The following is a 121,896-nucleotide window of genomic DNA, read 5'->3' on the forward strand; positions in this document are numbered from 1 at the left end:
TTGTAGCTCTATCGTCATGATAAATACACTAACTCTTAGAGATTGGTTGTGATGAACTTTTCTTTTCGTGATGATTGGAGATTCCTCGTGTTTTTTAGAAGAATTATTGCAATGCTCTTTATATTGCTTTAACATCACTAACGCCCTAAAACTTGAAGAATGAGGGACACTTTCTAATGGAGTATTGGGGTGAAGTTTTTTGTCTACATTTGCTACAGATGTTGCTATGCAAAGATCAACATGGTATATGATCTTCTTGCATAATCAAACGCCTTGAACCCTTTATTTCCTTCCACTTGAGGGAAAAATTTCAGCCATTCCAAATTCTTTTGTTATTATTCAAATGATTGGACCTAAATGAATAGTTATTGTAGTGTTTGGAAGAACTTCGTTCTTTTGCTTTGTCGGCTCCATGATTGATTGTGTGTCTAACTGCCTTTTTGGGTTTGAATGGATGACAATTAGATCTACCTTCTTTGGACTTAACAAATTCAGATTTGAGCTTGTGAGAGATCATTGTTTTTTTTTTTTTTTGCACATTGAGATGCCATGATATGGAGCTGATTTTTTTCTGAAATTTGTGGAGAAAAAGATGTGAAGCAAAGAAGACCCATTGGATATTCAGAAAATGTTAACATACAAAATAATCTAATTTATGAAGCATGATGATAGTAAGTACAACAATGAAAGAAAGTTACGCGAATGCATGTGATATAAGGTTTTTATCTCTGAAGAGTCCTCTGATTCAATCTCTACACATGAACTCGAGTAGTCTTGAATGACCTAATAGGTGAATTGATGCCTCCCTTAGTTGACTAGTTTTTTTTTATAGCTATTATTCACTTGGTGTTTGATGAGGAAAGTTGGCCATCTACTGCAACGATAAGTTTAAATATGGTGGCAATAACAACAAAGGTAATTGCTTATTACTATAGAAACCCAACAAGGGTCCAGGCTAAATTGAAGTTTGAGGCATTATGAGGGATGAGAGAATTGTGGCGAAGTGTCTAGTTGGTGCAACCTCCATGACGGTTTCAAGGGAATTTGGTAACATAATGATATGATTTTTACTTGTTGGAAGCTCTATGAAGATTTTAGCAAAGTTCTAGATTTGGAGTTCCTGCAAGTTTCTCCAATGATTTTTAATTTCTAAACGCTCTCCTCCTCCCCCCAAAAGTTATCCCCTTAACCTCATAGGGTTCCCTATTTACAATGTGGTAGAGGTGGTTTAACCACCCTTCCTTTTTTTATCTCCCTTATGTTCTCCCTCTTCCCTTGACTAACTACACATGCAAGAAGAGATGAACATGCAAAAACCTTTTTCTTCTTCCGATGGAAACATGACACCTCATCTTATCCCTTTGAAATAGTACTATTTTTTTCCTTTAGGTGGAGTTTTTCTACTATGTCAAGTGTCACTTATATACCACCTCATTTACTTGGGTGAAATTCTCTTGCAACTCCATATATCACCCATTTGCATTAGCTTTTAGGTGACTTTCTTCTCAATTTTAAGTTATAATCTTAATAATTGATCTAGATTTTGACCAAAGATCTAATTTTGACAACTGACCGACTATTTCAGAAAACCGCTATGTCTTGACCACTGAGAGTTTTGACTTTGAACATAGGTTAAGTGACAATTAAGTTCCTTTAACCTTGATCGCTAATCAAAGTTAATAATCTGAATCGTTGATCAAGGTTCTAATTTTTATAATTAAATATTTATGCCTACAAATAGATAGTTGACATAAAATACATTACAACACAGTTAAATACTATATTAGGAACTTCAATAACATTGGGTTAGGGCAAACAATTGACTGCTTTCTCCTAAAGTAAACGGTTGATTTCTCTCAAAATCTTTATCTTATTACCCTTTTCTTTGATGGATGGTAATTTCTACAACAAAAATGAAGAAGGGTAATATAGGCATAATTTCATTGATATATGGTAATAAATTATTGTGGTTTATTTTATGGTATAAATTGGTAAAAAGAACCTAGTCTCTTTTACTACTACCTTCCCTTCAAGCCCTAGTTCAAATCCTCAACGTAACGATCAGTGCGAACTTCAGTTCGTAATCTCTCATGTGGCCAGCATTTGATCTCTCCATGGTAAGTAAGTATGCTTTTCACCTTATTTTTACGATTTTAGTCATCTTATGCTTCTCTAGAACGCCACATTTTCAAGTTGCGTCCGGTCTTTGAACCTCCGATTTCTGGTTTTGGTGTATGACGGAATTAGTTGCGGGGAAGCAAGAGGAATTCAGTCGAGTTTGGACTTTCCTGTATCTGCGTTAGAAAAAATTGAAACGCCATGAGCAATTGAAAGATGAAAGAAGACAGGGATCTTGACAGAAACCTAACCTACCCCTGTCGTGGCGTTGCTTGCATTTGACAAGATGGTGGCTGCATTCCCGGAATGAACATTTTGCTCTTTTAATTTTGTCCCGGAATGAACAGATGAGATGGATCTTTCTTGTTTGATTAGAAAAGGTGACGACGAAGTTACGGAAAGTTATCCTTGAAAATGAACTGGGACGAAGCTTCTGTTCCCGTCGCGTTGGTAGACAGAGATCTAACATGAGATCAAACTCAGATGTTAAATTTTTATGCAGCCTCATGTTACTAATCAAGTTAGCAATGAGTCACTTTTTACTCCTATAGTGGCCATGAGTCTCTTCTTTTTCTTCTTGCTATGGATAGTTCCACCGTACCTTCTACATCTATTCCATAGAAATCTGTATTGGTTTATCAGCTTAGAAAGGAGCACAAACAACAATCTGAGCATAAAAGAACAACCTCAAGCTTGTTGAAAGAAATCTTATTAGTTGGAAAATAATAAAAAATAAAACGTTGTGACACTTAGTGTTGATGCATAATACAGATCAATGACTCATACTATTAGCGAACTCATGTGGATACAATCAATGTAAAAAAAAGAGTTAAAAATTGTTTCAAAAGACTTGCTACTTGTGATCAAACAACTCGGTATTCCAAGAGTGAAGTTGATCAACACTTTGTAAGAGATCCAGTGATTAGTAACAAAGTAGTTACTCCATACATTACGTCTACTGAACAAATTGGTGATGTAATCTCTTTAAAAACAAGATTTCAATAAATTTTATATCAAGCTAGGATTACTAGACATACATGCTCCACCTCGACTGAGTGGAAGAATTGAAGTGGAGGACAGACTGCAATGCATTTCCACCAGACATGCAGCTTCAAACAATGGTTACAACAAGTTTTCACAGGACAAAAATAAATCTCCCTGACAGAAACACTTCCAGTATTCACACAATCTCTCAATTCCAAACAGAAAGCTTACTGAGCAATATAACACATCTAACTACTCTATTCACCTATGTACAACTGAGAACATCACTTCTCCAATGAAAGCACCATCTAACTAAACTGTTTAGCAATATAGTTCATCAAAGCCCCTCTTTCCCTGTTCATCTTTTCTGGGAAACTTGTGCTTAATTCTGAATAAACTGCTTGTTGTACTTCCGGTGCCGCCTCTCTCTAGCATATATGACCCAAAATATCAAAGAAAGCATCACTGCAACAGAGACCATCACCAAGCCAATGTAAATTCGTTTTGTATATCTTCGAAGGCTGGGGCATTTCTGTTTGCTAATGGTTGTAAACGTGTCCCGCACAAACGTGCAATCTTCCAGCTCCACAAGGAACGGAGTGTAGCGATATAAACCATAGCTCACAGTCACAGCAGATTTCATCTGATTGTATATGGAGGGAGTTACTCGTCCCACTGTCACACATATCCCTGCTGAGGAGACATTGCACACATAATTCTTCCAGACCTGTATGAGGTGAAAAAAGAGTTTAAAGAAGAAATGTAAGATTGTGCGGTCAGTGTATGTTCATGATTGCATAATTCTCATAGTCAGAAATAATAGTAGATAACAGACTGAAATCGTTTAGAGAAACGACTTCGTCTGGAGGTTTAAACTTTTTCACAGGGGATATATTTGATTACCCTTCCAAACATAAATATGTAAAAAGATCTTGAAATTTGGGAAATCAAAATAAAAGGGATTCTGAAATATAGCTTGAAAACAATTCAAAAGTGGACTCTTCACTTACTTGAGACGCATTATTGAAGCCCACTTCTCTTGTCTTGCATTCACGACTACTCAGATCGGAATTAAACGGGTTGCACAGAACAGGCATCAATGGTCCAGACTGGTTGAAATAAAGCGGGATAAATGGAGGGAAGTTTCGATTTGAGACATTACTGATGACCTGGTTGACCACATTGATTAGTTGGAAAACGGATTCCTTGCTTTGATACAAGGACGCGTTAGCAGTTATATTATCCACGCATGGGAGTATGTCATCCAAAGCAGTATGCTCAGCAGGATGCAGGACCCACTCATCCATAGCAATGCAAGCATCTGCAGTCACACTGGAACAATAAAATGACAGACAAGAGGTTAAACACTTCAACAGAAATCATAAATGAAACTTCAAAGTCTTTCAATGTAGTTAGTACAGTGGAACTTGTTATAATGACTTGAAATAGGAGTCAGGAGATGTAGTTAATCATTTCATGCTTACTACAATGACCCAACAATACTCAGTAACTCATATGCAAAACCGGTAGAGTTTGTTGCTGACACCATTAATCTATTACTTTTGCTCAAATGAGTACAACTCTTGCCATTTAACAAAAGTGTCAGCAATATAGATTCCACAGAATTTAGTCCCCGACAGCTTTGAGAAAGGATTGTTAGCACTGTCTGAAAACATAGCCTCCAAAGAATTTAGCCCCTAACAGCTTTAAACATGATTAACGTTGCTTAAAAAGAATTGTTAGCACTGTCTGAAACAGAGTTAGATAATGAAAATAACAAAACACACATCTTCACATAAAATAACAAAACACATATCTTCACATATGTTAAGATCAGCTTCTATTCTATAAAACTTCCATTAATAGTTGACTCTCACATTTTCACATGTATAATAAACTCATGCATTTCTATCCACCTTTTCTCCTTCTTTCTTCTTCTTCTTCTTCTTCTTCTTTGAATAAGCACACAATCTTTGCGTGGTTCAGTAAAAATTATCATAACGATACATTAATGAAAAGCTAGAAATTTTTTTCACTAAGCATTAACAAGAAAACCGATAAAATTGACTTACAACAGCTTGAGAAAGATTAATGATTTTCCCCAAAATTTTCTCTCCTTTCTATTTTTTTTTTTTTTTACAAATCACCTTTCTTCCTTCCTTTTTTTCTCCACCTTGGGCCCCTAGGAATGCTAACAACATTACTAACACTTTGGCTCAGGAAGGAGTCAGCTGGCATCATCTTGTTAGCACTTCACTCCCCATATGAGCCACTTTCCTTACTTTTTGTTGTGGTTACCCTTTTGAATTTATATTCTTGTACTATCTCTCCCTTGGGAGTTTTCTTAAAGGTATCCGATTTCTCTCTTATAAACAAATACCACAAGATAAAAGAAAATACTATAGTTTCACCACTTAGGTGGTGTGCCTTGACGGTTGCTTTTATTTACCTCAAACCTCAAAGATGATCGATCATTCAGCAAGTACCATTGCTCTTTCTTTTAGGTCTATTAAGCTGGTTATTATACATTAGTATACTCTATTGTAAAATCTTATACTCCTTTGTGATAGCTTGCAGTTCAATGGTACTCAGTTCATCACAATATTTTCTTTATTTATTTTTAAATTTTTATAGTTTTAAATATAGGTTGGAGTTCTAACCTAACTCGAGCTCGATTCCAATTTTAGGCTCGAGGTTGAGCTCAAGCTCAAGTTTAACCCTTTCCTTGCACCTGCTATAATTAACATGACTTAAGTCCAAACAATGCTGAACTTGCTATCCGGTATAACTACATCTTTTTTCTATTATATCATCACACTGGAGATCTTCTCTAGCTTTGATACCCCTCACAACTCCTTGTGCTTATGATATTTCACATCAATGTGGTATTCTTAATCAGAAAAATGCACTCTAACAATCAAAATAAAAACCTTGTTGAACAATCCCTAACTCACAAACTAATCCCTTAATCCACTCCACATCATTTGTCAATCCCATAGCAACCAACATATTCAACCTTAGTAAACAAGGCGAGATTGTCATGCAACATAGGCTTCTAACTAATAGGACCACCCACCATAACTAAAAAAATAAATGCCATAGACCTCATTGTATCTAATCCCTTGCATAGTTAGAATCCACATAACCAGATACAACACATCTCATGCTTTTGTCTCACAATTTTTTTGCATCACTGGTTCCTTTTTAGATAATAAAAGATTCATTTTAAAGTGTTTCGATATTCAAGACCTGGATCAACCATATCAACTTTTTTTTTAAAGGCAACCAGGTATCTACTTAACACATGAATTGCTTGAGACAATCAAGCCTAGAACAAGTCAAAAACCAACAACACCAAAGTATAGTACCTTGAGCATGTAATTTTCTTTCTATGTATGCTCCAGGGTACTCACATGAGACAACTTACCAGTTCAGCCTCCTTTATGTTCGACTTGACTGGTGTCTTTGGTGACAAATATTTTTAAGACGTTCCAAACTACTTGTTCATTATATCACTATGGATTACCCAAGATTTCCTTTGTTCCTCCAAGATCTTTCATACCAAATTCCCTCACTCAATTCTTGTTTCAACTTGATAATGTTATATATATATTTTAATACTTGTATAAAGTATAAAGACACAATGTCAATAGAATAATAGACCTATCATGTAAGAAACCAAAAATATACACATATTCCAAGTCTACCTTCAATGAGAACCATGACTCACCATGAAAGCATCAAAGCACATGCACTACTATATCAGTGACCGCTTAAAGCCATAAAGAGACTTTTTTCAGAAAAGAAAAATGCAATTTCAATTTGTAAAAGTTACCCTTTACTCTCAACTACAAAACCCTCCAGCTACACAACATAGATATCCTCCTCCAACTCGCCATAGAGAACTGCAATTTCAGTCTAAACTATTCAAATTCCAAACAGTACATAGCCATCACATCAAACAAAACCCAATAGAAGTGTGGTTCATCATTAGTGTCATAAATCCACATTTTCATTCCATGCATACCCCTTAGCTACGAGATATGCCTTCTACTTCAGGAGTTCTCTTTTCAAGGAAGCTTCCATCTTTCTATAAACCTATTCTCAATCAATACTCCATTTCTTTTAGGAAGATACTCTAAACCCTGCTCAGTTCTCTCTTTTCTTTCTTCACCATCCAAACCCCACTTGGTTGGAAATACCACCAAGCCTGCCCTCTTGAGGCTGCTTACTGATATTCCATGCTTTCTTTTCGACTCTACCATGACTATTGCCTTACTCTTACTTTTCCTACATTTCAAGTTGCATGCCTTTGAACAAATAAGCTCAAATAAACACTACGTCTCTTCTTATTCAGTTTTCTTTGAGTTGGAATTTCACAATCTATAATTGTCAACTCCCTGATAATCCCATAAAATGCAATATTTGGAGAAAGGGTCAATCTTTAGAAGGCCATAAGGAACATGCATGCATTCAAGCTTCACCAAGCATCTCCTCTGTGGGTTCTCAAACACTCTAATTCAAAACCTTCAAAAAATCCATCACCAAATATTCCATATTCACATGTTTAAACTCTATAAAAGTTATACCTACAATAATTTAATGCCAAACACACCCTACTAACCTCGAGCAAATAAGTTTCTTCACACTCTGTAATAATGCAAAACCAGATGCATAAATTTTGACTTCTATTGGACAACAAGGTTCTCATAAACAAGAAACCTGCTTACAGAAACCTTGTCAAAGTCTTCATTGTTCATATCTATGAAGACATGTTAGTGAATAGAATAAGGGTAGGGTATGACTTTCACTACGCTGAGTTGTGGCTTATCGTAAGGATAAGTATTCTCTAAGCCTTACCCTAACCTTACCACCTCAATAGGTAGGTGAGAAAAAAAGAGATTGTATAGCTTATTAGATGGAAATATAAGAGTTATTGGTTATAATTGACAGTTGGGTGACAAGCGAGTGGTTATTCAAGTCAGGTAGGGGTGATCAGTCTCCATGTTGACAGCTCTAGTTTAGTTGTCATAAAGCAGTGCAGTCACCTAAAAAAAAAATATATCTCTGACAATGTATATAATTGGTTATTTATTTAGTTGATGCGAGCCAGAATGTCTTTTAGAAACACTAGGTAAAAAGTCAACTAAACCTTATCATGCACGGATGATATATATATGCCTCAAAGAGTTTGCTCAAAATTATCAGTCAAGAAAACAAGAGCACAAAGATAAGCAGTGTCATCAATGCACACTATTCATGCCTAATGAGTCTTGACTAGTTTTGCTCAAATTTAATAGACATGGGCAATGAAAATGATTGCTTGCACCTCACCGAAATGCTGGCAACCTATCATAAGTAGTTTGTGACTATCTGATTTTCAGTCTATAAGAGAATCCAAAATCGAACAATCAATAAATGACAGAGGTACAAATAAGATTCACCCACAAAAACAAATTAGCATCAATTCATTGTCATTGATACTAACATTTTTTTTATCGATTATTGATACTAATGTTAAGGAATAGTCCCTCATGGATTAGTGAACACAAAAATCTTGAGTTTATTAGTTGGAAAAACGGTTTTTAAGTTGGTTAGTCATTTTGGGATAGGTCTTGGATCCAACTTCACACGATATCAGAGCAGGTACTCATATGTAGGCTTCCACCCAAATTATCCACATGTAGAGCCACAAAAGAGGGCCCTACACATGAGGGGAAGTGTTAAGGAATAGTCTTATATGGATTAGTGAATACAAAAATCTTGAATTTATTAGTTGGGAAAGAGGCTTCCAAAGTTGGCTAGTCATTTTTGGATGGATCTTGGATCCAACTTCACAACTAACATAAAGACTTAATTGACAAAAACGCAAAAGAATCATGGCCTTACTTGTGTAAAAGAAGAAATATTCCGCACAGAATAAATGTTCCAGCAACAAGAAGCCAACCAACTAGAACCAGTCTGCAACAAGGTAGAATTCAAAAGCAGACACTTATTATTGAAACACTTAGAAACAAGAAAAAAGCTTCAGTAAGAAAAGTGAGCAATAACCACTACTATCTTACTGTTAAAAGGAAAACTAGTATCTTACATATAAACAAGGAATTGAAGACCAAGTACAGAAAACACTGCACATATAACCACAATGAAATAAGTTAGACATCAAAAAGAAGAATTCACATACAGTTGCAAAACTTAGTGTAAACACCAAAAACAAGGACAACATTGTATTAGAGTAAAATGAATGCAAACTTACAGAAACCAAGAAATGCCAGAAGGAGCATTACAGCAGCGACAATGATTAAGTCCAATCTCCTGCAGGTGAGAGCAACATTGAACCACATCAAAGTCAACAAAGAAGTACATAATCTTTATTGCCACTTCAAACGCAAAATATCTCAATTAGAATATATTAAATCATATATAACTGAGAAAATTAAGGTTTGAATCTTACACATTATCCAACACATCCTGTATTTTATCAGAATTATCATCTGCACGACGGGCCAGAGTATCAGCAGACTCATTGACCTTAGTTTGGATTTTGCCAATTCTGGCTTGGACATCAGAAGGCATAAAAAACTGATCTACTCGCGTCTTCTTAGCTTCAGACAAAGTTCTCGAGAAATTCCTAAGATTCTCCACAGTGACATTAGCCTGGCCGACAACATAGTTTAAAGTATCTGCGGTACTTTCATGTGCTTTGGCTTGCCCATGGTACAAAACAATGCATCCAATGCTGGAAGAGAAAATGGCACAACAAGATTAATTCACTACATGTGGAATCAATTTGAAGCAGAAGTTTCAACAAAGCATGGCAAGAAAGTTTTCAGTGTAGCAGAGTAACGTGGAAATGGACTCTCTTCACATAACCATATTTACATCAATCAGGAACCATAGAGAAATACTCAGTCAACTAGATAACAGGGTTTTTGTCAGCATAAAGAAAAAAAAATGCGGCACCAAAGCACAGAAAAGCAGTCTGGCCTCAATAGAGTAACCAAAATAACCTAAAAACTGAAAGAAATGGAACAGAAACTATCAGAACGATTAACTTCATGCTGAGAAAAGTAACGGGTTTTAAGAAAACTTGTTCACAAATGGTCCTTAAAAAAATCTAAATGGCATAGAGACATGACAGATAACAAGGCAAGAGAAATGAAGGAGAACGTTTTGTTGTTCTCTAGACTAGAAAAATAACTAACTAGTTAATTAAAAGTCCCTGAGAGATAAAGGTTAAACGTAGAGAGGGTCCACTTAACTGTTTAGGTGTCCAAAAAGGTCCAGAAACACATCCCACATGGTTAACAACCACAGGGGAATGAATTAAAATGTCAAAAGAGATATATTTGAAAGAATAGTAAACCAAAAGGGGTAAAAAATTATTATAAAATTTAATTAAACCTCCACTCGAGGAAAGAAAAGACAAAAAGAAACTCACATTACAGCACAGGTAAACAGTATGAGTAAAATAAGGGAGAGTGCATAAGCTGTCCGAGAATAGGAGTAACTTCTTCGACGGCAACAGCAAAAGTAACAGCACATTGACAATAACATCAAACCAAAAATGACGAACCATATTCCACCAACAAGGAACGGAGGGGCAGCAGTGAAACCAACAGACTGCATGGAAAAAGATTAATTAGAAGAAAACTAAAAATATGATAGCATTCTTTTTGAATGTTGATTACATAGACTCCGTCTCATGCACCAGTAAGACTTCAAGCCAGGTGAGACTTGAACCAAAGACCTCACATTAGAGAAAAAATAAAAATAAAAATAAGTAGCCACTGAGACAAGGTCCAATTTACGAAATATGCTAACATATTGACACAAACAAATAGATAATATGGCAATTCGTGAAGGAAAGCAATTTGTCAGTTGAGGAACTCACAGCCCAGTAATGGTTGTCGCTGATGTTCCATCCACCTTTATAATATTTAAAATTATCCAAAGGGTCTTTCCTGCGTGTTCTTTCTGCAGCTAATATGAAAGAGGAGTTCCCTACACTGCTAGCAGGAGGCGATGCTTCAGCAACAGACCTCCTCACTAAAACCAAGTGATCTATTACATCTGCAAAATCCCCAAATAAAAGAAAAATAAAAAAACTGTGTTAGCTTTTTTATAAAGAATCATTAAATTCTTTCTTCAATTTTCTAAAGTTCATTTATAAATTTTAAAGATTCAACCAATATATGATGTAGATAAAAGTCTGCACTCAGCAAGATAAAAACTTTTCATGACGAACTAGAGGGCAACTAATTTACAATGGGCGCAGCTCCTATATAACTATTATGATGAAGAACTCGGCCATTCAGAAGCTTTTTCAGATAAAATCTCAAACACAAAGAATACAGATACACACATTCTATAAAAAAAAAAATACAGATAACAGAAAATGGATAAAAAGAACAAAACAAAAAAAAAAAAAAAAATCCAAACGAAACCATTTGTCAGAAGACAAAAAAAAAAAAAAAAAAAAAAAAAAACCCAAACCAACTTTTCGTTACAATTCGAAAAGTCAGGGCAAAAGTTCTACGCAGACATCTGAAAACCACGCTATTTCTTTAACTGGAAATAGAGACGGAAAAGCACGTATACATATAGAGTCGAACAAGAAAAATGATTCAGCTTGAAAAGCCCAAACCTGCCTTTTCATGTCTGTTAACTGAATATATTATAGCCAGGGGAACAGCTTTTGTGGGCATTAGCACCGAATAAAAACCAGTTATAGAATATCGGAGAAGAAAAACAAGTTTCATTAACCGACTAATACCTAAACCAAAATGAACGACCGGAACGACTATCACCATCTCACATTCTGACGCAGATAGCCTCTCAAACCACAACACCAGCCAGAAAAATCAAAGAAAAGTACGTAATAACAGTGAATGAAAAGAATGCGAGGCCATGAGAGTGGAACCTTGTGTGGGTGTGCTTTGAAAGCGCTCCAATCGAGAAAGACCACAAGCACAGATACAAAACGTAGAGAAAACAAGAAGGCAAGCTCTGAGATACATGGTTTCCTTCGTTTTCCTCTCCGCGACCTCTACAAAAGGAACCTTCAAGCTTCAGCCGCAGAGAAAACAGCAATGCAGAAAATAACGTTTGGGACCTTGGTTAATAAAGAAGGTTTCTTCGATTTTCCTTTATGGTTCTGATGAGATATTTCCTTTTCTCTGAGGCGCTTGTCTACTCTATTTCAGGGTGAAGTTAGACGGAGCCGCTGCATCTTTCCGCGGGAGGAGGGGGTTGAGACTACGGGAACGGCCTTCAATTCTATTCAAAACAGTAACGGTAACCACTGCTTTTCCTTATATGACGGAAATGCCACTATTAGTTATTGCGAGCGAGAGAATTCGTTCATTTTCGGAATAAAATCGGTGACCGTTATTTTAATAAACGCTTGTGTTTGCCTAAAATTCGAAATATATTAACATCCTATTTTTTGAATGTTAAGAAGGGCAAAAGGGTCAAAAGAGAGAAATTTGATTTTTTTAATTAAAAAGGAAGGCAGGTACGGTTTGAGGTGTGAAAGCGAGCCAGCAGCTGGACCGGCGCTCCTTTATCCCTATACAAAAATCGGAACAGAGAACAGCTGGGTCCCCGTGGGCCCGCTTTTAACACTTGTAACGATGTGCTGCGCGCGTGTCACATGCTTGTGAAAGGGACCTCGGGGGCGTCGTCGTGCGATTTGTTGTCTCTACTCTCTCTACGCTTTTAGTTTCTTTGCGTCAAGTCTTCGTTCTTGGATTATGTTCGTCTCGTCTCGTGGCGATGCAGAAATCCCGCCGCGGCAATCTACTATTAGTTCTTGGCGATGATCAGTGTTTTTTTACGTCTCTTAGTGCATACGATGGATAGTGAAAGTAAAAAGCGATTTCACACTCATTTTATCCAAAACTGTGTCAGTACGCACACGTGATAGAAAGTGACAATGAAACCTTAAAACTAGTTTATTCACTTTCACTCATTTACACTTGGATCTCTACGTCCTCCCCCGCTCTCTCTCTCGCTCGGCCTTCCCTCCATTTTCCTCTCTTTGACCTTCTTTGTTTCTCAACCCTCATTGCTCTCATCTCTCGCTCTCTATTGGCTCGCCTCTGTCTCGTCATGCTGTCGTGCCCTCGATGTCGAACTGTTTCGATGGTGTCTCTCGCTCTTTGTCGGTTCATTGTACTGTCGTGCCTTCAACGCCGAACTGTTCTTACGAAGTCTCTCACTCTCTCTCTCAGCTCCCCACTATCTCGCCTCCTGTCATGCCCTCTTGTCTCTCTCTCTCTAATGGCTCATCACTGTCTCATCGTGCTATCGTGCCCTCAATGCCAAACCGTTCTGATGCCGAATCATCCATCTCCATGATTTTGAGATTCCCTCTAGTGTCTTCCTATTGGCCATCGTTACCCTTGAGCCCAGCCTCGAGCCTAAAATTGTTATCAAGCTTAAGCCTAATAATTTTAATCAAGCTCGAGCTTCAATATTCATATAAAACTTTTCAAAAAATACATGTTAAATAAATTATATATAAAATTAGGCATAACCTCTACATAAAATTGGGCATGACCTCTACTTAAAATTGGGCATGACCTCTACTTAAAATTGGGCATAAGGGTGACATCAAATTGAGCTGAGTTTGAACCTTCCTCTGTTCTAGCCGAGCTTGATTTAAATAATTTCAACTCGAGCTCGAGCTTCAACATTCATTTAAAACTTTTCAAAAAATACATGTTTGGAGTTCGACTCCAACATGCATTTAAAACTTTTCAAAAATACATGTTAAATAAATTATATATAAAATTATGCATACATTTTACATAAAATTGAGCATGACCTCTACATAAAATTGGGCATGACCTCTACTTAAAATTGGGCATAAAGGTGACATCGAATTGAGCTGAGCCTGAACCTTCCTATGTTTGAGCCGAACTTGATTTAAATATTTTGAACTCGAGCTCGAGCCGAGCCCAGCCTCGAGCCTAAAATTGTTATCAAGCTCGAGCTTCAACATTTATTTTAAACTTTTCAAAAAATACATGTTAAATAAATTATATATAAAATTATGCATACATTTTACATAAAATTAGGCATAAGGGTGACATCAAATTGAGTTGAACCTAAACCTTCCTATGTTCGAGCCGAGCTTGATTTAAATATTTCAAAGTCGAGCTCGAGCTGACCCTAGCCTCGAGCCTAATAATTTTAATCGAGTTCAAACTCGAGCTCTAGCTGAGTTCAAGCTTAACCTACATTTAATACTCTTCATAAAATATATGTTAAATAAATTATATATAAAATTATGTATACATTTTATAAAAAGAATGACAGGGGGGATTGGGGATTGAATCTCGATAATGGATTAGAACACACTAATATTAATCTTTTTTACCCCAAATGTTGTCTAGCTTATTTTGTAATTTTTGAATCTGGCTATAAATTTACTATGACCTTCTTAGTGCCCGTGGTTGAAAATTTATATTCTAGGAAAAACTAGAAATGTTTTTCCTAGGATACCTATTTCCAAAAAAACCTTTAAATAAAATCCTATTACTATTAGTGACTTACTAGAAAATTACAAGAAATATTTTAAAATTTTCTTAGGAAAGTTAAATGGACCTCTTATTGCCTCTTCTAGGGAAATAAATAAAAATTAATGATCAATCAATATATTACTATACTTATCGATAAATTTTTAATCAAATAAAATGTCAAACACAAAATCACTATGAAAATTGTTTCATGCTAAAAGTATTATAGCATCAACTGTCAGATACTTATTCAAAAAAATTCTATACGGCTTTCTAGCTCATATTGGGAGGAAAATCTTACTTAGAAAATTATCTGATTTTTTAATAAGAATTTCCAATTAGAAAAATGTTTCAAAAAAAAATGAGGCACTAATAGTCCCTAGAATTTTTTTTTCACTTGTTTATGATCTCGTATGTGTGAAATCGTCTTTTCGCAAGGGGGGGGGGGAATTATTTTTCCCTTCTAACTTAGGTCCTATGGTTTCCACCGTGGACGATGCAGAGGGAAAAGCTCTAGTGGTGCCAATGAGGAACTTTCGTCAAGGATGACAGTTGTGACGGAAACAAAGGTGAAGGCAGATGAGGGGGAAGAAATCGAGCAGCGGCGAAGGCGATTGACGAGGCAGCTGTTGACAGCGACAGAGGCAACCACAACAGCAAATGGGAGGGGCTCAACGGTGACGAGGGGAGGAAAAATCCCCCCCCCCCCCCCCCTCGCTCTCGCTCCCACTCTTGGTCCCGGTCCTAGTCCCGACTCTCGAGCTCGTTAACGAGCCGACTCGCGAGCTTTCTAACAGAACTATGGTTCAGTCGAGCTCGGTTCGAGATCCAGATAAATCGAATCGAATCGAACCGAGCTGAGCTCGAGCCGCTCGAGAACCAACTCGATTCGATGCCACCCCTACTTGTCGCGCTGCTCCTTACACATGCCACTACCGAAATTTTGGTTTCCCTCCTTGTAGCAGTTGTGATTGTGTTGGCACACACAGTGGTGAGGAAGATGGATGATTTGTTCATGGACCAAGAAGGTTGCGCAGGTGAGATGTATTTAGTAGTTGTCGACTCGAGCAAGCGCCTTCTCACTCAGGCTTCTGCACCTTCTTCTTCCTAGTTTGACAAAAGAATTGGGGATTGTACTCTCCTAGCATGAATGTATTACTCGTCATTACTGTTGGTGCTCTTTTTTCCTTTCAATTTTTTTAATCGTAATTCGAGTTGTAGACCATCTTGATTGGTTGTTGGGTTGTATCATATGTTATTACATTTGACCATCCTTCATTTCTTGGAGATATCATGGTTCTCTGCTCTCTATGTTTTCTTCTTTGTATTATGTTAATTGTTTGTTTAGAACTCCTATGAAGTTATCTTAATTTGTCACTGTCTTCATCCAAGGACAAAAACTATTTCCACTCATCTCAATAAGGAGGAAGTGAGAAGAAATTTCTTGAGAAACAGTGAATGCTCACTAAAGAAGAAATGTAGTTAGACAATTCTGAAGTAACCGAAGCCTAATTATACAATTTTTTATTGGACAGTTCGATTGCTAAAAAATACAGTACTTTATAATTTGGAAGCCCCATCAATGTATGCAAAATCCAACGACAATTAACAGTCGGGCATTATAAAGTCATAAGAAAAAATAAGCCCTCTCTTGTTTCCACTACATTTTCCATTTTGGGCATTAACACAAGAAAGTACTTTCCAGTACATTTTCCATCAATCACACTAACACGAAAAAATAAGTCATTTTCAATGTCACTTTTACTATTTCGTTCATTTTCACTTTCACTTTCCATCTCCCCCTCCCTCTAAGTGCACTAAACCCCCACTTAGTGAAAAGATTTTAACTAAGAGCAGACGATCTGTTTCCTTATTTCCTTAGTCATTTTAAGTTTTTCATTCTTTGATTAACGGAGTTTAGTAGTTTGCTTCGAATTATCAATTGGGCGCATGATCTCCAGCAGATTCCCAGCAGCTTCCCACGTCGCATTTATTTACAAAAGGCGCGAACAAAAGAGATAGGGAAAACAATCATTGGAGTAGGCACAATACTTCGAAGCTTCGGTTCGGATAAATTTACTGAAAGCTTGATGCAGCGTGTGCTAGAGAGTAAAGAGAATTGAATAACCGAAAGGAAAACGCGTTGAGAAATGGGAAAATTGAAGTCTGAACATAACCTTTTTCTGTTTTTTTAAAGTTATCGCAAGTTCCAACGAGAACATCTCCAGGTCGGCCAAAGAATAAAAGACGGCTAACATGTGAAGAAGATACTTTTTTTTGTTTGTTTTACTTTATTATCTTAATTTTTTTGTTCGATCATAGGAGTAAAATGAATTACTTGCAGATAAAAATCAGTCAGGAACGACCACATTCTGATTCTTATGACTCCTTGATTTGGTTTCCATCAGCCACATTCTGATCCTCTGATGGAGTTAATTAAATATTACAATTCAAAATGATAATTGGGGCAGTGCAGAGAGTTATCGTCTCACTGCCGACAACGCAACAGCCGGGGCAAGAATCGCAAGGTCGTGATGATGGACGCACTCAAAAGCTTTCTGAAAGCAGTAATGAGGGCCCTCTTCCTGGTAATCTCAGTGGATTTCGAATCTGTCCAGCTATCCCATCTAATGTTCATAGCTTTTTGCTTCAAGGCAGTTGAACGCCACTTCATTAACGTCATCGCCATTGACGAAGACGCCTATCGAGATTCCTTCTCTGTTTCCTTTTTCCATTCACTTTGACCCGTAACTGGCATTTCGACAAACATTCCGTCAGTCACAAAGGTGCTTGAGGGAGAGTCAAACCGAGTAACAACAAAGAAAAGTTTCAAATAATGATTTTACTATGTATTATTCTCTCAAAGGTGGCTATTTAACTTACATTATAACCTAAAATTAGGTCCAATCCTAAAATCAAGGAAATGAAGCAGGGAAACAAATCATTTCCTACAATCACACTAACAAATTTTACAGACAACTCATAATTTTACATTACAGTTTTGCACACATTCCCCCTCAAGTTGGTGCATAGAAGTCGATCATGCCCAACTTGTCAATTATACCATGAAATGTCTTCCGTGATACTACCTTCGTGAGCATATTAGTTACGTTGAATAAGATTTTGTGCAATTGCGATGGCTGCCTTGTTATCATAGTGGAGATTCATAGGTTTAACGTATTCAATTCCTAAGTCCTTCAGTATATTCCTTATCCATAACAACTCGCATATACCATGAACCATGCCTCGAAATTCAGCTTCAACACTTTATCTTGATACTACCCTCTATTTTTTGCTTTTTCAAGTTACAAGATTTCTTTCCACAAAATTAAAGTAACCAGACATGGATCTTCTGGTTGTCTAATCACCTGCCCAATCAGAATTTGTATATCCTTCAATGTTAGAGATAAATTTTTTTAAGAATAACAAACCTCTTCCTGGAGCACTCTTTAAGTATCGCAAGATCCGATAGACCACTTCCATGTGTTCTTCACTTGGTGCATGCCTGAACTGACTCACAACGATCACTGCATATGCTACATCTGATATTGTGTGGGATAGCTAGATTAATCTTCCAACTAATCGCTGATAACGCCCTTTGTCTGCTGAGGTTTGATCTGGGAGAATTCTGAGCTTATGATTAATTTTCATGGGCATCTCTACTGGTTTACAATCAAACATTTCGGTTTCGGTTAGAAGATCCAACACATATTTTCGTTGTGAAAGGAAGGCTCCATGTTTCGATCTTACAACCTCAATTCCCAAAAAATATTTAAGTTGTCTGAGATCCTTCATTTCGAATTTAGTGGCTAAATACTCATGTAAAACTTGCATTTCACATGGGTCATCTCCTATCACGACCATATCATCAACATACACAATTAAAGCTGTTACTTTTCCTTCTTTGTATTTTATATACAAAGTATGATTTGAGTTACTTTGCTTATAGCCAAACTCTTTTATTGTAGCCGAGAATCTCCCAAACCATGCTCTAGGTGATTGTTTCAGCCCGTACAATGAGTTCTTTAATTTACAGGCTTCACCTTGACACAAAGAATCACTTTTAACTCCAGGTAGTAGTTCCATGTAGACTTCTTCTTCTAAGTCTCCATTGAGAAAGACATTTTTAACAACAAATTGTTGTAGAGGCCAGTTTCAATTTGCTGTTATAGATATAAGAATGCAAATTTTATTAAACTTAGCTATTGGTGCAAAAATATCCTGGAAGTCTATCCCATACTTTTGCATTTATCCCTTTGGAACTAGCCGAGCTTTATATATTTCAATACTTCCATCTAGTTTGAGTTTCACCATGAACACCCATCGACATCCAATTATCTTCATTTCTTTAGGTTGTGGAACAAATTCCCAAACGACATTCTTTTGTAGAGCCTCCATCTCTTTGTTCATCGCCTTTTCCATTTTGGGTCAACTAATGCATCCTACACATTACTAGGAATAGAGACCCTGAATAATTGATCAATAGTAAATACATATGATTTAGTCAACCTATGGGAGGACACATAGTTGTTGATTGAGTATTTGGTATTGGCTTCAGGATCAAGTTCATACTATTTTTTTGGAACTCCCCTATTCAATATTTGTGGATATCTAGGAGTTATATTTTCTATAGGAACACATGTTTCATTAGACTCATCAAATACATGATTCGTATTTACCTGAGGAGGAACATTCTGGGTTGATTCTTCAGTTGATGGTGCAGACGGAGGCAACTCTGAGAATTCTTCAGAAGAAATTAATGATTCACTCTCGGCTTCATGGTTGTGATCACAATATTCTAACTCAATTAACTCAGTACCTCCGCTATTCTCTTGTTGAGCATTATCTTCACTTGAGTTCTCCCCCTGAAGAGAATTCCAAAAGACTCCCCCTGAATAATAAGATACTAATTCATGAAAAGAGGCATCTAGAGTTACATGGAGTTTTCGAGTGTGCAGATCATAACACCGATATCCTTTTTGAAATTCAGAGTAGCCAACAAATACACATCGTTTGGCACATAGATCAAGTTTATTTCGCAAAATTTTGGGATATGAACATATGCGGTACACCCAAAAATCTGGGGTTCAAGGTTCGAAAGATGGTAATGGAAATCAAGGATTGCAGCTTGTGTTGAGGAGTTTGAAAATCTATTACTCAAGAAGGTGTTCGATTGATGAAGTAGGCAACAGATTTGACAGCTTCGCCCCAATAAAGCCGAAACATGTTTATGCCGAAGAGGGAGGCACACACTACTTCCAAAAGTTGTATATTTTTCCTCTCTGCCAATACATTTTGTTGGGGAATATAGGTGCATGAAGTCTGATGATGAATTCCATGATTGGTTAAAAAAAATTCGAGAGAAGCATCAACAAACTCAGTACCATTGTCAGATTTCAAAACATGAATATGCTTTTGGTACTGAGAATGTATCATTTTGTGAAATTTTTGAAATGTTAGACATATATCTCTTTTTTATAAGCAAGGATACCCAAGTCATTCTAGTACTTTCATCAATAAATGTCACAAAGTAAAGAGCTCTAGAAATAGAGGGAACCTTTGCCGGACCCCTACCATCAGAATAAATAACCTCAAAAGGTTCAGAACTTTTATTCAAACTCGATAAATAAGAGATATGGTGACTCTTAACCAGTTCACAAATGTCACAATGAAAACCTAAATCATTCAAACATGAAAAAAACTATGGTTGCAATTTCTTAAGATAACCAAAGAAAATATAGTCTAATATTCGGTGCCATAACCATATAGTTGTTTGAGCATTGTCTTTACTGCTAGCTTGATTTGCCTGACTAATTTTCGATCCCCCATTCTCTGTCAACTCCAAATAGTAGAGTTTGCCCCAACCAAGAATCTTTCGGGTTAAAATGTCTTAAAAGACACAAAATGAGGGTAAAAAAGTTACAGTACAAGCAAGAGTTGAAGTAATTTGGCTAAAAAATAAAATATTGTATTCAAGAGATAAAACCACAAGGATAATATCTAATGTAAGATTATTAGACAATATAACAAATCCTTCCCCAATAATAGGAAAGGTACTACTATTGGCAGTGAAAATAATAGAATGCGGAGAAGGTAGGACAAATGGTGACTGACTGGAATCCCTGGTCATGTGATTGAATGCACCTGTATCAATAATCCAAGTTCTAATATTATAATTTACAGAGAATAATGATATTTTACCGATAAAACCTGGATGGGCAACATTTGCCGTAGGCAGCTACTGATTTTCTTCTATGGATGTCACCATAGCTTTCCCAATAATCTTTTTACATGTTTTTTTTTTTAAAATCCCACCACTCTAGATAGCCAATAATCTCGTAACAACGTTGTTGCGAATGACCTTTCTCCCCACAGTGAGTGCATACCCGGTTGTTGGTTTTTCAAGAGGATTGAGTGTTCCGATTGTTTGATGATCCTTGTCGAGTTTGGTTGACCAGCATAGCCGAGTTCTCAGAGATTGGACGATGGCTCCCCATTGTCTGTCTTTGTTGATATTCTCTTCTGACATATGCATATGTACTCTCGAAATCAAGTTTGAGGTCTTTTCACAGGATTTTTCCCCCGAACATGATCAAACTCGGAGTTAAGCCCCCTAAGAAAAATATGAACTCGAAGTATGACCATCGCAGAGTGCAACTGGATTAGCACTTCGATTGTTCCTTCCTGAGATATAGTTTTATGATCAATCTCCTGGAAAATAGCAACCAGTTCATTATAGTATGTTAACAATGGTCTGCCATTTTGTTTGGTAGAAAAAGATCTTTGGTTTAATTTAAATAGACAGGTTTTGTCTGATCCATCATAGAATGTTTTTTATACGACTTCCCATATATCCTTGCCAGTGGAAGGACGAATAAATCGTTGCATTAGCGACGGACTCATTGAGTCAATAAACCAATTTTTCATTCTTTGATTTTTTGTAATCCATTGTGCTAAGATTGGGATCTCTAAATTCTGGTTTTTTTGTTTCTCTGTTGAGATATCTAGATTTATTGAAAGCACCAATACGCCTTTCCATGAGCTAAGACCATAATGGGCATATGGTATGCCATCAATTGAGCACCTTCAATCAATTGAGGCAAAAGAGCAAATCACAATAATCGCTCCCTAGGGACGTGTATTGCCAACTAGATACATTAGCCTAAACGCATAAAAGAATTTACAACTTACATACACTTCAACTCAACCCACAATTCCTAATTGAGTAAGTTTATAATGCAAGAGAAGCTTAAATATATTGGAGAAATCCAATTTTTGAGTATAATTGAGAAAGAATACACCTAACCTAAGTGATCCTATAAATGCAATAGTAACTCAAACTCAATTTCAAAAATATGATTTTAAAATCGAGGCTCAATGAAATTATACCCGAACAAGAGTTTTTGAAAATTGCTTTTGTGAGAGTACCGAATGAGATTCAGATTTGTATAATCAAACCCTAAATCAAATGTTGAACTCAATCAAACTTTTTTAAAGAAAATGAGCCAAAGCTCAACATAAAAGACTAAGCACAAATTCAGTATTTCAAAGTATGTGGAAATGTATTTATACGAGTAATATAATATTTCAAAATATTTGAAATTTGATATAAATATCATAAGCATAAATATCTTAGATACAAAATCTGAGATCAATCTAAGACTAAATAACATAAGTAGTTTAAATAAATATCCTCAAGAGAGTTAAATAAATTTAAATAAAAATTAAATTTATATTGAAGGGAAATATTTAATTTTAAAAAAAATTAAAATTGTAAAAATTCTTGGCATTTAATTTTTTTAATACATTTTATGTGAGCCATTTTTTTATGTCCTTTTGAGAAGAAATTTGAAATTTTTTCTAAAATGGACACTATATTATATAATAATAAATATAAAAAATGAGAATAACATAATTTCCTGTATAAAAAGAAGAGAAAATTACTATTATTTGTGTAAGTAGATTTTGTCTCTGGGTTCATGGATCCGGCCCATTTACAGAGAGATTTTCAATCTTCGTTGCGCCAAAACCACCCCGGTAATGGAGGCGGGAAAGATAAATAGAAATTCCTTTTTTGTTTTCTTTTGCGACCGCTGAGGTGCCTCGCCGGGTTCGAGAAAGCTACCAGTCAAAACTTTGAAGCTAACGGCCTCTTCCTGTTATCTTATAATTTATCTTAAGACTGCTGACACTCTTCTTATATTCGTTTCGGGATCAATGTAAAACACCAATTTGCTTTCAAACTCGATTTCTCTTGCGGCCATCTTACGGCGAGAATGGGGGCGAATAACAATATCCAAGCTAAGCTGGTGCATACGTTCTTCCTTCTTCATTTTTTTTGTTTATTTTTCTTTTCATATGACCAGCTTGGTCTCTTTATGAATCAACAAAGGGCGTTCTAGATTCTAAATGACGATCAAAACCAGGGAAAATCATTTGTTTCTTCTGTACTAGAAAAGTGTTAAGAATATTTCCACACGGATTAGTGGGTACAAAGATATTAAGTTTATTAGTTAGGAAAGAGGCTTTCTTCACAAAAAAGAGGGGTTTGTTCTAATTTGTTTTGTTTTTTCTGTCTCTGTTTTGGAATTGCATAAAGGGCTGGAGTTAGTATTGGTCTGTGGAGTTAATGAAGAATCAACGAAACGAGTTAAGTTTAGCATATATGTTTTAAGACATGCATGGATCATTGAAAAATCAGGATTCTTTTGTGTTGTTATCAGTTAGCATTCATTTGATCATTTCATGTCAAAATGCTATCCATCTAATTGGTAAACTGGTAGTTGCTCGCCGAATATTCCGTGATAATTTCAATTAAAAAAAAATCGTGATACTGTAAGGCGTAAAAATGATATGTTTAAGGTGTAACAAATGCTGCGTTACAACTTATAGATAGAGAAAAAAACAAGCGATTTGTTTCTATATCTATCATAAGTTACTATTTTGACGCTTTTCTCACTGAATTTATTTACGATAATTTTAATTGCAATACGTGATCCTATAATCTTTCATTATTTTTTCTATAACTAATTCCTGTGTAGGTGCTTCTTGGCGACATGGGTACTGGAAAAACAAGCATAGTACTTAGGTTTGTCAAAGGTCAATTTTTCCATTACCAGGTCCTATCTCATGTCCTTTCTTATGTTTATTTCATGTTTCTAACTTTATCATAATATTGTTATTTCTAATTTGAAATTTCAAATTTGAAGCTGTAAAGACTCCTAATATTAGTTTTTATTTTCAGGAATCAACAATAGGGGCTGCTTTCTTCTCCCAAATAATATCCTTGAATGAGGCTACTGTGAAATTTGACATATGGGATACAGCTGGACAAGAACGTTACCATAGCTTAGCTCCAATGTATTATCGCGGTGCAGCTGCAGCTATTGTTGTGTATGATATCACGAGCATGGTATGATTCCGACTTTAGTTTAATCTCTCTCCCTCTTTCTCTGTCTTCTTATTTTTTTAATTAGTAAGATTACATACTTTCAAAGCGCTTGTGCTCTTGCTTTTCATTAAGAATATAGGAATACATGTTTAGTTGGATCTTTTTCCCCAGCAAGTGGCAATGTTTATTTATGAATGATTGGTTCCAGTAATGGTTGAGACAAGGCCTCAAAATGACGATGATGATGTACTTTGAAGAGCAAAGACTTGTAATTTTGTCAAATTCAGGTTCAAGTCCATAAAAGTTGACTTGCTCACAATATTTCCAAACTGAAATCCATGCGGGATTATTCCTGCTAACACACTCTCTCACATCTATGCCTAAACAAACAAAACCTTTGGCTCAATGGCCCTTTTTTTATGATGTTGGTGGTGGTTGGGGGGGGGATGTTGGGTTTAAGTTTTAATTGGGTTATAGAGTGTACACTGCACATGTAATCAATGTTAAAAATTAATAAAATGACGGATCTAATTTGTGGAGAATATAAATGGCCGCAAACTAAATGGGACATAAAATAAGCCCTTTAAAAGAGATGCCTTACTCTGATAATAAAATGTTAAAGTTGGATTTAGGTTCATCCTAAAATGACTCATCCAAGATTATTTCTGTTGCATTTATGGAAAAGGGAAAAACTTTATTAACTTGTTATAATCTGAGTACATGAGCCCTTATTTATAATAAAGGAAAGTAGTAGAGTCCAATTACAATTAAATTTCCGTTGTCCCAATTACACTCAAAGTCTAACACTTAAAGATAAGTCCTAGCATAATCAAACAACTGCATATCAATAGAAGATTAACTGAACTAAAACACTTTTGAACTGACACTTCTGTGAGACTATTGTAAGACTCCACCATATTAATTCTGGCTCTGTGAGACGTCTTCCTATGAGAGTCATGTAAGAGTCTTCTATATCTTCTCTTCAACAATTTCAAACATAAATGAATGTGGGATTATTGCTACTAAGAAAAATCAAATCTAAATTCCTGTCAAAACCATTGGTTCATGATCATTAACCATTAATAGTCTTCTCCATTTTTCTCTATCATTTTCTACTCAATAGTCCTTCTTCATGTCTTTCTTCATGTTTTCCATCCATATCATTTTTAGTAAATTTCAAATCTAAATTCCTGTCAAAAATATTGGTTCATGATCATTAACCATTAATAGTCTTCTCCATTTTGCTTTATCATTTGCTACCTCAATATTCCTTCTTCATGTTTTCCATCCATATCATTTTTATTCTTTATCTATTTGCAAGCTCCATTGCCGGAGGCTGTTAACCAAAAGAAAAATCATATAAAAGGGAACTTCTTGTATCTTTCTCAAGTGTATATGTTACAAGGGTGATTAGGTTTTTTTATTCACTTGATACTTGAAATGTTTTCAGTGCCATCTTGTTAATGTTCTACAAAGTGTCTTAGGTCATATAAGAGTCTGTGACTAAGTGCCCTGAAGGTCTTTAACCAATTTTTTCACCATGTAAATCAGTAGATAACTATGTAGAGCTCTCCTGATGAGTATGGACAAACTCTAAGGACTTTAGGTTGGTTTTAATTCTGAGGCTAGTGTGGTAATACTATCATATAATCCACATACATATAACATATCTGTGGCTGTTTCTATGGGATGCCATTGATGCAACTGTTCCACCAAACCTTGAATTTTCAGTACAAAGATTTATTTATTTCTCTATAAATACATGTTTTTGAAAATGGCAACAGTATTAAAATTGAATGTATTATTACCATAAGTCATGGTTCACATGTGTTCCTACTTCTTCTAGATGCACCATACTCTTCATTTTGTTCCTTTTTATTCTGTCCATAAGAACACATTCTCCTGCTCATCCACTTGGTTTTAAACCCTCAGGATTCATTTCTCCGAGCAAAAAAATGGGTTCAAGAACTCCAAAGACAAGGTACATATGTTAATTTTTGGCTCGAGCTTTTCTGATGTTTTCAAGTCACTAATACATGGTCCCAACAGAAGCAAATAACTACATTGCTTTTTTGACAAAGAAGGCTGGTAAAATTAGTTGTTTAGTCAGGAAATTCCTGCTCATGTTGTATGTAACCTTTGGCCAAGTGAACATATTTGAAATTTTACTCTAATCTTGTGGAACCTGAGCAATTGCAACCAAGACATGAACTTTATTAAAATGGAGATTTTATCATATTAACCTTGGGACTAGAGTCATAAAAACAAAATTTGCTGTGCTCTATTTACAATGCATCCATCACAAGTTGTATAAGATCAAAGACAGTTTTACCCATGGTTTTCTGACTTGCTGAATTGACCCGCGACTAGGCTGGGTTGACTCGGGTTCTGGACAGGGCAGGTCGGGTCAGCGGGTCAGACTCGACCTTTCTACAATGAGCGAGTTTCTCCAACTTCGGCTGGACTGCCAGTTCCGGTCTGACTCTCCCAGTCCGACTCTAAGTTTGGGAACCCAATTGGTTTCCGATTCTGAGTCGGAAATCTTTGAGTTTACCTCGATAATCAGAGGTGATAGTTATGGTCTTGATGTGAATGATCACTCTTTTATTACTTTTTTGTGAGGCTTTTAGCACAATTTTGTCCAAGTTCTTACTAAACCATAGAATAACATATTTCATCCCATTACCGAAAAATACATTGACACATTTCATCTGAATGGAATTGTCAGCTAAGCTGATGTATCTCAAGAGCATAATCTGGAAGTTATCCTGAAATTAGTTTCTTATGAATTCTCCCCATTGGTGCAGAACTTTGGAGCGACTGAGAAACTGTAACTTGTAATAAATAGAAAATGTGACAGTTTCAGATACATTTTATAGTTCTCTTTTGTTTTGCCCAATTTTCTAAATGTTGATTTGGTGCAGGAAATCCAAGTTTGGTGATGGTTTTGGTTGCTAATAAGGCTGATTTAGAAACAAAAAGAAAGGTGGACACAAAGGTATGCTCACTTTCCTGATTGTCTCATTTGTTGGGTTTAATATGAATTTTGCCAGCAGGAATATTTATGAGATGTTTCAAAGGAACCCGAATATATTGAGTGAGTGTGAAACTGTGATATAGCAGAAAATTTGTTGAGGTTTATGTATTTTTACTAGTTTTTATTGTTGATGGACAAAATTCCCCTGTTCTATTGCACTGGGTGTGTGCCGCAAGTTTTAGGCTAGCTTTTTGAGTGTGGAAAGAGTTCCTATTGAAGAATACTCCAACTTGGCTTGGTAGATCATGTGCATATTTAAGGATTAGATCTCTGTGTCTTGCCTGTGCTTCCTTTTACGCCAGTAACCTGTAATAAACAAACATAACAAGACAAAATCATTTATATTCTAGCTGCAAGCCTCACGTATTTTTTGGAATTATTACTCATTGAGGATAGAAAGTTTCTCTTATTTCTAAACTGTAGAGCTCCTTATTAAGGTTGTGTTAATTGATGATAGGCTTTGATTTGATACTTCTTTGAACCATTAATGGATTTCTAGTTGATGGACTTAGCCAAATTGATACTGTGTTCCTTGCTCAGTTTACATCTCTAATTTAAATTGCAAAGTGAAGAACAGAAAGCTTCACTGGTACTCTATTTTTCTGAAGGTCTGTGTCCAACTCTGGTTGTCACATCTATATTCTTGTTGAAGCTTAAACCTAAATCTACTTATGACCATTGTTGTAATTGCTGTTGGTTGAGGTGTTTAAAGCATGATGATGATTCTGGCCTAAGTTTTTCGCTCTTGTGGTAAACCACTAACAAAAACAGAAAAATGAAGAAATTGCATAAGGATATAAGTTGAAAAATTTATCTTCCTTTAAAGCAAAAAAATATGATGAATTAAAAAAAAAAAGAGATCACTTGAATATTTAATCTCTATTTGTGAAAGACTTCCTTGTATTAACCCTGACTGCTATAGTTTGGAACATATGGGAAGAGCGCAATAATAAAATTTTCGAAAGCAAACAAAGGTTGTTGGGAGGAATCACTGAAAGGGTTATGCACTGTATTCTTTTGGGCACATAACATGCTTAAACATTCCATCTCCCTGGCTCCGTTATCAGAAGGAATTGGATGTGCATTTTTCACTTTGCACTGCATCATATGGCCAGGATGGTTGCTTGAAGGGGGATGCCTGAAATTCAACTTTGATATTGGTTCTAGAAGAAATCTTGGGCCAATAGGTGTGTGTGTATATCTGTAGGGGTTGGCATGGGTTGGGTTTTTAAAAACCTGAACCTGACCCCTACTCTAATCCCCGACCCCTATTAAACCCCCTAAAAAATCCTGACCCTCATCCCCGCAATCCTCGTAAACCGAACCTATCTTCTCCTAGTTCCATAAACCTGATCCATCCCCACCCCGTTTTAATATCCCACCCCTTCCCCGTGTGACTGGTTTGAGGAAACCCGACAGTTTTTTCCCCTGATCCATCCCTGACTCATGGATGAAAACCCAAACCCACACCAGGATTTATCGGGTCAGGTCGGGTTCCCTGTGAAACTCGACACAATGCCCCCCATATATGTATGTGTGTGTGGGGGGGGGAGGGGGGTCTTCTCTACTTGTTTGAACCATGTGTGTCCATTGTAATAGAGCTAAGGGCCCTCCTATAGGGCTTTAGGTTGTATGGGGTGCACTTTGTGTAGCTGACCTTTTAGCTAGAGAGGGAGCTACTCAACAACATCTTACTATCGGCATCTCTTTCCCCTTATGATCTCTTCTTCTTCTATATTTTTAGAGGAAGGGAACTGCAATAGATTCTGCCACAATAATGAGATGATGCACAATTACTTCCATATTGGAGTAGTTGTTGATCTACCTTATGGTTGGATAGATAAATGTTAGGATTTCTGCGGTTATTTTTTGACAAAGTTAGTGGAATAAATAAAAAAACTTATTATTCAGAATCCCATTTTTTTTTTTTTTTTTGCAATGGCTTGAAGGAGTAAGCATTATTTGTGGAGAAGAAGCAATAAATTGGGGTTTATCAGAAACAATGTGTGGGTTTATCAGAAACAATGTGTCGAGCTTCTAGAATCCAAGAGGATTTTTGTAAAGTTGATCATTATGCGTGTGACGAAAGATTCGATTGGGAAGTACAGTGGCAAAAAGGAGTCTTATTAAGTTGTTATTTAGTGTGAATAAGTGAAATGATGGAACTTGTAAGAATTATCCAACATGCTATAGTAGGAATTTTGGGAAGGGTCTATGAGAATTCAGAAGTGCGGCATTCCAAATGGAATGATTTTGACTATCGATTCATTAGTAAAAAACCTTTGCCTGCTTTTGGATTGTCGAAACAAAATTTTTATTAAGAGTAGGAGCCCCTAAGGCAGAGAGGAATTCTTTTGGTAGGAGATAATAGTGTTTTTCCTTGGAGATGGAAAATTCGTCCTCCAGGTTTCATCAATTTGCAAATCTTCTTCAGTTAATTAAAAGAATGAAATTGGCTGATATCATGACTATACTAGGTAGTATAGATATCATTATGGGAGAGGTTGATCATTGAAATGACAATCGATATGACAGAAATACAAGCTATCAATTTTTTTTTCCAGATTAGAGCATCTAGAAGAAGTCTATATCCATATATCTATATTGGGAATCACAATCGGAGTACTCGTGATTGTGTGGTTGGAAAGAAAAATATCTGCAGCATTACAACAATGTATTGGGCTGAATATGCTGATCTTTGGGAAGTCTTCAAGCTCTAGCAGATGGGACTAGGCTACTTTTAAAAGAGAATTTTCTCCCATCTGGGGGATATCAATTATTCAGTATCAACCCGTCTATAGTGGCCATATCCATTTTTTTAGTTATTTTGAAATTCCTTTAGGTTATCAACTTGTTCTGGCTGATCTTATTAGAGGTGTTTTTTTTTATATGGATTGCCATTTCGAGTATTGCCCCCCATTTAACTGCTTATGTCAGGATATGGATCAAATAATAAATATTCCTTTTCGGTGGTCTATGAGCTGCTACTCAATCAATTAATTATGAAATACCATTAACTCTATGTGTGTTATCAATATCTCAACGTGTGATTCATTGGAACATCAACTTTACCTTACCCCTTTGTTTTAGGAAAGAAGGTTGAACATACTGATTGAATAAATATCTTCATTTTTCTTTATTCATCACTTGGCCTGATGCACTAAACCAGATGTATGTACAATGTATGCAAGTTTGCATATATGTAGAATAACCGGCTTTTAGAAAGAAAAAAAGGCATAAATAATGATGGCATTTTGATTAACCAACTCCTTTTAGCAGGAAGGAGAGTTGTATGCTCGAGAAAATGGGCTTTACTTCTCAGAAACGTCAGCTAAAACTGCACAAAACGTGAATGAGCTATTCTACGAAATAGGTAAGTTGATACCACTTATCTTGTCCTTTTCTATATTATATCACGTTGAGCATGAATTACTTGTCACTGTTAGCAGCAAAACGAGTAGCAGAAGCTTGCCCCTCACGAACTGCTGGCATAAAGCTGCAAAATGGAAGCCAAGAAAGAGGGAGAAACCTATTCTGTTGCTCCCTGTAAGTTGCTGAAAAAAAGGATGTCCACTGGGAGCTGATGGTTCATGAACAGCGTGGCCTGACTAGAACTGGTGGTCTTGAGAAGCTAGCTCCCTCTTTGCTGTATATTTGAAAATGTATATCTCCCTGTGCCACTTGAAACTAATCTTTATGAATAATTGCGTATTGAAAGTGTGAGTCGCATCTTTTTACAGCTTTTGGTCGATTCCTGCATATGAATGAGTTAGGATTTAGTGAGCCTCTAAAACAGACACCGGTTTTGTTACTTACAACCGAATAATCTTCTTTCAGCCATGGAAATGACCAGCAGCAGTGAATCAAAACCAGATATTTGAGGAGAATGTTTGCCATAGCCATGATGATGTTCCCTTCACTCTTGAGAGCCAAGAGGAGAGCCAAGGAGAGGAGAGATCAAGCAATCCAAACTCTATTCTCTCCTTCCTATTTTGGATATTCTTCTTTTCTTTCTCTTTCTCTCACTTAGAATATATTTGCAACATAAACCACATTGTCCAATATTTCACTTCTCATCTTTTGTATTATTATTTTTGCATCTTATTCTACAATTTAAAGTAAGACAAAAACCAAAATCAAGCTTTTAAAGCTAGCCCCTTGTTTGACTCGAGCCTACATGGTTTCTAGAGTAAACCCATTCTCATCCAATGAAACAAATGAAAAACCTGTCTTTGCTTTATGATTTGTTGGATCTATTGGATTTCGAAGAAGAACTTACACAAAGAAGAAAATAAAGAAAAGGAAACCTGAATTAAACTGATGTAGGTATGAATGAAGAGATCATTAGGATATTGAACTATAGTATCGATAAATCCAAATTCATATTTCTCTTTCCGAGTTTACCAAAACTTTCCATGATTTTGTTAATAGATTTCACTTGCACGACAAGCAAAAAAGTGATGAATTTTATATGTCTTTATAAAAAATAAGCTTACTAAAATTCGTTGTATGTTATCTTATAGATGTCTGAAGGCTGGTAAGCGATAACGGGGATTATATGAAACATGAACTCCTTGTGATGATATGACTATCCTTTCTATCTTTTCAAGGAGGTCCATAGAGGATCAAAGAAATAAGTGAAGCGATCGAAGTTAGTCATAAAGAGCAAGTTGAAGTGCAGATAGGATATGACAGTGTAACATATTTAGGGCCTAAACAAACACCTGGATCAAGTGATGGAGGTGACCTGTATCGCCCCTTCTCTCCCAACACAATGAGAAGGTGAAGAGTACCCCCTCCCCCTTCATTTTTTTTTTTTTGAAATTAACAATATTTTTACTTCAATGAAGTATGCTTCTATTTTTTTTTCAGATTGAAACAAAACCAAAGGGTAACAACAATAATATTTAAAAACTGAAAGTAAATGCAATAATCAATTTCATGTAGGAGCAGCATTTATTCACGAATACACGAAAGGATACTTATACGTATCCAATACATGGAATCGTAGTCTTCTTCTTAACAACTTAGTAATAGGTTTAATCCTCCTGACGAGTGAAAAGCTGGGGTCAGTTGAGATGTCCTTCAACACAGAGCCATTGCCCCACAAAGAGGGCATCACAGTTGAGGTTGGGGTTGAATCCATTGAAGAGTTCAGTCGTGACGTTGAATGCTTGTGCTACATCAAAGCAGGTGTCGCCTTGTTCTACTCCATAAACTGAATCGCACTCAGGCGCCACATCTTTCTTTCCAGAACCGAAACCAACTGCATCCAGGAAAGAAAATAACGTCATGAGAGAGAGGCGATGAAGGTAAAGCATGCTGAGTACAAGCTAAAAAGTAGTGTCTTACAACCGATTTGTCTTCCTTCCGCCATGGAAATGACGAGTAAAAGAGAGAGCATCAGAACCAAACTGAGAAGAATAGTTGCCTTGGCCATTGTTCTTTCACTACTCTCTCCTTACCTGTATGTGGCTTCCCTCAACTCTTCTGACCACCATGAAAGACCCCTTCTTATTTATAGTTAAAGCTAATTGCATGTACGCCATGAATCCCGTTATTATTTATGCTAACAATGAGGAGAGGCCGGCTTCTCTCTGGCTTATGCTCTTTCTCTTGTAATTTATTCTTTATTTTGTATTTGTTGATTCTCAGAAATGCATTCAGGATAGGATTCAAGAAGCCTGCAGGTACCTGAAAAAGATCTCCGAACACAAGCAAACTAGCTGCTTTCTTTTCTTTTAGGCTATCTATCGCCATCCTTAATTTTTTCCGCCTACTAATCAATGTTTTTAGAAGTGGAAAGCTTGCAGGTAACAGTTACTTTTCTCTTCTTTTAGAGCTTTGTCGTCTCTAATCTTTTTTTTTTTTTTGCCTACTCTTTGATATTATGAGAAGTGGAAAGGTTTCCTTCTTTTTTTTCCCCTCCCACAATTATATAAATTAGGGACCTTTATAAGTGGATGATTTATTTAATTAATAAATAACTAAAAAGTCTTACTGCTAATAATTAAAAAATAAAATTTTTTTCAGAAGCAATTATAGGACATATGAAAAAAAACCAATTTTTTTAGTAATAATTGAATTTGTTTTTCACCCTCTAAGGTTTATACTTTTTTGCAAGCTCACGATTGGAGTTTTATTTTTATTTTTCATAAAAACTCTTTACTTGTAGATTGTTTTTTCTCCTCAAGGGGTGTTAATTTCTAGGGCCGACACATAAATACAAAAGATTTTAAGGGAAAGACTGAAGAGAAGAACTCTAGCTCTTGGGAGAGGGAAGAGAAGAATCCAAGGGAGAGAAAGAAGAGAAAAAGAAAGTGAGGTGTATGGACGAATGTGAGCCAAGAGGAAAAGGCTTGAATGCTCTACCCTATGCTTTGAAGTTGTATTTATAGTGTTGTGAATGTATTTACAATGACTACTATGCCCATAGGGCTACATACTTTAAAAGGAAAAAAAACATAAGAGGATATGCACCTGCTTGCATAATTATAAATTTATAAAAATTTTATTGAAGTTCTCCGTATTTACTATCTATGCCACCCTTCTTTTAACACTCTCTCTCAAGTTAGTGTTTCTAACTTCACTTTACAAATAATTTTGGTCAAGAGTTTTGCGTGCTTGTAAAGAAATTATAATCTTGTGTAGCTTGAAAATGAAATTTTGATTGTTTTGCTTTGGTTCATCTTGCTTTTAATCTTCATCTTGTTCTCATCTTGTCTCCCCATTGGATATTTTAGTCACATAAAATTTGATTACCACAATACGTAGAAATTTTCATTATCGGTTACCTCTTTCTTCTACTTCTTATTTTATTTTCCCCCCTCAAGTTGGGGATCTCATTGTTTTTTTTTTTACAAAGAAACCTACTTTACACAGCATAAAGGTAAGAGAAGAAAAATTACTCCTAGCCGCACGACAAAACTCCATATACTAGTCAATAGTCTGAAAAACACTCCGCTAAATTTAAATGGCAAAAAAACAACCTAACTTAAGACACAACAAAGAGACTACTCACTTTTTAAGGGTAACTCAAATACAAATCGTTTCTTGGGTGAAGAATAAAAGACTTCGACTCAAGTTGGATGTTTGACACACTCGTATACTTTTAGATAGTGGGTCTAGGTATTATTTTAAAGTGATAAAAACACAAGATGATAAGCTAAATAAATATAAGAGGAAAACAACTTTTCACTGGAAGAATGCAATTATGCAACACTCATACTTCCAATTGAATCTAGACTCTGATTTTTTATTTTTTATTTTAAAAAAACTTGGGGAGACTTAACAAACTTGAGCAAGTATGTTTTTTGGGGGTTGAGCAAGTTTGACTCAAGAGGAAAATAAAAAAATAATTCCTCTATGAATATGATGATTGGGGAAACTTCAAAAAAATCTCAGAAGGTTGTGAGCTGAAACATAATAATAGAAACTTTCTAAAAATAGATTTCTTATATAAGGCAATTACTTTTTCATACACCAATTTGGAAAAAAAATATTGAAGAGATAAATTCTGGAATAAGGGAGATTTAGGACACCAATATATGGAATCTATAATTAGGTAATAAAACTTTCTAATTCAAAAATTTTAGACTTTGTAAAAAAGAAACTAAACTCATATAGAAAGATTTTTCATAAGGAAACTAATGTAATGTGAAATTAAAGAATGAAAGATTTTAAGGAAGGAAAAATACTCAAGTTGGTAAAATCTTGTCTAGACTTTAAAAATGAATAAGAAAGTCAATCAATGTTGGCAACTCAAAAAAATGAAACAAAAAAATAATAAATAAATAAAATCGGCTTTAAATTCTGATTTTCACATGCAACAGGTTACTAACATAACCTTTGATTCTTCTCATGTGGATATCTTTCTCTGAAAGATCATATTGAGAAATTTTTTATTGGGATAAAAAGTAAACTCACATAGATTTCTTTTGAGATATAATTCTCAATATAACTTCTCAGTCATGTTAATACAAATTGTTCCGAAAGTTGAAGTTTCTGTTGGTACTTGAAAATTTTCTATTGTTTGACCTTTGCTATTCCAAATATCATTTTTTCTTTCTAGAATATGATTCCAACAATTCTTCTTGAGTTAAAATTTCTTCGAAGTTTGCATATATGTAGAATAACCGGCTTTTCGAAAGAAAAAAACGCATAAATAATTATGACATTTTGATTAACCAATTCCTTTTAGCAGGCAGGAGAGTTGTATGCTCGGGAAAATGGGCTTTACTTCTCAGAAACGTCAGCTAAAACTGCACAAAACGTGAATGAGCTATTCTACGAAATAGGTAAGTTGATACCACTTATCTTGTCCTTTTCTATATTATATCACGTTGAGCATGAATTACTTGTCACTGTTAGCAGCAAAGCGAGTAGCAGAAGCTTGCCCCTCACGAACTGCTCGCATAAAGCTGCAAAATGGAAGCCAAGAAAGAGGGAGAAACCTATTCTGTTGCTCCCTGTAAGTTGCTGAAAAAAAGGATGTCCACTGGGAGCTGATGGTTCATGAACAGCGTGGCCTGACTAGAACTGGTGGTCTTGAGAAGCTAGCTCCCTCTTTGCTGTATATTTGAAAATGTATATCTCCCTGTGCCACTTGAAACTAATCTTTATGAATAATTGCGTATTGAAAGTGTGAGTCGCATCTTTTTACAGCTTTTGGTCGATTCCTGCATATGAATGAGTTAGGATTTAGTGAGCCTCTAAAACAGACACCGGTTTTGTTACTTACAACCGAATAATCTTCTTTCAGCCATGGAAATGACCAGCAGCAGTGAATCAAAACCAGATATTTGAGGAGAATGTTTGCCATGGCCATGATGATGTTCCCTTCACTCTTGAGAGCCAAGAGGAGAGCCAAGGAGAGGAGAGATCAAGCAATCCAAACTCTATTCTCTCCTTCCTATTTTGGATATTCTTCTTTTCTTTCTCTTTCTCTCACTTAGAATATATTTGCAACATAAACCACATTGTCCAATATTTCACTTCTCATTTTTTGTATTATTATTTTTGCATCTTATTCTACAATTTAAAGTAAGACAAAAACCAAAATCAAGCTTTTAAAGCTAGCCCCTTGTTTGACTCGAGCCTACATGGTTTCTAGAGTAAACCCATTCTCATCCAATGAAACAAAAGAAAAACCTGTCTTTGCTTTAAGATTTGTTGGATCTATTGGATTTTGAAGAAGAACTTACACAAAGAAGAAAATAAAGAAAAGGAAACCTGAATTTAACTGATGTAGGTATGAATGAAGAGATCATTAGGATATTGAACTCTAGTATCGATAAATCCAAATTCATATTTCTCTTTTGTAGTTTACCAAAACTTTCCATGATTTTGTCAATAGATTTCACTTGCACGACAAGGAAAAAAGTGATGAATTTTATATGTCTTTATAAAAAATAAGCTTACTAAAATTCGTTGTATGTTATCTTATAGATGTCTGAAGGCTGGTAAGCGATAACGGGGATTATATGAAACATGAACTCCTTGTGATGATATGACTATCCTTTCTATCTTTTCAAGGAGGTCCATAGAGGATCAAAATTAGAAAATGGCCAATGAAAGAGTTATACATGGCCTAGAGTGCAACAAGAGTTCAAAGAAATAAGTGAAGCGATCGAAGTTAGTCATAAAGAGCAAGTTGAAGTGCAAATAGGATATGACAGTGTAACATATTTAGGGGCTGAACAAACACTTGGATCAAGTGATGGAGGTGACCTGTATCGCCCCTTCTCTCCCAACACAATGAGAAGGTGAAGAGTACCCCCTCCCCCTCCATTTTTTTTTTAAATTAACAATATTTTTACTTCAATGAAGTATGCTTCTATTTTTTTTTTTTTCAGATTGAAACAAAACCAAAGGGTAACAACAATAATATTTAAAAACTGAAAGTAAATTCAATAATCAATTTCATGTAGGAGCAGCATTTATTCACGAATACACGAAAGGATACTTATACGTATCCAATACATGGAATCGTAGTCTTCTTCTTAACAACTTAGTAATAGGTTTAATCCTCCTGAAGAGTGAAAAGCTGGGGTCAGTTGAGATGTCCTTCAACACAGAGCCATTGCCCCACAAAGAGGGCATCACAGTTGAGGTTGGGGTTGAATCCATTGAAGAGTTCAGTCGTGACGTTGAATGCTTGTGCTACATCAAAGCAGGTGTCGCCTTGTTCTACTCCATAAACTGAATCGCACTCAGGCGCCACATCTTTCTTTCCAGAACCGAAACCAACTGCATGCAGGAAAGAAAATAACGTCATGACAGAGAGGCGATGAAGGTAAAGCATGCTGAGTACAAGCTAAAAAGTAGTGTCTTACAACCGATTTGTCTTCCTTCCGCCATGGAAATGACGAGTAAAAGAGAGAGCATCAGAACCAAACTGAGAAGAATAGTTGCCTTGGCCATTGTGCTTTCACTACTCTCTCCTTACCTGTATGTGGCTTCCCTCGACTCTTCTGACCACCATGAAAGACCCCTTCTTATTTATAGTTAAAGCTAATTGCATGTACGCCATGAATCCCGTTATTATTTATGCTAACAATGAGGAGAGGCCGGCTTCTCTCTGGCTTATGCTCTTTCTCTTGTAATTTATTCTTTATTTTGTATTTGTTGATTCTCAGAAATGCATTCAGGATAGGATTCAAGAAGCCTGCAGGTACCTGAAAAAGATCTCCGAACACAAGCAAACTAGCTGCTTTCTTTTCTTTTAGGCTATCTATCGCCATCCTTAATTTTTTCCGCCTACTAATCAATGTTTTTAGAAGTGGAAAGCTTGCAGGTAACAGTTACTTTTCTCTTCTTTTAGAGCTTTGTCGTCTCTAATCTTTTTTTTTTTTTGTTTTGCCTACTCTTTGATATTATGAGAAGTGGAAAGGTTTCCTATTTTTTTTTCCCCTTCCCACAATTATATAAATTAGGGACCTTTATAAGTGGATGATTTATTTAATTAATAAATAACTAAAAAGTCTTACTGCTAATAATTAAAAATATAATTAAACAATAAAAGATTTATCAGAGGCAATTATAGGACAAATAAAAAAACAATTTTTTAATAATAATTGAATTTGTTTTTCACCCTCTAAGGTTTATACCTTTTTGCAAGCTCAGGATTGGAGTTTTATTTTTATTTTTCATAAAAACTCTTTACATGTAGATTGTTTTTTCTCCTCAAGGGGTGTTAATTTCTAGGGCCGACACATAAATACAAAAGATTTCAAGGGAAAGACTGAAGAGAAGAACTCTAGCTCTTGGGAGAGGGAAGAGAAGAATCCAAGGGAGAGAAAGAAGAGAAAAAAAAAGTGAGGTGTATGGACGAATGTGAGCCAAGAGACAAAGGCTTGAATGCTCTACCCTATGCTTCGAAGTTGTATTTATAGTGTTGTGAATGTTTTTACAATGACTACTATGCCCTTAGGGCTACATGCTTTAAAAGGAAAAAGACATAAGAGGATATGCACCAACTTGCATAATTATAAATTTATACAATTTTTATTGAAGTTATCCTTATTTATTATCTATGCCACCCTTACACACATGGGTTCCTTTTAACACCCTCTCTCAAGCTAGTGTTTCTAACTTCACTTTACAAATAATTTTTGATTGTTTTGCTTTGGTTCATCTTGTTCTTATTCACATCTTGCTTGTAATCTTCATCTTGTTCTCATCTTGTCTCCCCCTTGGATATTTTAGTCACATAAAATTTGATTACCACAATACGTATAAATTTTCATTATCGGTTACCTCTTTCTTCTACTTCTTCTTTTATTTTCCCCCCTCTAGTTGGGGATCTCATTGTTTTTTTTTACAAAGAAACCTACTTTACATAACATAACGGTGAGAGAAGAAAAATCACTCCTAGCCGCACAACAAAGCTCCATATACTAGTCAATAGTCTGAAAAATACTCCGCTAAATTTAAATGGCAGAAAAACAACCCAACTTGAGGCACAACAAAGAGACTACTCACTTTTTAAGGGTAGCTCAAACAAAAATCGTTTCTTGGGTGAAGAATAAAAGATATGACTCAAGCTGGATGTTTGACACACACATATACATTTAGATAGTGGGTCTAGGCATTATTTTGAAGTGATGAAAACACAAGTTGATAAGCTAAAGAAATATAAGAGGAAAACAACTTTTCACTGGAAGAATGCAATTATACAACACTCATACTTCCAATTGAATCTAGAATCTAACCTTTTTAAAAAAAAAAAAACATGGGGAGACTTAACAAACTTGAGCAAGTATGTTTTTTGGGGGTTGAGCAAGTTTGACTCAAGAGGAAAATAAAAAAAATAATTCTTCTAAGAATATGATGATTGGGGAAACTTAAAAAAAATCTCAGAAGGTTGTGAGCTGAAACATAATAATAAAAACTTTCTAAAAGTAGATTTCTTATATAAAGCAATTACTTTTTCATACACCAATTTGGAAAAAAAATATTGAAGAGATAAATTCTGGAATAAGGGAGATTTAGGACACCAATATATGGAATCTATAATTAGGAAATAAAACTTTCTAATTCAAAAATTTTAGACTTTGTAAAAAAGAAACTAAACTCATATAGAAAGATTTTTCGTAAGGAAACTAATGTAATGTGAAATTAAAGAACGAAAGATTTTAAGGAAGGAAAAATACTCAAGTTGGTAAAATTTTGACTAGACTTTAAAAATGAATAAGAAAGTCAATCAACGTTGGCAACTCAAAAAAATGAAACAAAAAAATAATAAATAAATAAAATCGGCTTTAAATTCTGATTTTCACATGCAATAGGTTACTAACATAAACTTTGATTCTTCTAATGTGGATATCTTTCTCTGAAAGATCATATTGAGAAATTTTTTATTGGGATAAAAAGTAAACTCACATAGATTTCTTTTGAGATATAATTCTCAATATAACTTCTCAGTCATGTCGATACAAATTGTTCCGAAAGTTGAAGTTTATGCTGGTACTTGAAAATTTTCTATTGTTTGACCTTTGCTATTCCAAATATCATTTTTTCTTTCTAGAATATGATTCCAACAATTCTTCTTGAGTTAAAATTTTGACTCAAATATCTTTCCAACAGTATACATTTTTCTATATAAAACATATGGTTAGAGAGCTAAAAAATAAAAATAAAAATAAGAATTAGGAAAGAAACTTAAGGGAACGAGAAACTCCTTTTTTTTTTTCTTTTCCCTTTTCTTCTCCTTTTCAATGTCAGACCTATGCCCACTCTAATACCATATTGATTTCTAGAGCCAACACATAAAGACAGATCTCAATGGAAGGAGAGAAGAGATGAACTCTAGCTCTCGGGAGAGAGGAAAGAAAAAACCAAGGGAGAGAAAAAAGAGAGAAACAGAAAGAGGTGTATGGACGAATGTGAGCCAAGAGGAAGAGGCTTGAATGCTCTACCCTATGCCTTAAAACTATATTTATAGTTATGTGAAAGTATTTATAATGATTATAATGCCCTCAGGACTACTTGGTTCATAAGAAAAAAAATACATAAGAGGATATACACCAACTTGCACAATTACAATTTTATGTCATCTCTATGAAAATTTTCCTTATTTACTAACCATATCACCCTTACACACATAAGTGCCTTTTAACAAGGGGAAACTCCTTCAAACCTCTTTATTTCTCATAAAGTATATAGCAGTTGTGTCACTTAACCTGAGACTGGCTAATTTTTAATTTTAAAATTTCATGTATTTATAAGTTTTTCCAAATTTTATCCAATTAGAGAAAACAAGATGATGCATAAAAGCTCACCCTCGCCTGCACGCCGTCTCCTTCGGGGCCTTATCACCGGGAACTGAAAATGTAAATAATATTGAAATCCAGTAGGTTACATGAAGATGAACTACAATGTCGCTTGAAAGATGTACATCTCTTGTGGATTAAACCTTTGGTTCAATGAAAAATCTATATTTCTTACTGTCAAGCCTCGGTTTGGGTCCAAGGTCCACCGTGAATAAAATTATATTTAAAAAAAAAAAAAAGGAACTTTGAAAGAGACCTCCCCATGGTAATCGTTGCCAGAGAATTTACTTTCAGAAACACAGGTAAATATTTGGTCCTGTGAAAGAGTCGCTTCTTTGCTTCCTAAAAGTCACCATTCAGGTGGAAACTCGGCATCAGGAAATCCAATCCTCGCATGTTGGGCTGGATACTTTCAACAGCTGCAGGCACTTGCGGCTTCGAATCCCAAAAACATGCTGGCTTTTCATCCTGAATGAAGAACAAACTTCTTGAACAAAAACTGTCCAAAGCTAACAAGAGAAATCATTCTGTAGAGGGCTTCGTAGGATCTTAACTTGTTATTGGTGCAAGGTGTAACGCTCTTCCCATATTACGGAACCCATGTTCGTCAAAAGTCTTCCATCATGAAACATTTATGTCATAAGCATCTTCTTTAAACAATTCTGAATGAGGTTCTTCAAACATATCTAATCTGCCAAAGCTCCAACTCGTTCCCTCTATCATATTCTTGGATGTATTGTGGAATTTCCACTAGATCAATTTTTTTCCCCAAAAAACATCGCTCAGATGGTCCAATTGTCCTGGCTTCTGAACAAGAAATCAGTTCCTATTAAGTATAACACTCAGAAAGAACTTTGAGGTAAACTTCCTTTTGCAGGGTATAAATTATGTACCTTCTTCTTCCTTCACATAGCTCCGAAAGCAAGCATACCCATTAGCTACAACATCAAGATCATCGAGGGTAAAATTGTACCTCTTCTCCAAGGTTAAGTATAATACCTAAGAGGGCATAAAACAGAACTAGCACCATTTGCTTCCTCAAAGAATACCCTGAATATGCAATTTTATATATATATATATATATATATATATATATATATATATAGAGAGAGAGAGAGAGAGAGAGAGAGAGAGAGAGAGAGAGAGAGAGAGAGAGAGAGAGAGAGAGAGAGAGAGAGAGAGAGAGAAAGAGAGACTTCAAGAAAGGACTTTTATAAATTAAGGAAATAATGCTGAAATTTTTTTATAGTCAGCATTGTGCTGACATAGATATTCGCCATTCGTCATACCTTTTCAGAACCTTTTGACATCAGTTTGCCCAATGTTTCAAATAATGCATCTGTCAAGTCATCATTATAAATTACATCAGCTGCTAAAAGCAAAGATGCTCCTTCAGCTTCCTCGATCTCACATAGTGACCACAAATATCTGTCCCTCCACATCAATGGATTTATGAAGGATCAACAAAAGTCACTCTCCTCTCTTGTTGTAAATGAAACAAGGAGCAAAACAAGAATAAAAGAAATAATAAATTAACACAAAAATACTCACGGCCTTTGTGGTGTGGAATCACGTGGGTGCACCCTCGAAGCAGGAGGCCATGATCTTTTCCAATCAAGTTCACGTACATAAACAGATGATTCATGATACTTCAGCATCCCAGAATTGAGCTTAACATTACTTGCACAATTGTAGAGGACTTGAAAGCCAAAATCTGTACTACGTTACACATATTATCAAAAGTTAATCCATTAGTCTCTTCTGACCAAAATCCCAGAAGAGACCCTCGTAACTGATAAGTAAAACTTTATGCCCAAACAGAAGACTGATTTTGAAACCAAATTAACAAAACTGGACCAGCCATCAAACCAGTGGCAATGTCTGTTCTGGTTCAACCGACTTTAACTGGGTTTGCCAACTGGTTTCCTTCTACAACAACATAAATAATATTTATCAACTTTATATATACATATATATAAACATAAACTATGCACATACATACACAAAAACATCATAAATAAAAATACATGGACAATAATAAAATAAAAAGTGACTTAAAAAATATGACAAAATTCGACAGGCCAGACCAGTCTAATTTATCCAGCTTCTCAACAATCTAAGTAGGCCCTTCCATCCAAATATCAACTAATAAATTTGAAGAAGCATGAAATATCAACTAATAAATTTGAAGAAGCATGTACCTGTAATGAAGATAGTCTTTGCCACTTGTGCAAGTAGTAAACTGACCAAACCTGGTAAAAGCAGCAAAATAAAACTGAAGATTATCAAAGATGGAAATATTCAATATTGGTGTTTATGGTCCAATGCTGCAAACAAAACAAGGAATTCATTATTCCACCTGTTCCAGCCCCGACTTCACATGCAACAACATTGTTGAAGTCCGAAGATGAGAAAACTTTATGCAAGACAAAGTCAGACAGCACTAGGGCCGCCTTCCACACCTGAGGAAAGAGTTGACGATTTTGTTTTTCATATATAAGAGAAAAATAAAATTAAAAAATAGTGAGTCTTTTACAGGTGAAACAAGTTTAGAATCATGATTTTGCATCTGCATGAGATCATCAAGAAGCATCATGCACTACCTGGAGGCCAACACTAGGAATTGATGATGTGATCATATGTTGAATAGTAATTGCAGTTTGTTCAGATGCTTCCACATCTAAAGAGCAATGAAAAGGAAAATTTTATTAGTAGAGATAACTAGCACTGTAATAAAATATAGAGAGCAAAAAAATGACAATTAAAAACTATTTTTTTTTTTAAAAAAGGGCAATGATGTTTTTTGTTTTTCGCCGCTAAGCTCTATGTATGACATTCTTTATGCTGGCCTATTTGATTTAGGGATAATGAGGTAAGCAACCTCACTAGAACACCCACTATTATCAAATTATATATATTAAATGAAGTCGTTATTTGTTAGAGAAAAATCTATATGTTATTCCTCACCAGGAGAATACTAACATTGATACATTGAAGCAGATAATGCAGCACAGCACTCTGCAAGCCCCTTGAGTCATGACTGTTCAACAAGGAGCTGTTCCTCTTCTCAGTACTCATGTGAACAATCACAGATAACTATTATTTAGTATGGTAACAAGAAAACTAATCCACTGTGTAGACAATGACAACTTTTAGCTTCCTTCCAAGAGTAAGGTCTGGAGTTTCATTGTCCGACTTGACAAGATCAGTGATTTAAGTTTTGACATGGCTGAGTTATCTTGGGACCCTGAAAGCCAACCTTAGCCTCCTCAAACTTTCTTCAAGTAAATTACTTAAATGACTTGTAGACAAACCCAAACTCATTCAAGAAGAAAACTTTTTCATAATCAGTTTATAATTCCTGGAAACACTTGCAAGTACGATAGTTATCAGAATTGCTCAAACAATCCTCATTCTTAAACATGTTAAGACATAAATTATGAAATAAATAGATAACGAATTAAACCAGTTTTCTGTTTTTTCTACGTCTCCTTGTAGCATTAAGAAATTAGATGTCACCATAAATAATAAGAAAAAACGAACAATTAAAGTGAATAATTTATAAGTAGACTTACGATTTCGTCGACTCAGAACAAGATCACCATCTTCATCCACAGTAAGCAGATGACTTGTGGAAGTGGTTTGTCCTTCCACAAAATTGCTACAAGAAGCCTTCCTGGCATTATGTCCTAGACAAATCAAACAGTGAAATGTTCTGTAAGGATGATGAGGAAGGAAAAGGAAAAATTTGGTTAGTGTATGGGTATGCCCTTATATAGAAAAGAAAGCAAAGTTATGGCTCTAACTCACAAAAAGAGCCTTAACAATAATCACATTTTTAACAGATGGTACTTAGAAAAGATAAAGTCGTGAAAGTTTCTATTAATATGTCTTGTATTTTCATCAAAGCTTACTCTAATCATAAAAACTTGATTTGACTGAATGTTGGGTGCAATATGCGTTGAAAAATTGTACAATTAACAAGCTCTTACAATAATGTTTCAAGAAGGTCAGATGAAACCTTCTCCTGTTCAACAAATATGTCAGAAGAGACTTATGTCAGAGTTAAAACTTCACTTGAATTCTAGATGCCACTTCATGTTGAGAATTTCTTTTGGCAAATGAATACTGGTACAAGCATATAAAATGTTTCAATTTATTCCACATGCCATACAATTGAATTATCTAAAGAATTATCCCCCGGCGACAAAAAGCATCCCAAATACGCCACCCAGAAAGAGATTAACCTTTTTCTACTTAGTCCAATCATGCATGACAGCTCAGAAAAGCTTTTTACCTTGTATGTTTATTTGCCTCGACTAATGTTTTAATCTCTTTACTTCAAGTAGAGAATAATGTCTCCTCCAAGAGAACTCAGCACAGTCCGCCAATAGTTTCGAACGATGGATAGAGAAAATGAGCAGTGCCCTGTTCTATATCAATAGGTTCCCTAGGCTCTAACAGGCAGCTACAGCTTGCAGAAATAACAGTAAATTAGAGGTTCAAACGAGGCAATTTAGTGAGGAATCCGAATAATTATCCGAAGTAATAAAAAGACTTCACTTGATGTAAATTTGAAAAAGAAAAAGAAATACCGAAAGAGAAATGTATTCGAACTGAATGCAGAAATTTGAGAACCCTCTTTAGAAATTAACGCCAGACAAGAAATCCCTTAACCAACAGAAATTTGCATCAACCTAAAGGATAAGCAAATGTTACGAGTCTCATAGTTAAAAATTAGATTGATTTACCAGGTGGGAGGCGGAAAGTGAAGCGGGTGATATGCGGTCCAGAATAACGAGGAGGACATCCCAGGTGCACCTCGCTCATCACGAGTTCAGACATATCGAAACCGCTGGAAGGAGTACCGGCATCCCCCTCCATTCTCTTTTCTCCTAGTTGGTTACATGCAAACTCGACTGGAAGTAATGGAATGCTATCGCCCAACAGGCAACAGACAGAGGCCGCCAATATGGGTAGGAAGACGGAGAAACGAAGAATTCTTGGTTTTTTTCTTTTTTTTAATTTCTTAATTAGAAAGTGGCCAGAAAAAAAAAAAAGAGAAAAGAAAACATTTTTTTAGTTTTTTAGTAAAAAATATATTTTTGAAAATTTTAAATTATCCTATGAAATTAATAACTACACAATCCATAGGGATAGTCAACAAAACGAAAATTTGAAGTTCATTTTCATTTTCACCTTCGTCCTCATTTCATGCATCTACATGAATTTCATCTTCGAACTGGGTGTTAGTATGGCCAAGTTCATGTGCACTGAAAAACAGTTTCCAGTGTTAGCGCCCCCTAAGGGTGGCTTCGAACCGAGCCAACATGTGAGCCGGCTCGAGGTGAGTCGGGATCGGGAGTGGGGGAGCGTGAGCGAGAGCGAGGGGGGGAAAATTTTTTCCTCCCCTCGTCACCGCCAAGCCCCTCCTGTCGGCTGTTGTCGTCGACAGCTGCTCGCCGCCTCTACCGTCGTCAACAGCTACTCGCCGCCTCTACCGTCGTTGACAGCTGCTCGCCGGCCGCCTTTGTGGTCGTCCATCCGATTTCTTCCTCTCTTCACCCTCGCCTCTGTTTCCTTGGTCGCCGCCTCTGTCATCCCCGACGACATGCCCTCTCCAGTGCCATAACCCCCTTCCCTCCTCCTCGTCACGGCGGAAAACCAAAACCAGGGGAGAAATAATCTCCCCCCTCCCCCGCGCGAAAATAATTTCACACATACAATTTCGCACATGCGAGATCATCAAGTTAAAAAAAAAATTCCTTAAACACTCCTTTCTCATAGCTTTTGAAAAAATTAAAAATACATTTTATAGAAATAAGTTTCTATGAACTATTAGTGTCTCATGTTTTTTTAAATATTTTTCTAATTGAAAATTCTTATTAAAAATCATATAATTTTCTAAGTAAAATTTTCTTACAAAGATGGGGTAGAAAACTATATAAATTTTTTTTGAATAAATATTTATGCTATAATACTTTTAGCATGAAGCAATTTTCATTGCAATTTTGTGTTTGACATTTTATTTAATTAAAAATTTATTGATAAGTATAATAATATATTAGATTGATTATTAATTTTTATTTATTTCCCTATAAGATGCAATAAAAGGTCCATTTAACTTTCCTAAAAAAAATTAAAATATTTTTTTTAATTTTCTAATAAGTCACTAAAAGTAATAAGATTTTATTTAAAGTTTTTTTGGGAATATGTATCATAGGAAAAATATTTCAAGTTTTTCCTAGAATATAAATTTTCATCTAAGGACACTAAGGAGGCCATAGTAAATTTATGGCCGGATTCAAAAATTACTAAACAAGCTAGACAACAATTGTGAGCAAAAAAATTAATATTGGTACATTTTAATCCAATATTGAAATTCAATCCTGAACTTACCCTATCATTCTTTTTTTTAAATGTATGCATAATTTTATATATAATTTATTTGAAACTTCCCCTACGTGCGAGATCATAAACAAGGAAAAAAAAAACTCTTTGTCCCTTCCTCATGACTCTTGAAGAAATTGAAAAAATATTTTAGTAGAAATACGTTTCTATAGACTATTAGTGGTTTTTTTAATAAGTGTTAAAAAAATATTTTTAGTAGAAATATAGGGACTATTAGTGCCTCATATTTTTTGAAAATATTTTTATAATTATAAATTCTTGTTAAAAAATCATATAATTTTCTAAGTAAGATTTTCTTGCCAAGATGGGCTAGAAAATCGTATAGAAAAATTTTGAATAAGTATTTGACAATTGATAATATAATACTTTTAGCATGTGGCAATTTTTATAGCAATTTTGTGTTTGACATTTTATTTTATTAAAAATTTATCAATAAGTATAATAATATATTAGATTAATTATTATTTTTTATTTATTTCCTAAGAAAAATTTAAAATATTTCTTGTAATTTTCTAGTAAGTCTCTAATAGTAATAGGATTTTATTTAAAGGATTCATAGTTTTATTTGGGTGATTGTAAATTGATAGTGATATTTTATTTAATTTTGTTGTGTTTGATTATTGTATGGAGTTTATTCATAATGTTATGCAATGTATGGAGTGTTTAGACTATTTTATGGAGTGTATAAACAATTTCATGGAGTGTTTATGGAATGTATAAACAATTTTATGGAGTGTTTATGCAAGTATTATGTATATAGATTATGCCCAATTTTAAGTAGAGGTCATACCGAATTTTATATAAGTATTATATACATATATTATGCTCAATTTTAAGTAGAGGTCATGCCCAATCTTATACATGTATTATATATATATAGGTTATGCCCAATTTTATGTAAAATATATGCATAATTTTATATATAATTTATTATATATATATTTTTTGAAAAAATTTAAATGTATGTTGAAGCTCGAGCTTGGCTAAATTTTTTGGGCTCGAGCTCGATAACAATTTTAGGCTCGAGACGAGGTTCGGCTCGAAATATTTAAATCAAGTTCAGCTCGAATATAGGCAGGTTCGGGCTCGGCTCGGCTCGATGCCACCCCTAGTTCCTGCAAATGAGAAAAATGTGGAAAATAAGAGAATTAGTAACTTGTAATAGTATACTTAATTAAAATATAATACTTAAACATTAAATTAGGTAAAAAAATATTATTATTACACGAATAATTAATTTAATTTACAACTAAAATATATTAATATACTAATTAATTGACTTATATATTATATTAGTTAATGATTACTATTTATATTCTCTTGTAAATGGTGATTCCAGTAATGAAAACCCAAATCCCCTATATAGTCCTCTTAACTCCAAATTTTAATATCGCAAAGCTTAGAGACTCTTATCTAAAGAAGAATTTGGTTAACATGAACCGAGTGCATAAGAAAAGTTAAAATTTGGGAATCAGTGTCCACCTCTTAAACCGGTTGAGATCCAATGAAGAATTGAGCATGGAGAATGATTATAAGAATGATAAACGGTTAGTTAAAAGTTTCCTTTGATAGTCAGCTCATAACACACTAAAAGGAAATAGCACAGAAGACGAATTCCAGACCAGTGTGACCATCAAATAAATGCATCAAATTTTACTTTATGTAACAATTAAAGTATAAATCCATATTTACATTTGACAGGAGCCAATGAAGGCTTATGTATACAGAGGCTCAATGCCTCATAGCCCACCCTCAGTTTGCAGGAAGCAATTTAGAAACATATGTGCAGACAAGGAACTTCACTCTTGTCATTTCAAACCTCTGAGGGATTGATCATATTCGGAAGCAATGCGATGCAGTTGATCATATCTTGCTAGGACTCTAGCACCAGCCATCCTTGATAGTATGTTTGCAATAATTCCTCTAAACAATGCAGCCGAATCTTCACGAAAAACAATTTCCTGGAGGGCATGATACGCGTTTTGATATTTGCATGGTTGGCCAGAAGTAATTCCTCTAAATCCCATAATTATGCACAAATAACCCCAAATTAGGCATTGAAACTAAAATTAAATAAAATACAACACTAATTTAATCGAAAAAAAATTAGGGTTTAATCATTCCTTCTTAAATTTGAGAAAATCGAAGCCTAAGGGTGAAATTGAAGCCGAATGGGGAAATCGATGCCTAATCGAAGTATAAATTAAGTAATTGATGCCTAAATGTCAAAATCAAAGAACGTTTACTTTATCTGGATGATTGACAAAAAGGATCGAAAACTAGATTCCATAAATTATAACATGGAGATGATGTTCAGATTTATTTTAGTCATTGAGATGCCACTAACGACGTCAGGAGATAAACTAAGTAATGCCGCTAAAGTTCATCTCCTGCGTCTAGTTTATTAACCCCCTCGATCTGCATTCTGTCACCCTCGAAAAATAAAAGAGGAAAAAAGCCATGTAAACATCTTTGGTGATGTGGCACCACGTGGATAGGCTTCACTAGTGATACAAAGTTAGAAGGGTACAGCTCTCTTTTTCTGATGCATCTGTACCCTATATGTTCAGGCTTCATCTCTGTCCAGAGCATACTGTGCTCTGGAGTCTGCCCTTCAGACTGATTCTCGAATGCCAGTAGATTAACCAGATCCCAACTTGCTAACGCATTGGATTCCTCTAAGCTTGCAATAACCACGTACAGAATAAGAAAAATGGACGGAACATCGAAATCATCAAAACAGCACAGCCAGGGAAAGAAGAGAAGAGAACGTTGGGGTAGGGGATTAGAAAGCGCAGGCGCGTTTAAAGTCAAGCCATTATATTATTAGTAAATTTCACCATTCACAAGAACCAAAAACTACCATGTGCATACAGACCTCCCTAGCCGCCGTTTCATCCCCTGGATCACCAAGAAGGTGAATTACACGGCGGGGAGAAAGAAGACGACGATGAACTCGCAATGTTGCTATCAGTGGTCGCGCTGAGAGTGATGGAAGCAGCTCTCGGAGGAAGTTTCTTCATGGGTACGATTGGAGGGGAGAGGGAATCTGCGTCTCCCTCTTTACCTTCTGTTGCTATTTCAAAATGGGAAGGAGAAGAATCCGGGGTCTCAAACGGTGTCGTGCTACTGTCATCGGTACCTCCACTAGCGTTATCGCCGACACCCGCAGCGACTTGGTCGTAAATAGGATTTGAAATGTAAAATAAATGGTCATTACAATCAGAGACATCGGCCTCAACTTCTTCGTCCATGTTGTCTTCTGGTTGGTGTTGGGTGGCCTTGGCGGCGAGAGTGGGGGCGGAGATGAGGCCGATGAGACGTAGGCTAGTCGTAACTCTTTCTCGTCCGGACAGAGGTGGCTGTTCTTCGTCGTCCGCTTGTTTCCTGTCAGGGCTGCTGCGGAGGAGGGAGCAGTAGAGCTCGGCTAAGAGTACCAGGAGAAGACCCAATACTATGAGGAGGCTTGAGGCCATTATTAACATTCCCCATAAAACCAACTTCAACATTCCTGTGCCTGCGGTAAAAGAAAACCAGCGAGATAGACTGAGACGAAAACCAGAGTCTAGAGACCGGTGGCTCAGACACTTTAGGTTTTTTACATGGAATTTAGATTTGGCGGGAAAGATAGACGGGTGTTTGTTGTTTTCTTGTGTAGGGAAGGCATAGGGGCAGAGAAGGGATCTCCCGTACCCGTTGGTCAAAGAATTTCCTGGACCAAACCAATCACCTAGCTCGATGTGATTAGAACAGGTCCCACTGAACTAAGATAGGTTTGAGATCCCATCTAGGGCATAGGTGGCGTAATGCGTTCAGAATCTTTTGACAGTCTATTGTTTTGGTGAGGCGGGAAACATACACAAAAATGAATGATGTTACATTTTTATATTCATATATAAGATTGCTCTACACATCTCAATTTGTCATGTTTGGAACTTGCATATCTATTAAATTTCGAGTATAGGATCACGCAGCAAATGGATTTGCATATACTTTGCAAATGAAACAAATGAAGTAAAGAGGATTTAACAGTGCAAAAATAATAGCTTTGCTTGGGGCTCGGGGGCTGACATCCAGGGACAAACCTTTGATATATCATGATAATAAGAGTTATGACTAGAATTTCTTCCCTCCTTTCAGTGCAGCAAATCGGGCTGCTAGTTCATCGTAATCAGGTAGTTTAGGATGGACGTGGACACCGTTCGGACTGCAACCATCAGGTTCAAATGAAGTGGCTCGAGTAGGCACCTTTGTGACCTCCGTTGCTGGCTGCGAGGGAAGCGATATTGCTCTAGCTGTAACGCGGATGGACTCCGGACGTAAACTTTCTCTTCTCTTCCGAAGACATGGGGCCTCATCATTACCAGGGGGTATAACTTTCAGACCTTCTGTCTTTTTGCGGGTATCCAGTGAGGTCGACGAGCTCTTCTTGCTGTAATGCAAGAGTAATTTGTCCATCATCTCCTCTTCATCAGCATTACGATCAGAAGTAGTCCTCCCACCCCCTCCGAGTCCTTGGCTTCTCACTCCATTTGATTTTTCTGTGATACTTTCTTGAGCAGTGGGGCATTCCTCCTCAACTGAGGGTGGTTTCTTGTGTTGCCTCCTAACAGATCTTGGTTTTGGCTTTGCATCAGGCAGAAATTTATGATGGTCAATGTCATCGTCGTCCCCTTGACTAACAAACTTTATAGGAGACCGAGTTACCTCTCTTTCAGTGTGGATAGGATTTGACCCCATCTGGCTTCTTTGCAACCTCTGCTTCAGTGGGCTACTGCACCCATTATCATCATATCCAGAATATTGCACCTCCAGCTTGTTCCTGTTTCTGGGTCCATTTGGTTTAACATAAGGGGGAGGTATAGTATTACAGTAAGTAGTGGATTCACTGTAAACTGATGCATTTAGCCCTGGTAGATTCTTGTTATCGCTTGCCACAGGATGATGGTTCCTATTGTCCTTACTGAACTCTGGTTGGTTAGTAAATTTAGCTCTAGGATTGGGTTCTGCTCTCTCTTTCCCATGAGATGAAAGATGTTCCTTCTCATGGGCATCTCTTCTGTCTGCTTTCACCTCTTTTCTTTCTGTGTAGACAGGGCCAGTATGGAGTTCCACCCTTCCATGGGATAAGTAGCTTTGCCTCTCATGCGAGTCTAGTGCTTCTGCTTTGACTTCTTTTCTGGGAGGCCCACGACTGAATTCATTTCTGTTAGACAAAACCTCTTGCTTTTTTTTTTCTGCTGCATTGTCCTTACCATTGGTAGCAGAACCACGCTTTGTTTGCCATTCCTGCATAAAAAGAAGTTCAAACTATTAGATAGCAGTTCATTAGACTGTATGTTCCATGGATAGCTACATTGGAAAAAGACCCTACACTTATCATCATCATACTCGATTACAAGTGGAATGGGTATTATCGCCTTATGGCCTATATAGGAATGCAATTAATACATCAAATATCTTGGTCAACATGTAGAGCATTCTTTTATTTTCATCGTTTGTCTAATGAACTCAAATATGACAACAGCCACTTAGATGGAATACCGGTGGTACTTACGCCTGGAATTGTAGATGGATTAGAAATCTTCCCTTTGAATCCCTTGACATCCCACCTTATTGAAAATTCTAAAGCTATAATTTGCATCAGCTCCAGCTTCTGGTCTATTGAGGGAGGTTTCAATGAAATTCTGTCAACAAACTAATAAAAAACAAAATCATTGACATAAAGTTTGAACTATAGACACTCAGAAGGCATATAGAGAGCAGGAGGAGATTTATCACCTCTTGATTTACAAATGACTCCAGTGAGTTACCGTATTTCTCTGTAAATATTCGCCTGAGGTCAGATAATTCTGGCAAATCAGCATACCTTGCAGCAGCAAACATCACAGTACCAACAGCCTCCTTGCTTTCTTCAGGGCAGTCCCTGTAAAAATTGAAAATATGATGTGTTCAGAAAAAAAAGAATTGAGGAAAGAAATAATTAGATAGCCTTACTAGTGCAAACAGCAGTCATGTTTCCACTCATATAAACATAAAGTGGGACAGAAAGGAATAGGTGGATAAAAAAATAATGATATGCAGTTCGATGGTACGATACTAGTATATTGAGTTTTGAACTTCTCAGCAACTCAAAAGCATGGGTATTATCACATCATTAAACAAGTTAGGAGCAAAAGTCCAACTATCCAAAGTGGTTATCAAATTTATTTATTTATTTTTTCTAAGAAGGACAGAGTGGTTATCAATCATGACTGATGTTGATATATAGAACCTCCAATTTCATCTGTCCATTCAACAAACAAAAAAAATCATCTGGCAGCCAAATCACTTTCCACATATCTAAACAACCTCTGCACAGTTCTCTCGAGTAAATGCCTTTTGGTCTTTTTTTTCTTTTTCTTTTTTTGAGAAAAAATACCTTGTCCCCCCGTTAAGTGAGGAATCCCATATCAAGCAAACAGAAACCAGGTGCCTAAAAAGTTTTAGCATAGAGAAGGTATTTTGTCTTCCTGGTCAGTACACATAAGTGACTACCTACAAAATGAAAATTAATGTTTCAAATGCATTTACGAATCGTCGTTTAGAAATGGCTGAGATCCATCCAATTACATTGTACATCAAAAGATATAAAAAAATCTACTCTTGAACCCTCTAATAGAGCCCAATCAATTGATGAAGTTTCAGTATTTACATTGGTAGGAAGTAGTTTGGTCAATCTAATCAGGACAACAGATCCATCTAACTACTCAGAGTGGAAGATAAAAAACGATGTTAATGAGATACTTGATTGTTTCATTTTAAACACATGGGATCAACATTCTATCCGGTTATGCATGAACATCATCAATCCTTGAAACCAGAACATGTATATAGTACATATTGTGCCAAATCTTGAGACATATATTTGACTTTTAAACAACTTGAGCACAAAATTAGAGAGGTACACAAGCAACGAATGCTTGTATTTTTCTTTCTTTTATCGGAAAGACAAAAGTGTCGGTTTCTATAGTTAGAGGAAACAAAGTAAAGAATAAATTCCAGCTTAACTAATTTAGGATATGATGCTGAACAGCCTAAAGTGCAAAGTAGTCTTCTTGCAGGCTGCTAGTTCTTCCACTTTTGGAACTGCATAGTTTTGACATGAAATAATCTGGTCAAGTTCTCCATTCAAGAACAAGCCAGTCATCCGAACATACCTCCGGCAGTTGCAGCTTAACCATCAACAAGTTTTGTTTTGTATTACACTTTTTTTGAACATATCATTGATAATTTTTTATTCTTTTCTTAGATATATAATTGGTCACTTTTTTTTTGAATGTTGAAATCCTTTACCTTCATGAGACTAGAGCTCAAGACTTCACACTAGAAATCCCCCCATGTGACCATTTAACCAAATGGCCCAAGCCATTTGTCATTTTGTTGGTACTATTTGTGACCAAATAAAGACAATCATGTGGGCATAATAGACTCTTTGTTAAGGAATATTCCTTGCTGACCATGAGCATGCCCCAAAGACTGCCTGTATGTTTTTTATTCATTGAGATTACTGTATCACCATCCTACTCTTCATTAGCAGTGTATCAACATGAATATGTTAGAAAAACTAGTACTACTAAAAGATGTCACATTGACAGACTTATGAAACCAACCACAAAAGAGAAATTTACCAAAACAAAGTTGTCAGAAAGTCATACATACCCCTGCTTCCGCATCAATGAAAGCTGGCTCAAGATACAATCACAGAACTTCTCCATTAACTCATAAGAGCAACCACGGTTAACCTCAGCTATCAGTCCTTCAACCTGTCACATGGCATATGAAGGAAACATAATAAATTCCTTCTCGCACATCAGTAGAAATATGGCAAGAGTAACACACAAAACATCCTTCTAATAAGCACAAACAGCAGAGACATTTCCCTCATAACAACGAAAAAGGTTGAGATATGCTGAAATGCAAGTTGGAATGATCCGTATCATCCAGGGGTGGTCTACAATGTCATCTTCTTCCATAAAGCTAAAAAGGGGGCAGTCTTGTCATCTTTGAAGTGAGAACTGTTACTTAGGTATGAGCGCAATTTGATGAAGTAACAAAATGACTAGATTCAAGTTTGAACTCAGTCCCTCTGCAAAGAGGGGACCAGTATATCTATGACAACCTCATATCCCTGAATACCCTAGAATATTGAACCGCTGATGCTCCTGAAAGAAATTTAATTGAGTTCACTATATGCTTTGGTCTAAGCTTAAACCTGGATTGTCTATCTGCTGAGCTATCCACAAAGGCAAAGCGCCAAGCACAAACCATGGTCAAACTTTTAGTGCTGCCCTAAAACATTGGGCTTCTATCTCTCCAAAAAGACAACAAATAATAGAAGTTTTCCAAACAGATTGAAATTGCAAATCACTGCAATTTGGCCAAGGATTTGACTATCAGAGAAGAGGTTAAGTAGATCAAAGCCCAGCAAACTCCTATCTTTGATAGGTCATATTTTCCATCAATTTAGATCAAATGTCTAGCTTCCGTGCTAAGAAAAACAAATGACACTCTTTTTCCAAAGTAGCATCGCATTAAAATCAGTAGCTCAAGCACAAAGAGAATCATTAAATCACGATTTCAAAAACTGACGTAATTGACATGAAAAATAGAAAACAGTCAACTGATAATGTGAAGGCTAGTAGTAGTACTACATATTTCGTATAACATACTTTTTTTAAAATACAGAACAAGAATATTTAATACAACAGTAAAGTCGGATAAATTTCACAAAAAAAAAAAAAAGTTAAAGAATGAAAAGGAAAATTACTGGATATCTCAAACCAGAGAATAATAGCTGGCAATCTACATTAACGGAGTGCTAAAATATACAAATTCAACAGGAGATTAGAAAGAAAAAAAAAAAAAAGTGAATCCTCCGCGAAAGCTCAGAGGCAATTGCAGAAGAAGCGCTTTGACAGACTCAGCTAAGAGAATAATCATGTTCCGCCAATCTAAGAAAAGAATAACGGCGAAGATGGGATAAGTTACCGACCCTGCCATAGGCATTGGTATCAAAACCATTCAGGAGAAGGTCAGCTATGTCTTTCTTCAAGTATCCAATGACCGCTCTCTTCTTCCTCTTCAGAATGCCCGTACGGTTCTTGAGCTTCGCGATCAGTGATTTGCTGCCACCAACCGGAGAAAGTCGTCAACCAAATTGGAGTTGGAAGTTGAAGAAAGAATGTCAAACGGACAAGATGAGATGAAAGATTTTTCTCCTTCTTACCATTTCGAGGAAAACCCCCGGCCAAGCAAACCGTCCAGCATCTTCCTTCGTTAGTTTCCTCTTTCTCGCACCAAATAAGCAAGATCAACGCGCAGATAAACGAGAGGAGCTGAAAACGCAGGCGACAAAGATCAGCACATGCAAATGCAGATCAGGCTGGCGCAGCATGCGCCATTGAAGAAGGAACCGGGAGAGGAGGAAAGCAAGAGATTTCCGAAAGAGACTTCCAAAGTTTCCACTTAAAAATCTAATCCATTGCGTTTAAGTAGTCCTCCAACGTTTGGGAAATTGTTGGGTCGTTCCTCGCTGGAGTCTTCTGTCGTCACCATCTAATGCCGCCCAAGGCCTCGTGACTCGGGAGTGAATATAACTGAAGAGGAAAAGAGTTCTCCTCTCGCACCAAGGCCCCAGCTCGTCGTCCACATCGCGATCCAGAAACGTAGACGTAATGACCCAATTAAACCGCCCCAGCGCTGGAAATTACCAACGTGCCGCCTATTTACTCTCCCGCGCCGATGTGCTCAAAATTTGTTGAACCTAAAAAATTCTACTCATTAAATCATCTAATCAGTAATCATTAAAGAGAAATCTACTTTAACGGAACTCAAGTCGGTAATGCTCATAATTAGCATTTAAATTTAGGTTAAAAGATTCCTTAAGCTGAATACTGCTACGGCTCTACCTCAGACAGATCAGGGGTAAAAACGGCAACAGGGGTTGTTCGAAAGGTATCAGCCTCTTTCTCGACGTAGAACATGTGACAGGGTGGGGGCCAGCGTGAATTAGCGAAGGGTGGGACCGTGGGATCCGTCTAGAAAGTTCTTCTCATGCCGGTTTTTTGCACAACTTGGTAAGAAACGAGAGCCAGGGGGAGGGCGAAATTTGGGGCACGAGTAAGCACTGATTTGGTGTTGGTAGAGCGATTTCAGGTGAAATGATGTCACATGATGGACAAAAAGCGGTGACCAAGGTCGAAGGCGATTTTAACGGCGATGTCGGGTTAAGGGTGTTTTAGTCATTTAAAACCGCATATAAAACAGCGGAAACTTTTGAGAGTAGCTAGGCTTTATTTTTAATCAGGGCCACGTGGAAGAAAATGAGTGGTGCGTTGGGAAGACGCCATGTGTGGGGGAAGGCAATCTGGATCTGAGGCATTTGACCGGCAATTATGTCGCACTGGCGATTTAGTAATAGAAGTGGACCTGGACTGGAAGAGTGGGAGAGTTTTCCGTTGCGTGCGTTCCACTTCCGCTTTCAGCTGTCATTGCGTTAGGTGGCAAACAGAGACGGCTGCGGAAAGACATTTTAGTAGGCGTTATATACAGAGATTGAAATGCCTTTCAGAATCAAAAACAAAAATAGGAGATTGTTCGGATAAGAATCAAGTCCGGAGTCCACGCAAGGTAGATCTTATCCATTCCTCAGCGCCGTCGCCCCTGTGATGTTCTTCAGTAGTACACTGGTACAAGGAACAACCAATCAATCAGTTGTGTTCTGAGTTACGACTCATTCTCTATTTGTTTTTTCTTTAGATGCAATTACGAGTGGACTCCGGCTGTTGAGAACTGACCTGTGTAAGTGGGGAGGGACCAGATTATCTTCTTTCTGGATTAAGCTCACGAGTCAATCGCAATGACAACAGTGGCCAGTGGGCAATCTAGTCACTCGGTGGGAACTGTAAAGACATCTGTCAGTGGAGGTGTGGTTAATGAAAAGTACTCGAAAAGAGAAAAAGAGGTTTATCCGCTTAAAAGTTTGATTCCTCTTCCAGTGGCGGAGGCAACATTTAATTTTTGAAGGTGGCAAAGAGGCTGTCTTCTTCGGATACATCAAACCTCCTTTACTCATCGACAGAAAGAACAAAAACGTTATTTTCAGCAACGGATTGGATTGGTAGTAATTTGTCCACGACGATCGACGATAAAACTCCTTTTTTTTATGTAAATATCTATAAAAATCGCATAATTCATATAAAAGCAAACCTGAAACAATGTTAGACTCACGAAGATATTGAGCAGCCCCAACAAAATGAACTTACCACACAGACTTGCTTTTGAAGTTTGACTTGTTTTAATTTGTATAAATTCTTTTAATTTATGGTTAGTTAAATTAGCTTTGAATCATTCTTCTGTGTAGGTGATTCTTGTTGTAAATTTGTATTATATAAATGATTTATATTCAATAGAAAATTTGTCATTTAGTTCAACAAACAATAAATCATATTATGGTATCAGAGTTGAAGATCCTTGGGCGAGTAATCTTCTGCATCGACAACCCAAATTAGAAATAGCAGCTCCATTTTGCTTCTGAATGTCGTCGCCCTTCCGTCATTGACCTCCCTGCCATCATTTGTGACATTGGCCCGCTGCCTACCACCTTCCTCTCTCAGCTGTTTGCACAGAGTTCTTGCAGTGCTGACGCCCACCATCAATTCGTACTCTCTCATTTTCCTTCCATTTTTTCTCCTTTTGTCACTAACCAACGTTTTTGACCCATCTACAATCTCAAAAACCCAAAAACGATTCCTAGAATCATCCCATCATCGACTGAATCAGTTGTTATAGCTTTTGTCAAAGTTGTTTGCCCTATTTTGCTATCACGCTCATCTAGTCTTTCTACTTCTGCACCATTGATCCTAGGACACCAGCCGAGTCTGGCCTAACCATGTTTGAATCAATTTCAAATGAGTTCGTTCCTTTTGTCCACCCCTGTATTTGATTGAGGGGAACCCTTAAAATCGCCTCATCATTACGATCAATAAAATTTTATTCAACTGCGCAATAGAGTTGACATGCACCTATTATATTTTTTGCATAGATCACGAAACATCTGCTTACTTGGAAGCCAAACCATCAACTTTAACTAGTGCCCTGTCTACTGACTTTTTTGGTTTGGTACCATCACTATTACCACTATGACCACTACAAATGAAACTCCAATTGCTCTAGTACACTCAACACCAATGAATTTCATTTAATTACCATCAATATTTTTGCACAAACTCCTCTCAAACTCACCTCTACCAACTGTCTCTCATAGAAACTTTTGTTTGAAACTCTCTTTATCGGTTATGATCTCCTGGGGTACATTGATGACTGCAAACCCTATCCACTGAAAACCTTGTCCATTGTGAACCACTCTACAACACCAAATTCAGCTTACAATGTTTGGGTTCGACAATATTTACTGATCCTTAATGCCCTCACCGGTTATCTGTTTCCTACAATTATCTTATTCGTTGTTTGAGCAACCACTTCTCAAGAAGCATGAACTATTCTTGCTAATACATATGCCAAACCATCTCGTGGATGCATCCAACAAGTCAAGAATCTTCTAAAAAATCCCAAAAGTATGATTTCAAATTTTACAGATAGGGAAGTGAGATTCTTAAAAAAATTCTTAATGTAAATATTGGAGAAAATATGTAAGATCTTGAGTTTGGTAGAAGGTCTAAATGAAAATTTTATGATAAAAATAGCATAAACGGTACTAATTTTGATAACATAAAAGGTATGAATGGTGAAAGAGAAAGATGGAGTAAATAGTTGCAGCTTCCAATGATGTTTTGGTGGGTGCAAAAGATGGGAATGATTGGGTTAATGATATTGTAGATTGTAATAATATTAATAGAAATGTTGGTCTAATTTTTGAAAGTAAGAAAGTATTGGAAGAAATATTGAGAAATTATTCATCAAATAACTTATTCATGTCTGACAAAATGATTGTATGATAGATTGTTATCCATGGATGGTGTCAACCTCATTAATTTGATTTGGTTTTTATTTTAAATTAAGAAAATATGATAGAGATCACACATGCATTATATCATCTTTTAGTATGGTAATGGGTAGTAACTTTAGTATTTATATGTAAACATATTATGCCTATTGTAAAGATCAAGTTTATTATGACACTTGCCGATATTAGGTGGTCCACTAAAGATGTTTTTAATTAAAATTTCATATTCAAAGATGTGGACCGCAAAGTGTCTTACATTAAAAGTGATTCATGGTGATTAGGTTGAATCATATGCATTGCTTTCATGCAAGATGCAAACCTTGGGGTTTGTTTATAGATTATAGTGTATAAATTTTATCGGGGATCGAGGGTTTAAACATTTATTTTGGGTATTTGGTCCATCTATAAGAAGCTTTGAGTATATTAGACCTTTTTTTTTATAGGACACACTTATATCACAAATACTTTGACATAATGTTGATAGCAACTGCATTGGATGAGCATGGTGGATTATTTTCATTATTTGTGGTTATTGAGTCAGAAATTCATGAAAGTTGAGAATGATTTTTGTGGCATTTACAAACACTTTTACTGAAAAATAATTTGACTATATTCTTTTATCGGCATAAAGGATTAGCATATGTTGTACCTACTATTTACTCATCCCATAGATTCAACCACTACTATCATTTGTGTCATATTATAGATAACTTTAAGAGAACAATTAAAGATGATGAATTAGTTAAGTTGATATGAAGGGCTATTGAAGGTACTGATAAGTAAAAATTCAATGTCATTATGGATCTCATTGAAGTCATAAATGAAAGTGCAAAGAGAATGTTGACAACTCAAATTTTAAACCTCAATGGACATATATATATGATGGCAATAGACGTTTTGGAAAGATAACTACAAATATGCCAAAAACAAATAGATAGTGTATTGAAAGGTGCGAGATCGTTATTTATGCAAATGTGATTGAATGCTACAGTTCATGGGTTGAATAATTTTTTATGAAGAGGAGGGATCGTGGGAGGGAAATGTTTGATTTGATTATCATAAATTTCAAGTAACTACACCACATGGCCAATTGGTACAAGTTGATTTGTAGTCTTATGATTGCTCTTGTAATGAGTTTGAAACGAGGAAGATATTGTGATATTGTGCGTGTTAAATTGTAGAGCCTAATTAACACTTTATGTTGATTCAGTACACGGGTCGACATTCGCGGTAAGGTCATTGCGGGGAGCCCCCCTCCCCAGGGGTTCGGGGGCAGAACCCCCACCATATGTGGCTATATGTAAAAAACCGCCTATTGATTAAGAGCATGGAGGTCATCGTGGGTAATAAAACTAATGCATGTGAAATTGATCATTGTGTATTTTATTTAGTGTTTAAAATTTTATTTATTAATATTTTTACATTTGCTTATGAGAGATTTGGCTTTGTAATCTTATTGTGGTTTATACACTTTTTGAGGTGAATCAATACATAATATTTGTCCTCGGTAATTTTACAGGTTTATATTTTGGAATTGGCTTCTATATTACCTTTTTCTCTAGCACTCGATGCCTAGAAACACAATTCCATTAAGGGAATTTTACAAAATAACAGTTTGAAAAAACTTATTTATGAAAACAATGACGGTATCAACTTATTTGCAAAAATATCGAACTTTGACCAGTTCACTGTATATGTGGAGAGTTAAATGCGACACGTAAGCTTTGACTGCTTACGCGTCGCCATGTCATCAGTGCGACACCGTAGATTAACACATTGTCTGCCACGTCATTATAGTTGACACGTATTTTGCCATGTCAGCGGCCATGTCATTACATGATAAAATTTTGAATAAATTTTAAAAAATTCAAATCACTTTTTATTTCCTTATATCTAAAATAATAAATTATTTTAAAAATTAATAAAAATTAAAAAATTAACTCTTACTTATTTAACCCCATTTAATATCAATTAAAATATTTATTAATTAATTTTTTTATCATTACACTTTTTATTTCTTCATATTTTAAAAAATAAAATAAAATAAGTAAATTAATAAGATTTAAAATATTTATAAATTAAAAAATACAAAAAATTTATTTTAGAGTTTAAATATACAATTTATTTGTATACTTTTTATAACCTTATTTACAAAATAATAATATTTAAAAAATTTAAATATTTATAAATAGAAAAAATCTAAATCTTACCCATTTATTATGGATTTAAAATATTTATAAATTTAAAAAATCTTACTCTTAAGTCTTACCCATATATTATCTATTTAATATATTTATAAATTAAAAAAATATACAAAAAAGTTATTTTAGAGTTTAAAAATACAATTTATTTGTATACTTTTTATCACCTTATTTACAAAATAATAATATTTAGAAAATTAAATATTTATAAATAGAAATAATCTAACTTTTAAGTCCTACCCATATATTATCCATTTAAAATATTTATAAATAGAAACAAAATTACTCTTAAGTCTTACCCATATATTATCCATTTAAAATATTTATAAATTTAAAAAATATACAAAAAAGTTTTTTTAGTGTTTAAAAATATAATTTATTTTTAAACTTTTTATCACCTTATTTAAAAAATAATAAATTATTAAAAAATATATTATTTAATTAAAAATCTTACAAAACTTTACAATAATTTTAATTTGGCAAAAATTTCATTAACATAAAATCAGAAATTAAATAGTAAATCATAAAAAAATCAATACAGTAATTAAACACCTAAATTCAAATCAACATTATAATTAAATACAATAATTAGATTCAATTAACAAAAACCCTAAAAACTCACCCTCCTAAATCGGCTTCTAAAATTTAAATTCGGGTTTGGAGGGTGAGTAGGGCTTCGGTTTTGAGAGAAAGGGCGGTAAGAGAGTGAAATGATAAGGTATTAAGAGAGGAGGCGGCGAAAGGATGAATAGAGGGGAACGGAGAAGAAGAATGAGAGATGAAGCTGAGACGTAGAGAGAGCGGTTGAGAGGGGGGCGTCGAGGGCAAGGGCGAGGCCGAGCGGGGCAGCAGGGGAGCGGCCGAGGCCGAGCTGCGGCAGCAGGGCAGAGGTCATGGCTGAGCGGCGGCAGCAAGAGCTAGGGCGAGAGGAGAGGAGAGGAGATAGATCGAGGAAGAAACATTAGAACGAAAAAAATATAAAGGATGACTTAGCTGACGTGGCGAGGATGACGGGGCAAAGAGGAAAATTGATAATGATGTGTCAGATGAAGTGTAAAAATAATGACGTGGCAGCCCATGTATTCAACTACCATACCGCACTGATGAGGTGTCAACACGTAAGCAATCAAAGCTTACATGTCACCTTTGACTGTCCACTTATACAGTGGACCGGTCAAAGTTCGGTAGTTTTGCAAATAAGTTGAGGAGGTTGTTTTCATAAATAAGTTTTTTCAAACTGGTATTTTGGTAAATATGCGCGTGATGGGCCTAGAAACCCAACGTTTGTGTAGAAGTCGAGAGACCTGTTTGTTTCAAACAAGTGCATCCAACATGAGAAATCTTATTTAAAGCGTTTCGTGAACAAACTTATACAACCAATGCAGAAATTAATACTATAACGGTTCCCCTGGGTACCATCTTCTCTAAATCTCCGTCAGGTACATTGTTGCTCCGCCGGCATCTCTCCTTCCTTGCCGGCTTTTCTCTTGAGTGACGTTGTTTATTTCCTTTACCTGGCATCTGTTCCTCTCTTTTCTTCTTCATGCTATCACTTCCACAAGGATCGATCACTTCCAACTCTCCTTCCATGGGATACCGCTATCTCCTTCTTCTTCTCTTGATTTGCGCCGCTGAAGCTGCAAAGAATGAGAGCTTAGGCCGCCGGGACTTTCCCCAAGGATTTATCTTCGGCACTGCTGCTGCTGCTTACCAGGTCAGTATCATCAACTCTAGTATTCCCTCATGCTTTTTCTTAACAGCTTCACTTACTAAGCAGCATCAGTTTCCCACAGTATGAAGGCGCAGCTAAGCTGGATGGGAGAGGAAGCAGCATCTGGGACACTTATGCTTTGAATTCCGGTAAATCTATATCTAAACATCTGTGAGTAGCTGATCATGTATGTGCTCATAAAGTAAGAATATGTTTTACAGGTCAGATTGCGGATGGAAGCTCCGGGGAAGTGGCTGTTGATCAGTATCACTTGTACAAGGTCTGCAAGTTCTTTCTTTCATTGTTATTTTTCTCGCTCAAGGTTGCATTTTTCTTTGCTCATCTGTAATCCAAGTACCCATGAATGCAGGGGGATGTCGATCTAATGTATAATCTGGGAGTGGATGCCTACAGGTTCTCCATATCCTGGTCTCGGATTTTCCAAAGTATGACCTTATACATGCGAAGTTGCAACCTCCTGAAACAATTATAAGGCAAAGAGAACTAAGAGCAATCTCTCTAACTTCATATTTGCTGTTTCATATATCTGTAGATGGTAGTGGGACTGTGAACCAAGCAGGGGTTGATTACTACAACAATCTGATCGACACTCTCGTTGCTTCTGGTACCAGAATTCTCATTTTAACTTCCCATGGTTTCCAAGAACTGGGTTTTCTGAGCCATATCTCATCATAACAAAGAATCATAGCTGTCCATTGGGTCCGAAATGGACAGTTCTGACTCTGTGTCATGCCAGGACCAGCTCAGAAAATCTCAGGGGGTTTCATTTGGATTTAGGAACCCACTTTTGCATTTGATTAATAAATGAAACCCTGTGTAAATGAAACAGGCCTTGCCCCTGTCGTTACATTATATCATTTTGACTTACCACAAGCTCTTCAAGACGCATATGGTGGCTGGCTTAGTCCAAGAATAATGTGAGTAATTTAGTCTCCCAGTAGCTTTTCAATTCGTCGCTGCGATCATAGAATGCGATCTCGTTTTAACTAATATCGGGCTGAGTTTGCCAAATTACAAGAATTCTGATTGATGAATGCCCAAGACGGAAAGTACAGAATGATTTTCATGAGCACTGGTTTTGCAGAACGGACTACGCCAACTTCGCAGAGTTGTGCTTTGCAGCATTTGGAGACAGAGTTAAGCACTGGATAACTTTCAATGAGCCTCATGGTTTTATAATTACTGGATATGATTTTGGAATGGGAGCCCCTGGTAGATGCTCCGTTCATCTTCCAAACTCAACTTGCTCTGTTGGGAATTCATCTACTGAGCCGTATATAGTAGCACACAATGTCCTCCTCTCGCATTCAGCTGCATCAACGACTTACAAGACTAAATTTCAGGTACCCATCACTGAGTTCCAATTTGCAGCTGGTAGTTACCAACCCTTTTTCAATCTGAAATGTAGGAAAAACAAGGAGGACAGATTGGGATAACTTTGGACATGATCTGGATTGAACCCATGTCAAATTCTACACAAGATTCTCAGATAGTTCAAGTAGCCCTTGATTTTCAAGTTGGATGGTAAGAACAAATACCCTTCAAATAAACGTATCAGCTCTATATTTGTATGATATCAGTGAGGTCATGAAAACAGGTTCCTGGATCCTTTTTATTTTGGTGACTACCCTTCGTCTATGAGAGAAAAAGTGAAGGAAAGGCTCCCAGTTTTCTCCAAGAATGAATCGGAGGCTCTCAAAGGGTCTTTGGATTTCGTGGGCATCAATCACTACACTACTTACTATGCTTGGGACATCTCCAACAACACGTTGGCGAAAGGTGTTCTCAACAACGACACATTTGTGGATGCAGGAGTATTACCTTTTCGTAAGTGCCTTTTCCTCTTCTCTTGCCTGTTGTACAGTTTAGTTCCATTTCGTTCCAGTAGGCTGACTGCAATATTTCATTGCATTTCTGCAGCTTCAATCGATGGAGTCCCCATCAGTAATGAGACCGTGAGCTCTGAACCTATTATAATCTTGTGGATTCGGATTTTTTAAATAGTAATGTATCGATGTTGGTTCTGGTGTGCTGTAGGGTGCATCAGAATGGCTATACGTTGTGCCATGGGGAATCAGGAAGGCTGTGAATTACATCAAGGACCGCTACGGGAACCCACAAGTCATCATCACGGAAAATGGTAACTATGTTCACTTGATCAATAGTCCGCCATTAACATCCACGGAGGAGCTAATCCTGCTTGATATGGGTGGCGGTGTTTACATTTTGCAGGCATAGATGAGGCAAATCTACCACATAATTCTGTCGAGGAAGCACTCCAAGACCAGAAACGAATCGACTATCACAGAGAATACCTCAAAAACCTGCTTGCTGCTATCAAGTAAGTAGCACTAACGACAGGAAAACCGAAGTTTCGTCTCTGTTATGAGTAAAGGATATTTACGTTTCGGCGATGGTGATGGTGGCAGGGAAGACGGCTGCAATGTGACAGGATATTTCATATGGTCCTTACTCGACAACTGGGAGTGGACCTCAGGATTCACAGTCAGATTTGGTCTTCATTATGTGGATTACAAGTCGCCAGGCCTCCCTCGATATGCAAAGAAATCTGCTGACTGGTTTCAGCAGTTTCTGCTACCCTATTGAGAGCAAATGAGTGACGAGCTTTCCTCTTCTCCTACAGCCGGCACTGAATAAAGTCGCTCCACATCGTTCTCAAGTGGAAAAATTTATATTGTCAAAGGAGTATATGAGTTCTGTTCAACAGGAAACCTTACTATATCTACTTCTGAAGTGTTGTTTTATAGCAGTTGATAATTGAATCGGAACAAAGCTTTGGTACATCCTACAAGCCATGCCTTGGTTTACCACGAATCTGAAACTTGGATTGTAAGAGGCTAAAAGCTGATCTTACTAAAATATAACTGGTAAGTAGTCGCTTACAGACAGCTAGGGTGGCATCCATTTTAACCTCAAGGCTAAAATGGAATTGAGCTCAAACCCAAAAATTTTAATCGAGTTTGAACTCGAGCTCAAGTCGGGTTCGATCTCCAACCTATATTTAAAACTATAAAAATAAAAAATTACAAAAATAAATAAAGAGAACATTTTTAAGAACTTAATACCATTGAACTGCAAGTTATCACAAAGGAGTCCAAGATTTTGCAATAGATCATAATAATGTATAATAATAAACTTAATAGACCTAAAAGAAAGAACAAATACTTCAATTAGTAGTGTTTATTCCATTAACAAACAATAACATTAGATGTTGAGGGACCCAAAAGGGCTGCATTTTTCGTTAAAAAATTTATGCTAATGAATCGGCTCACGAGCTAACAAGCTGAGCTTGGAAAATCTCGAATTTGGCTTGTTGTACTTAACGAAGCTTATTTCAAGTTTGAGCTTGAGCCGAGCTCGAACCGTTTGGCTTAGTGCCACCCCGACTGACAACCAAACCTATGCTTTGGAACTGGTTCCTAACCATATATTAGAATTTGACATGTCACAAATTTTCCTAACCATTAAAGTTGTCGCAACTACGAAATCATCTATATCGTAGTTGGAGAAAATTTAGCAACGAGAAGCTATGTTGTTATGGAAGGAGGCGACAGTGAAACAAAGGAAGTGACAAAAGATAGTCACAATGAGAAAGATGAAGTGTACATAGGACATGGAGCGACGGATTCAATGATTGAACAAACACTTGGATCAAGTGATGGAAATGCTTCAACTAGTACCCATAGACGTGTCGTCAAACTCCTTTGTTGAGTAAGTTTAAACATCGAGCTCAAGTAATGGAGGAGAGGTACGAAGCAATGGTGACTTATATTGAACAATTTTCTGTTGCAATTCAAATTTTAATAGAAGTTGGGAAAAGCTTTGAAGTAAATAGACGGATTGATGTTATTCAAGAAATTTATGATTTAAACACAAATCTTTGCCATCCCGCTCCTTCTTTGTAGGATACAAAAGAAAAGAAAGTATTATTTTTTCGATATGATATTGGGAAAAGGAAGGATTTTTTAGAGTTCCTCTATAAGAAAGTAGAAATAGGAGGATGAGGTCTAAAAAAAAGTGATATTGTTAGTTTCTATGTATTATGATCATTATGTTATGAATTTTTATAATTATATTTTATGTTATGACTTCACTTGTTGACATTGAGCATAATTGTCTTAGTATTATATATGAATTTTTAGTTATATATGTGAATTTTCATATTGGTATTGATGAGTTTTTAATTTTTATCTGTTTGTTATATAGTTTGGTATTAATATTTTATCCTTATACAGGTATCAAGATTACCATGATTACTAATAATGAGGGTGTTGCTAGTACTTTAGGAGTAATAGGAACGTCTCTAGTTATTATATCAATTTAACTTGAAAATGTATTTGTACCTTAAAAAATTGGATTGGTGGAAGAGCTCATATACACTTAGTGTTAGAGCATACTGAACATCTGTTTAAACATGTTATAGATGAGACCCTATACTTTCACTGACCTCTATAATTTGCTAAGAAGCAGGAGACATCTTGTGGACACCAAGAGCATTAAAGTTAAAGAATAAGTTGTTATATTCACAATTACATAGGTTAGAGCCAAAGATATCCGGTGTCAATTGAATGGTTTAGATGTTCAGTTGGACTATTAGTACATGTTTCAATAAAATACTAAAAACGATACTCAAATTAAAAATAATTACATACGTCCTCTTCAACTAGAAATATTTATAAAAAAATAGTGAGTAATGGTAATTATTATCCATTTTTAAGGTAAACAACTATTGTTTATGTATTTTTTAAAAGAATAATTATATTACTTTTTAATATGCAAGTTTCATGATTGCATTGGAACTATTGATAGGACTTACCTAAAGGTCATATTATTTGCAAGGATACTGTTAGGGATGGGAATCGAAAATAGTATGTATCACAAAATGTGATGCCAATTTATAATTTTAATTTAGAGTTTACTTTCGTAGTAGTTGGGTGGGAAGAATCCAAAGTTGATACTCGCATTAGATATATATAGCGGACTTGTCGTCCCAAGAGGTAATATGTTTTTTTATTTATTTATTTTTGTACACGTTTGCTTTAATTTTATTCATTACTATTATTGCTTCATATTATAGGAAAGTATTACTTGGTAGATGTTGGGTATGCTAACTTGCTTGGTTTTTGGACACCTTATTGTTTAACTAGATATCATATACATGAATATGATGAAAATCATCTCCCTTTGGACAGTACGAGAGTTATTCAACCATCGACATTCATTATTAATATGCACAACTGAGAGGACCTTTGGTATGTGAAAACAACAGTTTACAATTTTAGATTGAGCACTTCCATACCTATACATGATTCAAGTGAAAATTGTCATTTCATGTTACGTTATTCACAAATTTTATACAGATATCAAATCTCAATGATGAAGGGATTGAATGAAAGGAAACGGTAAAAATTATTAGGGATGATGTAAAATTTGGATAAAATCAAGATGAAGAAGAAGATGGTTTGGAGTAACTAATTAACCAGCCTATAGTCTCAATATTAAGGAGATGAAGGAGAAATGAACAATCTGAATTAACTAATTCTTTTGGTAACAATATAATAGCTCAAATATAGGACAATATATAGAATATAATAGTTGATTTAACATAATCAATTTTTTTTAGAAATTTAATTTTATTGTACGAAACTGATTAATAATTTCTATTTATTTCCTTGGAAAATGCACTAACATGATCTATGAGAAAATGTTAAGAAATTTATATAATTTCTTAGTAAGGCACTAATAAGATTTTATATTGAAGGTTTCTTGGAAATATATATAATAGGAAATCCATTTTTTCCTTTTTCCTGGGATATAAATTTCTAACTAAGAGTACTAACAGGGGAAAGATTTTGTTTTCAGTACTGAGGTAGTGGACCTTAGATTCCTTTGTCGCACATACACTTTTGGTCTAATGGGAGTGGGTGAACGTTAAGATCGTGCACTAGCTAAAATCGATCATTTGTCTCAAGGTACATCAGATCATTCTCCTTTACTCCTTCATTTCAACTCTAATATTTCATCTCTAATGTTGCTTTGAGCATCCTAAATATCCTAACACTATGGTAACAAAACTAGAAGCAAGCAAAGAGACATTGACAATATAGAACAAGGCCTCTGTTTGGTAACATCAAACATAGGATCAACGTTCTAAAATCCCAGTAAGCTGCAGTTCAGGCCCCCGTAGTAGGAGTACAAAATGCTCAGGTTTATTCGGGAAGAGAAGTTACCTTCAAAGGGAACTGGAGGATGTTCTTAGCCTACAAGAGATACACTTGTTTCATATATACCTTGTATTCAGAACTTAGGGATAGAACAGTTCTTTCATGGAGCATACATCAATGTTGATATCGACCCAAAACTCTGATTCTAAAACCAGATACCTAAAAAAGCCAACCCCTCACTCGATTTAGAAATCGGTCAATATGCCATTGGGAAATGATATGGAAAATAATGAAATTAACTGAATTTACAGATCCCCAGTGACAACTCTTCTTAGTTCTCGATACAGGAACCAAAAAATGTATCCAATTGAATGGACAAGGACATCCAACCCTAAAGTTCTGAATTAAACATAACCAATTGAATGGACAAGACAACCATCCCTAAAGTTCTGAATACAAGGTATATATAAGCTATGTGAGCAATCAAGAAATCGAAAAATAATAAATAAAACTCGCTACTCCTTATTTCCACTGTGACTGACAAATGATTGACAACTCTCCGCCATCTGATATCGAATTCTTGCCGCCCTACCCTTGTATATCTTCCAAGTTAACAGGGCCTCATACAGAGAAAACATTGATACTTCCCTTCAGCGCGGTCTGCAAGACCCGAAGGTTCTCTTTCTCCGGGGTATCCCCAAAGGTACCTTGAACAGAAGAAGGGCTCAAACATGGACTCAGAATAGACACCCACTGTACTTGTTCTTTCTTGCAGTATAGGCACCCAATGCCTCCAACGTTATCACCTTGGTGGTTGATCGGTAACAGGGGTTGAACTCGATGCAACGCTTGGACCACCGCTGTTCTCGGGTGGTGCTGCTGTACCCCATTTTCCTTCTGACTCCAGTGGCTCAAGGACCTGGACTCCGCCATCAGTTAAACCAAGAGCAAACTGATTGGATTCAGAGGGATGCGCAGCAACAACAAGTGGATATACAGTGGAGCTGAAAAGATTTTGATAGTTAGTCAGCAAAGAATAAAAAATGAATCACATAGTCCAAAATAGAACAGCAATGACTTATCGTAGAACTGGGTGCACCACATAGTCATGCTACTCAGACAACCCTATTAATTCTTAAGAGCAGAAGCATTTAGGCACTCTCAGCTTGCCACTCAGGGATCTGCTTTGCTTTTTCTAAGTCTAATTAGATCATCCCCGCCACAATTTTATGCATTCTCCATGTATAACAACACGAATTAAATAATAACATTCAGCTTGTAGCCTCCAACAGATCACTTAATGATACACGTGAGTACCTAAGATTTGCTGGTAGATATGCCGTGGAATTAATCCGACACCTCAATCTAAGGTTTGACGAAGTGAAGACACTTATGCTCCCATCAGTAAAACTTGTGTATATCAACTGGCTGTCACATGAATAAGTTGCATGCGTGATGGGCCCACTTGATTCTCGTGCTACAAACTGTGACCAAATCCAGTTATCATGATCAGAAAAGAAATAGATTAACATGTCAAAGGTAGAGGTGTTAAGTAGAAAACTTTTGAGGCAAAGGGGAACAAATTTTGATATCAAAGCATGAAACATGATAAGAAAGGCACTCATGAAGCACTACCTAAATGGCACCAACCTGTTTAACCATTTCAAGGCTGGGAGCCTCATATATAGCAATCTGTGTTTCATGCACAGCAAGAAAGTGAATGTGATCTTGGTGAAACTGGACACGTGTCTCTGCAGGAGATGTTGCTGCCCGTCCAGACAGAACCTGCAAAAATTTACTGGCCTGCTTTTCCCATCCATCTGTACTCCAAACACATAGCTGAAAAACCAAATTCATGATCAAATCACCTCGTCTCCTCCACAACATAGACTCTCGGTGTGTGCACATATTTGTGTGTGTGTGTGTGTGTGTGTGTGAGGAAGAGAGAGAGAGAGGGTTTTCTCAATCATTTAGCATACCTGAGCATCAGCACCTGATGAGACAAGGACATTTAGCACATTGGAGAATGCAAGACCAGTAATTCGCTTCTGATGTCCTTTGAGCTTGCTTTTAATCTGTGTCGAAAACATATAAAAAACTGTTAATTTTCATTTTAAATTACCATGAGCAGTAAGCAGTAAAACATAGTTATAGCTTAGCTTCTTATGAAGGCAGAAGAAGTGCAAACCTCATCGACGCGGACATTATAAATAAAGATCTGAGAATCGTCCATGCCAATGGCAATGATGTTATTGTCCTGAGGATGGAAAGCAAGGCATGTGGCAGCAGGTGGTGGGGCCATGAATGTGGTCATTGTCTGCAATTGGAAAAAACTTCAAATACTGCAACACAAATAAGTGACGAAACGTGAACGTCCATGTCTCGTCATTTGTTCAGATATGCTTTCTTTGAAACTCCTTAAGATGGCTACATGTTGCAATATCACGAAACAGGGTTTTATAGGCTGACAACCAAAAGATCTTTCTTTGAGCTCACATTCTTAACCCTTCCATAGCTACACCACAGAGCACCCAGGTGAAATTTTCTGCATCGTATCACATTTACCTTAAATGTCATCATGTTGAAAAGAGAAATTTTCCCTCCTGAAGCTGACATAACATAGGAATCATTCTTTGAGAGTGCAAAGCAAGGCACGGCTTCTTCAGGATTATTATCATTAATCTCATTTGTCATCAATATACCACTTGCTGGCTGCCACAACACTGGGGGTACATTCGCAGTTGCCTGGAGAAACATTTGACAGTTAAATGCTGAATATCCTTTACAGAGTTCAAAGAAAAAGCTCCAAGAAAAGAAATAACCAAAACCTTTCCAATAGAATTTCGCTCATTTCTTTGCCATTTCCAAAGTTTATGAACAGCATTAGATGCTAGAGCCAGTATGCCAACACCTGAATTAGTATACATCAACCTAGACACCTGGAATGATTTATTAGAGAGAGATGTAAGGATCAAAGGAACCACAAGAATTTCTATATAAATAGAAAGGATCAATAGCTTATGTTCAGATGATTTGAACAAGAACAATACCTGAGGGCTTACGAAAACTATTTATATAGAAACAATAATTACTAATTTTGTTTAAGCCTTTTTAAAAGGTTCTTTTTTTAAAAGTCTTTGGACAGGCAAGCTACAAAGCTATCAAGACTATTAAAGGTAAAAATACTATTGAAGAGAAGACGGCATGATCACACCGAATAAGAACAAGAATTAATGTTACATGAATCACATTAAGAAAGAAGAGAACACAAGAAATTGTGACCAAAGCAACAAAGAAATCCTTCTCCTAATTGATTATCAATGCTATAAACCTAGACCAGATCAGCCGATTGAACCAGATTCAACCAAACCCCGTATCTATCCCGGTCAAGAAGTGATGAGATCCAGAAACTTGACCATGCTAGGTTGGGTGAACTGGCTGACCAGGCCCAATCACAGGGGTCACTCTATAACACTTGGAAATTCCCAGCTTGACAAAGAACAGGGACTCCTCCCTTGCCAACAGAAAAGGGGGTGAAGGGGATCAACGTCCCCCCTTCACCCTGAGGCAGGCAGCAACCCTGTTCCCTTCATTCTAAATGATGGGGGATAGCAGGAGATTCCTCCCCCTCTATAATACAAAGATCGAAGGAAGAAAGTTCCCACAACCCCAATCAAACAATTTTTTTTGAGATACAAATTTTTTAATTTTTTATTTGTAAACATTATGACATCATACTATGCCAACCGGCAGTCAAAACCCATTAAGTAGGCTCAACCAGACCCAGTCACCTCAGAGGGTCAGTTTCTATGACATTTTCAAAGCAGCAATCATTGACACAGATTTTCTGGATGAAGTTCTATGCATCCACAAAGATGTGTACCCACAAAAATATCGAAAACCAGCTCTCACATTTGTGGTATTAGTAAAAGAAGAGCTGAAATGTTTACTAGGAAGAAAACCACATAATTCAATTACACTTGCTCACTACACCCCAAACCAGGTGAGACTTGAACCAAAAACCTCACACTAGAAATTAACTGATTCATTAGAATGAATGAATATTTGCAGAAAATAGCATTTGTTTTTTGCTCTGACAAAGGTCATATCACTAAACAAGAATTTATTTTCCCCCAGAAAGTACTCTTGTTTTTCTAGTTCTTATGACATTCACAAATGTATAACAGAAACCTAAAAAAAAGAGAAGATTGGTAAGCTAATGGAGGGACATGGAAAAGGATAGAGAAGAAATATAGAAATTTTTCCCAAAGATGACTATTTTCTTGGTTTGAATGCACAAAACCCACAATTTGAAACGATTCAAAACAAGAACAGGGATTGCAACAGTGGTGAAACACCTCCATGAGTTGAAAAATAATACTGCAGAGTTTTGAGAAACAGAAATGCAGAGTTTATCATTAAGAAGAAGAATGTAAAATTTTGATATGCTTCATTTCTTGAACCATTAAAGATGAAAATCGTTTCAACACCCTTACCTTTATGGCTACTAGAGTATCAGGTAGCCTGAGAGTGCGACATTGGGAAGGTTCATTAATTTCCACCAGTTTCCATATCTTGGATTTCTCTAACGAATCATCAATTCTGGGTTTTATGTCTCCAATGTTGCGGAGGTCTCCATTCTATAAAAATTCAATCATATTTAACAATGTGAATGATCCTGGCAACAACTCAAATCTATCCTTACACATGTACAGCATTTGATCATTTCTCACAAGTCACTAGCAAACAATTTGCAAATGACTTACCAGTTCTCCTGCAGCAGTCACTGGACCACCTCGATCACCAACACCAATACTAGCACCAGCAGCAGTAATGATGGGTCCCAGAGGACTAACTCCTTGAAGAGACTTCAATAATACAAGCACTTTAGTATTTTCATATACATGTCTAAAATCTGAGTACACAAAAAACGTTCAAGGAGCTACCTTTGATGCAGCCTCAGAAACAACTCTAGAAGCATCGAAAGAGCGATTCTCAAGAGTATGCAGTAGTCGAAGCCCATCAGCATTTGCTAATATCTTTATCCCATTGTCATTTGTAGATACAGCAAGTAGGATTCCTTCCTTGTTAAACCGGACACGAGGAGAATTCTGAAACACAAGTGAAACAATAGGCTAAGCCTTTATGCAGATAGCCTTTATAACACAAAAAACCCACAGAGATCAGCCCTTTACCGGCAATCCACCTTCTGCATCAGTAGTGGTCAGTATGTTTTCCACATCCATGTCCCAGAACTTGACCAAAAACTCATCTCCACAAACCAAGAACCGGTTCTTTGTGGTGTCAAACTGCACAATCCCTGAGGATCGCTTTCCAAGACCTTGATATTGCCGCTTTACAGCACCCTCACTTTCATTCCACTCCACAATGTGAGATATCCCATCTTTTGACGTTCCACATGAGAAAAGCCTATAAATTGGCAAAAGACAGGTCTTTTGTTAAAGTTGATAGCGCAAAAACACTGGAGTAAATAAAGGAATATCTGATGCTAAAATTTGTAGACCTTGTTCCATCAGCACTGTATGCCATGGTTGTGCACGAACTATTCGGTGCCTCATAGTCAACTCTCGAGCCCATATTATCGTATAGCCATGCCTTAATTTTTCCATCAATGGCTGTTGAAAAAATAAACTGAAACAGAAAACATAGACAAACAAAGCATATCAAAATTTTCTTTTTGTCAAAATATTAGGCCAACCAATTCTGCCACCCAGCATCAATATGTCCTAAAAAGGAAACACATTAGATTACATGCATCCTAACACTCAATTGATAGGACAATGTCATTTATCATCGGTTCAAGCTATTATTGTGCACAATGCAATAAATAAAAGGTTCACATTATCATTAATTTTTCTTTTCCAAAACCATTCACATTATATAGTCCTATCATACAACTATTTATAAGCTTCAAGCTATTTTTATAATCTGATTCGAAAAAATATGCTTTATAGTACTAAGAAGTATCACGTATAAGAACACTAACTTTCAGGCTCAATGAGTCTTAAGCTGTAGAAGATACTGCTAGCACCTTCTCCACAGCACAAATATGGAATTGCAAATACTACCTGGATGTTTTCCTTGTAGTGTGGACAAACTGAGAACACCGGTGCTTCATGCCCTTCAAAAGTGAACTGTTTGGTACCAGTAATGGCATCCCATACCTGCAACAGCATATAGTTTTCAAGCAATGAATAAGCATTCCAGAAATCCACTTACTTAGAGAGTGAAGATATCAACAAACCTTTATGGTTTTATCATCACCACAAGTTATTATGCACAACTGCTTGTTTGGACTAGCAAAAGAAAGATCATTAACATTGCCAACATGGGCATCTATCTGCATGACCAAAAAGGTAATTCTGTAAATGATATACAATGGCGAATCTTTAAATATAAAGATGACAATTCACTATGCTAAGAACCTCTAGGTGGTGCCTCAGATCATCTCTGCCATTGTAGGAATATACATGCACAATATTCCTGGAATAAGCAACTCCTGAAAGATTAAAATTTCAACCCCTCATAAACAATGCATTTGACAACCTAAGAATCCAGCTTCTCACAAGACATGAAATCAACTACTCTAGTTATCATCATATCAGAACAATAAGAGCAGAAAAAGGAGTACACACCAAAGAGTGATCCATCTGGACTCCACATGACATGGTTAACAGACACGACAGGATCCTTGAGCAAAGCAGCCTGTTTCAAGATATGATAAAAAATGCTTACAATAAAAAATGCAACAGATTGCTGTTTAAACAGAAAAAAAGTAAAAGTCAAAGCTTCAAATTTACAAATGCCAAGACGCACCTGAAGGTGCACCCCACATGTGCCTAGGTCCCAAGGCTTGAAGTTTCTAAGAGCAAGTCTCTCTCTAGATCCCACATCCCAGAGTCCAATATCACCCACATTTGTACCAACTGAATTTACAATCATCCAAGTGATTCAGTCAACCAAGTGCAGGAAGATGGGGGGAAGAGGAGAGGGGGGTCTAAAAGCCCAGAAGAACTAACCAAGCAGAAGGATCTGCTGGACAGGATGAAAATCCATGCTCATTACAGAAGAGCCCTGATTTAGAGTCATAGCTACGGTCTTGGGCAGGTCCTCAGTAGAGTAATGGCTCCGAGAATGACCTTGTCCAGTGAATCCAACAGGTAAAATATTCACAGGGAGATTGACCTGCAACAAGATTTACTTTTAGCAAAAAACACATAATTCCCTTAACTTAGAGAAAATAACTAATCAGCAAAAACAGAAAAAAAGTTTCTAGAAAAGAATGGTACTTGAAGTTAGAAAAAAAATATGACATCATACATCACCAGTTAGGCCCATTGGCCGAGTTCTCTTCAGAACATGCTCAGAATCAGCTGTTTGACAGTCCAAGGCAGAACTGTTCATTGGAGGGGTCCTTGGCCGCTTCAAGATAGCAGCTACGATGAGAAAACAACACCAAATAGAATCAGTAACAGATTACAACTCCAGTTATGTAAAGAACCAACTGAGCTCCACAACTCGTAAACTTCAATCACCTGCATTCATAGGGTTATTTAGGGCTATAGGTCCCCCTGAAACAGCAGGATGAACAGGGGAGGAATTTGTCATCCACCCTGCAAGTGAAGTAGGAAGAGGTGCAGATCCTGGCTGAAAGGGCTAGAAAAGAAACACCACAATCAGTACCCAACAGATTAAAAAAGGTTGTTTTACAAATAAAGCCAGGGCATCATGATTCGCCACTTACTCCATGAGCCCCAAGTGGGGGGAACCCTGAGGGTTTGGGCATGCCTTGTATCATTGGATTATTCACAGGAGAAGGCGCACGAGCCCCATTTTGTTGTCCACAACTATGATCAACAAAAAGGGTCTTAATATCTGGATTTGGTCTCGGATTCTTACAAAGTTGATGTTGCCAATTCAAACTGAAAAAAAATATATATGAAGAAATTATATAGCAGTTTCATCAAAATCAAATCTACATTCAAATATTAGAAGGTGACAATATAGAAAATTACAAGGTGCCAACTGCAAATACCTTCAAATCACCCAAAACTTAGAAGAAGATATTCAAAGTAAACTAAAACAAATAAAGATAAACATATAGGTAAAATCAAGGGTTATACTAGATTGCTCCAAGAGCGCCAAATATAGGATGTCAGAAGTGACACAATTTAAGTTCACATATACATAACTCCTATTATTGTAGCACTCTTACAATGCATTGAGAATCATCTAATTAATACATTAAAACATTAAAAATAATTATAATCCATCTTATTTATCGTTATAATAGAAGACATTTGTAAAGATATAAATGTGAGCACAGCTGAAGCACTGGCAATGGGAAGGGCCGACTTGGTGGCAACCCATTGTCAATACTAGCCTCCCACTTTGATTCTTTTTTTTTCATGTATCTTGTGTTTCTTACTGCCATATCTTTTGTATCATTAAATCTTTATACTTTATCTCCTTTGGGACTCTCTTAATGGGATCAACTTTCTTGTCATTATTAAAAAAAAAAAAAAGGAAGATAATATGTTCTTTGAGACCCACCATGCAAGTAGTCCTATTCAATCATGACGTTTAAGTAAATCCAAGCTCAGGATTGATGAAACATGTATCTTTCTAGAAAGCAAAACTTCTCTAATGACTGCCACATTGATCATCTTCATACATTTGACAACTTCAACCAGATCACACCAACCACAAAAAGCATAGGAGAATAGCAGCAACAGTCTACAGCCAACAAAAATTTGAAAGATAAGCAGAATAAGAGAGAGAAACCAATCTGCAATTTACCTCTGATTGATTAGGGTTCGCAGCCTGGAAGTCTTCAGTCCAGGGAACTGAAGTTTTTCACGGAAAAGTGGGTTAGCTTCTATCAGCTTTTTAAGTTCGACAAGCATTATACTCCTTGCAGATTTGGTGTCACCATACTTCGATAGTTGCTCATTCTCCCTGAACAATTGGATGCACAAAAGGGTTCCATAACTAGTCAAATGGCTGAAAATTTAAGTAGGAACTCGCAAAAAGTATCTACAGCCGGATACCCCGTTTAATTAAAGAGCTTTTACCTAAAATTTTCCAGTGTCAGCAATTGTGTTATTTCTTTGAATAGTTCTTCATTGAATGCCGCAAACACTTTCAGGTCCTTAACAAGGATGTCGACGGCTTTTGACCGATCATGCCTACAGATTCCATACACAAATGTATCAAACCATTTCGCTTCTCTCAATCCAGAAGCCTGAAAAGTAAATAAAGAGAAGGGAAGAGAAAAAAATTAGAGAAACATACTTATCAAGCGCTTCCAGGTATTTTTGCTTACGGATCTCAAAAAAAATCTTCATCGAGTATCTATTATCATCAACTTTAGTAAAACCAGAAAGATACTTCTCCACCTCGTCCCACTCGCCGTTAATAACAGCATCTTCAAAATATTTCATATTGAAGTAAAACCCTGATTCCTGTTCCAATCTTCAGACAAAAAAAAAAAAAAAACGTTAAATCCAATTACAATCCATAAAAAGACATAGATTTTTAAAATGATAACCTACTTATGAACCGCCTCTTTGAATTTTTCCTCTTCCAAAAACTGAAGGATAAGAAAGACGAGCTCTCTGCTGAGCGAAGTCATATTTCCGGATCAACGCCAAAAATCTCCCAACCTTAAGGATCGTCCGAATTCCAAACTAAAACCCTTTTTCTGCAGCCCAAAAAAAAGAAATAAATAAATTAAAACAAAATCTTCAAAACAGGGTATAAGAGAGGTAGCTATCACACACCTCCCGATTCTCCTTCCACCCCAACCAAAAAACTAGCAGATCTTAACTCCTCCGCTGCTCTGGCTTCTAAAACCACAAAACCTATTTGGGTCCAAGGCGGAACAATCCCAAAGGGAAAAAGAACAGTGGGAAGAGAAAGCTAACAAACAAAACAAAATACTAAACGAAAACGAGGGATGAGGAAGAGGCAACGTATAAGCGGACGAATTTATCATTTTGGCTTATCAAAATCAAAGAGTGATAAGCAGACTAACTTATTAAGACGCGGTTTACTCCGGCGAGATTCTCGGGTATTTCGAGGATGGCGTGGATTTGAAGGATGCGGATGTTCTCGTTCCACGTTCCAGTCCGAGGGCGACAAAGCGACAAAACCCCTTACTAAAACTAAAAATATTTAACCTAAAAAGTAAGAAAATTTAGTAAACTAAAAAAGAGTGGATTAAGGCAAAGCAGAAAAGAGGAGAATTTTCCTAAAAAGTATTCTTCAGAATTCATTTTCAAGTCTTTTATTTGATCTCCTGCTCGCCTGGTTACAGTTGACAAGGTTGACGGAGCGGTCAACATCTTAATTGTTCCACCTAACCCAAAAAATCTCAGTGTCAATTGCTCAATCAAGTCTAATAGACTTGCAAATTGCCTTAATCATGGTAGTTGTGGTGTTGAAAAGCTCAAACTAAATCATATTAGTTGATGACAGAGATATCATTTAATTAAATTAATCAAAGCAAATTCATATTTTGTTTTCAATCTCATAATGTATAATATAAATATCGGACCGATTCCATTTCCTACATTTCAGCTTCCGAGTCAATAAATCACTCAACTTCCCGATAAAAACGCCACTACTTCCCCGCACGACGGAGAGAAAACTGGATAGAAATACGCAGCCGATTACCATTACAGCGACGACCCACTCTACTTATCACTCCCACGATTCTTTGCCTCTTTCCCCCTTTTTTCCTGTGTCCTCATGTCTTCTGTAAAGATAGTGAAAAAGCGTGTATTCAATAACCCTACTGCCATCGACTACGCGTTCTGAGAAAATGCCACAAAGCCGCCATTATTGTTCGTGGAATTAATAGAAAATCTGTTTTCGTTCAAATCTCGCATATGGGTGAGCGAATTAGCACGTACAGTTACATGTTACATTTTTTTTACAGAAACGGCGACGAATACGATCACAGTCGCACCACCAAAGCGCGACGACGAGGACCAGCGCGTTGACGCAATGGGGCGGAAAGGTCCGCGAAGACGACGAGACCGCGAGGGTTGATTCTCCGGGAGGGGACGGGGAGGGGACGAGGGAGGAAAGGTGTTGCGTGGTCGACGGCCAGGCATCGGGCCCGCCTTCCGGGTCGCAGTACCCGATGCCCAATAAGAACGAGGCGCTGGCTGGGTCCCCCACGCTGTCGTCACCGGATTGACAGCAGAGGCCGGAGTTGTTGGCAAGCCTCAGTTTCCTTCCCATCCGCCATACCATCTCCCTCTGAAAGGGGATGGGGCCCACCAGCTGGTTGTCGTTCAGCCTCAGCTCCTTCAGGTTCTTCAGGTCCCGGAGACTCCGTGGGATGGTCCCGTTTAGACGGTTCTGGTCCAGGTGCAGCACCCGCAAGCCGCGTAGCAGACCCAGGGATTCTGGTATGGGCCCACCCAGAGCCGTCTGGGCAAGAATCAGAACGGTCAGATTCTTTAACCGAGAGAATCCGTCGGGTGGGATTTCGGTCGATGCCATCGGATTGGATTTGAGTATTAGAGTCCGGAGGGAGACCAGGCTGGTGGCTAGAGTGGTCGGGAGTGGGCCCGAGAGCTGATTGTAACTGAGATCGAGCAATGTCAGGGAGCTCATACCCGAAAGAGTGTCCGGGATGGGACCCGATAAACGGTTCCGGCTCATATCCATCTTGATCAAGGAACGAGCGGACCCGATACTCGGAGGTAAAGGACCCGCGAGGAAGTTGTTGCTGAGATCGAGGACGGTGAGCGACTCCGTGGGAAGTTCCGGAATGGGACCCGCGAGGCGGTTGTGGCTGAGGTCGAGTGATCGAAGACTGGTGAGCTTGGAAATGGAGGGAGGGATGAAGGAGGCGAGATTGTTAGCATGGAGGTCGAGCACCCGGAGACGAGTGAGGTTCCCTAGCTCAGTGGGGATGGGACCGAAGTGACCGTTCTCACGAAGAACCAGCGACAGGAGCGTCGGACCGAGGCGGCCCAGGAAGGAGGGGATCGGCTGGGGGTTGCCGGTGAAGCAGCGATAGAAGAAGAGCGTGCGGATGTGGGGGAGCTTGGTTAGGGCAGAGGAGAGGAAGGAACGCGCCGGGTCACATGTCGGAAAAGCGGTGTCGTCGGAAAGGGCTCCGAAGGAGAGGGAGACAACGTGGTAGGTCTGATCCTTGTCAGGCATGCACTCGATGCCATGCCATCGTTCTTTACACACGTCCAGAATGGTGGTCGCCCACTCGTTCCCGGTTGCCTTCATGATCTCGTACACGGCTTTTTGCTCGTGCGGGTCCGTCCGCCCCCCATCCTTCTTCATCGAGAACCCAGTCTGCGGGGCGTCAACGAGCGCAGACGGGGCACTCGAGTCCGACATGATCACGGTAAACGCAGAACCCGGAGTGAGAAGAAAAAAGCCAAACAAAACGGCGGCCGTTGACGTAATTAGCAGAAGCGAGCACCTCATGTCTGTAAACAGAGCCGCGACGAAGTGCAGCGGAAGAGCAAAGGAACAAGAGGGAGTTAAAACGAGAGGTAAGCGATAACGGCACACTTGTTAAATAACATATCAATCGTGTGTTGTCACCTGGAATTCTCTGCAATAAATGCGAGCCTGAGAAAGCTTAACATGGTAAAAAAAGAAAATCGGGAAGAAGGAAGCCAGCAAGCAATGAGCTGACAGAGAAGACATTAAAGAGGAGATTGAAGATAGATAATGAAGTCACGGGGAAAGATGGGTTTCCAAATAAATGAAGAGATTTGAAGCTTTTATTCGATTCACGGGTCTGGCGAGTTGCAACGGCCTCCCTGTTTGGTAGAGTACGAGATCAAACGACGGAAACTTCCCACCCCACGTGTGACTGGCTTCTTGCACACGTGGCGCTTTAGGCCTGGTCCCCCTCAGCCCAACACACACTGACTAACTATGTGCACATATACAAGAATGTGAGCCTAGGCAAGGTTATATCCAATAATTTGTCTCAGGATTGGGTTAGTTAAAAGAATGATATTTCTTTTGATTGTGGTTGTTTATTTCAAAATGATTCTGAAGGGTTTTACCGGTGCATAAGCAACACATAATTTTACTTTTCGATCTCCTATAGTTTTTGCTTCTCTTCCCAAACAACCTTCAAGATAATTTTACATGTTATTTATGTGTTTGTGTGTGTGTTGATTTATAGGACCACCACATAAGCACAAAAGATCTCAAGGGAAGGAGAAAGAGAGAGTAACTCTAGCTTTTCGGAGAGAGCAAAGAAGAAACCAAGGGAGAGAAAGAGGAGGAAAAGAGATGTGTAAGGACAATTTGAGCCAAGAGGAAGATGCTTGAATGCTCTACTTCATACATTGAGGTTGTATTTATAGTTGTGGCAAAGTATTAACAATAACTACAATGCCCTTAGGGCTACATGATTCAAATAGAAAAGGACGTTAGAGGATATACATCAGCTTGTATAATTTTAATTCTATGTCATCTCTATAAAAAATCTTATTTACTAGCCATGTTAAGCCTCTACACGTGGGTGTCTTTTAACACATTCTCATGTTACATTTTTGTAACTTGTAGTTATGGAGGACAGTGTTGCTAACTCCTTTCAAGCTCATTACTGTTCTTCTTCATTAAACTAGCCATGCTCTTGCTTGCAAGCTAATTTATGTTGAGGTAGGAATCTATTTCACTTGTTGTTGTTGTTTTTAGAAAGTGATGAATAGAGCAAACATTAAGAGAGTCTTCCTCTTACAACAAGAGATTACAATGATGCTCCTAGTTTAGCACAAGAATCAGCAAAAGAATTTATTGATGTGAAAATATGAAACCAAGTACATGAAATGGACAATACAATATAAAAAAAATATCTAAAAGAACATCCCAATGATGCCACAGAGGAATCAACAAGGAACAACACCAATGAATTAACACTTTGGAGTCACCTTCAATGATGAGAGAGTCGTTGAGACAATCCCAAACAATAAGAACACCATGAAGAAGGGCAGAAAGCTCAACAATAGTAGAGTCAATCACGCTCAAAGAACTATGAGATGAAAGAGCTACCATCAGCATCACAGAAGATACCACCAAAGCCTATAATTCCAGGGTTACCAAGGGCACTCCCGCCAAAGTTGAACTTGAGAGTCCCACGTGAGGGAGGCTCCCAACTCACAACCGTAGGAGGTGTGAAGGAATAGACATTTGGGCAACCACGCGCTAGTTAGTGCAAAGAGGGAAATTCCTTACGCTATCGAACTCCTTCCCGGTGTGAAGTTAGACAGATAAAAGGCTAGTGGCTCAACAAATAACTTTATCAACAATTTGTACTTGCCATTGAATGTATAATTATTTATTTCTTTCCAAAGGCACATGAAAATGTGAGCAGGGTAGGCTGAGAGGAGGACTTTGTCCAACTTGATGATACGGATCCCCAAAGAGAAGTGGCTCATCCCACAAAGGTCTTGGAGGAGACAATATTGAATTCCCCAAACTACCGAGGAGAGGGGACTAGATTTGCCAAGTACATGAATAGTGCAGAAGTAGGTGACTCACACTTTTCTCTTCAAGATTGCATAAGGGGCAAAGGGGGCAAGGGATAATGATGTCATGTCTTTCAATATTATCAATAGTGAGAATCCTATTAAGGCAAACACTCTAAAGAAATAATTTAATTTTAGGGAGCCATGAGACGCCAAACAAGAGGTCAAGATCAGTCCATGAGATGTCTACAAGCAAAAGAAACAGTGAACCATCCATTCTCCTTAAGAAGCCAAATCATTGTGTCCTTTACATGAACCTAAATCTTGACAAAGTTAAAGTCATCCACCAGATCTGAGGAGAGCCTTAATCCTCAACCTGGTCAAGAGTACCATCACCAAAACAAAAAGTATCATCAATAAACTGCAATAGAGTGATGTCAAACTCCTCTTGAAAGACAACCATACTAAGCCATCCCACTCTCTTGGCTGAGTAGACCATTGACGATAGGTATTCAACAATGAGGATAAAGAGGAGGGAAGAGAGAGGGTCACCCTCCTTGGTTGTTCTTATCCCCCGTAGTTAGCCTTGATAAACCACTCTGATTTTTTTGCAGAAGCATGACTCTAATTCACAAATAGGTTGTGCATCACTTTGCAACCTATGTGGGACTATTCTCAATATAGAGCAAGTCAATTCCAAAGGACCAGACCAGAGTAGGCATAGACGCTTTTACTTGCATCAGGTTTAATCATTTGCACATAATTTGACATTGTGAAAATGATTCATATTTTTTTATTATGGACAGAGACATAAACTAATCTAATGTGTACATCCAAGATTTTAGATTTGCAAAGTTGGAAGGTGCTTTGGATGCTATCCATGAGGTCATAGATGCAACCTTTGGAAAAGAAAGATAACAATGACAAATATTGAACTATTTCTAAAACTGAACCTTTACTGTGAATGGCTCTTTGTTTCCACAAAGTGAAAAATAGAAAGCATCATACTTTTTCCCTCAGCTGTCAAAGGATAACCCAGTGAAGTTTGTCCAAGCAATTGACTTAAGGATAAGCCTTTGCACTCATCTTTCCACTCAAGATAGAAAATGGGAAATTGTTCTTTAAGAGTAAAAAAGTAGCTGTGCAGTGATTCACTTTTAGTTGAAAACCAGCGACTGGAACCTATATTTTTCATTTTCATTTCGATTCTAAGCGTCTTCCATACAGATAAGAGGCCTCAATACATTTTTTGTACATTTCTCATTCAATCACTGTACGATAAATTATCGATTCATTTCCCAACGATGATTTTTCGATAACCAAAATCTCGAGTACCAGGGAATACAAATTCCTGAAAGATTGTAAAGACTTTTTAATATTTGACACTGGGGAAACCGGGATAAATACTGGCTCTGAGCGAGTTAGATAGATACTTTGATCTTTGATGCTGCTCTATGAAGCGGCTAGTAAACTTCACTCGTTCGGAAAGCATTTCCCCATCCGGACCTGGTTACATTGTACTACTGTATGCTACTATCACAGTAGCAGTGATCAAACTGACAGTTTAATTAGAGGTTAAAAAAAAAATTGCCAATTCGAAAAGTTCCTATTTCTTATCTTCTGGCAGTACAAAGAGTTAGGTTGTGCCATTGTAAGCACAGATAAAATGATTACTCGGAAAACCAAAGCAGTGATCCCACTGTAAAAAAACAGTGAAAAGTGCTAGCAAGGAAAACCACAGCAGTGATCAAATCTATTTAGTTTGTAAAATCTTCTGTACAACACAATCTTGCAAGACGTAGCCTTGATACGGATACAAGTAGTAGCCCTTCCAAAACATGGCCGTAAGAATAGAGAGAACATGACAAACTGCAGCTCTCTTCAAGAGGCAAAATAACAGATGGTGCAGAACTCAGCTGTGTAGAGTAGTCAATCTCAGGTGCTGACTGAATTGCCGCAAAGGTCGAGAATAACCTATGCCTAGTTCTGAACCAGATTCTTCAACAGTTATGTATAGGGAAAAGACAAATGAAGCATCTGACCAGTATGCTTATTTGAAGATATTTGCTTCCTTGACCTGAAAAACTCATTTCCTCCTTCCATAAAGTCCATATGAGTGATGCCGCTGTCGCATGCCACCCGGTCTGCTAGCTCCTTCCCATGCACCACGACCCGAAGGTCTGCTCCCCCCTGTCTGCATCCAATTGATAGGCTGGGTGCCAGTTCCACCAACAAATTCTTCCTCCCGGTCATTGTATTCCAAAATCAGCCTCTTAATGTTCTGCTTCTCCTCCAGCTCAGCTGCCTCTTTCTGCTTTGTGCTTTGCACAAGCGTACAGTCACCAGGTATAAACATCTGCTTTGTCTGCTGCTTGTGACCCTTCTTTACCAGTACCTTCACACGGACCTTGTTTTGCCCTCCACTGCCCTCTTCATCCAATGTCTCATCACCACTTTCCCCCTCCCCAGCCCTCCCATGATCCTTAGATCCCTCAAAAACATTCATTGGAATCATCATATTCAGGGTTGGTCTACCACGTAGTTCCAATTTCCTTGAATCCAGGCTCTCCTGCATTAAGGCCTTCAGTTCCCTTTCAAACTCAACTTCTTCCTGAGGATCAACTTGCACAACTTTTTGCCTGACTTGAACATCTTCATCTTCATCAGAACCCATGGGCCCACCACCCTCATCATCTTCACTGTCACACCCATCATCATGGTGATCTGATTTATCCTCGTAGAGCTCTTCCTCATCATCATGGGTGCCTTCCACATCAATGCTTGCACTATCTGAATCACTGTTGCTCTCAATGTCTTCGTGTACCCCACCATTTTCTTCAACTCCATTTGCAACTGAGCGTGGTCCATTTGAGGCAAGGATGGAAGGATTCATCTGGGTCAAAGGTCTGTGGGATTCAATGTCTGCTGTTTGCTTCTCAATGGTAGCCTTCTCAGTTGCAACATTACGCTCATGTTCCTCAAGTTCAACCAGAGCTGTACTAACTTCCTCAATGGAGGAGTAGCGATTCATGTTAGGACGTAAATCAGCAAAAAGATCCTGCACATTTTTTCCATCTATGAGTGCACAGAAAATAGGGCACAACAAAAGCATAAATGTGAACCTGGATGATATAATCTGTTTTTTTCTAAAAGTGATACTCATAATTTGTAAAGCACATAGAAATGGAAAATTATCAAATAATTAAAATTCGACTCAAAGTTTTGTTAATGAACAGTCCCAGTTTAAGCAAGGAACTGATGCATCACAGGTGTGTGTTGGTTGTCCTGCCCACGATGCAGAAATTCGTCACCAATAAAAATGTGATTTGCTTTCAACATACTATAACAGATGTAGCAGACGTAGGTGTGCTTATTCAGTCTGCATACAGATCCGCCATATACACCCCTCAAAACTTCAGCTGAAATTCTTTTGTAGTTGGGTAACACGCATAGACGGATTAATGTGCAAATTCGGCATTTCCATCATACTGTAGCCAAAAGATTTTACCACTGACCTGAATGTCAAACTCAATATCTAGAGGTATTGAACCTTTGCTTAGAACATATCTCTGAAAATATATCAGAAACCTGTCAAGCTTCCTCTTGGAAGAACCTCTGTCAAAGTAGTGGCCACATGTTTGAAGAAGTGTAATAATCATTCTAATACGGAAGCAATCTTCAGGCTGATCCAGTACATCTTGCTTTACGGAAAAAAAAACAAACAATTAAGACTCAATTAGAAGATGTGACATCATCGGATCTTAATGCAGCGAAGGAAATATAGTCCAAAGTTAGGAGCCAAATACAAAGCAAATGTAGAAAACTAATGTATCAATAGAGAACAACTCTATAGGAGTATGTTCTATTCCCCAAGGAAAAGGTAGCATAAGAAACATCTATTGCCTAATGATAGCAACCCATCACATATCATTTTAGATATATATATATCTGCTTCAACAGAAAAAATGTTTGCTCAATCATTATAATTTGCAGACTTTGATCATAATAGGATCATGTATACAATCTACTTGTCACATGTCTCTGAGGAAAGTTTACTATAGTTTAGAATTTCTTGTCATTTTAGATATATATGCTTCAACAGAAAAAATGTTTACTCAATCATTATAATTTGTAGACTATGAACATAATAGGATCATGTATATGATCTTCTTATCAGATGTCTCTGAGGAAAGTTTACTGTAGTTTAGAATTGATAACCTTCCAACTGTGTCCAAATAATCATTGTTCTTTCGAACTCTTTTCTTATTCATGCTTGACTATTGAAATCATAAATAAAGTCAATGATGCAATTCAGGGGCCAAGGAAGCAAACATGACTCTGGGGGATTCCAACATCTTCAACATCCTATAAGATGTGAAACTACTCCCAGCTGCAAAGTCTGGAAACAATAAGCAGAAAGGCATGACACCAGAAGTAAAGGTTCCACAGTGGAAGCATCTCTAGCACATGCATGGAATCACAGATGCTCCAGTAGTTGCACTTTATTGAAGCATCACCAGTACATATTTTATTACATCCTTCTTTCCAGTAGTGGCGTGTCTTTTGGAGGCACCAATGTTTCCACAAACTAGGTGCCAAAGCAGAGACCAGGTCTATTTAGGACCATTGGGCATACAACTTTAAATAACAGAAGAATTAAAACCAACATACAACTGATTATTTGATGCAGCACATTGTAATATGGAATATCTAGCTGAAGAATATCTAAGGATAAGACACCACCCCCAAAATCTCCCATGTTTATGAAAGAAGAGAAAGGAGTCTCTGAATTTCCTATTTTGGCATCAAGTTCGAAAAATAGAAACTCTTAAATTAGAAAGTCTCTCTAAGTTACAATATCCTATTTCAAGAATGCTCAAGTTAGCATATTTAACTAGACAAGTTACTTGTTGTTGTTTTTTTTTTATGAATAGTGCGACAAGTTACTTGTTGTTAAAAGCTTCAATTAGAAAGTATTTTGTAGTGGTAATTTTCTGTTTTAAGTTTGAGTCTTTATTTCCAAATTAGTGTAGCCTAAAGTTAGCAAGTCTTTAGAAACAATTTCCTAGTTTGAATTTCTTTTCCAGCAAGTAAAACTAGATTTAGAAAGTCCAAACTGAAGTTTATTTCTTATTTTAGACAGCATAGGACTTTCCCATTTTGTTAATTGGTATGCCGGTAAAAGGCCCTCATATGCAGCACATATCTTATTCCTTTGCTAATTGGATAAAGTTCTGGTTTTTGTTCTCTGTAGCATAAACTTATCCTAGGTGTTCTTTCTTATCCGTTTTCTATTTTTCTTAACAGCTGCAAAAATCCTACTTTCTGTCCTTCAAGCTTGACCTATTAAACTTGCATTAAGTTTTCTAAGTTGTTGCTGAAATATAGGTTATCCATACTGTAGAAGAAGAATTCAATTTTGTTATTCCTCAAATCTAAACCACCGTGCTGCATCACTATTGCTATTATTTTTTTATTCAACTAACATGGTTGGTTTTTGGGGTTTCCAAACCAGGTGTTTTAAGTAAGCCAAATCTGGGCAAAGACCAGCTCAAGTTTACACCAGTTCAACTGGTGTCTCTCTGGGTTTCCCATAGCTGAAACCAATTATAATCTTTTAAGATAAACCAAAGCATCACATTCAAAGACCTCCCAGTCAAATTTGGGTGAATAAGAAGTTACCAGAACACAAGAATAAACCGCTTACCTCCGGTGTGTCATGGCCAAAAATAAGTATCACATAAAGTGTCTCGAATATCACAGATGATTCAATATGCGCATAGTTGTACAGTTCTCCCAAGAATCGCATGTGTGCAATACGCCTTTGTTGCATCCCATAATCATTCAATTCCAATCCTAGTCTAATCTCCTCCAGAAGCTGAAAAGATAAATATGATAGCTTTTGTGTCAAAACAAGCTAAAACTCTCTCTCAAGTAAATATTTAAATAAATTAGCAAGATGGTTAGCAACAGAGTTTCCAAGCATCTAACAATCAACTGATCAGAGAATAACACGAGTCTCAGCATTCATCACTGTGACCGATGGAGTATGAATGTTCCAAGGTTTTGAAAGCCAAAGCTGAGCTCAACAATACAAGAGGATACGAAAAGGTGCAGAAACTCATTTGAACACTATCCTGGGGTGCATCTGTGAAGGTTTCATTTATCCACTTTTTTTTTTCAAACTGGTCTTTTATCCAGATCTTGCTGAATCTTTTGTCATCCTCTCTTATTTTATAAGAAGAAGTGTTTTTGTTAAGTCATAATTGCCATGCTTAGTTCTGGTCCAAGAAGGTCAGCTTATCTATCATTTTTAGCATGATGTAGTCCTGACTATGCTAGTTAAGTAATAACTTCTTCTTTTTTTGAAAGGAGTTAAGTCATAACAAGCATCCTTTTTTATTTTTTATTTTTATTTTTGTTGAAAGGCCAAGTTGAGGTAAGTATTATCCCTGCACAGTGCAGTTCTCAAATATCTAGACTACACAAAATGGTGAAGTTTTGAATCTTTATTATAGCTGATCCACCATGGCAATTTGACTGAGAATTTCTTCGAATAGACGAACTCATCCAAGCTAGGCAAATTAGTTTCATGCATGTAATCAATCAGGGAATACATTAACCGATATTTTAGCAAAAGATGGGAGATCACATCAACATGTTATCTTTCCATCCTGATGTCGTAATTCTCTTTTTGTTTTAAAGTAATCTTTCATTATATTTTTTTTTAAGAAGAATAAGAAATCTTTCGATATTTATTATTAATAAAAATCCTGCTATTCAAACAAAAAAAAATTACAGCTTTGACATTGCCTTTTACCGTGTGTTGACGTCTAACTTTAGTCAAAATTTAGGATCCTATTATTAATTCTTTCTAGTGACATTAGTTATCTTTAAAAACTAAAAAAAACAAATTGATAGTATTTATCTTTAACATGTGATATCTTGGTTTTGTGGCATTATTTGAGATTTTGAAATCAGCTATGAGAAGCACACAAGTGCCACTAATGTTAAGGGAACAATGGGTTCTTATTAAATGACTGGCCAGCATCTTGAATTGTTGGTAACTAATTTTTTACTAATCTGACAATATGGAAGTTTGACTAGCATCCCAATTCCAAAACATCAAGTTGAACAAAGGTTTTGCGGTGTTTTCTTCAAAATTAGGTGGTTACACTGTTCATATTAATTTGGATTTGGCCAGACAGAAATGGCACAGGAGGAGTCTTATTTTGTGATGGGTATTCTCTGTCATGTTGGGTCCTTCAACTGATATATTATTATTTACATTTCAAGAGAGTACTTGGAGACAGAATGCAGTGACCACTTTTTTCAATATAATTAGATGAACAACAGCAGAAGGATTCAATGCAAGAATTAATATTAATTAATTCCTCATCTAGTTGTTTTAGATTTCAACAGATATTTTTGTCGTCCAAACAATCAGTAAGCCAGGAATTAAGGCAGTAAGCATCCCTAGAAATGAGCAAATACGTACAATAGTATTTTAGTAAAGACAAAAGAGTCAAGAGAGCACAAAGGGGGTGGGCAGAGACAGCCTGGCAGCAGGCCACACTTGTATTCTAGCTCCTTGAGCGACTTGTACCCTATGTTATACCTTAAAATGTTGTAACATCAATGCTCTCCAGCTCATTAATAAAGCACCATCATTTTCAACAAAAAAAAGAGAGAGAGAGCACTGAAAAATCTGATATTTGGGTGAAAAAGAAGAGAAATAAGAGAAGAAAAGCTTGGAGATTAGCAGCAGCTGCTTTGGAGTGTGTGCCTCAAAAAGGATGCCTCCTTTTCTATTAATGAGGGTATTACTGATTTTTTACAGAAAAAACAGAAATACCCTTCAAAACATAAGCTTACATATCTCCTAAAATACACCTCTAAAATGAATGGAAAATGAACCATAGGCATATGAAGACATTGCCTACCTAACAGACATCATATAAAATAAAAACATAATATATGAAATGACCAAAATACCAATGAGTTGATACTTTAACACTCCTCCTGAAGCTGGAGAGTAAATATCAAACAACCTCAGCTGGTCACTGAAGGATACATGTACATATCTTCTCAATGGCTTCATAAACACATCCCCCAACTGGTCTAAAGACTTGTTACCACTTTTCCTTACATCACCACATCTCTAATAAAATGGCAATAAACATCCATATGTTTAGTTCTTTCGTAGAATATAAGGTTGTTTGCAATAAAGATGGCCGCCTTATTATCACACTTCATGACCAGAGGACTTTAGTAAGTGGACCAAATTCAAGAAGAACAAATTTAATCTACATAAGCTCACTAATCTTGTGAGGCATTGCTCGATATTCAACCTTTGCACTAGATCTACCCACAACTATTTGTTTTTTACTTTTCCAGCTTACTAGGTAACCTCCAACAAAACGACAATAACCTGATGTAGATCGTCTATCCATCTTACACCCAACATAATCAGCATCAAAATTTCCAAGTACATCAATCTATGCGTTCTGAGTATACAACAGACCTTTTTCCAGGTGCACCCTTCAAATACTTTAGAATCCGTTGCGCAACTTCTAAATGTGCTTTCTGTAGATTTTCAATGAACTGGTTCACAGTTCCCATAACAAATGACATATCTAGCTTGGTAATTGTAGCGTAAATCAATTTACCTACCAAGCGTCGATATTGAGTTTTGTCCTTGAGAGCAGGACCATCTGTGTCATGAAGATTAAGGTTGACTTCAATGGGAGTATCTACCGGTTTAGCACCCCACAAACCATACTCCTGCAACATATCTAATATATATTTCCTCTAGGAGAGAACAATACCTTGTTTTCTATGGGTAACTTCAATGCCAAGAAAGTACTTGAAGGGACCCAAATCTTTCGTTTGGCAATATGTGACCAAGTACTGTTTAACTTCAGTAATGCCTTCAAGATCATCACCAGAGAGTACAATATCATCTACATAGACCACCAAAACAACTACACCAATATTCCTCTTAAGTATGAACATAGAATAGTCACAATGGCTCTGGTAGAACCCAATACCTTGTTTGCTGCAGGTAACTTCAATGCCAAGAAAGTACTTGAGGGGACCCAAATCTTTCGTCTAGAAATATGTGGCCAAGTACTATTTAACTCCAGCAATGCCTTCAAGATCATCACCAAAGAGTACAATATCATCTACATAGACCACCAAAACAATTACACCAGTCTTCCCCTTAAGTATGAACATAGAATAGTCACAAATGGCTCTAGTGGAACCCAAATTGCATTAGTACAATACTAAATTTCTCAAACCACGCCCTAGGACTCTGTTTAAGTCCATAAATGGCCTTTTGTAGCTTACATGTCAGAGTGGTTCCGTCCACTCTTATCTTGGATAAGTGTGATATGCTTTCCGCACCTAACAGGTTGGCCTTTTCGGTTGTATTGGCTAACCACTTGACATGGTATCAGAGCTGGACAAGCCACGTCCCTCGTTCGAATCCCATGAGAGGCGATAAAGAATGGGCAGGGTAGGTATCAGAGTGGTTCCGTCCACTCTTATCTTGGATAAGTGTGCTATGCTTTTCACACCTAACAGGTCGGCCTTTTCAGTTGTATTGGCTAGCCGCTTGACATGGTAACAGAGTTGGGCACACCACGTCCCGCGTTCCAATCCCATGAGAGGCGGTAGAGAATGGGCGAGGTGGGTGTCAGAGTGGTTCCGTCCACTCTTATCTTGGATAAGTGTGTTATGCTTTCCACACCTAACAGGTCGGCCTTTTCGGTTGTATTGGCTAGCCACTTGACATGGTATCAGAGCTGGGCACGCCACATCCCGCATTCGAATCCCGTGAGAGGCGGTAGAGAATGGGCGGGGTGGGTTTCAAAGTGGTTCCGTCCACTCTTATCTTGGATAAGTGTGTTATGCTTTCCGCACCTAACAAGTCGGCCTTTTCAGTTGTATTGGCTAGCCACTTGACATGGTATCAGAGTTGGGCACGCCACATCCCGCGTTCGAATCCCGTGAGAGGAGGTAGAGAATGGGCAGGGTGGGTGTCAGAGTGGTTCCATCCACTATTATCTTGGATAAGTGTGTTATGCTTTCCGCACCTAACATGTCGGCCTTTTCGGTTGTATTGGCTAGCCACTTGACATTACATACTTTCCATGTCTCCCCCTAAGCAATATACCCAGAAGGTTGTTCCATATAAATTCCTTCATGTAAATCTCCATACAAGAAGGTATTTTTCACATTAAGTTGAAAAAGAGGCCAACATTTATTAACCACTATAGAGATTAAGATACATACCGAAGTAAGTCGGGCTACAGGAGAGAATGTTTCAAACACATCAACACCGAAGGTCTATGTATATCCCTTTGCTACCAATCAGGCCTTGTTAATAGATTCATCGACATTATATTTTATAGTATAAATCCAACTACGCCCCATAATAGTAGCTCCTGTCGGAGGATTACATAGATGCCAAGTTCCCCGAGACAGCATAACACTCATCTCATCATCCATAGCTTGTTTCCACTTTGGAGAACCCAAAGCATCTTGCTTGGAACGGGGTATAGTAGAAGTAGACAAGGACATAGCAAAGGACTTAAAGGGAGGGGACAAAAAGTCAAAAGAAACATATTTAGAGATAGGATGAGAAGTGCAAAACTGTTTACCTTTCCGTAGACCAAATCTGATAGAACAGAACCTACAGGCAAAGAGGAAGACGGCGGGGCATGAGAAGGTAAATTTGTAGGCTTATCTGTTGGAGGCACTGTAGTAGCACGAAGACGGCGGCTACAGACACAAAGAGGTGGAGAGGAACCTGATGGAATTGGGAGATCCAGAACAAACCTTGGAAGTGGACTATCTGAAGAAGACTCGGAAAAAACAAGAATCTCACTAGAAGACTCAAAATAAGGGGTATGCTCAAAGAAGGTCACATCAACTGACACATATTTTTTGGTGAACAGGGTCATAGCATTTGTACCTTTTTTGTCGGCGAGAGTACCCTAGAAAGACACATTTGATTGACCGAGGTGACAACTTATCAACTAAAGCTCCAAATATATAGAAAAAACAAGTACAACCAAAAACACGAGGTACCACTTCAAATAGTTTACAATGTAGTTTTAAAACTTGGAAAGGAACCTAACCATTCAAAACAAAGGAGGGTATGCGATTAATTAAGAAACAAGAAGTTAAAACAACATCCCCCCAAAATGACTTAGGAACGTTCATGTGTAGTAATTGTGTATGAGTAACCTCAAGAAGATGTATGTTTTTATGTTCTGCCACCCCATTTTGTTGAGAAGTATAAGGACCAAGACGTTTGATGGGTAATACAATGGGAGGCACAAAATATCAAAAACTTATGATTAAGATATTCTAACCATTATTAGTACAAAGCACATGAACACAAGCACCAAATTGATTTTTAATTTGACAAAAAAAATTCATGAATACATCAAAGACTTCAGATTTCTCCAGTAGGAGGTACACCCAAGTTATTCGAGTAAAACCATCAATAAATGACACAAAATACTTAAAACCAAATGGATTAGAAATCCAACATAGCCCCATACATCAGAATGAATTAACTCAAACAATTTGGTGCTACGACTAGAACTAACTAGGAAACTGGACCGATGATGCTTTCCCAACTAACACGACTCGCAATCAAATGAGATATTTGCTGGCAATGAAGGAAAAAAACCGACGCAACTTAACTAGTGACGGATGTCCCAAGCGTAGATGCAATAAGTAGGATAAATCTTTAGTAGAGAGTGTCATAGCTAGAGAAACAGATACATCATCCAGCATCTAGAGTTCTCCCTTCTCATTTTCGTAACCAATCATCTTCTTCGTCTGCAAGTCCCGGAAAACACAAGTACTAGGATAAAAAGTTACATAATACTTTAAAGATTTAGTAATGCGACCCACAGACAAGAGATATTTGTAGAGTAGTGTGAACAGTACCCTCCCCCTGAATGGGAGAGGTGGACCCATCAACCATAGTAACTCCACGATATGAAGAAGACAGATTAATAGACTGAAACAAGGAAAACATACTTGACATATGGGTAGAGGCTCCTCAATCAATTATCCAGGAGGGAGAGTGGGACATATTCGATGCAGTCATACTTGCGCTCACCATTGTGGCACTTGCTGAGGATGAAGGATGAGTGTCTACAATCGGAGAAGTAACAGATGATGCAGTCAATTGGCCTAGTTGTTGTACTAACAGTTGAATTTCTTCGTAAGCACCAGTGTGAGAAGAGGTGTCTTGTTCTCTAACTATAAAGTTGGCCCAGGCAAGTTTACCAAATTTCTCCCAACATTTTTCAGAAATATGTTTTGACCTACCACAGTGAACACATTTTTTATCCCCCCCTATCATTCTGACCACGACCACGGGTAGAGAAGGAGCAACCTCTACTACATCTATTATTACCACCATGAAACTGACCATCAAATCTGCCAATAGAGGGCAAGAGGTTAAGAGCAACTGCATCTGAGAAACTTCCACCTGAGTCATTTTTACTCACTACTGCACCTTCGACCTGAATAACCCTATTAAATGTCTGCTCTAGGGTGGTCACATCCTCATTGGCCAATAACTGAGCTCAAATGGCATCATACTCGGAGCCCACACCATCTAAAAACCGAGCCACTTGAATCTGATTTTCTTTCTTACGAATATCTTTAACATTCGCAATAAATGGATGGAATGTGCTGATTTCTTTTGTACTCCCCTCTCATCTCAGTGAAGCAACCTGTTAGCGATCTACTGCCACACTTCATGTTAACCAACCAGGTCATCACTAAATTGTTTTCAGCCACCCAATCCCCAATAATAGGTATAAGGGGATCATCTGTTATGTATTTGGCCATCCTTTTGACCCTCAAATACATGAAAACTGAATGTGACTAGTTGACATAATTCGAACTATTCAATCAGATCGTAGTTATTTGAATAGGCTGAGAGAATTTCACATCGGAGACCTCATTTGGTCCTCTGGACAGGAACTTGCATACTGGATTCAGCCGTTATACAAACTACCACAATTCAGCGCAACAATGCGTCAATGAATCAACTGGGAACCTTTTCCCCAAAATTTATGCATGTGCAGCCAAGTGGGTCCCACAATTGAACCGATTAGGGTAATTCAGCAGTAATCCCAACCAATTTCCAATGAATAACAATCACTTTCAGCAATCAAGACCAGGAATTGAAGAATAAACAACTCAATTGCGTGAAATTTGGGTGACACATGCAGTATTGAAGGAATTTCTCAAATTGGGATCATTAAATGACTCAAAACCCCAATAATCTTTCAACAAGGAGTAGTTGAAGGAATTTCTCAAATTGGGATCATTAAATGACTCAAAACCCCAATAATCTTTCAACAAGGAGTAGTTGAAGGAATTTCTCAAATTGGGATCATTAAATGACTCAAAACCCCAATAATCTTTCAACAAGGAGTAGTTGAAGGAATTTCTCAAATTGGGATCATTAAATGACTCAAAACCCCAATAATCTTTCAACAAGGAGTAGTAGCCAAGAGCCAAGAAGCTACGGCAGGCAGAAAAAGGGAAAAAATGAAGTTTTTACCCTACCAATCCATAAATCTGGGAAGATCCTCCAAAAGGGTTACTGAAGATTGAGAGAAGAACCACAAAAAATGAGAGAAATATGCCCAAAAAGTGTTTAACCTTGCTCTGATAGCATGAAAATTTTGATATTTGGGTGAAAAAGATGAGAAATAAGAGAAAAAAGCTTGGAGAGGAGCAGCAGCTGCTGCCTTGGAGTGTGTCTAAAAAAGGACGCCCCCTTTTCTTTTAATCAGGGTTTTAAGTGATTTTATATAAAAAAACAAAAATGCCCTCCAAAACATAAACTTTTACATATCTCCTAAAATACACCTCTAAATGAAAGAAAATTGAACCATAGGCATATGAAGACATTGCCTACCTAACAGACATCATATAAGATAAAAACATAATATATAAAATAACCAAAATGCCCCATGAGTTGATATTTTAACAAGCACAAATTGGGACATATTGATTACATGATGATACATAATCATACAACTTTAAATCACCAAAAAGACAAGGATAAAACAAAACCAACCAATACATTGTCAACCAAAAGGTAGAGTGCTCTCACAACAAGGTACTGTTGGGAGATTGCCACTTAGCAAAGTAACCAGCAAGATGGTTAGCACACCTAGACACCCGCATAAACAAATCTCCAAAAAGATCCCCAATTTCCTTGAAAAATGAGAGAATCTACCATGGTAGGGGTTTCTCCTTCAACCTCCAGCTGATAACAGCTACTGACTCAGCTTCAATGACATCAAGATCTGAGAAAGTGCTCATCTACAGATACACTAAAAACCAAAAGGAGGGCCTATATCTGCACCTCAATTGAGTCAAATCAACCAAAGAGGGTACAGTAAACATATCAAATACTTCCCTCACAGACCCTGACCACTCCACCCCCACCCCCACCACCAAAGTTAGATATTTATTGCCTCAAACATGCAGCTGAGGTTCCTTACTGTAAATGTTTGGTCTCAGGCCAGTCTATAAAATCACAGAAGAACACATAAATTGGGGGTTCCCTTACCTATACATCTGTTGCGAATTTAACATGTGCTCCATCTTACCTGGAACTCAGCTTGCTATTAACCAAAGGCTGCTGTCTACATGGATTTTCATAAGCTGAGGCTCTGGCAGATAAAAAGTATAAAGAGAGCCAGCAATTTTATTTGGAGCTTATATTTCGCAGCTACTACCCTACAACACAACACTTTGCTGCTCAGCAGCTTATATTTGTTTCTGTTGTCCATCTTACCTGGAACTCAGCTTGCTATTAATTACCAAAGGCTGCTGTCTAAATGGGTTTTCATAAGCTGAGGCTCTGCTTGATGAAAAGTATAAACAGAGCCAACAATTTTATTTGGAGCTTATATTTCGCAGCTACTACCCTACAACACAACACTTTGCTGCTCAGCAGCTTATATTTGTTCCTGTTGTCCTTCCAACTCAAGCTGATGAGTTACATTTTTTTCCTAACTTTTTCTTTGTTTTTCGTCTTTTGAATGTTAATTATGTGCTCACAGACGCACTACACCCCTTACCCTGGTGAGACTTGAAACCCCGCAAGGCCCAATCCTATCTTTCAATACAAAATTTCATTCAGTATTCAAGAAAGAAATACATTAGGAAATTTGATCACATAACAACAAGCATCAAACATCAGATCTCCTATAATCATTAAAAACTTTCAAAACATTTTACAGCATGTTCTTTTTCAAGTGAATAAGCCACATAATAAATAATTTAATCTCCCAAACAATCTCCAACCAATACACAATCACATGAAACCATGGAAGAAAAAACTACAACGAACCTCATCTACAACTGCAACTGCAAAGTCATCATGATAGCGACTCAAACCAGCAGTGAGTGATGCAATTAAGTGAACTTGACTGTACTTCCCCTTGTGAACTTTCATGAAACTTTTTAAAATATAGGGTTCACATTCATCCCAAGGTAATTTACGCAGCTGGCGCAGAACATGCTCAATGGAGGACTTATCCAGGTCTGAGAAAAGTAATTTTCTGATATACTGCAGATTATTTGAAGACAGTGAGAATTAGAGAGAGAAAAAGTCACTGATACTCAGAAGATTACAAAATAAAAAACACAAATTCTTTCAACAATTTAACTCCATGACCTCAATGAAAATCAAAAGTTGTTTTACTGACCTGATGTAATGGCGGCCGGACTTTACAAACTCTGGCAGATCTTTCAGGTGGTTTGCACAAGTAATAAGCATTTTCAACAAGAGTACTATGCCGAGAATCCAAATTTTTTACATTTTTCAACCGCATCAAAATCTCTAACATGTTTGCCATTCGAATTGTAGTTTCAGGAGATCGATATAGGAAACGACCACATGTTTCCAAGAGGTTGCAAGCAACATCAATGTTGTGATGAGTGAAATCATCCAAACAAGCCTACATAAAGGATTCCAGTGATACCAAAATTGCTATTAGACAAATTAAATTACAGACACCTGGTAACTAAAATAAATACAAGTCTGGAACCATTTCATAAACTATGGAAACAGAAGAACACAAATTAATTGCAAATTGTAGTCAACTTTCCATGGCCTCTAATAATAATATAGCATGACAAGGCCACATTTTTTTGCAAATGGAAGATGCTGCAATTGATTGGTTTGCAAGCCTCTTGATGTTGGAAAGCCACATGCTAAAAAGGACAGAAAAATCGGTTAGTTGGCTCTGACTACTGTCATCGTGATCAACAAACACTCCTTATATCCCGGGGTCTTCCTTTATACTTTCCCAATATCCATGTCTGGATATTTTCTCTTACTTTTCAAATGCAAGATAGCAAATCTCTCCAACAATATAGAATTCAAATGGGCAATTGGCCCTCTGCATCACTTATGCAAGAAGAAAAAGGTATGCATAGCTGAAATGCATACCACAAAATGACAATTGGATATCTAGAGTTGAACGAGATAACCTCACCTTCAAACAAGTAAAGACAAGTCCAGCAGGAGCAATTTTAAATTTGCAAAGCTCTCCTATGAACCTTATGTTCCTTATCTTCGTCTCAATGTTCATTTGGTCCTAAAGAATGTTATAGAAACATTAGATGAAAAGGAAAAGAGAAGAGAAATATCAACAAAGCAAATCTTGACATAGTATATACAGGACCTGACACAATAGGACCAAGTTTATGGCAGTGTATAAAATAGTCTAACTTACCTTTTTATTTATCAAAAAGTTGAACTCCTCCTCCAACATTTGCAAAAGCATCAAAGAGACATCTTTCATGCACGTTGACAATGTTGCTACCATACGAGAATAGTATGGAAGGAGCTCCAAAGAAGTCCTAGGAACATTAAACAAAGCCCGTACAAGCTTTTTCCGGTTTGATTTTGAATTCAAGTAACAAAACTCCACCTGAAATGATAAATCTCATAAATTTCCCATACCAACAATAATAAACATTAAAGAGTTCAAAAGGAAAGATTAAGCTATTGATGATTACAGTCAATTGGTCAATAAGATCACGGCTCACACAGCCAGGGAGCCTCTGCAACAGACCATCTAAATTTGATCCTTCATGACCTTTCAACTTCTCCTTCTCCACTTCTCCTTTTCTCTCACCATCTTTGTCCTTCCCTCTATCCGATTCTTTTATTTTTTCCTTATCTTTGTCCTCCTTGTCCTTGCCTTTGTCCTCACCTTTTCCATCTAGTGCCTCAGAATCTAAAGAGGTCTCTCCACTTTCTTGTCCCACGACATGACCCTGGTCCTCTGTAATTGGTTCCTTGAACCAAAAATTATCTCAAGTCAACAGAGAAAATTGAATCCCAAAAAGTGAGAGACAGGTGCATTCACCATAATGACACAGCAGCATAAACACTATGACACATAAAAAGCAACCAGTACAAATATCACTTAAATGCTTTAACATATCTTCAGAAAGTACAAGTATCTGAATAACATAAGCCATCTGAAGTTTTACACAAGAACTGCCAAGTATTAGAGTGTCTCATTATTGTGTTTTAAGATTAAGCAGTAAAATTTCTGATTCAATTAATAGGTTTTTTAGTCACCGCAATATATTAACTAAATAATAAAAGTAGGGGATTGCTCAATATTAACTATGTCTTTCCCTCTCTTATTCTGAGCTGATGTTTCACCCCTCCATCCTCTTCCTCACTTTGAGAATATGCAACAGTGAACCATATTGGCAGTCGTACCTTGGTGTATCTGGAATGAAAGGAACAACTGAATCTTCAATGGCAAAACTGACTCAGTTACACAAGTATTTGATCAGGTTCCTCATACCACTGTCTCTTGCCTTTTCGCAAGAAAAAAACTTTTAGCAATTCCAACGGAAAAGTTAAATCAGTTACTTAGTATTTGATCGGGTTACTTGTTCTACTCTCTTGCCTTCTCACAAGAAAAAAAAATTCACAATTTCAATGGCAAAGCTGAATCAGTTACATAAGTATTTGATCAGGATATTTGTACCACTCTCTCTTGCCTTCTCACAAGAAAGAATTTTCTCTTACCATTTCAGGGATATTGGTCTATGATTGCTCCTGCCTTCTCACAAGAAAGAATTTTCTCATGCCATATTAGGGATATTGGGCTATGATTGCTACTCTCAGATCAGTAAAAGCGGTTGCTCTTATGCAATGGATTCCCCTCCGCTAGAAAAAGTTGAGCTCAATTTTGATGGTAGTGCTCATGACGATCTAGGACCCGCAGGATATGGTGGCATTTTCCAAGGCTACAAGAAACAAAATTATCTCTTATGCTAGCCCTACTGGCTTCTCTAACTCTATTTCAGCGGAGACAAATGGCCTCCTTCATGGTATGCACATTGTCAAAGATCATTTTGAGACAGCCTCTTATTGTGGAGGACATTCTTTGCTTTAATATTGTTGTGCAAGACTAATGCTGATCCTCCTTGGTGACTTTCACATCAAATAGAGGAGATTATTGATTTGGCCCCAGGCAGCCTATACCCTTATATTTGGTTTCAGTTTCTTCTCTTTTAATCAATTCCCTAGTGCAAGACTAGCGAGGCCTTTTTAGGTCCCATCAGCACCGCTGTCACATGAAACATTTGGAATGAGCACAATAGAAGGGTTTCCAAAGGTAAAAATCAATTTTGGGAAGAATTATTCAGAAGACAATGCACTGCATTTCTTTTTGGGCAAGCAAATTAAAGGAAATTTCCCTCTTCCCAGCTCTATCATTAGGAGAAATTGGAGATCAATGGCCATATCAAATGATTCAGCGAATTGTTTGGCCCTCCACTGAAGCTCAACTTTGATGGCATCTCTACCGGGGGGGGTGAACTGGCGCTTGTAGGAGATGGAGGATCACCAGGATCTTAGATTGGGACAATGCTTCTTGTTTTAACTGTGCCCTTGGAGCAATGTGAGTCCCTAGTGGCAGAGCTGACGGCTTCGCTAGGGCCTCAGGCTCTATTTCAAGAGGCTTGCAGCCACCCTTAGTTGTTAAGAGAGGTTCTACTTCAATTATCTCTTGGACTTCTAGGAAGAAGCGCCCTCTACAGTGTTCCATGGAGTATTTTGACGAAATTGAGGAGATCAATAATACATCCAGGTCCATCAGTTGGCAGCATGTCCATCTAAAAGCCCCCTCTAGGGTGTTTCATGGCGTATTTTGATGAAATCGAGGAAATCAGTAATAAATCCAGGTCCACCAGTCAGCAGCAAGTTCATAGAGGCACCAACCGAATAGCTAACAGTTTAGCAGCCGAGGGAGTCACCCACCAGCAGTTCATTTCCCTCCCCTTATTATTTCCTGTTCTCTATTTTTTTACACTCAACTCTTTTGTTTCTTTGGTTGTATTAGTTCTGGTGCGTACTCTGCTTTTCTGTTTTCCCTACCCTTTTTTTATTTGGTAATCAGGTTTTCAGTTGTGATTTTCTTCTTTTAGTTTGTCTTTTTTGAAGTTGTAATTCCGTAATATTTTATTCCCTTTCATATTGGGGGGGACTAACTATTGTATTACCCTCTTCTTCAATGAATTCCTCACACACCTTTTCGAAAAACACAAAAGGCTTCTGATTCTCTCTTTTCTTCTCTTTCTTCATGTCCATTCTTTTCTTCTTAATTCTCCTTCTACAAGAACACACAAGGCACAAGATTGCAATGAACACAAAATGCTGGTTCATATCTCCTAATAATGCAAGCAAATATTAAATAATGTCAGCAGATTCTCCTTTCAAGTATGGATAATCATCATCAGCATCAGCAGCAGCAGCAGCAACAGAGACCCATCCTCTGTTGTTGCCTACTCAATCATCTAAAGATATAACACTTATAAACCTGGTAAACAGGAAGATAAACACAGAAAAAAATATTATTCAGTTGTCATGGTATCCTTTCCAAGTAGCCAAAAAAAAAAAAAAAAATCCTTGTTCAGAAAAATATTTGAAAAAAGTAATATTTGTGAAAGAGAGGCTCATAGTTTGAGGTGAAAGATATGTTCATCAAAAAACCTTCTGAATAAACATCCTAGAATCAACAAAAATAACATCAGCAAACATTCGCTACATATATTTCATTTGGTCCTGCACCCATTGTAAGCTGTATATCCTTACAGGTTGCTGCTCCGATGCCTTGGTTGATGGGTCGGTGGTCTTGGGCTCTACTTCACCCAATAGTACAGCTGGAACAAATGCCCTGGACATCAGCAATTTGCATAACTTAGTTAACATAAAAAATGAGGTTCTATGGGTTTTTTTTTTTTTTCTTTAAGGTCAACTTCAACATTCTTTTCACAATAATTTACACATTGACACTTTGGACATGCAAATCAATTGGCAAAAAAGTAAAAGTAGTTCCAGATTACCAAGAAATAACAACAACTAATGCGAAAAAAGAAACATCTGCAAATTGCAAGAAAACAAACCTGAGATCAGGTAAGCATTCATAGAAGGACCTCGTATCTTCATCATCCCAAACAGGTTCAAGAGAGGAAGATTCTTTCCCAGCACTTGCAAAGGAGGTATCTTCTCCTGTTGCAACCCTTGTGTGACCGTCTTCTGGCATTACAGGAGGCTGCATATCAATTGCTTCAGCCAAACTGCAAAGAGAATGACATAATGAAAAAGCATGTCAACAAGATAATAAATAGACTTATACAGAAGCAACTAAAGTAAAGAACAGAGCAATGAGTGCATTTTAGGAAACAAAATCATTCCAGATTTCCTTTTCCACTATCAGACTGGTCTTCCTAAAAGAATACAATGAAAAAATAGTTTTACTATTTAAAGAAACTAAAAAAATAATTTCTTCCAAAACCCTCCATTGTTGAGTACATCCGAAATTATGGGGAAAAATGGCCACAGCATACTTTCCTCATGTAAATTCCCTTCGTTTGTAACGAATATGATCTCAATGCAAGGACCCAACATGATGAAGAGAACAAAGAAGATGAAATAAGAACCCCATGCAGCATTTTAGTCAGGTAAGATCCAGGTAAAGATGAACAATACAATCACATACTCTTGCAAAAAATATAAATTATAAATTATTTCATGTACAATTTGAAGTTGGGACTTAATAAGTCAGTCAAACTTTCATACTCTGATATAAATCAAAATCATTTACCAACATTTCATGACACTTAGCTGAAATTCAGCAGCTTTTGTTTGATTTAGTCTCTTGTTGGACTCGTGTACCGATGTCAGCCAATAGTTTAGCTGACTCTTTAGCTAGAGAGGGAATCTCTCTTCAATCCCTTATTGTAAGGGGCCCTCCTTGATTTATTGCTGCCTTTACCTTCCTAATACAATTGCGCCTTTCTCCAAAAAAAAAATAAAAAAAAATCATGACACTGACCAGTATTTAGGAAGAACCTACTGTTCCCTTAATACTAGAGTCATTTGAGTGCTTCTCTTAGCTCATAACAATGTCTAAAACAATGCCTCAAAATCATTTTTTTTCATACCAGTGACAAAGTGCATTCCATTAAAGCGAGATCTAGAAAAAAGTCGAAGCTTGGACAGAACATGACAAAGATACAATAGTCACAGAGATTTCAAGGAATACAGAAAATTATAAACCAATCAAATAGGGAGAGGGTTGCCGACAAAATCAAGTCATCAGGTTATGTTATAGAAAATAGTATCAATTAGTTTTTAAAAATGAGTCCCAGGCTCTTGAAAGAATAAGTAAGAGGACCTTAAACTCTGACTAAAGACAAGTAAGATATAAACCCACAGTAAAAGGCATTGTCAAAAGCAATAATATACATTGAAAACTTCACCAGCTTCATGTACACTAAATATTTTACAAACAGTGACAATTAACAATCACAACTCAATGTTTCTGAAAACATAAATCTGGCTAATGGAACAAGCACATGTTAGAAAAAAAAGGGAGAATGAGGATACATAGAGTTGAATGCAGCATAGTAGGAAAAGACCCAGATGAATGTGATAACAATAAGCTATCCATCTTGGACTGGTAATAAGAAAGCTCATTGTCAAACACAACCTCATTATGGAAAAAGAGAGCCAAGATTCAGTAAGATTTGGGAAAAAGTGCTAGCTAAGAAACCTACGAAGAGACACCCCGGAATAAGTGGTCAAATGATTTCCGCAGCTTTTCATATGCATTCACATTTTCATCGCTGAGCTCCCCTTTGGCATTCAAAACCTTTGAATTTTCATGTTCCATATGTCGTAGTGACTGTACAGAAAAAATTACAATACTTGTCAGTGTTTATGATAAATTGACTGGTACATAATGGTGCAAGTAAGAAACTAGTGAATTCAGATTGATACAGACTATAGGATGCCGGAGTTAATCACACCATGGCCAAATATTGCTCTCTACAAATCCAACAGGTACAAGTGTTCAGTATTGCAGAGAATTTGTTTTTACTTTTTTTCTTTTATTTTTACCAAGTGAGAAGTGGCAGTCATAGAAACAAAGATCGGGTATTCCTAGGAGAAATTTCTTCCAATTGAACATCATATATGCAAAACGAAGTGGTGCGAGACTGGTCAGGTTGAGTACTTCTTCAGGCTAAGTACAAAAAACACAGCATTGTCCTGCTCACAATAAAGGAACTTCCCCCAATTACACCCCCACCTGCTTTCAGCTACTTCCTATTTATTTTTCCTCGTACAGATAGTTTTGCAAAACTCTTTTTTCTGCTTCCTGCATGTAGGAACGATGACCCTTTTAAGCCATTTCATGTTACAACACCAAAACCCCGCCCAGTTCTGCTATCTTTTTTACGTTCTCATATGGCAGGAAGTTTTTGCCAAAAACCTGCCCCAGCTCCATTAGGTGCAAGCTGAAAGATATTCCCATTTAAGTCATTCCAATGCACACCCTCTTGGATGTACGATCCAAATTCAGCTCGGTAGTTGACAATTATGAGGCTTCAGGACAAAATGAACTACATTTGATTGACCTATGTAACAATCTTAAGAAAGACACAGCATAGTGAATAAGGGAAAGTTGGACTTACCGTATGCTCAGTTTGGAGTAGATCAGCAGATGCTTCATAATAAGTTTGAATCATCTTTTTAAAACTTTTTTTCTGCTCAGCCGTGATATTAAGTCCATTGAAAAACTACAAAGAATTTCAGCACTAAAGTCAAAACTTAAATAAGTCACAGGAAAAATACATCTAAAGACCACATAAAAGAAGTAGAAAATCCCAGCAAAGGAAAGAACTATCAGCTAATGCATCCAAATAAACCAAGGTTCCCATTGCCAATTATAACGATCTTAAAAAACAAAATAAGAAACAAAACAACAACAAATTAAATTAAAAAATAAAAGGACAAAAGCAGAGAATGAATGAAAAAATTTCTGATATAACAACACAACTTTTTAAAATTGTAACATTACAGATTCTAAGAACGCTACCCTGCTTGATATACTGCATTATTTACTATCTTATAGCTTATACCTCTACAAGCAAAATGTTTTCCATGAGACCAGAAAAATAAATAAATAAATAAATAAAGACAGAGAAAGAGAGCACTTCAAAATAAAGGAACAAGAAATACAAATTGATTTTTTAAGATTTCTTTTGGAAAGACAAGAAATGCAAATTATATAAATTACAAGAAGAGGAAACAGATGTACTTCAATGAGCCCACTATTGGACAAGATCAGCTTAGCTCAACTAAAGTCTTAAGGTTTTTTTTTTTAAATGAACTAAAGTCCTAAGGTCACTGCATGCAGTGTCCTTTCCTAGATATCTTTCCATATGTTATTTTTAGTGTGAAGAGAAAATGAGACCCTATTCTATCCTATGCAGGGCCGGTGGGTATTGCTGATTCAAATACTGCTGAAGTGAGTGCTCTTCTATTCGGCCTCCAAATCTTTAAAGAGCGGCTTCATGGCAAGTTGTTTATCGAAGGAGACTCAAAGACTATCATTAGCTGGTGTTCAAAAGATAGCTCCCCTCCTTGGTGCCACTGGCCAATCACTGATTGTATTACTGATATTGTGTCATCCATTCATTGTAATTAGAACCTCGTTCCTAGATCAGCCAATTTTTTGGTTGATAAATTGACAAAATTCGAAACCTCCCAACAATCTCTCATTGTTTGGAAAGGTTTCCCCTCTTGTAATCTGCTCATTTGAGCTCTCTTAAAAAAACTCAGCATCATTTAAAAAAAAAAGTGTGAACAGATAATCACATCAGTTACAATACACAAACTGCTTATTGCAAGTATACATCAAGCAATAGTCAAGTAATTAAAGTTTCTGAAGAACAGTCCAATTGTCTTAATGTTAATATTGCAAATATGAAGTTGTGGTAGTGCTCAAAGTCACATGCAAGATTTGGAACTTGTTGCATTTGCTCATATCCAAACCACCAAGCAGTAGCTTCCAAAGCTTGATTTGCCTCATATTTTTTTTTAAAATGGAATGGTACCTCATTGCTAAGTTATTAAACACTTTATATGCTTTCAATTGCTTTGCTTCACACCTCCAATAATTTAATTTCACCTTCAACTTAGTTACCTGACCCAGCTAACCGAAAACTGACTAGTCAACTTCCAGAAACCTCTTATCCATTCCTCATCCTAATCCCATATATGAGAGCTACAATGAAATTCAGGATTTTACACAGCATGAAAAGAATTTTACACAATTACACATAAATTAGATAAGAAAAATAACACAAGCATAGACATCTGCTCAGTATAAAACTACACCTCAACAATATTGCCTCCCAATGAGAAGAACACAGAAAAATAGCTGGTTAATTACTTTACATGACTATTTTACCTCTTCATGAATTCCTTGTTCTGACAGAGAAAGTCCCAGGAAGACTCTTCCTTGGCGAGCAAAACTAGAAAGGAGAGATAAATTCATCTGAGTTGTATCTCTGTCCTTTAAATGCTCTAAGCTTGTAAGATCCTTTATGATGTTCACAAAAACATTGGCATCCTCTATAACTCCAACAAAATGGAGCTCCATTAGGAATTTCAGAGTGCTGCGCTTTTTCATTGCCTTCATGCTCCGATCTACATCGGAATCATCTCCAGACTTCCCAGGTATAAACACTTTCAACAGCCCCTGAATTAGACTAGGTGAGAAGTCCTTGTACCTTTGATGAAGCAAAGAGCATATCTGCATCATAGCGAAAATTAATAAACAGAGCCAAACAACAGGATCACAAAAAATAGAACTAGGTGACCATAACTTGGGAAAGTGTGCACAAAAGTTCCATATACAGAACAAGTTCAAGAGAAAATGAACAACTATGAAGCAATTAAGTTATTCTATCTACATGTACAAGGATATCTACAGAACACCTGAACAGCAGCTTGTATGTCTGATGACCTAAGCTTTGCATCACAGATAGCAGTCACGGCTTCACTAACAAATTTGCTTAAGTTGACATTCCGTAGATCTTCCATGAGTCCTTCGCGCTGTTCTTCATTTATCTGCCTAAGTTTTTTAATGACAGCTGTATTGCGCTTAATACTGGAGTCCAGTGTCCTCAGAAACCCTGAATCTGTAAGCAAGATGAATTTTATTTAAACTTCAATGCTGCTCCAAGCCACCTGGATGCCTTTTTCATGTTTTATTCAAGTACATCAACAAAAGGGCCCAACAGAATATTGGAACCAACTGATTGATACAAAGATAGAGCACACAATAAGCATTAAAAAAAAGAATTATGATGAACAACTTTAGATAAAGTAATAAATACCAGACAAACTTAAACATTAAAATATTCTCCTTCAAGGATAAGCAGCTATTCAAAACAACAATTAGAAGTCGATCGAGCCATGAGATCAATGTGTCACATGGAGAGTTTTTGGTGTATGGTTTTGGTTTCAAGTCTCACCAGGCGTAATGGGTGTGCTATGTGTGAAATTAACATTTAAAAAATACATAAATAAGTAACTTAGTGCTTCTTCACAATATATAATTCCACAAATTTAATTAATGCATTTTTTAGTGAGAGTGAGTGCATGTACGGTACAACTTTACCTTCACAAAATAGATGAATACAACCAAAACAAGTTACCACACTATTTGCTAACCTGGCCTTTCAGGATTCAAGTTACTTTGGCGTAGAGCAATTTTTGCCTCAATTGATTTTTTGTGCTCCTCAAGACGTGCAACAGTTTCCTGCAAAGCAACAGAATTTCTCATGTTACGAGCTTTATAGTATTAAAGGTGAAAAAATTTATTATCATGAGATAGGAAGAGAAAAGTAGAGCCCAGATGTTCCATCTCTAGCTAATTTGTCAGCTGCTGCATTAGCTGCATATTATAAGTTATCAATAAGAATAGAATTACTTCATTATGGGTTGTTAGCTGCATTATGAGTTGTTAGCCACGGTCTCTTCGGCAAGGAGGACTAACCGAGTCGGATAGAGTCTCCATTACTGATGCTTTAATTAACTTCTATGCAGTGCTGTACTCAACAGAATGTCATTGCAGACCAAAGCTCCAACACATTTGGATGTCATCTATCTCTCCCTTAGTTGCCTCGCTGCTTGAGTTACCTTTCTCTGCCAAAGAGATGGAGATCACAGTGCTGGGTATGCCATGTGATCGAGCTCCTAGGCTAGATGGTTACAATGGAGAGTTCTTCAGAAGAAGTTTGTCAATTATCAAGAAGGATATCCTTGCCCTAGTTCATGACTTTTATCAAAGGGGCATATCATATAGAAGTATGGGTATTTCCTTCATCGCACTCACTCCCAAGAAAGCAGACATGGATGGCCCTACTAATTACCACCATATTAGTCTTGTTTCCATTTCTTATAAGATCATTACACATCATCTAGCTCATCTGCTCAAGGTGGTTCTACCAATGACTATCCACAGGGGACAAAGTGCTTTTGTGTAGAGGAGAAGCATTCTTGACTCAATTATGGCTGCCCACGAGATCCTAGATTACTTCAAGAGATCAGGTTTGCCAAGATTTGCCCTAAAACTTGACCTCGCGAAAGATTTTGATCAAGTCAATTGGGCGCTTCTCGATGACTTGTGGAATCATGGGTTTTGGCAGAAGTGGCGATTTTGGATTAAAGTTGTGTTTTTGGTCTTTTATACCCTCGCACTCAACGGTACTCTTTTATGGGTTCTTTAAGGGCACAAGAGGTATCCTGCAGGGGGGGCCTCTCTCCCATGCTATTCAACATCATTGCAGAATATTTCTCCTCCATGGTTTATGCGGCAAAAGATGCTGGTTGGATTAGGCCTGTTGCCACCCAAGTGGAATTTGATATCCCCCTTCTCTAGTTCGTGGATGACACTATCTATTTTAGGGAAGGTACCTTTCAGCAGATCAAAAGAGTCAAGGCTTTGCTCGGGTTGTTTGAGTTATCACTGGAGCAGTGAATCAACTAGAGAAAAAACCACCCTATTGGGATACCATATTAACTCAGAGCAACTTCGAGCTATGGCAGATTATTTGGGGTGTACTTTGGCCTCGCCTCCTACTACTTGCCTTGCCTTCCTTTATTTTATTTTTTTGAAAATCCTTCCTTCATTTGATTGTCAGCCACAGAAGAATTTATGGATCCCTTGGTTTGAGAAGTATGAACAGCGCCTCGCCACCTGGAGAGGGAGGCTTCTCTATAATGTTGGTCGGGTTATACTACTCAACTCTTGCATTGCGAGGCTCCTGAACTACTATTTATCCTTCATGTCGTGCCCAACCTCTATTTGTTGTTGCATTGAAACAATCAAGAAGCGCTTCCTCTGGAGAGGTACTGGAAATGCATTTAAATACCAACTCGTGAGTTGGGACAACGTGGGCTTGCCAAAGCCTATGGGTGGTTTGGGAATTCGTCTTATAGATGACATGAACAAGGCGTTTTCATTAAAGTGGATTTGGAAGTTCAATTGTTCTCCGACAAGTAGTTGGAGGCCTATGATTGCTGCAAAACTTCATTGGATGTTTGTGGACCATGGGAGGAAGACCCAGCTGGCTTTCGCCTCTTTGAAGGTTCTTATTCCTCCTACTTTCGGCATTTAAAATTGTGGTTCAGTTCTTTGTGGGCAATGGTTGTCGAATTCAATTCTGAAATGCCTGGTGGACTGAGCAAGGGCCATTAAATGTTTGCTTGAATCCCTTAATGCAAATCACTACGCATCAGGAGATCACTGTTACTAACCCTTTGGAAAACCATTCCTGGAACCTTGACTTCTACCAAGATTTCAATAATCGAGAAGCAATTGATATGTGTCATCTTCTTAAGGATATTGATATGGTCAAAATTAGGGGACATGTCCAAGACAAAATGATATGGATGCGGGAAATTTTCAGTCTCTATTGTGCACAGACATATCAAAGGAAGGACAGCAAGGAATGAGGAGTATGAAGCAATCATTGTTTGGCGCTTATCTGCCCCCCAAAAAACTAAGCTTCTTCCTCTAGAGCACCTACCTGAACAAGATTCTCACTTTGGATAATCTTTGTAAATATAGCAATCTTCCCTCATACAGCCTTTGCCCCTTTGCAACATTGAAGAAGAAAGTGTCACCCACATCTTCCTTAATTGTCCTTTTGCATGTTTGCAACTCTGCCTCCCCAAGGACCTTGTTGCCACCTGCCAAATGCTTCTGGAGACCACGATACCCAAATTGGGGAAGCTTCTCGTCTCTCCGTGTCTAGCCCACATTCCTTGGTGATTATGGAAAGAAAGAACCAATAGAAGGTACAATTGTAAGTTTGAAAGTGTGGAAGACATCATTAGCCGCATCATTGGTCATGTTTCTTTTTGGCTTCACTCGAGTAAGGAGTTCATTTGCCTGTCCAAGGCTCCTCTCCACACATCAATTGGCGTGTTGTGGCTCAAATGTCTGCCCTTTCCAGGAAACCTTCTATGCAAGAATGGTAACCTCCTCCAATGGGCACCCTCAAGCTCAATTTTGATGGCAGTGCTTTGAACAATCAAGGTGTGGTTAGATTTGGTGGTGTTCTCACGATTCAAATGGTAGCCCCACATCATCTATGTGGGTCCATTGGGAATATCATAGTCTACTTTGGCTAAGCTTTTTGCCCTTCTGCAAAGCCTCATTATTTACTACGATCACCTCAATAGCCCTTTACTCATTGAAGGTGACTTGAAATGTTTTGAGATTCCCCCTTGTTTGCTTGTAACTGTTTCTTGGCTTAATAAAAGTTCACCATTTTCAAAAAAAAAAAAAATGAAGGTGACTCATTAGTTGTCATTGATTGGTGTGTTTCCTTTGCTGAGCGAGCCCCTTGGCGGTATTGGGATGTTTTTTTATGGGTTTTGATATCACTTCTGTAATTTTACGTTCTTGGCCTCATGTCCCTAGATATGCTAATTCCTTTGTTGACAAGCTTGCCAAACAAGAAGCCTACCTCCAATCCCTTGTTGTAAAGGCAGGGTTTCTTTAATCTGTAATTCTCTTTTGCTGATATGAAAGCACACTCATTTTCAAAAAAAAAAAAAAAAAAATAGAAATAAATATATTTCCAAATTTTAGCAAAAAAGTTACTCAAAAAAATCAACGGCAGTTAACACCACAAATACCTGCAAACACACAGTCAGCGTGACCATCTACCCAAATGGAACAAACTATATACCCAATCTCATTGTCAAAGTCAACAAACTGGCAGACCCTTGGAGTTTATATTCAATTGAAAGACAAAATGAAGCTCGACAAATGCAATCATTTCCACTTCAACAAAGACATAAAAGAAGATGGCAGCATCCTCTATATCGTATTATCGAAATTAACAGTTACTCCATTCTTCTTTTTCAGATAAACTACACTCCCAAGTTATAACAAAGCTATGAAAGATCAATATCACCCAACTTCACCTCACCTCATCATCTTGTTTGCTATGATGCTCTCCAACTACACGACACTCATCCTCCTGATGTTCCATTTCTTCCACACGTGTTTAACCAGCAACGCAAAATATTCCTGTTTGAGAGAAAATTTGTTCCACAGTTATTCCCACCGTTAAAATAATAAACTGCTTGATCTTTAAGAGCCACCAACATTCACTTCTAGTTCAGACAACCATTTTGTTATAAAGGAACTATTTTTTTTTGCATAAAATTGATCATAGCTTACTTCAAAGATTTCCAGAAACGAGAAAAAGTAAACCGCAGATAACTGATGTTGTAATCTCATACGAGGTTACAGAAAATAAAATTATCATGTTCACTTTTTTGCGGACTGAAAATTTGTAATATTATTCTCAAGAAAATGTTTGATGCATTTTGCATCCCAATTTTGTTCTAAAACTAAGCTATAGGACATTAAGCGGATAGGATCCAATCCAGAGATACAATCTGGATCCAATCTGCTTAACAAAATCGGGATAAATCCAAAATCTTTATCCGACAAATTCTCTGAAGTAGGATATTCATCCAATTCGTTCAGGTAATATCTGGATCCAAAACCTATAACGAAAATTACTGAAACAGCAAAAATTTGACATAAAAAGAAATAATGAAGAAAAAATAAAAACTGAATGGCTATAGCACATTACTGCCTCATCCCTGGCAAAGAAGAAGCCACAATTGTTTAAGAAATGAAACAAATTAAACCTAAGAATCGAAACCTCAGAAAGCATAGCAATTAAAATAGATTGCTCAGATCCGCAGGGTGGTAGACATGCAAATTCTGAAAAGAAAAACCTGCAATGTGGTCTGTTGAGCTTGAATTTAATGAGTCATAACTGCAAGCTTCCAAAACATTACCCTAAGAAAGACTACAAAAGAGAAAATAAGCACCAAGTAAAAGTCAAATAAGAAAAAGAGCAGATGGTAAATTGATAACTCGCAGACCAGAAAGAGTAAGTATCCATGGAGAGAACATTCTCTTTCTTGACCTAGGATCTACAGCCTGACCATGAGACACCAAAATACAAAAACAGGATAAAAACGCGCTAAGAAAGAAAACACGAAATGAAAGGGGTTTCTCTGATAAAAAAGCAAAGAAAGAAAACAAATTCACTGCTTTAGGATTCGATTCAAACTCATGAATCGTAGGTCGTCAAACAAGCAAAGCTGGATGGAAGGTTCGGCAACTATAACGGTAAGCTCAAAACAAGAAAAAAATGCAAGAAATGGTAAGAGAATGAAAACATTAAACAGCAACTCTGACCTGATTCAGAGACAACATAGGTGATTGTTGGACACCTGCTGGGTACTCGAACAAATTTCCGAGCCGAAGAAAGAAGGGAGAAAGAAGAGAGAGATGAAAACGAAGGAAATTTCTGCGGGATTACACAGAACAAAGAGCGAAAAAGACTCCAGAAGCTCCTAGGGGTTTGTTAAAAGGCAAAAAGGGAAAATGAAAGCGGGGGACGGGGGAGGGGACATTGTAATTGGAGTCGACTAACCCAAAGCCGAGCATAAGTTCGGAATTAAAAAAAAAAAAGTCAAATATATCACGAACCAATTCTATGATTTCACAACCCATTTTACAACTTCAGTCAAATACTAGAGTCCCAGAAGCTATCTCTCATTAAATGACATATTTTATCTCTAAAAACTAGTTATGTAGTTGAAACAATTTGCAACCCACCGCAAAAAAAAAAAAAAAAAACTATCAACTGTAAAGCAATATCAGAGACCATCCAGATTTTTTCTGAGGTTTACAACATGAAAGCGAAATTTCTTCGCCTAAAACCCTAGAACCTCTAGCACAGAAAAATCGTCCATAATTTAATTTATAGGTGAACCCTGCGGACGGTGATTTCTTACAGAAATTTTCAACTCCAAAAGGGAAAACTAAATCGGAATCCAGAACCAACACTTTACCTAATTTACGATGTCAGAGAGGCAGTGACAGGAAGCTCGCTCCAGTAATATTCACCCAAAGACGGAAAGTAAAGGAGTTGAACAAGAAATCGATCAATCAATTAAGAGGAAGAAGAATCAGAAGAAAATTTTGTGAGAAACAGCTCGCGGTGTGGCGGTGATGGGCACCAGTGAGTCCGGTAATCCACAGCTACCAGGGAATTCTTTGATCAAGTGAATTTTCAGGAAAGGCATAGGGCCCGTTCAGAGCGTGGACACACAGACGTGGACCAAATAATTGGGCTCATTTGAACGAAATTGCAATTACCAATGAAATGTCCGACTCTTGGTAGAAATCACCATTTATAGGGTACTTTTAAATACTTCCGGGCAAAGTGGATCTGAATAATGGTAATAACAAAAGAAGAGGCAAATTTTGGCAAAGGTTATCATATCATCGCCCCTACGTTTCATTACGTGAAAATAGAAAAATGGACTTCCCTGATATAAAATGTTATCGGTAAGACTGCAGATGAATCTTATTAAATTATTTGAAGAGGGAGGGGTTAGTTAACTTGAAGGATGAGATGATCTTTAACGCCCTTCAACACTTGAAGTCGTTAGTGGAGCATAGATGAAGCTTCATCTCGATGCAGGGGATAAAGGGGTCCTTCTTCTCTACGGTTTAATTTTGATCATATGGAAGAAGGCCTTGTTTGATCTTCTTTGAATTGAAGGACAGGCGACGCTGACCTTTTCCCCTCTCTCTCCTCGCACCCCCCCCCCCCCCCCCCCCCCGGCGCGTCGTCATTTCTCATTTTTTCTTCCTCTCTCCCGCACTCCCTCTCTCGTCTCCCTGCGCCCCCGACGTCTCTGCTGCCATAAAATTGATCTCATCCTTCGTCTCCGACCACTGTCTCAGTTCCCTCTCGTCTCCAGCCTCATATCTCGAAGGTATGCCTAAACCCTAATTTTTTTCATTAAATTAGTGTTTTATTTTATTTAAATTTATTTTCAGTGCGTAATTGGGGGTTATTTGTGTATTATTTTGGGATTTAGGGTTACAGTTTATAGTCTAAATTCTTGATTCGTGTATGGATTATTTTTAGGGTTTGTTGCTCGGTATTTAAGGGTCCTGTAATTAGGGTTTAGGGTTTAGGGTTAAGGATTTAGGGTATTTTAGGGACTATGGTTTTTAAGGTTTTGGGGGTTTTGTGTTTTTAAGCTATAGGGTTTTTTGGGTTTAGGGTTTGGAATTAGGATGTAGGGTTTAGGGTTTAGGGCTTTTAATGTATTAAGTTCTGGAATTAGTGTTTAGGGTTTAGAGTTTAGTAGGTGATAGGGTTTAAGGTTTGATGGTTTAGGTTTTTTTTATGGTTTGTGTTTCGGGTTTAGGGTTTAGGTTAAGGATTTAGGGTATTTTAGGGATTAGGATTTTTAAGGTTTAGGGGGTTTATGGTTTTTAAGGTTTTGGGGTTTTTGTGTTTTTAAGCTCTAGGGTTTTTTAGGTTTAGGGTTTGGAATTAGGGTGTAGGGTTTAAGGTTTAGGGCTTTTAAGGTATTAAATTCTGGAATTAGTGTTTAGGGGTTTTTAGTCCAATTCAAACAAGGTTGACTCGCCTACACGGGCGTCTATTAGCCAACGAAACCCGACCCCCATCATTGACGAGGTACAGTTCATAGTGACTGCGAAGTTATATGGGGCTCTATCAGGGGTCTTCGGTGAATTTGGACTTGATGTGTGTGTGTGTTCTCATTGTTTAGTGCATATGCATTAGTGAAAATAATTTAATTAATTTTGAAATGTGTGAGAATGTTGTTGAGAATTTTTGAAGTGCTATGGAATGTTTTTGCCATGTGGTGAGGAGATTCAGGTATTATACATATCCACCACATGGTATTTTTTTTTATGGTTTGTGTTTCCGTGACGAGTAAAGGTTGTCTGATAAAGTTTTTTCCATGAGGACCTTCTCGGATTTAGATTATACATGGCTGCAAGAAGACAACCAAGAGGTCGAACATATGATATTTGGACATTCGATGATGATAGCAAAATGCTCGATCTCTTGGTCGAGCAGGTCAATCTAGGGAACAAGTTGCCTAACAGAGTGTGGAAGCATGAGGTATACATGGACTGTGTAAATAAGTTCAATGAAGACGCAGTCATGAAAAAAATTGTTGAGCAGGTGAAGAATCGAACAAGAGCATGGAAGAAAACATACCAAACGGTAACGAGTTGTATCAACACTAGTGGGTTTGGTTGGGATGCAACCACACAACGAGTTACTGCATGTAATTCTGTATGGCTTGACTACATAAAGGTTAGTAAATCTATATGGCTTGACTGCATGATGTACTATAAAATATTTTTTATGTTTTTCGCGTTAGTATAACTCTATTCCAAGACGTCTAAATGATGTTTTATTCCTTTAGGAGCATAAAGATGCAGAGAAGTACAGACGTGAAGGCTGCCCCCTGTACGACAAATTAGTTGTGGTGGTGGGAAACACAATAGTGGTAGGGTCAGGAGGTGCAACCTTTGTAGATCAGGGCGATGAGGTGATCTGTGAATCGGAACATGTCCCGATGGATGAGTCAGAGGATGTTGATATAGTTAGGGATACTTCATCACCATTATTAAGCATGGATGAGTCTCTAGGGAATCAATCTGAAAAAAGTAAACGATCATAGTCAACTCATCGTAGAAAGAGAACCGAAATGCCCGATGATGACACTAGTAGAAGATTCTTTGATGCAATAGATCGAATTGCTAAGACATTTGAGAATTTCATGATGAAAGACGATATTGAAAGAGATTGGGTCAAAGCCCTCAGGGAAATCTCAGACTTGCCAACAGAATTGAAGTTTCTCTCTCTTCATGGTTGGATATGCCAAGTAAGAATGTCATGTTTACGAATATGACAGTGGAAGAGCGCGTCGAGTGGCTTAAATTTTGTTTTGAAAACTAATTGTAATGCGTTATAAATACACTATTCTTTTGGAATATTGTTATGCATTAGGTATGATATTTGAATTATGACGTTGCAGGACTTATTAGTATGGTTTGCATTTAAATTTGATATGTTGTTGTGTTTATATATTGCATGGATGAATATGGTGCTTTGAGTATGGAAGTGGACAATTAAATGAATATGGTTGCATAGGGATGTGATTGAATATAGGATGTGGGAATGTGGATGAATATGGATGTTGATAGGTGTGATTGCAAATAGGTTATGATTGAAGATTGATGTTTACTTAAGTTTATGAATTTTAGGCGATTGAATTTGTGGATTTCCATGGATACTATGACAGACGATGAAAAGGTTGCAACTACGGTTGCATTTACAACTTTATTGATTGCCATGGAAAGATACTATCTGTACCATTACAACAAACATGTACCACGTTCTTGTGAGATGAATAGTCCATTGTATTTGCAAAAGGCACTAGACAAATCACTAGTTAAATTTCAAAAAGTTTACAGGATGAACCAACTGGTATTTCACAAATTGGCAGATATATTCAAACGGCCTTCGGAACGCACACACTCGAAGATTTTAACCAATTCAATGTTTTATCCTTACTTCAAGGTAACATCACTTCCTATAACTAAATAATTTTAGATTAATATACAAAGTTAGTAAATATTAATTGAAAATGTATAATTAGGATTGTATTGGAGCTATTGATGAAACTCATATCAAAGCAAACATTCCACTTGAAGATCAACGAAGGTTTTGGAATAGAAAAGGCTATCTCTCACAAAATGTGATGGCAACATGTTCATTTGATATGCAATTCAATTATGTACTTGTTGGATGGGAGGGGTCAGCAGCAAATTCCCGTGTACTGAAGGACACATTGACTCGTCGAGATAAAATCTTTGTACCTGAAGGTAAGTACTATATTTTTATGTGTCATTTTTTATCTATTTTATCTTCAATTGTTTTATGTGGTATACAATTTCTATTATAGGAAAATATTATCTAGTGGATGCTGGTTATGCAAATCTTTCGGGATTTTTGGCTCCATATCGAGGAACCCGATATCATCTACAAGAATTTGGAGATAATATTCCTAGAAATGAAAAAGAATTATTCAACCGAAGACATTCATCTTTACGGAATATTATTGAGCAAACTTTTGGTGCTTTAAAGGCTCAATTTCAAATGTTAAAAGGCACTCCTCCATTTTCTTTTAAGATCCAGGTGAAAATTGTACATGCTTATTGCATATTGCACAATTATATACGTGCAGAAGATTATGATGATATATTTGAAGATGAAGATGATGATTCGGGTGGCAAGCTCGATGGAGGAGGTGATGCAGTCCAATTAGGTGCAATGGATGATACAGACAACGACAATTGCGATGATCTTGAGGATGTGGATAACCAAGTAACAAGCATTCGGAGGCAGAGTGCATTAGAATCCACAAGAGCCGCACAATTTTGAGATGCCATTTCGACTTCCATGTGGAACGATAAATGATGATTTACTCTTATTACTTTTGAACATGAGTCATTTATATGTGCTAAACTTGTAACTTGTTGATTTTAATATTAAAGGCACGAACTCGTTATTTGAATAATTTTTTTAGGTTATTTTCAAAGTTGTATATGTATTTATTTATTATTTTTTTCAATTTTATTACTATATTACACTTCATATTTAAGTCTCTGGTAAATAAAATATAATTAAAGTATGTATTTGATTAATTAATTACTTTTAATTTTGTCAAAATATATTATTAATTAATACCATGCAAATTTATCTTATGTTATTAATATAATACTTTTTATTCATTAATCATAAATTTTTTTATTTACTCTATTATATTAGTGGTTTAATGGTGGTAATTAAAATATTATTAACTCAAACACTTGGTTTAATTAACTTATTTTTATAATTAATAAAATCAATGGTTTTAAATTTCGAAGATGAAGATGAAGATGAAGTTGCCCACACTAAGGCAATGAAGTGGAATGAATTCCCCCCGCATTACCTAGGTCATCATAAATATGGTGTTAGTGCAAAATGAATTGAATTGAAGCCAGATAACACCGTTTTATCTGACTTCAACTCTCAATGAAAGCAATCAAATTTCATTATTTCCTTTTCAAAAAAAAATAAAAATAACACCGTTTCATCTCCTTAGGCAAAAACGACGGAAACCTGATTCCGCCCATTTTTTTCAAATCATCGACTTACCACGAGC

The 121,896-nt window shown here is 37.0% G+C and overlaps 9 protein-coding genes and 1 non-coding gene across 13 annotated transcripts; 2 read left to right on the forward strand and 8 right to left on the reverse strand.

The window, feature by feature from the left end:
• Nucleotides 1–3,142: 3,142 nt before the first annotated feature.
• LOC137941717 (uncharacterized) lies at nucleotides 3,143–12,246 on the reverse strand. The gene is made up of 9 exons (XM_068787252.1): nucleotides 12,026–12,246; nucleotides 10,997–11,175; nucleotides 10,544–10,725; nucleotides 9,557–9,841; nucleotides 9,359–9,417; nucleotides 9,194–9,230; nucleotides 8,992–9,063; nucleotides 4,113–4,434; nucleotides 3,143–3,829 (listed from the first exon to the last, which is right to left on the reverse strand). Exons 1-9 carry the CDS (start codon nucleotides 12,120–12,122, stop codon nucleotides 3,485–3,487), a joined length of 1,578 nt encoding a protein of 525 aa, XP_068643353.1. The 5' UTR covers nucleotides 12,123–12,246; the 3' UTR covers nucleotides 3,143–3,484.
• A 10,487-nt stretch (nucleotides 12,247–22,733) lies between these two features.
• Nucleotides 22,734–31,058, forward strand: LOC137941570 (ras-related protein RHN1-like). 3 transcript variants are annotated; one of them, XR_011110416.1, is made up of 8 exons: nucleotides 22,734–22,936; nucleotides 23,669–23,746; nucleotides 23,872–24,039; nucleotides 25,951–25,999; nucleotides 26,943–27,016; nucleotides 30,332–30,428; nucleotides 30,505–30,717; nucleotides 30,893–31,058. XR_011110416.1 is itself a non-coding variant. In XM_068787037.1 (7 exons), exons 1-7 carry the CDS (start codon nucleotides 22,904–22,906, stop codon nucleotides 30,603–30,605), a joined length of 600 nt encoding a protein of 199 aa, XP_068643138.1. In that variant the 5' UTR covers nucleotides 22,734–22,903; the 3' UTR covers nucleotides 30,606–30,828. The 3 variants fall into 3 exon arrangements, 2 of the variants coding, with proteins under 2 accessions (XP_068643138.1, XP_068643139.1); XM_068787037.1 differs by lacking the exon at nucleotides 30,893–31,058 and having other exon boundaries at nucleotides 30,505–30,828; XM_068787038.1 differs by lacking the exon at nucleotides 30,893–31,058 and having other exon boundaries at nucleotides 30,335–30,428; nucleotides 30,505–30,825.
• A 9,873-nt stretch (nucleotides 31,059–40,931) lies between these two features.
• Nucleotides 40,932–45,731, reverse strand: LOC137941589 (uncharacterized). Its single transcript, XM_068787069.1, has 10 exons — nucleotides 45,579–45,731; nucleotides 44,403–44,516; nucleotides 43,431–43,507; nucleotides 43,187–43,289; nucleotides 43,029–43,079; nucleotides 42,379–42,541; nucleotides 42,117–42,261; nucleotides 41,721–41,826; nucleotides 41,382–41,634; nucleotides 40,932–41,295 (listed from the first exon to the last, which is right to left on the reverse strand). Exons 1-9 carry the CDS (start codon nucleotides 45,709–45,711, stop codon nucleotides 41,504–41,506), a joined length of 1,023 nt encoding a protein of 340 aa, XP_068643170.1. The 5' UTR covers nucleotides 45,712–45,731; the 3' UTR covers nucleotides 40,932–41,295; nucleotides 41,382–41,503.
• A 4,413-nt stretch (nucleotides 45,732–50,144) lies between these two features.
• On the reverse strand, nucleotides 50,145–50,714 carry LOC137940735 (uncharacterized). Its single transcript, XM_068785870.1, has one exon. The coding sequence runs from the start codon at nucleotides 50,712–50,714 to the stop codon at nucleotides 50,145–50,147; it is 570 nt and encodes a 189-aa protein (XP_068641971.1).
• Nucleotides 50,715–51,152: 438 nt separating this feature from the next.
• Nucleotides 51,153–56,921, reverse strand: LOC137942163 (uncharacterized). 2 transcript variants are annotated; one of them, XM_068787855.1, is made up of 7 exons: nucleotides 56,507–56,921; nucleotides 56,273–56,405; nucleotides 54,940–55,043; nucleotides 53,020–53,164; nucleotides 52,796–52,936; nucleotides 51,946–52,527; nucleotides 51,153–51,864 (listed from the first exon to the last, which is right to left on the reverse strand). In XM_068787855.1, exons 1-7 carry the CDS (start codon nucleotides 56,545–56,547, stop codon nucleotides 51,355–51,357), a joined length of 1,656 nt encoding a protein of 551 aa, XP_068643956.1. In that variant the 5' UTR covers nucleotides 56,548–56,921; the 3' UTR covers nucleotides 51,153–51,354. The 2 variants fall into 2 exon arrangements, with proteins under 2 accessions (XP_068643956.1, XP_068643955.1); XM_068787854.1 differs by having other exon boundaries at nucleotides 51,153–52,527.
• Nucleotides 56,922–64,511: 7,590 nt separating this feature from the next.
• LOC137940452 (beta-glucosidase 40-like) lies at nucleotides 64,512–66,784 on the forward strand. The gene is made up of 10 exons (XM_068785527.1): nucleotides 64,512–64,602; nucleotides 64,710–64,781; nucleotides 65,007–65,094; nucleotides 65,262–65,520; nucleotides 65,586–65,701; nucleotides 65,775–66,004; nucleotides 66,098–66,132; nucleotides 66,215–66,317; nucleotides 66,410–66,518; nucleotides 66,607–66,784. Exons 1-10 carry the CDS (start codon nucleotides 64,521–64,523, stop codon nucleotides 66,782–66,784), a joined length of 1,272 nt encoding a protein of 423 aa, XP_068641628.1. The 5' UTR covers nucleotides 64,512–64,520.
• A 3,858-nt stretch (nucleotides 66,785–70,642) lies between these two features.
• LOC137941929 (topless-related protein 1-like) lies at nucleotides 70,643–80,316 on the reverse strand. Its single transcript, XM_068787543.1, has 26 exons — nucleotides 80,166–80,316; nucleotides 79,938–80,086; nucleotides 79,678–79,857; nucleotides 79,458–79,571; nucleotides 79,183–79,341; nucleotides 78,128–78,305; nucleotides 77,919–78,039; nucleotides 77,704–77,819; nucleotides 77,403–77,568; nucleotides 77,200–77,309; nucleotides 77,019–77,088; nucleotides 76,809–76,882; nucleotides 76,628–76,723; nucleotides 76,452–76,547; nucleotides 75,887–76,014; nucleotides 75,558–75,792; nucleotides 75,309–75,473; nucleotides 75,129–75,230; nucleotides 74,859–75,002; nucleotides 73,191–73,301; nucleotides 72,928–73,107; nucleotides 72,551–72,679; nucleotides 72,342–72,437; nucleotides 72,013–72,201; nucleotides 71,680–71,846; nucleotides 70,643–71,366 (listed from the first exon to the last, which is right to left on the reverse strand). The coding sequence occupies exons 2-26, from the start codon at nucleotides 80,015–80,017 to the stop codon at nucleotides 71,165–71,167; spliced, it is 3,408 nt and encodes a 1,135-aa protein (XP_068643644.1). The 5' UTR covers nucleotides 80,018–80,086; nucleotides 80,166–80,316; the 3' UTR covers nucleotides 70,643–71,164.
• A 924-nt stretch (nucleotides 80,317–81,240) lies between these two features.
• Nucleotides 81,241–82,782, reverse strand: LOC137941978 (protein TOO MANY MOUTHS). The gene has a single exon (XM_068787628.1). The coding sequence runs from the start codon at nucleotides 82,753–82,755 to the stop codon at nucleotides 81,289–81,291; it is 1,467 nt and encodes a 488-aa protein (XP_068643729.1). The 5' UTR covers nucleotides 82,756–82,782; the 3' UTR covers nucleotides 81,241–81,288.
• A 3,682-nt stretch (nucleotides 82,783–86,464) lies between these two features.
• On the reverse strand, nucleotides 86,465–116,970 carry LOC137941890 (regulator of nonsense transcripts UPF2). The gene is made up of 17 exons (XM_068787501.1): nucleotides 116,698–116,970; nucleotides 114,747–114,847; nucleotides 110,974–111,061; nucleotides 110,236–110,438; nucleotides 109,706–110,050; nucleotides 107,925–108,029; nucleotides 107,007–107,134; nucleotides 105,351–105,524; nucleotides 105,040–105,121; nucleotides 101,937–102,218; nucleotides 101,651–101,848; nucleotides 101,411–101,512; nucleotides 100,619–100,870; nucleotides 100,261–100,479; nucleotides 90,556–90,726; nucleotides 88,364–88,549; nucleotides 86,465–87,906 (listed from the first exon to the last, which is right to left on the reverse strand). The coding sequence occupies exons 2-17, from the start codon at nucleotides 114,807–114,809 to the stop codon at nucleotides 86,935–86,937; spliced, it is 3,570 nt and encodes a 1,189-aa protein (XP_068643602.1). The 5' UTR covers nucleotides 114,810–114,847; nucleotides 116,698–116,970; the 3' UTR covers nucleotides 86,465–86,934.
• Nucleotides 115,519–115,618, reverse strand: LOC137942274 (small nucleolar RNA Z107/R87). The gene has a single exon (XR_011110518.1). It is a non-coding gene; the product is annotated as a small nucleolar RNA Z107/R87 (small nucleolar RNA).
• Nucleotides 116,971–121,896: the final 4,926 nt, after the last annotated feature.

This window comes from Aristolochia californica, unplaced genomic scaffold (genome assembly GCF_029961685.1).
Source record: "Aristolochia californica isolate CCGP_79_NKW_82.1479 unplaced genomic scaffold, dmAriCali1.0.hap1 SCAF_9, whole genome shotgun sequence".
Taxonomy (NCBI): domain Eukaryota; kingdom Viridiplantae; phylum Streptophyta; class Magnoliopsida; order Piperales; family Aristolochiaceae; genus Aristolochia; species Aristolochia californica.

Coding starts and splice junctions, on each gene's coding strand:
- LOC137941717 (XM_068787252.1), bottom strand. CDS start 12,122: ATGTATCTCAGAGCTTGCCTTCTTGTTTTCTCTACGTTTTGTATCTGT. Junction 10,726..10,996: donor GCGACAACCATTACTGGGCT/GTGAGTTCCTCA, acceptor TTTTCCATGCAG/TCTGTTGGTTTCACTGCTGC. Junction 9,418..9,556: donor CAGGATGTGTTGGATAATGT/GTAAGATTCAAA, acceptor TCTCACCTGCAG/GAGATTGGACTTAATCATTG.
- LOC137941570 (XM_068787037.1), top strand. CDS start 22,904: ATGGGGGCGAATAACAATATCCAAGCTAAGCTG. Junction 27,017..30,331: donor AAAGAAAGGTGGACACAAAG/GTATGCTCACTT, acceptor AACTCCTTTTAG/CAGGAAGGAGAGTTGTATGC. Junction 30,429..30,504: donor TGAGCTATTCTACGAAATAG/GTAAGTTGATAC, acceptor CACTGTTAGCAG/CAAAACGAGTAGCAGAAGCT.
- LOC137941589 (XM_068787069.1), bottom strand. CDS start 45,711: ATGGAGGGGGATGCCGGTACTCCTTCCAGCGGTTTCGATATGTCTGAA. Junction 42,262..42,378: donor GATTCCACACCACAAAGGCC/GTGAGTATTTTT, acceptor ATTGATGTGGAG/GGACAGATATTTGTGGTCAC. Junction 41,827..42,116: donor TGTCAAAAGGTTCTGAAAAG/GTATGACGAATG, acceptor ATGCCCTCTTAG/GTATTATACTTAACCTTGGA.
- LOC137940735 (XM_068785870.1), bottom strand. CDS start 50,714: ATGGCCTCAAGCCTCCTCATAGTATTGGGTCTTCTCCTGGTACTCTTA.
- LOC137942163 (XM_068787854.1), bottom strand. CDS start 56,547: ATGCTGGACGGTTTGCTTGGCCGGGGGTTTTCCTCGAAATG. Junction 56,406..56,506: donor CGGGGGTTTTCCTCGAAATG/GTAAGAAGGAGA, acceptor GGTTGGTGGCAG/CAAATCACTGATCGCGAAGC. Junction 52,528..52,795: donor ATCCATCTACAATTCCAGGC/GTAAGTACCACC, acceptor CTTTTTATGCAG/GAATGGCAAACAAAGCGTGG.
- LOC137940452 (XM_068785527.1), top strand. CDS start 64,521: ATGCAGGGGGATGTCGATCTAATGTATAATCTGGGAGTGGATGCCTAC. Junction 66,133..66,214: donor TCCCCATCAGTAATGAGACC/GTGAGCTCTGAA, acceptor GGTGTGCTGTAG/GGTGCATCAGAATGGCTATA. Junction 66,318..66,409: donor AGTCATCATCACGGAAAATG/GTAACTATGTTC, acceptor TACATTTTGCAG/GCATAGATGAGGCAAATCTA.
- LOC137941929 (XM_068787543.1), bottom strand. CDS start 80,017: ATGACTTCGCTCAGCAGAGAGCTCGTCTTTCTTATCCTTCAGTTTTTG. Junction 79,342..79,457: donor CTGACACTGGAAAATTTTAG/GTAAAAGCTCTT, acceptor CCAATTGTTCAG/GGAGAATGAGCAACTATCGA. Junction 73,108..73,190: donor AGCGAAATTCTATTGGAAAG/GTTTTGGTTATT, acceptor ATGTTTCTCCAG/GCAACTGCGAATGTACCCCC.
- LOC137941978 (XM_068787628.1), bottom strand. CDS start 82,755: ATGTCGGACTCGAGTGCCCCGTCTGCGCTCGTTGACGCCCCGCAGACT.
- LOC137941890 (XM_068787501.1), bottom strand. CDS start 114,809: ATGGAACATCAGGAGGATGAGTGTCGTGTAGTTGGAGAGCATCATAGC. Junction 110,051..110,235: donor ACATACAAGCTGCTGTTCAG/GTGTTCTGTAGA, acceptor GCTATGATGCAG/ATATGCTCTTTGCTTCATCA. Junction 101,513..101,650: donor ACTTTTTGATAAATAAAAAG/GTAAGTTAGACT, acceptor AACATTCTTTAG/GACCAAATGAACATTGAGAC.